We start from the raw sequence: 137,283 nt of genomic DNA, 5'->3' as shown, positions 1-137,283 counted from the left end.
TTGACACCGACTTTTCCACAAAATCTACCTCTTTATTGCACCTGTAATGTGACAATATGACAATGGATAGGTAACCTGATCACTGACATGGTGTGCAGCTGCTGTGTTGTTGTATAAATCGGAGACTTTATGACAATCATCCTGCAACAAATCACTAAACATAATGTCTAGTGCACTATATACAGCTTTGTGTGCAGCTATGGTGTGAACCAGATGCTAAATTTAGGAAAAAGTAAAACTCCAGGAAATGCTTCCGGTGACAGAGCTCCTGAACTGCTCCATGCATCTCACACCGCAAAAAGGATAGGTACTGTAAGTTCAATTCCTGACTCATTTGGGTGTACAAGGTCGGAGGCTGAATACTAAGATAAACTGGCATCCAAGTTAAGGTTTCCATGTGGTCAAACCCTTGTCACATCTCAACAGGACATGCTTGTAGGAAATAGGGCATCGCTGTGCTTAGGATAACTTACATATGGTGGTACGTTATGCCAAAAAATTAAACAATGGGGTAGAATATATCTAAATTGATTAAGATGCCAGTTCTTCATAACATGACTGTGCATTCATCCCTGAAAGGAGACCAGTAGATGTCATGGGCAGATGTAGCACGCACAGATAACAGGCTGCTTTGGGAGATGTGTTCATTGTCCTCAATAGCAATAAATAATGAGGCTATGCTAAACATGAATACATATAGTTGTGCTGCATCCAGAAAAAAACATTTGGCAATGAAAGAGTTATGCTGTTTATTTACGGGAGGCCATTTTACCATGGGTTAATGACACATTTTATAGGAATGAACAATAATGAAGGGGGTGTCCCTGTGGGTTGTGCAGTACTAACTTGCCAGAGTATAGAAGACACAGGGATTTCCCTACCCGGCTGGACACCCCCTAGCTCTGTACAGCATTCACCCCCCCCCCCTCCCCTCCCATCCATGTCAGCTTATTGCATCTGGCGGGGATGTAATGTGGGGACCTTGTTGCTTAGCAACCGCCTCCTGGGAACAATGCTCGGAATTTCAACCAGGCCGCAAATACCTTCAGCACATAGCGAACATGCATACATACATGTACAAGCGGAACGCCAGTGTAGTACATATGGGAGCACCCTCTTTACAGGGGAATCGAAATGTTCAATGTGATTATTTAATACTCAAGGGCTTCTAAATATATATATATATATATATATATATATATATATATGTACAAGGTGGATGCATGTTTGCACATGAAATAATCATATAATATAGGTAGAGGTTAGAGACACAGAGTGATTTTCTAAGATATGAGTTCTATTGATGATGCCCACAGCAACCAATCAGATTGTATCTATTATCTTCTAGTAGGTGCTAAATAAATAAGAAGTACAGATAGACCACTGCTCATGCTTGGACCGCTGCTCATGCTTGGACCGCTGCTCATGCTTGGACCGCTGCTCATGCTTGGCGTGCTGCTCATGCTTGGACCGCTGCTCATGCTTGGTGTGCTGTTCATGCTTGGACCGCTGCTCATGCTTGGACTGCTGCTCATGCTTGAGCTAAGCCCCGCCAGCTGTCGGAAGGGGGTGCACACGCAAGAGACACTCGCTCGCCCTGTTCCAACAGGGGTCCCTGCCGTCGTCCGCTGCATCCCCCGACGCCATCACCGGTCCCCGTCGCCTCCCCGCACCCCCTACTAGCCCTGCCCGTATCTCTGAAGCCGAGACGGGCAGGGTCCCGACGCCCAGCCGCCGGGAGACTGGGACGCGTGTGCGTGTGAGACACAGCCTGATGGAGTCCCTCTGCGCCAGCAGGGACATTCTGGTAAGCGCAGGAAGTGAATGAGAGGGCCTCCATCTGTAGAACCTGATTGGTTGCTATGGGTAACATCCCATCTTCAATAGAACTTTTACATTTACCCCACCACCATGTGCAGGCAATTACATGGAACCTGGTGTGTCTGTCCAGGCTAAAGGTGCCCATACACGGTGCGATGATCCCACCTGTTATTGGCTGCATTACATCGCATGCGTTTTGCGTGCAATAAGATCCGCGGGCAGTGCAGAAAGTATGTGCATTTCATCGCATTGCATTGCACGGTGCTATCGCACTGTGTATGGGGGCCTTCAGCAGTGTGCTATTATCCTCAATATAAATGTACATGCATGTCAGTAATATATAGTTACTCCTCCCTAGTATGTGCACAGACAAGGTAATAAGGACATGATTAATAGACAACAGAGTTTTTTCTTCTGAAAATCAATTAGTTATGTATTGCTTTGCCTTATAGCAAAGTCTTTATTCATAGCTACTGATCAATACCGCTCTTCTTCTCATTCTCAATGAGGTTATCCTAGTAGGAAACACAATAGGGGCCAGATGCAGGCTAAGCTTCAAAAGTGATAAAATGGAGAGTGATACACAGCCAGCCAATCAGCTCCTGCCTGCCATGTCACGGGCTGTGTTTGAAAAATGTCAGGTAGGAGCTGATTGGCTGGCTGTTTATCACTCTCCATTTTATCACTTTTGCCAGCCAATCAGCAATTGCCTGTCATTTTTCAAACACAGTCTGTTACATGGCAGGTAGGAGCTGATTGGCTGGCTGTTTATCACTCTCCATTTTATCACTTCTGAAGCTTAGAGAATCTGGCCCCTGATCCGATGCGCACATCGGATCAGAACTGGAAGTGAATTACATACAATCTGACACTTTTCACACGACTAATTGGCCTGATGGGTCAAATGTAGAAAGGGGCCAAATCTCATTAGTTAAGAAGCCACTGGAAAGTCGATATTGGTGTCAGCATCGGGTTGAGGAGGGGGGGGGGGGCGGGGGGGCAGTACAGTAAAGTTTTACCTATGGCGCTGAGAAGTCTGCACCGGCTCTGGGTAAGACCTAAAGGAGGTGTGGCATAATGGCTTTCGCTCCAGTCAGATATATGATACCAAGATGCCAGGATCGCATTATATACTACATTTTAAAATACTGCAGCAGTAATTGGGAGGAGAGAATAGTGACTTTACATAAATGGGGTACGAGTATCTTAAAAGGTCGCAGGTTGAGCCGGGTCAAAAGTTTCACTAGGAAGAGAAAAAAATGTCAATATAAAATCCCAGGCCAATAGCAATAATACTTCTGCAAATGCAGTGCACTACCACAGGGGCAATTAAAGGTAATGTATTTGGGAGGGGGGGGGGGGGGGGGGGGATTTAAAGATGCCTTCGAACCAAAGGTTGTTATTCTGTGGGCCTCGTTCTGAGTCCTGCGCAAGTTCTATTGCAACTGCATCAAGCTATTTTTGGAGTAAACTACACATACGCTGAAGAACTGCTATTATCTGGTAACTAGTAGGTGTAAGAACCATTGTTCGTGATGGCCTCTGCTTTTGTGGAAGGAGAGCTGGGGTGTGTGGTGGTGCTGGTGGTGGGGGAGGGGGGCTACATAGGTGGATATGAGTTAGTATACAGTGGTATAGTCGCTTTAGAATACCATTTTCCATAAGGGATTTTGAATAATTGCGATAATAGATATTATTAATCCCCTCACTAGCCTATATACTAAATAATAGTAATATTACATAATATAATAAATGTTGGTGAATCACATTTTACGGTCATCTCATTATAGAAGTGCTGAAGAAATTCTCTCCCAGAAGCCTCTCCTGCCTTGCCCATCTTAGCCCAAGTCTGATACCCAGGAGACAAATATATCTGCAGTTAAATGAATGGAGTGAAGTAACAACTGCCCCTGAGGGAACAATTATGTCCTATGAGGGAATATTTGCCAGGTGTTGATGTCTAGAGACAAATCATTGAACACAACAAATAGTGAAATAAATCATTTTATGTCCATGAATACAAAGAAGAAGAAATGCATTAACAATTTGTAGTTGACAATTTGTAGTTTATGCAGAAAATAACAACAAAGGAAAAGAGCGGCTGCAGTGGAGGTCAAAATACATACGGGTGTCATTGATTGGCAGTAAAGAGTGTGGATTCAGACCAGTCCAGACCCCAGACTGTACCAAGGTACGGTAGGTGTGGTAAGGAAACTATTGCTGATGTGGTAGGTGGAAAGGGCAGGTAAAACAGGTAGATGAGAGAGTATAGATCAGTGATTTTCTACCATTTTACCTTGCAGCACACTAAAAAAAGATTTTAAAATTGCCAAGGCACACCATGAGATCCCCACAGGCCAAAACACATTGGCCCCCACAGGAAAAAAAACAAACCTATTGGCCACATATAAAAAAAACAATCACACTGGTCCCCACAGGTAACAAAAATAAAACACATCGGCCTTTTACATGAAAAGAAGAGACCAGTGAATAACAGTTGAACTGGTGGTGACTAAACTGGTTTGGGTATCTCTAGATCTGGGGGCACACTTGAGAACAGCTCAAGGCACACTAGTGTGCCACGGAACAGTGGTTGAAAGACACTGGTGTAGAGGAAGAAGGAAAAACTCAGTTGCTGGCCTGCATGTCAGGAATTTAGTATAGTATAGTAGAGGAAGTGACTTCCTCTTTGAGTCTGGAACCCCACCCTCACTATTCCCTTTCTGTCACTGTGCTACCTGGCCTTTTGGGCTATCACCTAATTCGGCATCTATAACTTTCATTAAAATTGGCGAGAAGGCAGTCGCTGTGCGGTATTGCCCCCACCCCCTTTGCCAGCACGGCTGGTGAGTCCTGGCTCCGCAGGGGGGGGACGTTGGACACTTCCTGGAAGTGTCCTCGTCATGCCATAGAAGGGGAGGGTAATCCATCACAGCGTGGGCTGTACATCACGATAGGGGGGTTTGGATTGGGGCGTTTCAGTCACCACCATGTTTAGCACCCTTGACTGGAGATGGCCATCCCTTTTACAAATAAGGGTCATACCATTTAAATAAATATATGACCTTTTAAACTTATGCAGTTGTTGTCTCAGTCGTTGTTTTTAGAATAAGGTGTGCGTGTGAATTATTTCTAGGCTTTATAAAGTTCAGTAAAGGTTAAAGGCCAATCGGTATAATTCAATAGGCGCCTTATAGCATTTCCCATACTTCAGAGTTTCAGGCACTTCCAGCAGATGTGGAAGAAATTGGCGTTAGATATTTTGTTCTGATTTTACTGGCTAATGGTTCTGTAATAAGAGCAGGGAGGGGGCAGCCCTATCTGCTTCTATTGGTTACTGTGGACACATCAGACCCCATGTGATAACCACTGTACGGATTACGGAAGTGTTCCTGATTGACACAAAAGCCAACTGTAAGGACTGTTTATATAATGAGTTATCAAGACTCCCTGCACCTCCGCATCCAGAGCAAGCACCATGGGGATGTTATAAGCATTTATATGGCGTGTAATGGCAACAGTGCAATGTCTTATCAAACGCATGTGTGGCAGAATAAAACCTCCTTGGTCAGGGTGGATCAGGTATAGGCGGATGGGATTTAGGGGCGTGTGCAGTGGGCCCCCTCCTCTGAGCATTCTTGCATATTGACTTGTGCCAACAAGTGGGTCCCATCTCTTCTGTGACACCATTTTCCTTGTGATATTTGAGCAAATGTTGAATGCACACGAGAGAGAGAGAGAGAGAGAGAGAGAGTAAAGGCTCTAGTCCAGAGTCTTTGCTTTTACTATACAGCACCAGCACGATGGCACAGTGGAGGAGGGCTTGCTTTCTAGCACGTAATAACTATAATCTGTGTGCAAGTTGTGCAATGCGGGGCCCCCTGGGGCCCATGTGCACTGAACTCCCTATCAATCTCTGGATTAAGATTATTAGCAAGGATTTGAGCAAAGATTCTCAGATCCACAGTAAACCCAGATATTGGGTGGTAATTGTAACAAAGAGAAAGGGAACTTTGCCTGTTTTTGGGATTAACCCTGTTTTTTGGCTTTGGCAGCTGGATGGAAGAAGTGACCCTCAATGATGATGTTAACCATATTAGTTACGTGGGGGAATAAAGTGGTCTGAATGGGTTTGTATTCACTGCCGCCACTAAGGATATCTGAAGAGTGCTGCCGCCCGATGTGCAGGGCCCTGGGACGGTACCGTCACAGCCCACAATGCATCTACCTCTGGCTTGCACGGGGCATGAAACGGAGAAAAAAAGCCACAAATCCCCTCAGTGCTCTGCAATGGACCAGCCCAGAGATCCCACATAACTATACAATGCAGAGAGCTGTTACACACGCTACAATGTAAGCTGCAAATACCCTGCAGTCTGCTGCTCCATCCATAGCATCCTTAGGAAACTTCAGGCATTACTTTGTTTCTGGTTGCCTTTAGTTACAAAGGGTCTCAGGGCCTAATTCAGAGCTATACATAACCCCAATGGTTTCCATACACTACACATACTGACTGGTGTGTAGCATTCTGCATACATTCACAAGATCACAGGCAGTGCATCCTAAGTGGCAGACTAGATGGGCCAAGTAAATGTAGATGGGTAGATGGGCAAAGTAGAGGGGCAGACTAGATGGGCCAAGTGGTTCTTATCTGCCGTCAAATTCTATGTTTAAGTGGGCAGCATTCACAAAAAAACTGGGAAACCTCAAGGTTACGGAGATGATCACATGATCAGATGCTGCACCTTTGGACCAGTATGTATCATCTTTTCTCCTACAGGCATTAGCATATTGTACAGCAGCTGCGTCCAGACCATAGTTGCCTACCCTCCTGCATTCTGCAGGAGACTCCCTGAAATAGCAGCAATCTCCCTCTTTCCCTGAAAAGTAAAAAAAATCTCCCTGATTTCTCCTAACCCACCTTATTCAGCCGTTACCTCTTTGGGGTAAAAAAATAAATCAGAGAAATTTAATATCAAACGGGATTTCAAATTGAAATTTATTACATAGGCATCACACTTATTATCACGTATGTTGTACTGAGAGAAGAAACATGGGGTGAAATTTAATAGGGTGAGCGATTCAGAAAGAGAGATATGGTAAGAAATCTCCAGTGTTTTTTTTTTTAAAGCGGCAATCATTTACACTGCAAACCCAGTTTGAATTTGAAGTGTAAATGATTGCCGCTTTAAAAAGAAACTGGAGATTTCTTACCAAATCTCTCACTTTCTAAATCTCTCATCCTATTAAATTTCACCCAGTATATCCCAGCAAATAATTGACAAATAATTGACAAACAAATAATCCAATATTGCAGGCAGCAATGTTATTATCAAAGTATATAGTTACTAATGTTATAAATATCTCGCAACAAGCATTTAAGCATATATGCGCCCATATATGGAACTAGCCACACCCTGTGGGTGGAGCATGACACACCTCCTTAATGGGGCGCTGTGCAAAATTATACTGCCAACTGAAATTAGTTTTCAAAAGTAGACAAGTATGGTCCAGACTCAGCTGCTGTGCAGAAGCGTCTGTTGCTGAACCAGTTCCTTAGTCAGCACTTAGGGCCTTATTTTGGTTCATTCTTTCTGACAAAATCCTTCTTAGATGGACAAAACCATGTGCACTGCAGGGGGGGCAGATGTAACATGTGCAGAGAGAATTAGATTTGGGTGAGTAATTTTGTTTCTGTGCAGGGTAAATACTGACTGCTTTATTTTTACACTGCAATATAGATCTCACTTTGAAGTAAAACCCCACCCAAATCTAATTCTGTCTGCACATGTTACATCTGCCCCACCTGCAGTGCACATGGTTTTGCCCATCTAAGAAGGATTTTGTCAGAAAGAATGAACCAAAATAAGGCCCTTAATTTGCTGATAACAAAAAATGGAAGTGAAATGTGCTGGGTGGACATTACAAATGATGTTGAAGCATTAGAGAAGTGCTGAAGCTAGGTCCCTGTCCTGCACCACCTAAGCCATGGTGTGAGATGAAGCCTTTAAGACTACAGTGAAATTTAGCCAGAACTACATTCTGAAACAAATTAGTGGAAGTGCCGTGACTCTGGATTTCCGGCCTTTTTAGCAGCTTCTCATCTCTGGATATCTCAGAGGGACTAGGAAGATAAATTGCCTGCCCAGGCCTCTGTTATTAAAAACGACCTGACTCGTCTTCCTTCTTATGAAGATCTCTGGAGAAATCAGAGGGGATGTGTTGGGTTACTAGGGGTTGAAAGGGCAAGGAGAGGGAACTCATTTGTAGTTACTGTGTGCTCCTGTGCGTCTCCCTCCACCTCTCCTCTGCGATCAATGGACCTTATTCTAGTCTGTCTGCAGCGGCTGCTCGTTCGCACGGGGATCGATGTTATGCGTATGCTCGGCCACATTTCTGCGCATGTGCAGACGCTGGGTGCGTGCAGCCACGTTGATCAAATTGTTTGCCGGGTGCATGCGGGCAAGGGGACAGGGGGGTGGCGGCGGATAGTTGTGCCCACGGGAACGGCCAGCGTTTCATGGGTGTTCCCATGGAAATTCTGGCCGTTCCCATGGAAATTGCTCGGTGATGTGGGCGCCGGGCTTTGACATCACCGAATGTCAGCGGCCCGCCCACTTACCTCAGAGTAACCTTAGATGTGCGTGTGCCTCCCACATCATTCGATGCTCGGACCATCGAGTGATGTGGGTGTTCCCACACATCCTGCGTATGGATGTTTATGTAAAACATCCATTTGTAATCCCTTCGAATATATGCGGCATGGGAGGGGGGTATTGGCATTCTCAGGGAGGCGTCTGTTGAACTCGCAAGGCTGTGAATTCGCAGCCTTGCGAATCAACCAGCATAACCCCCACTATACCAGCTACAGCCCACAGTGTCTTGGCTGTGGATCCCACTCTCGCCCAGTTCTAGGTCATACTCTTCTGGTCATTTAAGCTGAATAACTTTGTTTCTTAACAAACATTGGGGGTGATTCATACCGGATTGCTCCGGTCCGAATCGCCCCCGGTCCTGATGGTGGAGCTTTGCGCATGCGCGAATGTGCACAAGATTGGTGCATATCGTTACATTCCAGTTACACCCCTGTTCTGCTTATGAAGTGTGTGTGTGTGTGTGTGTGTGTGTGTGTGTTTGGGTTGTGAGCTATTTGTATACATCTAATATCAGGAATAAACAGAGGGGTTGGGATCGTTTGGTCTACAACAACTAGGTCGACAAGCAGCAAGGTTTACATGGGTCAATGTCGACATGGGTCTAGGTCGACATGACATTAGGTCAATACACGCATTAGGTTGACATGGGCTAGGTCGACAGTCAAAAGGTGGACATAGGGTTTTTCACAGTTTTTTTACTTGAATGTCAACACAGTCGACATGGACACAGTTTGAAGTGCACCGCATCGCTCACTATGCTTCGGGCACTATTTTATTCTCCCACCACGCCCTAGTGGATGGTAGGGCATGAAATACCACCTGTCGGCACATGTCGGTTAAAAAAACAGTGAAAACCCCAATGTCGACCTTTTGACTGTCGACTTAATGTCTTGTCGACCTAGACACATGTCGGCCTTAACCCGTCGACCTAGTGGTGTCGAGACCCAATGCTTGTTGACCTAGTTGTTGTAGATCTAATGACCGTATCCCAAACAGAGACAGACCAACAAATAGCAGGTAAGAGATGGCCCACATGAAGAGACAAACAGGCACAAGAGGGGCATCAAAGACAGAATTTCTACATCTCATTACAAATTGTTTTGCGGGTTGGTACCGTACATAGTTTAGGTTCAGCGCTCTCCTTTCACTCTATGCAAGGTTATTTTTTTTCTCTTCTGTCATGGTTTCTCCTCAGTGGAAAAATGGCTATTATCAGCAGTTATAAAGTTTGTTACTGTGACAATATATCACCCCACCCCAGTACTAATGGAGCATATCCGTTACTCTTCCTATAGTGAAAATGTACAGATCAAAATGTATGTCTGTGTATTCCCTGTGTATCATCAGTTTATTAAAGTGGAACATTCCCACTGACTTTCAAGCTTGGTCACTCACCTACATCTCTAGCCTGCGCTCAGCAGCACTTGTGCCAAGCTGAATACATACTGTATATTGTGGCTGTCCACATTCCAGTATGGTCAGGTACATGAGAGTCCCCTCACAGTGGAAAGCTGGACCCACCTGTCCAAGAGCTTAAAGAATGTGCTTCCCTCGTCAATACATTATATTGCAATACAATACCTAAGCGGTCAGCTTTGTTGTAATAGTCGGACAGTGTTTTTCTTGTCTCTTGACCATCCTGTAAAGCAGGCATTTCCAACCTCAGTCCTCAGGGCACACTAAAGCTGTGTACACATGCTTAGATTTTTCCCTGTTTTATAGAAGCAAAATCGAATCCACATCGAATGGTTTTTAGGACACTTTCGATCTGCATTTGATTCGATGCGCGCTCCCGTTTTCTCAAAATCGAATAGAAAAATCTACTGTGCAGCCAAGGAAATCTCGAATTCTATCCAGTAAATCGAATGAGTACATTGTGCCTACAATGTGAAATCGAATCGAATGCAAAAGTACAGATCTAATGTCAAATCGAATGGGATGATCTAATGCCAGATCTAATAGAAAATCAAATCTAACATCAAATCTAAAGCCCTGTACACACGCTTAGATTTGCTTTAGATTTGATGTTAGATTGTGGTGAAACACCTTTACCTAGCTCCCCACAGGTGCTGGCAATCATACATTACCAGGGAAGTCCAGGAACAGAGCATTTTCTCCCGCATGGAGAGGCTCAGGTAGGCAAGTATGTATAGTTGGCATTTATTTATTTATCCACTGATACACAGAACAGAGCAAGCAGATGCCTGTTAAGTTCTGGAACTCTTTGCTGGAAAATGTTGTAACATCAAACACAGTAAATGAGTTTAAAATAAAACTGGATGCATTTATGGAAACAAAGGGAATGATATAGTTATTTGCTAGTCAAATAGACAATTAGGTTGAACTCGATGGTCCAACGTCTTTTTTCAACCTAAATTACTATGTTACTATGTAGTTGGTCATATGTCCCGTAATGCTGGGACTTTGTGGCTGCAATTAGGATAAAGAGTGATGTCTTGTAAACTCTACAGCAGTGCTTCTAGAACTCACTTCGCAAGACCCACTGGGGAATCAATTTAACAAAAAAAAAAGGTGCATACACACTGGGCATTTTTTTGCCATGTGTGTATGTACAGCGATGATGCTGTAAATCGTTGAGCTGAAAATCGCTCAGTGCGTACATACTGAGCGATTGTCGCCCGTCCAAACGATTTTCGCTGAGGATGATTGATTTCCATATCGTCCTGCTATGGAAAGCCGTCCACCCCCGTGAAAATTGCTGGTAACTTAATTAGTATCTTAGTCATTTTCATTTATCTATCTGTGCTCAAGCACGGAATCCTTAAAACCTACACTGTAAAGGAATCAGGAATATTTAACATGTTTTAAAATCTATATAAAAAAAACGGTTGAGAGCTCGGCCTGATCGCCAATCAGCAGATTGGGTCGGTGGATCAGGCCATCTGATGACATCAGAATTCATTCTTTACAAGTGATAACAACACTTGTAATGTACATACACCGGTGTTTTCATGGAAAATGGTATATAGTGGATATGCATTACATAATTGATTGACCACATAATTAACCACCAGGAATTAACCACAGAATGTGGCGTTCAGGAAGGCAGGTGCTACTGCTCTCGCCTGGAGGTAGCCTAAGCTGCTTTTGCTTCATGTTAACACCTACTATGGCTGGGCATGGAAGATCTACTTATCAGAATCACTGATCTCCATGTCCGCTATATACTGTACTGTGAGTTTTGGGTAAATCCTGGATACATGGGGGATTAATAACCCATACTTGCCTACTTTTGGGCTAGAGGGACTTTTCTTCCTCTGCTTCTCCACTGATGTCTGCAGTGATGTCATGCTGCCAGCTTCCACTGCGCCTGTTCCAGTGTATGACAGGCATTGGCGATGGCAGCGTTAACAGTGGCACTTCTCTCCAGCCCCCTTGTCCTGTTAAATGGCCGCTGACAACCATACTGATTTAAGTGCCTAGCAGCGGGAGGCAGGGAAATGGATGCTCCCCGGCAGCCCGGTCAGAGTTACCGCTCAATCAGACTTTGAGCATCCGGTAAACACCGCTTCTTGATACAGCTGTGAGGAGAGTGACTGGCTGCCTATCCTCTTGATTTGCAGCAGCCAAATAGCCTGTACACGCTACCCGGGTTTTCCAGGAATGGCGGAAGGACAGTTTATGATTTATGTCCCTTCTATTTCGGTGTGGCATAATGTGTATGCAGCATTACTGTGGTCATTATGTATAAGGGGCACTACTACTGTGGGCATCGTATATAGGGGGCACTACTACTGTGGGCATTATGTTTATAAGGGGCACTAATGCGTGGTGTAACGTATAAGGACTGTGTGGCATAACATATATATTGGGGACGCAATGTAAAAAGGGGGCACTACTGTGTAGCATAAAGTGAATAAGGGGCACTACTACAGTTATGTGGTATAATATAAATCAGGGGCACTACATGGGGGTATTGTGTGGCCATGCCCCTTCCTTGTGAGACCACACATCTTTTTGAGGGTGCAATTTGCAGTTTGCAGGGGGGGTGCTAAACACCCTAGAACTGGTTCTGCACACACACACACACACACAGAATATTTGGCCATACACATCAGTTCCTGCCCCAGTGGAGCTTACACAATTTATATTTCCTACACACATTCATTCTTGATTTCATTTTTGGTTGGGATCCAAATAACCAACCAGTATATTTTTGGATTGGAGTACCCGGGGGAAAGCTATGCAAGCATAGGGAGAATATACAAGACTCCACATATTTAAGACCATGGTGGGAATAAAACCCATGACCTCAGTGCTGTAAGGTGAAATCGGGGAGATTGCTACTATTTCAGGGAGTCTCCCTGACAAACATTGTTTCTGTTGCATACTTGCCAACCTCTGATTAAGTCATAATGGTGACAGTAAATGTTAATGTTAATGTGCATGTTTGACATCATCTTATTTATAATTTTTTCAACTGTGCATATGTCTTAATTTCAATCCTGAAAAAAAAAAAAAAAAGGATTACTTCCACAAAATTTAGGTCTATTAAATGCAACTGCACCAAAAGTCCGAATCAATTCAAAATATATCCGCGACCACTGTCATTGGCTATCCCGATCACACCTAGGTAATGTGCTTTAGTTTTGTGATACCATTGCATTGTGATTAAATAGTACCCTCTGCTGGTGATAATGTGAATTATCAGCTCTGTTTTTTTTTTATTATTAAAACAACTGAATCAGCAGTCATTACAGAAAAAAGAACAAATGTATGTCAGGGGGAATAAGCAGTTTTCCATTCTAGACAATGGGCCTGATTCATACCCTGCTGCACTTTTGCAAAATTTCACAAAAGTAGAACTAGCTGTGGTCAGGCTGGCCATGGTCAGGTGAAGTGACGCAGCCGCTGCAGCCCACAAATGGATGCATAGGATTTTCGTGTGTGTGTGTTAATTTTTTTAATAAAAATATTGATATATGAAAATTAAGATTTTATATAGATAAAATAATAAAAAATAACATTTAAAATTTAGTGTGGATTCACAGAGCAGAATTCTCGGTACTCAGGACCCCACACAGTGCAGCACAAACTCTCCCCCCCCCCCCCGAAGAGCTGGCAGGCGCGCGTTGTACCCTGACTACGCAGGGCTGCCGCAGAGTCACTACGCTAGGAAGCCGTTGGGCTACGCTGAAAACGTAGCGTAGCTGGGCGCCGTGATATTACGCTGAATTTTTGGGATCGGCTGAGGAATACAATATAACGGTGTTGGGTGACCTGTAGAGATCACAAAAGACGTTTGGGATCTCAAACTTTACACCCTTAGCTGAACTCACCCACTCACCACTGCAGGTAAACGAGAACGTTGTGGGAGACTCAGACCATCCAGCAATTTGGTAATAGTTACAATGTAGCTGTAGCAGTGCCCCTGGTATGTGGAACCATAGTCGGTGATGATCTAGGGGTATCTATATTGAATTTGCATCAATGCAGCTGCCGCAGGAATCCCCGTAGTATGTAGAACCATGATTGGTGATACTAGAGGGACATTCCTATAATCTGAAGCTGCTACAATGTAGCTGTACGAGTCCCTGTGGTATGTGGAACCATGGTTGGTGATGCGGTTGGGCAGGCATTCCCAGCCACGGTCCTCAAGGCACACTAACCGTCCACGTTTTAGTGATATCCATGCTTCAGCACAGGTGACTTAATTAGTAATTCAGCTATTTAGATTGAACTACCTGTGCTGAAACCTGGCTTTCACTAAAACCTGCACTGCTGGTGTGCCCCGAGGACAGAGGTTGGGAATGCCTGCTGTAGCGACTGGAGTTGCTTCTGTAGCAGTCCCTGTTGTATACGGAACTGTGCTTGATGTTGTTGTAGGGACTGGGACACTAGATCAATGGATGTTGCTACAATGTAGCTGTAGGAGTGCGAGTTATATATGAAACCAATCAGCTATTACCTATAATATTATAGAATACACTTGATAAATGGAGAATGTTTTTTTTTTCTGAAACTATGGCATTCCATCACAACCGTATCACAGACTCCAGACAATAAGAACAGGCCTTTGGGAAAGACGTGTGTCAAACACTCATTTATTAGAATCATATTTACAAAACTAAATGCATCAGAAATTTGGAGAACAACATTTTACAATATTACATAAAATGATTTAAACATCTTTTAGTACCCACTATGTTCGGCTAGTGGACTACATACAGGTGTATACAGCTTAAAGTACCTACTATGATCACGCAGTGCCTGCATGTCCAAACTGTGGCCTTCCAGCTGTTGTGAAACTACACATCCCAGCATGCCTTGCCACAGTTTTAGCATTCCCTAATAGCAAAACTGTGGCAAGGCATGATGGGACAGGTTGGGATCGTTTGGTCTACAGTGTGTTGGTCGACAAGCATTAGGTCGACACCATTAGGTTGACATGGGTCTAGGTCGACAAGACATTCAGTCGACACAAGAATTAGGTGGACAGTGTCTAGGTCTACAGTCAAAAGGTCGACATAGGGTTTTTCATGGGTTTTTTTTTACCCGAATGTCGACACTGCGCTCGGCACACTATTTTATTCTCCCACCACGCCCTAGTGGCATGAAATACCTCATGTCGGCAAAAAAAAAAAAAAGTGAAAAACCCCATGTCCACCTTTTGACTGTCGACCTAATGACCTGTCAACCTATCCCCATGTCGACCAACATACTGTAGACCAAATGACCGTATCCCGATGGGACTTGTAGTTTCACAACAGCTGGAGGGCGGTAGTTTGGACATGAAATGATTCCTAGTACATACAGGCTTATACACAGTGGCGTAACTATAGCTCCGCAGCCCCCGCGGTGGCGGGGGGGCGCAGAGAAATTGGGGGTGCCGCCGGGGCTATAGTTACCCGTCGTCTGCATCTCGCCCGGCTCTCTGCCGGGACCTGCCTGACGTCACGGTCCCGGCCGGCTCCTGCTGCAATGAAAACTGACAGTTAGAAAATGGCTGCCCTGCTCAGTTTTCATTGTAGCAGCAGGAGCCGGCCGGGACCGTGACGGTCAGGCTGGTCCCGGCAGTGAGAAGCAGGACAGGTACGGGTAAGAAAGGGGGGGGGGGGGGGGGGCAGGTTAGGTGTGTGCGGGGGGGGGGTGAAAAAACGTGTGTGGGGGGGGGGGGCGCGCAAAATAGTTAGTTACGCCCCTGCTTATACAGCTTCCAGTACCTGCAATGATCAGCTAGTGGCCTACATACAAACATATACAGCTTCCAGTACCCACTATGAACAACAAGTGTCCTAACTATAGACTTATACAGGTAACCTTACCCACTATGATCACTTAGTGGCCTACATAAAACATATACAGCCAGATTCTGTAAGCTTCAAAAGTGATAAAATGAAGAGTGATAAACAGCCAGCCAATCAGCACCTGCCTGACATATTTCAAACACAGTCTGTGACATGGCAGGTAGGAGCTGATTGGCTGGCTGTTTATCACTCTTCATTTTATCACTTTTGAAGCTTAGAGAATCTGGCCCATAGGCTTAAACAACTTTCAGTACCCACTACTGTCACTTAGTGGCCTAAATGTAAACTTACACCACGTCCAGTACCCACTATGATCACCCAGCGGCCTACAGATAGGCTTATACAGCTCTCAGTACCCATTATGATGAACAAGAGGACTACTGGAGGTTACCGGTTTCCAGTTTGAATGTTTTTGGTGATGTTTCTTTCAAATATGACTCATGAAGAATATATAAATCAAAGAATAAAATATTATGTACAGGCTGATTCTTGCAACCCTACATTCCCATGGACAACAGTCCCGCGAATATGGATGAGATACACCATAGCAGCTATTGGTTAACCCCTAATACCCCCCCCCCCCCCCCTCTACCACCACCAGTCACAGCTGCACAATATTTGATGCATTTTGGGCAGCTATCCTTTATAATAGTACAGATCCTACAGAGCCAAGTCCCCTCACCAGCCTACAGTTATTGTTCAGTTCCCATGTACAGTGGTGAAAGCGATGGTCCACAGCAAAGCTCCTAACCGAGCCAGGATTGTGAAGAACATACAAAACAGCGTTCATGTCACCGCTACGTGTAATGCTTATTGTGTGGGGAAGAACCAACATAGATGGCCTGCTTGAGAGCAGATTTGTTCTAGGCTAATACAGAGTGCACAGAAATAACCACACGTATTGGCTGAGGTAGATGAAGGCTCCTTATAAAGTGCTGTGCTGCTTTGATCTTTATGCGCGATAGGAGCCATACCTGCTTACCTTTTCATAATACTTCAGTGCCTACCGTACTCCCATTGTGTTCAATTAGCCTGCAGGACTTAAGCCATTTTCCTAGCATGATCCCCAAAAAATGACAGGGATACAATGATCATTGCCGTAGTGTGGCGTCACTGAGCTTAGCGTGGTCGTACTGTTAGAGCGCACTAGAAGATACACTTCTCCTTATAGGAAGTCAGAGAGTGCATTGTGTGGCTGTACTCTGAATTCCAGTCTCTCATGAACACGGCCTGTAGTTGTTCCTGCATGGTGCTTGTGGCATTGCCTGAGCAGGTCTGGTTCACCACCAGTGCAGTACCTGCTGTGCGGATAAAGTAGTCTCCAGACCAGTTGGAAGTACCTGGGTGGACAAACAGCCGAGGTCAGTAAAGGCATGTAATAAAAAAGGAAAAATACAGCATGCGTAGTCAGAATCAGCTATACATTGCAGGTACTGTACCCAGCAAAGCCATTTACTGCACCATAGGGGAGGGGGACTTGGCAATTACCCCTTGCTAGCATGGCAGGTTTGCGTAACCCCCTTATGTGTGTAGAATATGTCTCTACTTGCTCAACCGTAATTGCCACTGGCTCCTCCCCCTTACTAACATCCAGTGGCCAATGCTGGGGTGGAAGACACTGCTGTAGGACCAGAGTGCCTACAAAACTGATAGAAAGATGTATACAGTAGTGAAAATTACCACTCAGCACACTCTGTTCTACATGAACAGACCCTGATGTAAGTAAATGGGTGCCGGATGACTGCACGACAGTCGGGATTCTGACGGTCAGTACTCAGACATCGGAATCCCGACTGTTTAAATGCCCGACAGTCGGGATCCCGACTGACCGGGCTATTCTCCATCGTGGAGGCGAGCCACCAAGCTGGTAGCATGGCGAACCCGCAAGGGGCTACTTTGCGCTCACCCCCCGTCGGAGTACCAGCAGTCGGGATTCCGATGTCGGGATACTGACCATCGGTATCCCGATTGTCGGACCGCCATACCACACCCATAAGTAAATATGAGGGATTAATAGCAGAACACGACACCCAGTGTCAAGCGCTTGGAACAATAGTTTAATATCAGGGATACAGACACCCTTATATGTATATATACCTATATATGCCACTCTGTCAGTCACCATGTACTTGTTGTGATTGACTCGGGAAAAGGGGATATGCTTCTGCTCAGGAGACGCAGGTACCACGAAAATTTTCTGTATGATAAAAGGAGAAACAACTGGAGTCAGAAAGGAGAATCCCGGGCTGTCCTGGGAAATCTGCGATGAGTCCTACTAAGAACAACAAAGAGTAAGCAAGGCGTTACGCTGTCCTACCACGTCTATGTTGTAGTGACTCTTGTTACTGTGCAGGGCAGCCAGGGAGCTCAGGAAGGGGAACATGTAGGGTTTAGAGTTCCCCCAGCAGCTGATCAGCAGTCGGACAGTCACATGCCTCTCATACAAAGCTTTCCTCAGGTGGTTGTCAATTGCTGGCCAATACCTAATATACATTAAATGAAAAAAACACAGTACAGAAAAGTAAAACAGGATATGGATTTGCAATGAGAAAAACTTGCTCTATTAAGTAACTGTAGCAGGTTCCAAAATATTACATGACAACTAAAAACGATCTCCTGCAAATTCTCCAAATGACAGTGCGCACATTGGTGAAGCCGGTATACAAAGCCCCATCGCCATGTGGATGGTATAACATAGCACTGTGCTATTACAATGTTGTAACAGGACAGCAGTAATGTACAGTAAATTAATGTACAGGTTTGCACATGGCAGTTATAGGGGAAATGTATCAAATTTTTTAAGGAGAACAAATAAAGATGTTGCCCATAGCAACCAGCAGATTCTACATGTTTTATAGTACAGGGTTAGGCAGTCTGTATAACCCCAGCTACTGAGCAACTACATATCCCAGCATGTTCTATCAGCAATACTGTGACAGTGCATGCTGGTATGTGTAGTTTCACAGCAGCAGGAGTGCTTTTCCCGGTTATAGAATTTATTATATACAGGATAGCGGTAAACAACTAGGTTGTTATTGGTAACTTCCCCATTAGTCCTCTTTATAAAAGGTCTGTTCTATCTCCCACAAAGAAGACACAAGAGTTAGATGGTGTCAGATTATGCAGAAGCTCTTGATGTTACACTTCATTTGCCACATGCAAGGGGTCACGCAGATATAGCGTTAATCATCACATTACCTCTTCGGCACAACGTATTCCTCAGTGGGGGTATAGTCCATGACAGCGATATCAACAAACTTCTTAGCATCATCTATTACGCTCAGGATGGACTCAATATCATCTGTTCTCCCCTTAGCAGTGAGGGGTGGGGGGGAGCTCTGACAAAGGTGGGAAGAGGAGAAACCCAAATCTTACAGCAATCAATAAAAAAGTGTCACCTTCCTATGTACAGTATAAGGCATGTAGGGGAGTACATTTATTTAGTACAGGTACAATCTACAGTGTGTTTAACTGTCCCTGTATGGGGCAGACCTGCCAATTATTAATATATTGTTCCTAGGACCATCTCCATGGCTTGTACTGTCGCTGCATGTATAAATTCTATAAATGCCACAATCACGTTACACCCAGAAGCCAATGACCTGGATGGTTTTTGGGCTATGGATGGAATAGAATCCAGAGCAAGGAGGCAGCAATGCGAACCACTATGCATTAGTCCTGTGAGAACTGGGTGATGTGCAAACCCTTCTAGAAACAAAACCACACACAATCTACACCATTACCATAATATCTGCAAGAATGTGAACAAGCCGTGACGATGGCGATACACGCAGCATGCACAACACTTACAGAGAGATAGACGTGAGATGGGGTGTTGTTCAGAGTCACTTCCATGGGAGTTTCCTTGTTGTAGATGGTGGAGAACTTGTCTGGCCATGGACAGGGAATGGTGGCATTGGGTTCACCCAGTGTCCAGTAAGCCTCAAAAATTTTCCCCAAGTCCTGAGCAAGGCAACTGCAGTTGTAGACCGTGGATCCCAACTCTTTAACCTGCCAGTGACAGATGCAGACAGAAGTCAACTACAATATACAGCATGGAAGATGAAACAGACACCCACCAAATGGGTACATCCTACCAGATCTATGCGGCAGAGCTAAGCGGGATTGTATTATATCACTGTGTGCAGATTCTCGTTACCAAAATATATGTCAACATAGGCCACCAGTTTGAGCAGCATAGCGGACCTTGGATAAGTAATGTGTAAAAGGAAAGAACGTGCTTGCAAAGGGAAAAGGGGACAGCGAGTATATAAAATCAAAGCAGCATGCACACAGATGTCCGTAACCGGACTATATGTCTGCGCTGCCTCCTATACATACACAGCAGCCCTATCCCTTGTATGAGAGGTCAGTCTGAATAAAGACAGATCTCTGTGTAAGCCTATCTCTGCCTAGCCATAGCCTATGTGCCAATACCCCATTACCATCCAGTCCTGTCGCCCATAGATGCAAATGCACAGTTCCGGAACGTGCGTAGGGTCTGATTCAGATTTGTTTGCTGATCAGCGAATGAACAAATCGAGTGAATATTGAATGCGCATGCACACCATACACATTGCGCAAGCCCAAATAGCAACAGAAAGGAGGTTGACTGACAGAAAGCCGGCGTTTGGGGGGTGGTAACCTGCCGTTTTCTGGGAGTGTCATAAACCATGCAGGTGCTTTAAGGGAGTGTCTGTGTCATCATTGCCGACCTCTATCAGCCTGTCTCAGTCACAGATCTGTGGAAGGGTCAGAGCTACTCATGGTTTGGGAATTGCGTATGTATTTGCGATAGTTTAGTAATTCTCTCGCAAATTTACATAGAAACGGAATTTCTTTTTGTCTGAGCGACAGCTAACAACACAAAGTCATCTCTAACAGAGATCAGATCTGAATCATTTCCATAGCGTGGGTGGAAAATTGCAAGATCCTTCTGCTACACTCTACCAGTCCTATTGTAGGCAGGTGGAACCTTTCCCTTGTGCCATAAATACACTACCTGTGTTAATGATCTCCAGTCCATATTTGCGCTACCGATATACAAGTGCTTGCCATCCACCACCCAGAATTTAGTGTGCAGAACACCGTTCGTTAGCTGCAGCATGTCTACAAGCCGAACCTCAGCTCCTGGAATGAGAGGAAGAACATAGAACATTGGCAGCTTATCGGAGAGAAAAAATAAATACATGAACGATGGTGGAGGGAATAGAAACGCTCTCAGATACGAAATGCCTGCGGTTTAAGAAATCTGTATTAGGAGTTTCCAATGCAATGCACCGGGTAATCACAGTTTCTCATTGGATGCTGGGACCAATTCCACCATAGAGACAATGACCTCCTAAACTGTATTTTCATTATTGTATATAACATAGGGGAAAGCATGAGATGGGCAATGCTTTATGTCATATCCCACTATGTAGGCTAAGTATAGAGCTTTGTCCGTCATCTCTGCCAGTTATCTGTCACATTTTCTGAACATTGTTAAAAAAAAGTGCACTAGCGGCTGCCAAAGGGGATGCCCGCTGCCTCATTACATGGGCCAATGACCTCTGGCAACTGTGCAGCCAAGATCATCGCCAGAGCTTGTCGTCTGTCCTAGATATTTTAAATTTAGGATAAGCTTGGTCTTTAATGAAATCATTGCTGGTAAAAGTCAATGTTGTATATTTGAAATGGATCCTTAATTACAACAATTAAAGAATGTATGGTACTCTTTACCTAGAAGGGCGCCCATCGCGGGCATCGCATGTACATATATATAATGGCATGCGATGCGACCGATGCGATGCCCACGATTTTACATAGAAATACATGTTAAAATGTAAATCGCGTCGGTCGCATCGCATGCGACGCGATTACCCATAGGGAACAATGTTAAATGTCCCAATTGACCCGATTTTCCATAGGGAACAATGTTAAATGGCCCACAGAGGCCAAATAGGCACCCTGAAGTGTGAAATGGCCCCCCCAAGGGCGTAACTACCATAGGTGCAAGGGGTGCAGCTGCTATGGGGCCCAGAGCTGAAGGGGGCCCTTCTTTAATGTCTACTTAATAGGTTTTAAATACATTTATTACCATCATTTGCTAAATAGGGGGCCCTTACAAACTTTTGCTATAGGGCCTACGAATATCTAGTTTCGCCCCTGGGCCCCCCCAATTGTTAACGCCACCGCACGATCAACGTCAACCCGAAGCGTGGCGAGCGCAGCGAGCCCGCGAGGGGCGGCGGTACGCGTCCTACGACCTTTTCATACCCCCACTATCCACGTCGGCGTGGAGTTGAGAATAGAAAGTTTGGCTAGCGTAGCGAGCCACCGAGCCCCGCGAGGGGACGCGGATACCTTCACAGGTATCCGCGTCCCCTCGCGGGCTTCACAGGTGTCCGCGTCCCCTCGTTGCGCTCGCCACACTTCGGGCTCAGCGGCTCGCCACACTTTCTATACTCAACTCCACACCGACGTGGATAGTGTGGGTATGAAAAGGTCGTAGGACGCGTACCGATGCGCTCGCCACGCTTCGGGTACACGTTGATCGTGGGGTGGCGTTAACAATTGGGGGGGCCATTTCACACTTCAGGGTGCCTATTTGGCCTCTGTGGGCCATTTAACATTGTTCCCTATGGAAAATCGGGTCAATTGGGACATTTAATATTGTTCCCTATGGGAAATCGTGGTAATCGCGTCGGTCGCATCGCATGCGATTTTTTGGTCGCATGCGATGCGACCAACGCGATTTTTTACCTTGCGATGCCCAAGATCAAAATCGTGGGCGCCCTTCTAGGTAAAGAGTACCGAATGTATTACAAATTTTACATTTACCGCTCGTTGCATCACGGGTTCTTTAGCTTTCCAGGAGAATACTGGAATTTAAGGATTCTAATTCCTAGTTTTTAGTATAAAAGGATAATAATACATAGAGATGCGCTTAGTTATAAAGTTACTGATTGGTGATAGCATACAAGTCCTCCTATTTATGGCTAAAAGCGAATGTGGGAAGACAATGCATGGGTGGCACTCTCATACAGCGCAGCTAGGGTTTGTGTACTTACCGCTATCTCGGAGAGCAATGATGTCATCATCCTGCTTAGGAGAAGCAGCCACGTTGACCGCTATTCTCAGGGTGACGCCACGCTGCTTTAGCTTTAACAGTTCTTTCAAGATCGACTCACCCTGTTGGCAGAATCCATTAATGTTTATTGCTCCACAGTTCACTGTTTTTTTTTTTATTTTAGATTAAAATCCTTTTAAGGATGGATAAGGTGCACGTCCACTTGGCCAGGGCTGATATAATTCGCAGCCCTGCCGATTATGGAAAGACCGCACATGCATAGGGTATGCTGTGCACTTACGCGAGGTACCCTTGCAAATGGACTCGCAAGGTGATTGACAGGCACCGAGTGTTTGTGGGCTTAACGCCGGTGTTTTCAGGGAGTGTCCTGGAGAAAGCAGGCGTCCCCCAGCTGTTGGGAGGGAGGGCTGATGACATCAGCAGCGGTCTCCTTCTCTCCACGCCCTTTCCTGAGCCGACTGAGTCCTGGCTTCCTCAGCCATGCGAGCAGGGGGAAAATCATTCGATGGTGAGTGATGTTCCCCCTGTGTGCACATATATTTCCTTAAAACACAAAAGTCCAAACGGTTTATACTGCACCAGACTGATTATAAATGACCCTTGGAAATAGCTTTGGGTATGTTACCTGATAGGCTGAGGGATGCTTGGTGTGCGTGTCATTGTTGGTCAGTGTCCAATAGAAAGAGGCAATGTCTACACTGCTCTTGGCCGCACTTAGAAGGTCCAGCCAGGACTGGTATGTGGAAGGATTAGTTGTGGCGTTTGCAGGGTACACAAGTCCTTCGGGTATACTCTCCACCAGAGCCATCCTAGTAACAAGGAGAACAGGTATCAGCAGCAATATAATGAAGTCATTGTGGTCAGCGTAGCAGAGAGGTCTGGTTACTGATCAATGCCTCTAGATTCACTCAGCTGTGTCCCAGTGTACAGTATTTCAGACTATAACATTGTGAACCTTATTTAGATGGCGAGGCTCCAAAGCAGCATTATTGCATTCAACATAATTACAAATCATGCAAGTGTATGAAAAGGCCATTGTGACTTGGAGATTTATACATTCAGTTATATCCCTGAGGTCAGGGTCAGTGCCACATGAGGGTGTATCTGTATATGGGTCTGTGGGGAGAAATACAAATGAATACATATGTAAAGTGATAAAGTTACACCTCTTTATTAAACAGGAATCCCCAGATATGACAAAAGGTATTGTAGGTATGATAGTTATGTAAGTACCAGTCACTGCTTATGTAACTGGTTCACAGGTTGCGGAAACCAGCAGCAAAAAAAACAGGACTGGAACAGTGCATCGCTGTCCCCCATACTAAAACCTAGGTAACTGGGTAGGGTCAGGGCCACTAAGGCCTCTTTGGCCCCCAGATGGAGCTAGTTCTATGTTGGCATGAAAAAAGGAGGGAACTCTGAAAAGAGCAAAGCAGGACAATTGGGGAGAGCTGCAGGTGCCTGGGCACCCTCACTGCCATGCACCAAAAGCAAGTTCTGGCTCTGGAAGGAAATAGGTCTAATGTTCAGAATGTGGGGAGGCACATTACAGCAGAATAGCATAGGTAAAATGTAAAGTCCATCTGTTATCTCAACATCTGATCTCTGGTAAAGAATGGCGATTTATATACTGTGCGATTCTGGAGACAAGATTTATTGATAGAATCAATCCAAAAATCACGATGAGGAAAGCAATGATATACTTACATGGTCTGGTTAAAATAGCATAACCCCTGCAAAAGCATCAATTGGGGGGAGGACAGTGTGGGCTACCAGCACTAAGCAATGATAGGCTGAACTGGAATCACTGTCATATAGAGACCTGCAGCATAGGTTCCTCCCATCATAATAATGTCTATTCAGGTGGGCTTAATGCCCTAGGGCAGGGATGGGGAACCTTCGGCCCTCCAGCTGTTGTTGAACTACACATCCCAGCATGCCCTGCTACATTTTTGCTATGTGGCCATACTAAAACTGTTGCAGGGCATACTGGGATGTGCAGTTCAACAACAGCTGGAAGGCCGAAGGTTCCCCCTCCCTGCCCTAGGGGATTGGGCAGAAGTTGGTCAGAACTCCCAGCTCCATGCTGAAGCACTAAAGCTCTTCCCAACACCTATTTCCATAAGGGGCAACTAGTGTTTATTAAAGTAACTTTGGCTCTGATTGGTCAAAGTATTGGACAGCTACTCCTAATTGGATTATAAATTACACCCCATGTGGGGTAGAACATCAATAAACTAAATTGCGAAGCACGGCACACACTGACATAATATTGGCCAACATGTCGTTTCTGGCCAACTTGGTATATTGGGCATATCACTCAGTGTGTGCCCAATATGCAGGTGCCCATGGTCATTAGCATTGTTGGCCCCGCTGCAAGCAAGGTGAAATGGGCGATAATTCTAGTGACCATAGCATGTGTAGTGAGGGAAGGAGCAATAGGTCATCAATCAAGCTGTAGCGAGGATATAATACACTAGTAACCCTGCTCGAAGCAAATGCTTTGAAAGCTAGTCTGCTACCTTGTGATTGCCTCTGTGCAGACAGAGATGTAGTTTTTACTCGCTGCCAACAGATGACAGTGTTTTGGAGACACACAATCAGACACATATATAGAGGAGATGCCCTTATGGCCAACATATCGGCTCGGAACACAAGGTCCCAGTGTGTTCCCAGCTCAGCAGGTGATCTAACCTCCTCATAGCAGGACCACAGACAACAATGAAAACAGAGGGAATGCTGACTTACACAGGAGCTTCCGTTCTATCTCTGTGCTGCCTCCTCCTGCTGACACCTACAAATACACCCACAAGCTGCACAGACTGACAGGGCTCTAACACACCTAGACCACAAGCCTCCCATGTGATCACTTACGTGCATGGGTCACTGCATGTGTTGTCCTGGCTGACCATAGTCTCGGTCCTCACCGTGGAGCCGGTACAGAGCATAGGTAATATAAGAAGCTGAGTGGCCAGGAGAAAGAACAGCATAGTGACCAGGACGGCGATGACAAGGGCACAGCGGTAGTACTGCAAGAGAAGGAGTATTATTACTACGCATACACCATCGTCCTGCTCTGTAGCGTTCAGTCACTATGCCAGTAGCTATCTTACCCTGCGAGCATCGTCCTGCAGCCGGCCCAAGCCAATAGCAGGATCTTCTGGCTGCTCTGGGGAGGAAATCTGCAATGATAAGGAAGTGGGAAAGGGAATATATTGCATCCACAGTCCTGCATGATATATGCTAATCCCTACTGGAGATAAGGATAATACAAGTCACCAAGGAGTCCCTTCACATCACATAAGCACAAGGCCAGAGAACCTATATATGTATCATCAGTGGCATAACTATGGGAGGTGCAATTGCAATGGGCCCAGCTGCTGGGGGGCCCGAGGTCCCAGCACACAACTCCTGCACCCTTCTGAATGCCTTTTAACCATAGGAGGTGGTGTGCTGCGATGCAGCACTGAGTGAGTCCGTCATGGAAGAGAGGGAGACGGGGTAGGGCCGGGCCACCGGCTGCAGAGAACACCACAATAGAGGGGGCTACACTTGCTGAGATTGCGTTACCAGCGGGTGTCCTGTGATTCCATCATCCTGTACTGCAGGATACGCAGGGACGTCAGACAGAGGGTCAGCGAGGCAGCGCTTCTCCCCAGCAGACAGCACAGAGAGATGAATGGACAACCACTGGCTGCCACAAGGCCGACAGAATGGCTCCCTTACCCAGACATGTAACCATATGGGGGTTTGGGCGGGTGCGACTACTTTCCCTTATCCACACCACCAGGCTGCCTGTGACCTCCCTCCCCCAGGCAAGTGTCAGCCTGCCTCCTTGGTCTCTTTAAGGTTTGACTGACATGCCCCCCCCCCCCCCCCCCCCAAGTTGACTGCCTGCCCCCTCCTCATGCTCTCCTGTGTGTGCCTGCAGACCCCCCTGCAGGTGACAGCTTGCCCCCCTGCTCCAATTTGTGCGTGCCTGTGATCCCCTCTCACCGCCCCTGCAGGTGATAGCCTGCCCTCCAGTTCCAATCAGTGTGCCTGCGCTCCCCACCCACCCATTAGGTGATAGTCTGTCCCCATGCTAAAATGTGTGTGCCTGCAACCCACTCCCCCACCCCATGACAGCCTGTCCTTCCTGTGCCTATCTGTTTGTGCCTGCAATAGCCCCCCCCCCCCCCCTCCTTCCTGGAGACAGTCTGCTCCTTCCAATAGGTCCCCCTCTTTCTCCTAATTACAGTCCCACCTGTACTTTAAGTTCCAAATCTGCCCCTGGACACATGTATTGCCCTGTCTTTCCATCCATAAATCTATGGACCTATATGGCGCCCTGTCCGTCAACGCCCTTCTCCAAGGGTCTGTCCGTCTATCACCTCCCACACTCCCTGACACCATCTATCTATAATTCCCTCTTTCCCCTTCTTATCCCTTTCCTTCTTTATCCCTGGGGGTGAGGGCCTTATCAGGATTTTGCTATGGGGCCAACAAGGTCCTAGTTACATCTCTGTGTATCATGGATATCTGTGGTGACACCGGCTAGCCATGTGGTAACCAAATAATACACAGGTCTCCTGAATGAACATGGACTTCAATCCAGTAGCCATAAATCACAGAAAGTTCTCAATACATAAGAGGATCACTTGTATATAATGTGTCCAAACGTAGAATGCCCTATCATTACAGGTACGCGGAGGGGGTACCCAGTTGACAGATCTACGATGTCTAGATCCACCATGTTATGGTCCCCACGCTTAGTTGAATCCGTCTAGTTAGATGCCTATAGATAGTTGACTCCGTCTAGATTGAAAGGGACGGAAGTTAGCCAGCGTTAGAAAGACGGGCGCATGGTCAACAGTTATATGGTTAAAATGAGTTTTTCATAGTTTATTTTGTTGACGAATGTCACAGGTCGACTTGATCCACACTTTACTATCCAAGTGGACATAGAGTGGGATTAAAACAGTGTGCCGATATAGTGAGCCACTGTGCCCGAAGCATGGGGACACTGTGCCACGGGGACCCCTGTGACATTCGGCACCAAAAAAACCATGACAAGCTCATATCGACCACAGTCTTGACGCTGTAATGCTGGTGTTTAACTTACTGCTGATCTAGACGCAGTCAACTATTTTTAGATGTCTAACTAGATGGGGTCAACTAAATGTGGTCAACCATAGTGAATCTAGACAGCGCCGATACGCTATACCATTACACGTGAGCACACAATATATCAGAAGGAACACTTTAAAAACCCTGGTATGCACTCACCGGCTTGTACACCACCTTCGGCTTCATCGCGTCAGCAGCAGATCTGTTCGGTCACAGTCCTGACGACACACAGGATATATAGTCATTTTTTGCACTTACTACAGCACAGAGTCTGATTCAGAACACACATATATATTGGTGTACATACAACCAGTAATGATAAATGAAAAGCATCCCTCTCATTTTCATGCAAATATTACAGCTTTACTGCCATGTTATTTTAGCTATACACAGTTATGTGCAGTGTTTTATTACAGACGTTGCATTCATTCAGATTTAACCAAGGTCAGGTGCTCTTTGTAATATTGCTTATGTCCTTATATTGTACCCATCACGTGCAAGACCACGACACTCTATAGCCCTTGCCCCGCAAGAAAGGCGGCACGTGAAGTCCCAAGATGTTACTGCGGTGTGATTGCAGCACTTCCTGGCCAATCAGGCTGTGTAATCAGTTCCACAGGAGAAGCTCTGCATGTGACCGGGGCAGACTGACCACATCTCACTTGTGTTACTCACAATCTACAAAGACTGAAAAGGACCAAAAAATATGCCTAATACATGTGACATTGGCAAAGGAATGAGAGGTACTGTACTGTCATCTACAGTTGCAATGTTTTATATTATACAACATAAACTGACTGGAAAAGTGTAGTATAAGGCATTCTACTGTAGAGTAAAGGCCCATACACACTGGGCAATTTTGAGCTGAAAGCCGCTCAAAACACCAAGTAAGCTTTCAGCTCAAAGCCGCCCAGTGTGTATGCCCCGGCAATGAGCGATGATGCGCGCTCCCGCATCATCGCAGGGAAAGCCACTCATCTGCTGGTATTACCAGCAGATGAGCGGCTTTGTGGATGGCTTTGTATAGCGCTGCGCTGTACAAAGCCGTCCAACCCCCTTGACAGCACTGGACAGGGGGAAAGCGGCTCAGTGTGTATGCATGGAACGGCTTTCCCCCCAGCGATGACAGCGGTCACCCAGTGTGTATGGACCTTAATAAACACTAGCACCATGCATCTTTCAAAATCTGCACAGTTCCTCTTCCCTGACTGTGGTGTTGAACTCTGCTGTGGTACTTCTAGTAGAGTTTGGTCTGTATTTCAGTACGGATATGCAGACCAGACCTGTTCTAGAAGCACCAAAGCTGAGAGCAACACCCCAGGCACTACTACCATTCTAGGAACACTCAGGAGGTTGGAGTACTATGCTCCTGAGTAGAAGGCAGGGTATACAATAGAACGATAAGTTGCCAATCTGTCATATTGTAATGATATATTGATCCCATAATGTGTACGTAGGATTGTGCACTCTAGCAGACGGCATACGGTATTGCTAAATGTGCTGCACAGTCAAGGTAATGATATCGTGTGTGTGACTGTGCTTAGTAATGTAGGGCGAACAACATATTCTTTAGCAGTCATGAGATAATCTAGTGCAGGCATGTCCAAAGTCAGGCCCGGGGGCCAATTGCGGCCCGTGCTGTCATTTCAAGTGGCCCGCAGCCTCCAGCTGGAAGCGGGCAGAGCATCAGATGTGGGAAGCACAGCACAAGACACTAAAGGTGAGGCCCCGGCGAGCGCGCCTTTACCTTGCTGTCTGCTGCAGTGAGGAGGTGCCGGCCGCCACAGTCAGATGTGTTCGGTGTCCTACCCCTGCTGCTGCAATTGTATATCACCCTACTCCACAATCACAGTGACAGCAGTGTTTGGGGAGGGGGGCAGCAAGGGGGAAGCTTGACCCCATAACATGCAGAGCAGAGGAGGGCAGCAGCGGGAGCCCAAGCATCTCCTGTCCTTGCAGTGCCTGCTTTGCCTCTCCTTCCTCTGGCTCACACAATGGGCTGGGAAACATACAGAGAAGGGAGGGGGTAGAGTGGGGGACATACAGAGAAGGGAGGGGGCAGAGTGGGGGACATACAGTGAATGGAGGCAGTGATGGTCATTCAGAGAAGGGGGAGCAGGGGCAGGCTGGGGGACATACAGTGAATGAATGCTGAATGGGGGTCATACAGTGAAGGAGGGTCAGGCTTGGGGACATACAATTAATGGAGGCACTGATGGACATTAAGAGAAGGGGGGCAGGCTGGGGGACAGAGTGAATGGGTCCAGAGTGGGGAACATACAGTGAATGTGGGACATACAGTGAATGGGGGGCAATCTAGGGAATATACAGTGAATGGGCAGGCTGGGGGGCATAGAGCGAATGGGGGCAGAGTGGGGGACCATTCTGATGTGATTAATGATTCAAAGAATGTCAGGCTAAATGGTCGGCCCTCACACATTTACACTTCACCAAATCTGGCCCTCGTCGCAAAAAGTTTGGACACCCCTGAATTAGTGGGTACCAACAATCTGGGATGTGATGTTATCATTTTTATTAAAATCAAATCTCAAGAAATGTCTATGAATACACAGTCAGTTTGTTTACATCTGTATTGAATATTGAACAACTTTTGTTCAACGGATTATCATCAATATTGATGAAAACAAACTGACTGTGTATTCATAGAAATGTCATTCTTTTCTTGAGATTGATTTTAATAAAAATAATTATAAAATACCTTGTATATCTATTATATGTATACCATTAAGGTTTTAAATTAGCATTGTCTGAATCCTATTTTTATGTTTATCTCTCTCGGACCCTTTCAGAGGTGCTGCTCCTGTTTTACCATACCTTCCAACTTCTGGCCGGGCCAGAGTGCGCGCAGCGATTTTTTATTTTTTTGAGGGGTGGCGTGGCCTACCGGGAAGGGGAGTGGCCTATAATCGTGGCATTGCCACGAGGCCACGCCCCCGTTTTTCGCCGAAGTGGGGCATGCCAACAAGCTCTATGAGCTGCTGGCAAGCCCCCAGCCCCCCTGCTTGCAAGAATAGACGCTGTGCACATACGCACAGCGTCTATTCACGGACTACAGGGGGGGACTCCCAACTGCCCCCCCCACCGCGGGACACTTCCGGCGGCGGGAGGGAAGTGGGAATGTCCCAAAACATCGGGACGTTCCCGCGATAAGCGGGACAGTTGGGAGGTATGGTTTTACTCTGCTGATGATGACATCAGCAGCCTGTGACTAGACAGCAGAGTGCAGAGGAGAGTACAGAGAGGATTTTGCTTACTTCCTGCACACACAGCCATGGTAAATTGGAGTCCTGAAGAGGTGAAGGAGTTGCTGAGTATAAGGGGTGAGACAGATTGCCAGGCAGCTGACAGGAACGGTCAAAGATTCTGTTTATATCTGCCTCCTGCGCAGATACTGTTGTTGGGTAAAAGCCCTATCTGCCCAATAGTGTAACCTCCTCCTCCAATAGCGCTCGCTGGCTGAAGTAGAAGCAAGCATGAAGTCAGGGCTCCAGCCTTGTGCTCTGTCGGCCATGATTGCTGCAATGCTGTAAGTTGGCCCTACCCTCTCCTTTTGACTTGTCATCTTTCTGAGCCAAAAAATAGTGACATTAAAGGTGTTAAAATGACATTAAAGGCGTTTTAATGGCTAACCTGGGATGACTGAAAAGGTGCCAACCCGGCAATAACCCAGGTCAAAAGTGCAATTAAAAGGGTCTGACCCGGGTTGTAAAACCCAGGTTTGCCATGTGAAAGTGGTAGAACACACCCCTTGTAAGTGCCTAACCCAAACCTCCCCTCCACCCACCGCAGCTTAACCCCAAGTTCCCAAACTAAATCTAAAGCCCTCTTCCCTGGCCACACATTAGTACCACTTGCATACCTACCGATCGGGATGCTGGCTGCTAGCATTCTGACAGAACACCGAAGCTTAAGCTTCCCTACTGCCATGCTCAAGTTGGGGGTGCAGTGCTCTATATGATGTCATTACAGGCTATCGGGGCCACCATCAAGAAATAGGGCCCGAGCTTAGCCATACAGGTCATCAGTGTAAGTCAGTAAGTGTGCGAGTCAGACAGACTCCTTGCGACTGTTCAGTGGGCATTGACTTGGATGCCTTGGACTTGGTCCGGGCAAGGATCAGGAGGAGGAGGGTCAGGGGGTGGCTTCTTCTCTGTCAGTAAAGAGAAGCCAACCAAGGAGCTGAGGAGGAGCAGCCAGTGACAGACAGCGCACCAGCCCTGACAGGTCAGCCGGAGGAGGCAACAGTGCTGTTGCTGGCTGCTGCAAACAAGGCTTTATTCTGGTTCACTCTCAGAGGCAAAATCCTTCTCAAATGGACAAAACCATGTGCACTGCAGGTGGGCAGATGTAACATGTGCAGAGAGAATTAGATTTGGGTGGTTTTTTACTTCAAAGTGAGATCTATATTGCGGTGTAAAAAATAAAGCAGCCAGTATTTACCCTGCACAGAAACAAAATGACTCACCCAAATCTAATTCTCTCTGCACATGTTACATCTGCCCCCCCTGCAGTGCACATGGTTTTATCCATTTGAGTAGGAATTTGCCTCTCAGAGTGAACCAGAATAAGGCCCACAGTCCGTTGGGCTAAACCAGGGAATACAATGAAAACAATCCTAATGCATGCAAAGCATCTATGTTACTATAGTGACAAAATGGGTTTTATTTACTTTATATATTTTAGTGTGCCCACTGCCATCAATTTACCTTACAATATAACAATGTTTTATATTCCTTACAAAAGAAGGTTGGGCCTGTGCCTGCCATATTTACATGTCAATGGGATTATATAAAGTGACTGAATACTTTCAGGGCGTAACACGTATGGATATAGGTGTAACTAGAACAACAATTACCCTGACAATCCAAAGCACTTCCTTTGTCCACATCTAGCAATTAGTCCTGAAACTGATAGTTCTAAATTGGGCTTGCAGAACCCAAAGCAATGAACAAATACCAATCACATAATAACGCCTCAGAAAGGCCCAACATGGATGCGTGTGCAGTAATGCAGCAGAGCCGGATAATTGCAGTGTATTGGGACATACCTCAGTTACAAGGGATGCTGGGACACTGTGGGTGCTCATGTATTTCTCAAAATGTATTATTTGTCAGACATATTGTACCTATACTCTATAAGCATCAATTCAAACCAAAAATTATAATAAGCTATAATTGGGAGAATTCGGTCCCACTGCATTGACACGACGGGCCAATTTGGAACTCCCAAAACTAGCCAGACCTGCAGGTTTTCCCTCGCACCACATACAGGCGATGTTGGTACTGCCATAACTTTCCAATATGTGTAGTCCAATATACACAGCCTTGCCTGCCAGCACATCACACATATGTAATAATAATAATTGTATGTATATAGCGCTATTTCTACAATAAGACTCAAGGCACTTAATAGGTTAAATGCATGTAAAACAGTACAGAAACAATGAAGTACAGAACTATTTTCATAAACTATACTATATAGGGATTTACGTAAATACTTTGAGTAAACAGGAAAGTCTTGAGTCTGTTTTTTGAACATTCTAGAGTGGTGGTCTCTCGAATTGTGCGGGGAAGTGAGTTCCATAGAGTTGGAGCCACATGGCTAAAAGCTTGATCCCCAGCTGAATTATGGGAGATTCTAGGTACGGCTAAAAGTTCTTCATGTACAGATCACAGAACTTGGACGGGACAGTATGGAATCAGGAGCTGCGTCTTCAGCCAGTGAAGGGAGTAGAGAATGGGAGTTACAGTATGTAGCTAAAACATGGGCTGGTTGGTTAATAGCCTGGCAGCTGTGCTTTGTACCAGCTGTAATCGGTGCAATTATTTCACTGGGAGAACAAGGTAGAGGGCATTGCAGTAATCTAATCGAGATGACTAATGAAACTGGGTGTGTGGAAATGCAATAAATTTGAATTGGAGAGTATCTTAGCAAGTAGCAAGTACTGACTAACTGCTGTCAGTTTTAGGAATCACAGGTAACCCATTGTATGTCATCATCTTTCTATTCCCCAGTAAACTAGTGGTTTCAAGCTGGAGTGATCAGACATTGGCCCTTATTCTGGTTGGTGCGGCCGGAGCCGCACACGGTGCCCCGGCCGCACAAACCAAGCCCCGCCCACGAGACGGATCGCCACGGCCGTCCGTACACGGACGGCTGGCGATCCGCATAAAAATGGTGGAGGCGTATGGGGGCTGAGAGCTGACATCCGGCGACGTCAGCTTTCCGCCCCCATGAGTTGCGTCATGCCCTCATTACCATGCATACGCCCCGCGTTTGCATGGGAACGCCCATGAAACGCGGGGCGTACACATAGGGAAATGAGGGCATGAAGCCCCTCACGCCCCTATACGCCCCCTTTGCGGCGGACGAAATCCGTCTGCGGCGAAGGGGGCTGCACATGCGCAGATTGACCTCTGTGCATGTGCAGTGTCAAAACATCGGCGGTACGGCCGCACGCGGGCCGTACCGCATAGATTAGAATAAGGGCCATTGCCCTTTACAGGTGAGCCAGGATGACACCACTGTTAATATTGCCCCAATTCTGTATACATAACATGGTTGCTTCCGCCGTTTGTCCCCTGGCACCACACATTTCAGAAGGCATATGACATTAATATATTCCTATAATTAGTGACCACTGATATCGCTACAATGTAGCAACAGGTTGTTGTAGCTGTACATACAGATCATAAGAAATAACTCCTACTAAACAAACACGGCATCTCACTAACATTCAGAAACAAAGCTATGAAAGTAAGTTAGGGAGGGCTGGAAAATTAGGTCAAGCACATAAGTAAACACAATTAGAAACTTGCTGCATAAGCAGCAAAGTAATGGAAACTATACAGTGTACATGCAAGCTGTGATGCATTATAGAAAGCTGACATTTCTGTGAACACAAAAAACAGCAATCAAACAGCACAGTAACAAAATAATGCTATAAATCAGCCATACATACAGTACTTACTCAGCAGACACAAGGAAGTGTTCCTACACTCTTCTAGCTGTGTAATAAGGAGCAGCTGACTCAAGCCGGCCCAGTGTACACACAAAGGAAGGGGGAGTTCCAGTAGGAGGGAACACTCAGTTTGGGGAATATGTTTATACAGGCCAGTGTCACAAGCTCTTGAATTGCACTGACTCACCTCGCACAAAGCAACACATCTGCCTGATATCAAACCAATCTTTGCTGCATTAACAAAAAACAGGATTATTAAACTGTAAAAAATGTGCAATTATGTACAGCATTTTATAAGCTAAAGGGCCCCATACATCAGCAATTAATTTATTTATTTATTTATTTACAGGTTCTTATATAGCGCAGCAGATTCCGTTGCGCTTTACAATAGTAGACAGTGATAAAACAAACTGGGTAACAACATACAGACTTGGAGGTAGGAGGCCCTGCTGCAAGCTTACAATCTATAGGGATATAATAATTAATTGTGACAATCCTCAGATCTGGAGATGATTGTCACAATTAATCTTTAATGTGTGGGCTCCCCCTTTTGGTGATCCCGATCAAAAATTGATCGGGATCGCCAATCGATTGCTGAATCAGATTTTTAAACATGTTTAATAATCTGGTATTATCTGCGGTTCTTTTTTATATGTGTGGGCGTTCCCGTTTCGTCTTCTTCTATTTCAGCGGTCCTCAAACTATTTTGCTCTGGGACCCCATCAGGACAATAAAAATTATTACGGGACCCCAGCAAGTTACCACAGAATGGTCACACACATGTGTGGTCAGCAGACAGCACATTTATGACAGTATGTTGGAGGCATCTAATGATGGGAGGAGTCTGAAGTAACAGACAATTCAACTGATTTTTCAAACTACTTGGATGAGTGATTAGAGAAGTCATCAGCCTGATGGTCAACAATATGGAGTCGCGACCCCACACAGAGATGGTCGCGACCCACTTTGGGGTCAGGACCCACAGTTTGAGAACCGCTGTTCTATTTAAATTATGAAAAGAAGTAACATCTGAAATGACAATCGATTGAGGTGATGTATGGGCACTTTCCAGATATGAAGATGCAATCTTTAGATGGGAAAAATCTGCCGATCACTGAAATAAATCTGGGTACTCTTTACCTAGCACGGCGCCCATCGCGGTCATCGCGGGCATTGAATGCACTAAAAAATCGGGTGCGACGCGACCGACGCGATGCCCGCGATTTCCCATAGGGACCAATGTTAAATTTCTCAATTGACCTGATTTTACTGTTCAATGCCTCAATTGACACGATTTTTCCATAGGAATCAATGTTAAATGGCCCACAGAGGCCAAATAGCCACCCTGAAGTGTGAAATGGCCCCCACAATTGTTAATGCCACCCCACGATCAACGTGAACCCGAAGCGTGGCGAGCCCGCGAGGGGCGGCGGTACGCGTCCTACGACCTTTTCATACCCCCACTATCCACGTCGGCGTGGAGTTGAGAATAGATGGCCATCCCTGGCAGCAGCAGCTAATCTTTCTATCACTTGTAGTCACAGCACTGTACTCAGTCTACAGAGGTAGTACATCTCAGCTGCCACAGGTGGCAGCACTGAGATCAGGGAAATGCATTGTAAACTGAAATGGATCACCTTTTTGGGATCGGAGGCTCATTCGTTCTTGGATGGGACCTGTTCAAAAGAACCGTTTCGGTCGCGAACGACCCATCTCTAGAGTGAGGGGAATTGGATGTGTGTAATGTGGCACTGTGGGGCTATGTGTACTAGTTCGGGGAGGGGGGCTGTAATTACTGTGGGTACTTTGTGTAGTGTGTGTGGGGGGGGGGGAGACTGTGTAATGTAATATGGGGGGGCTGTGTATAATGTAATATGGGGCTGTGTATAATGTAATATGGGGGACTGTGTATAATGTGTATAATGTAACATGGGGGTACTGTGTATAAAGTAATATGGGGGGACTGTGCACTGGCGGATTCAGGGGGGGGGCACCCGGGCACGTGCCCCCCCTGTCATTTTATTTTGTAGCTGAGGACCTGGGCTTTCCAACGAGCCCAGCCCCGTGTCTCTAGCCCCCCTGGGAACCGGAGATATCGCCTGGCAAAGCTATAACGTTTTCCCTCATAGGATAATATGGGACCCGTTAATTCTGACCCCCACCCGGTTCCGACGGCTGCCAGTTCCCCCCCTGGCATCACAGAAGCTTGTGGTTGATCTCATTCAATTTCAAATCGCTGTGCCTTCAATATGATACCAGGCTGGTCCATATCGGTCAATCGGTTCCAGAGATATTGCGGGTAACCCGATTTTTTTTATTTTTGAAATGTAATTTCATGGCTGTTCATGTTCTTTGAGGGCATATTACTCTGGAACCAAACATTCCAGTTTCACTGGACCAACATCATTCAAAGCCCACTCAAATATAATACTTGTCTCATGTAAATGGGTCAGTTGGTACCAGAGATATAGCCGGTTAAATGAGATAACTGGTTAAAGAGGGGAGGGGTGGTTTTCTCTCCCCCTCACACCAGAAAATGCAGGGACTAGGCTGGTATAAAAGGGACCAACCTGGGAATGCATTTTCTGGTGCGAAAGGGGTATTATTTCAAATAGCCGGGACCTGCAGTGATCTGAATACAGCCAGGCTCTGCCACTGTCAGTGGCTATCACTTCTGCCTGGCGGCAGCTGTCCCCTATTTACCGCAAGCATGTATTCCCCCTTGGCAATGAGCATGTAATCCCACATGGCAACAAGCATGGAACCCTTGGCAATGAGCATGTAGATAAAATGCACTTATGCAGCATAATTTTTAATAGGCATTATGGTGTTTGGCATAATACATAATGGACATAATGGCGTGTAACTTAATGTGTAATGGACATTATGGTGTAAATGTTTAATGCGCGCCTTTGGTGGACAATGTCCCTGTTTATGAAGCGCATTGTGAATTTTGGCTTAATCTGTGTGGCATTATGTGAATTCTGGCTCAATTCGTGTGGCATTATGTGAATTAGTATTTTGTTGCATAATGTGTAGAAGTTGTATATGGTGTTGTACACTACACCCAAGGACACGCCCCCTGTTGAGTGGCCAAATCCCCTTTTCTGGAGCGCGCCTTTGGCGCACACACAACTACATCCTTTGCTTTTGTCGCCATGGTGGGTCTGCGTATTTTAAATGCCAGGGCCTATTTTCAATCCCATCCCACCCTCTCTCTGCATGTACACTGGCACCACTAACACCGCCCCTCCCCCACCTAAACCGTCTTTTATCATGGTGCCCCCCCTGTCATTTTATCCTGGATCCGCCCCTGGGACTGTGTAGTGTAATATGGGGGGACTGTGTAATGTAATATGGGGGGGCTGTGTATAATGTAATATGGGGGGGCTGTGTATACTGTAATATGGGGGGGCTGTGTATACTGTAATATGGGGGGCTGTGTATAATGTAATATGGGGGCTGTGTATAATGCATACTTGCCTACCCTCCCTCATTTAGCGGGAGTCTCCCGTTTTTTTCAATCCTCCTCCCGCTCCCTTGCAAATCCCTCGGTTCCTCCCGGATTTTTGTCCCCTCTCCCAAAATGTTTTTCTGCGCATGTGCGAACAGCATGTTCCGTGGGTCACCGCGGGGCTGTGTGGGTAGCCATGGTGCTTCACTGGGCAGCAGTAGCAGCGCTGAAGTGAGCGTCAGCAGCAGTGTGAGCGGGAGCCGGAAGCACCAGGAGCAGGAGGGCAGCGGAGAGGAGGAACTGAGGTGCGGCAGCAGCATTGAACAGTGGCAGTGAGCCGGGCAGCGGGAGCCGGGAGGCCGGGAGCAGCAGTAAGTATAACATTGTCTGATTCTTTAACCTCTCTCCCATCACTAAGCCTGATCCTTATTGATCCTCTCTCCCACCACCCCCGGGCCCCGACTGGCACCCAATACATGCTCCACTCCCCCTGTCATGCTCAGTAATTTACTAGCTGAATGCGTGCCTCACTGATTATTCCAACAAGGGGGACTTACCTATAGCTTTAATATTTGGTTGTTGTATATTTTTTCATACTATTTTATATTTGTGCTGCACATTTTATGTATAGGATCTGTATAGGATCCACCATTAGTTGCTGGCCAGCGATAAATAGACGCCTCGTGTGACACCGCGATTATAGGCCATACCCCCTAATTTCAGGCGCGCGCAAGTGTGCCTCCTCTATTGTGATGTATGCTTTCATTTTGCTACCATCTAAAATCTCCCTCAAACTGCTTTTCAAAAGTAGGCAAGTACAGTATGCACCTGTGGGGAGCTAGGTAATTAATAAGAAAGCGGTTTCACCACAGGTGGTGGCAATCATACATAACATTGTGTTCCTCCTGGAGAGGGTAATGTTGGGAGGTATGCAGTTGGCAGGTGATTGGCTGGACGTTTATCTCTCCTTATCACCCTTGCATTTATCTCTTGTTAAGGCTTAATACATCTGCCCCATTGTTACAGAATGCCTCGATAATTGTTACTTCAAAGCTGATTGTTTGTCATGGGCAACTTCTACATTATTTTTACTGCTTCATGAATAGACACCTACATTCTTGTAGAACTGCACCTTAGATGTGTGCAAGCCCAGTCGAGGGGCACACAGACACGTAACCCTGTGGCTACATTACACAAACACCCGGCCTTGAGGTGGCTGCTGACCTGAGTACGCCCGGAGAGGGGCGGGAATAGTTGGGAGAGGAAGAAGATGGCGCCGTGTTTATATCCCGGAATACACACACAGGGATTCCCTTCAGCGTGACGTCATCCGGCGGGAGCGGCCGGAGAGAGGCGGGAACTACAACTCCCGGCACACACTGCGTCACAGGGCTGCGTGACGCGGCGAGTTTAACCAATCAGGAGGACGGATCTGAAGGAGTGCAGTAGCTGATTGGCCAGGGGTGGTTGGCGTAGGGTCCGGGAGAGGAAGCATACAGGAAGAAGAGCCCCCGGACGGCGGAGAGGTTGGGGAGTGAGGAGGTGAGAACGGTGTTGCCCAATTGTGTGTAGCAGCTGCTCTCATTATACTGTTACATGTAATATGTACTCACTTCACTTACATACAGGAGCAAGTACTCAGTGCACATATGTTACTGCACATACATAAACAAGCAAGTACTCCGTGTACATTTACTATATACATACACACACATGCGAGCATGTAATCAGTGTACATGTTACTGCACATACATACAGGAGCAAGTACTCGGTGTACATATATTTCTGCACATACGTAAAACATATTTATGCACATACAGGGGCAAGTACTCCCATGTACATATGTTACTGTACATATACCCAGACATACATAAAAATCAATTAGTCAGTGTACATATGATACTATACATACAGGAGCAGTTACTCCGTGGTATGTTACTGCACATACATACAGAAGCGAGTACTCAGTGCACATATCTTACTATACATACAGGAGCATTTACTCAGTGTACATATGTCACTACGTATCCAAATCCGCTGTATTTGCTACGGATACTAGGATTTTTTTGTGGTAACAATGGATCGCCAAGTATGAACACAAGGGAGAATACGTTACACGGGATCATGGTGTGCATTGCATCTCTGTGTGTTAGGCTCTACATATTAGCCATGTTGGACATTGTTCAGTTGGTGGACAGCTAGTGGGTAGAAGCTTTTTGTTCTCCTTTTTATTCACACAGCAAGGAAGGAGTAATTACTGCATGTACATATCTTCCACCAGGAGCAATTAATGAATTAATCTATTTACGTAACCAGGGCTATTTTTCAGTAGGCTCCAGCAGGAACTGAGGCCCTTATTCTAGTTCACTCTTTCTGACAAAATATTTCTTAGATGGACAAAACCATGTGCACTGCAGGTGAGCAGAGATAATTAGATTGGGGTGGGGGTTTACACCTTCCTCACCTGCAGTGCACATGGTTTTGTCCATCTAATAAATATCTTGTCAGAAAGAGTGAACTAGAATAAGGGCCTCAGTTCCTGCTGGAGCCTGCTGAAAAATAGCCCTGTACGTAACTATATCCGTTGTGTGGTATGTGTTTTATCTTTGCTTTTACGTCTGCCTCTCGTGCTGCACGAGAGGCAGACGTAAAAGCAAACTGCATACACCTTGTGGCGAATAACAAATAAATGATCAAATTAAAAGCAATTACCGCACAAACAAAAAATGACAAATAAGCATTGCTGTAATATCCCTTTAATCTGGTTCATCTGATTTACACAGTCTCCGTGGCTGGCCAAATTCAATGCATTTCACCTGGTTTTAAGCAGCTACAGAATCTGTGGATATTATGACTATCCTGTACAGACAGGAGACAGGTCTTGTGACCTTTTCAGATGACACGTGCATCTGAGCGTATACAGTGTTCAGCAACTATGGCCATTCAGTCCTATGCATCGCAGTTGCACATACGGCTTTAGCTGACCATACACTTGTCCAATTTGGCCACATTTCACCGATTGCGATGGATTGGGCCGAGAAATTGGGTGATAAGTGGCCGAATCGTATGCCTTTGACATTTGATCCATGGTCCACGGAGATTAGACCTGCTTGCACATCCGAGCTCTGACACCGGCAGCTGGGAATGAGATTGCATGCAAAAGGACTGCATGGGATACATTGCATACGATCCTGCTGTCCGTGAAACTCCGGGCAGTTCAAGGGAATTCTTCTCCCTCCGAGACGTTACATTAGTGTATGGGGGCCATAAATATTTTAAGTGTGTCTTGGGCGTGTAGGCAGAATTGCAGTCCAAAATTCTACATATGCAGAGGGTCGTCTAAATTCATATAGATTACACCAAGGTTAGGGCTGTTGTAAATGCGCAATGATGGCAAGTCGCAAGTGGATGTACAGAAGGAGTGCCTCTTGTTATTGCGGGCGATTCTATCCTTTAACCCTGCCCATCTCGCTGAAGTGGAGATGTGCAGGGATTCCGCTCCCCACCGCTGAGTGACGGGGACATACGTGCGTGTGAGATGCTCGCCGTCCCTGTTTGATGGCATATAGGCAGGGGTGCCGAGAGAGGGGGGGAGCAGGTACAATTTGCCCGGGCCCGGGTCTGTCAGGGGGGCCCTGGTCTGGACACACAGGTTTTTTTTTTATTTGGTGGCAAGTACTCCTAACATGACCCATGCCATTAGGTACAAAATGCTCTGTTCCTGGACTTCCCTGCCAGTGGTAATTACAGAGGTTGGACTCCAGCACAGTCCAAAATTCAAAGAGGGGCAGTCACATCAACTGCCAGTGAGTCCAGGACAGTGATGCTTGGGGTGGCAGTATATGTGACCCCCCCTTTTGAATATTGGACTGTGCTGCAGGCTCACATCTGTAATTGCCACTGGCAGGGAAGTCCAGGAACAGAACATTTTGTAACTAATGGAATGGGCCATGTTGAAGGGTATGTGTAAATCCTTTGCAAAGAGCATGTTAACCCCTGGCAGAGCATGTAAATCAGGGCAGACAGGTTAATCCCTGGCACAGAATGTTAACCCCTGGCAGAGCATGTTAACCCCTGGTAGAGCATGTTAACTTCTTAATATGCAATGAGCATTACGGTGTGTGGCATAACGTGTAATGAGCATTATGGCATGTGGTATAATATGTAATGGATGTGTGACATGTGTAATAGACATTACAGTGTAAATTTTTGTACGTGTATCCACCTGGGAAACAGTGGCGTAACACAAGGTCCGCAGAGTGTGCGGGGATCTCCACCCGTGGGGGCCCCAGGAAGTTGTTGTACCGGGGCCCAGAATTTCTCTTGGCGGCCCTGCGTATAGGGATATACAGGTGAAGATCCACATTAATTTCCAAGCATGCAATATGGCTGACTTGGGAATCAGCATCTGGGTATTTTATAATGCTAATCTTATTGCGCAAAACACAGGGTACTCTTCAGTGCCTGAGAGATGCACTTAGTAGTAGTAGTAGTAGTAGTAGTAATTTGTTTATTTATAAGGTGCCACAAAGTGTCTGCAGCGCCGTACATAGCAAACAAAAAACTATTTACAAGGTAACGTACAGGGTGTGTTGATAAAATACAGCATAAATAGGGGTATAGCTGGTAGAACTAAAATCAGCATCAGTTCTGAAGTAGGTGTCAAAATTGTCGAGGAGACTGAAGATGGAGTAGAGGAAGGGAAGAACAGGGCAGGAGCGCTGGTGAGGTAAAGAGGTAGGGTGAGTACGTGAGGAAGGAGGGCCCTACTCATAAGAGTTAACAGACTAAAAGGAGGTGGGTGGACGAACGAAAAACAATAGGATAAGTAGGAACGGATGATAACGGATGGAGGGGTGGGGTAGGCAGGATAGGAGGAGCAAAAGAGGTTAGGAGGAGGAGGGATAGGCTAGTCGGAAGAAGTGGGTTTTGAGGGTGCGCTTGAAGAAGGTAAGGGAATCAGAAAGCCTGATTGGTGGCGGAAGGTTGTTCCAGTGCAGGGGGGCAGCATGAGAGAAGTCTTGGACACGGAGGTGGGAGGAGGTGATTAGGTGAGAGGTCAGCGGCGGAGCGAAGAGGACGGGAGGGAGTGTGGATAGAGATCAGTGAAGAGAGGTGGAGGAGGATAGAGCCTTGTAGGTGGTGGTGAGGAGATTAAAGAGAACTCGGAAAGGAATGAGGAGCCAGTGAAGAGATAGACAGAGGGGGAGGTAGAGTGGTGGGAGAGGAAGATGAGCCTAGCAGCAGCGTTAAGAATGGATTGGAGAGGGGCGAGGCGGGTGATCAGTAGCCCGGAGAGAAGGATGTTGCAGTAGTCAAGGAGGAATGAGAATTTTGGTCGCGTCAGTGGAGAGGAATGGTCTGATGCGCGAGATGTTGCAGAGGTGAAATCGGCAAGACTGTGAGAGTACGAATGTGGGGAGTGAAAGAGGGAGGAGTGAGTGATGACACGAGGTGATCTCGGTTTCACCAATGCTGATTGAGGTAGTGGGAGAAGAGGGGATGTTCGGGGGATGGAAGATTAGAAGTTCAGTTTTAGCCATGTTTCGTTAAGGAAGCGTTGGGTCATCCAGGCTGAGATGGCCGTGAGGCATTCGGAGATCTTGGACAGGAGTGATGGGGATAGGTCGGGGGAGGAGAGATAGATTAGAGCAGGCGTGTCCAACCTGCGGCCCTTTAGTTGTTGTGAAACTACACATCCCAGCCTCCCTTGCCATAGATTTAGCATTCCCTAATAGCAAAACTGTGGCAAGGCATGCTGGGATGTGTAGTTTCACGACAGTTGGAGGGCCGCAGGTTGGACATACCTGGATTAGGGTATCATCAGCATAAAGGTGGTAATGGAAGCTGTAGGAGCTGATGAGGGTGCCCAGAGAGGTGGCATAGAGGGAGAAGAGGAGAGGGCCAAGGACTGACCCTTGGGGAACACCGACTGGCTGTGGGGTAGTAGGAGAGGAGGAGCTCGGAGTGGAGACGGAGAAGGAGCGATCATAGAGGTATGAGGTGAACCAGGAGAAGACCGTGCCAGTGATGCCAAAGGAGTGGAGGGTGTTGAGCAGGAGAGGGTGGTCAACAGTGTCAAAAGTAGCCGACAGATCAAGCTGGATGAGGATAGAGAAGATGCCTTTGGATTTAGCCGATAGTAGATCGTAAGTGACATTGGTCAGGGCAGTTTCAGTGGAATGTAAAGGGCGGAACCCGGATTGGAGGGGTCTAGAATGGAGTTAGCAGTAAGGTGGCTTAGGAGACGATTATAGGCCAGACGTTCTAGGAGCTTGGAGGCAAAATGGAGGAGGGAGATGGGCCTGTAGTTGGATGGAGAGTTGGGGTCCAGATTAGTTTATTTGAGAACTGGGGAGACAAGAGCGTGTTTGAAGGAGGAGGGAAAGATCCCAGAGGATAGGGAAAGATTAAAGAAGTGAGCCAGGTGAGAGCAGACCGACGGATAATATTGGAGGGGATAGGATCGAACGGGCAGGTGGAGGGAGAAGCGGATTGAAGGATAGAATGGACTTCAGCGGCAGTGGTGGGGTAAAATGAGGACAGGGGTGGGAAGGAGGGGAGTGGAGATGTTGGAGGGGAGGAGGGAGAGGGTGAGGTGATGGCAGTCCTGAGAGAGGAGATTTTGGTTAAAAAGTAGGTAGCAAAATCAGCGGCTACGATGGAGGACGGAAGAACTGGAAGGAGGGGGGAGAGCAAGGACCAGCTCCATCCAAAACCAGCTTGAATGCAGTGTCTTAAGCCCCAGGCCCTAAAGGTTCCTTAGCAGGTGTGACTACTGTAGGTAGCTCACCATGGCCCTTATTCTGATCGGTGCGGATATTCCCGAATTCTTACGGTGCGGTCCGCACGCCACGCTGTGCTGCCGCGTGCGGCCATCGTCCGTAGAAACGCCCACGTGTCCTCCGCATTCGGACGGACTCACTCTTTAAGAACAGGGCGTGTTTACGGACGACATACAAACCATGCGTGTGCGGGGGAAACACTCAGATTCTGCACGGTATTACAGAGTATGCACGGGAATCCCGCATCCAAACGGATGGCAAGCGGTGCTTCCGCACGGAAGCGGTGTATTTACGCAAAACTACTCACTATTATGTCTATTCTGCAATACATCACATGACCCACTTATTCAATTACCTATCCTCATAAAAAAATGTTTATTTGGAATTGGAATCAATTAGATGCCAATATATCCTTACAAGCATGCCTAACACATGCATTGCACACATTAACCCTTCCAGCAATTGAAGTGCAATGGTTTCAATTAAAGCACTGACAAGCGTCCTATTAGTGAGTAATGAGTAATGGAGTCGATTGTATTGGGTTCAGGTGTTAATGCTTGTAGTCATTAGGCGTTCCGTTCGCCTACCGCAAGACCGAGTGGTTTCCGCAAAGCAATACTTGACTTATGGACACCGCACATTTCTATCGGTTTTGGTCGCGTGCATTCGGAGTGCTATCCGAATGCACGCCCCCCAACATAAGTGTACTCCCCCGTGTCCGCCCATGTTTCCTCCCAGTTTTTCCCACTTTGAAACTACGCCCATGTCTCATTCCGCATGACGCCCATAATACGCCCATATTTCCAGACTGATTGCGGTGCACAGTTTTGTACGGGATTTGCCCGAACAGGTACGGAGTCAATGCGTGGCACATGCGCGTTGCGTTCTCCACGCATGCGCAGACGCCGTAAAGACGCTATCCCAAAGTATGCGGAAAAGTACGCATCAATCAGAATAAGGGCCCATGTCTTCTTACCATTAATATCTTGGGAACTTTGAGACTATGATTAATGTTTCACCCAAGCAGAGTAAGACGTTGGCCTTGATTCGCTTAGATAGCTGCCTCAATAATAACAACAACGAAATAATAAACTGTGAATAGCTTGTGTGTTCTGCATTCCTATAGCGCAATGCACAGGGCAGATCGATGGTAGCAATGTTATTTAACCCTTTCAGTGCCAAGTGCATTTGTCATAATAGGTGTAAAAAAAATTGGGAAGCAAACATTTTTATTCATAATAATGACCTGTAATGTTTACCTTGTATATAAAATATCATTTTTTTTTTTTTACAAAGCATTTTTTTTATTTGACTTTATATAACAAATGTGAGCAACTATGGCAATGTTAGCAGATATTTTGAACATCTCTCAAAGAGATGTTGGCACTCAAAGGGTTAAATCATTTTATGGTGTTTGTATTGTACCTGGCATCGTCCAAATCCCCAACAACACTTGGACTCAGCCTGTCCACGTCAATGCCAGCTCACCTTTCACTGGATAATCATCTTTCCTTACCTAAACAGTCCTGGCACACTCCCTCCCCATTGTTTGGTGGATTATGCTTCTATTGCTGCACTCGCCCACAATTCTCTTAAGAACTAATTATTCTTTCTTACAGCGTATATTTATCTTTCTGCCTTTTGCAACCTTTCTTTCCAAGTTGTAATGGTTACTATGTCTTTGTTTCTGATCTACGTGCCATGTATTTTTTTATTTAGGAACTTATTTAATTCCATTTTCTATAAACCCACAGTCACAGGCGTAGGAGTGTATGTACATATCTCAGCTATATCCCAGTCCTGGCCATAAATAGAGCAGAGGGTTAGTGTCAGGAGCTATTTCTGGCTGCCAGCTGCCGCCCTGTGTGTGTGTGGGGGGTATAGGGGGGATCACCATGTCCCACCCACTGTGCCTGTTCCTTTCTTCTCTAGCAGATTGCACTATTTCTCTTCATTTCCATACCTCCTCATGTATTCACTATTATTGTTTTCTCTGGGCCCACTATGTATACCCCCTACTATGGCATAGAGACTAATGAGTGATATGATTTCCTTCTAGTTATCCATCTCTGCGGATCTCACCATGGCATCGGTAACATTGGGTAAGATTTACATCAATTCATATATTTCTGTGGTCATTTCCATGTACGCTTCATCTCCTCTAAGTGTCCTTTACTTAGCCAATAAGCGCAGCAATATCTCCTGCATTACAGCTGTTTGTTCCTTTCCAGCCACTTCTGAATGGATCAGCTTCTTTAAAGAGGCCGGGATTCCAGCAGGACCTGCTGTCAACTATGCCGTGATGTTTGTGGACAACAGGTGAGAGGGGCAGTGCTCTGCGTAACAGCCATGACAGCAGTGCTCTGACATAGTGAAGTACCAGGCCCAAATGCTTTACCTGTATGAGTTTATAATCTATGGTGGGAGAACACATATGAATATCACTAATAAAAAAATTCTGGTTACTTTCTAATTGTGGTTGATTTTATCATGTTAAAAGCATACTTAACTTTTTGTTTCTCCTCTCTGGGAGAAGCACGGAGAGGAGACTTTCAGCTTGGGAGGGGGGGCAGAGCCAGATGTCATCAAGCCCCCCATCCTTAGAACTATTGTTGTTTGCGAGTGTATGTAGAGGGGCAGGGTTAAGATGATGTGATTTGCTTCTTTTTAGCCCCACCCCCTCTGCGTACACCCACGAATGCCGTTATTTAACTGGCAGGGTAGGAGGAGGCTGGGGGGGGGGGGTTAGGCAATTATTGTTGAAGGATGTCATAGCCACTTAAAAGCTGTCATAGCCACTGCAGTATGAACCTAGATCCAAGTAAGAGTGAGACCTGGAGGGATTTCCGCATTTAGACCATAGATTTAAAGTACCAATAATTTAAAAGGCAAAGCCAGTATCTGATTTCAATAATTGTGACAAAATTATCTGTGTATTGCTTATAATCCATGATGGTCTTTGTCAAGTATTTGCTTACAAAGTGAATGTACGGTAGCTATATATTTTGAAGCAATGATTTAAAAAAGAGAGACCACTCCAAGGAAAGTTTTGCCTTTTAAGTTATTGCCACTTTAAAGCTATGAGCTAGATTCTTGAAAGGGCGCCAGTGCCTGGAACTTCTGGTGTGTACACACGGAACTTTTTGCCTTCCGATGTTGACGATATAGTCAACATCGGATTGGAATCGGATGCAGATCGCAAGGGTTTTAACCCTTCAGATCCCGATGCGCGTTCACGTATCGCAAGGCAGAAAGTCTTGTCTGCCATGACTATATAGTGCAGTTCTGCACTATATAGTCAAGATTGTATGCAAATCGGATGTGCCTTCAGATACTATCCACGATCCGATCTGATTGGATCGTGGATAGTATCTGAAGGCACATCTGACCGTGTGTACACACCATTACAGTTACATTTGGGCCGGAGTCTGTTGCATTCACGTTAAGCAGAACATTATTACTGTACTGATTATGTTATTTTTAGGCTTTCACAAGAGTTGGTTTGTTCTTACAGGATCCACAAAACAATGCTGATGGATCTCAATAAGGAAATCATGAATGAGATGGGGATCACCGCAGTGGGAGATGTTATTGCCATTCTAAAATACGCCAAAGTGGTTCACAGACAGGCGAGTATAACATGGGTATCTGGGCATTGGCTTCTCTACCAGTTGCTAAGTATGGGATCTGTGATCCGTTTCTTACTAACATTTGTATCCTTACTACCTCATCCATAAAGCCGCATGAATGAAGGCAGAACATGTAGCTTATTTTTTCTGGCTCTGAATGCTAGGGGGGGGAAGGTTTTATTTAGTCAGACCATCAACCCCCTGGCTTCTGAACATATATGCTGCTTTCAGACCGCATCTCTGGCTTTGACCCTGTATTTGGAAACGTTCCAAAAACGGGTCAGCCAGATAAACCCCCTTTCACACCGCAGCACTTAAACGGTATATTACCGTTTAAGTGCCGATTTTTTGACACTGGCAGACCCGTTTTTGGAAACTTTCCAAATACAGGGTCAAAGCCAGTGCAGCCTTCAGCCCTCCCCTCCGTGCAGCTCCCCCCCCTCGCGCGTGTCAACGCCCTCCGCCCCCCCCCCCCCCCCCCCCCCCCCCCCCCCCCCCCCGTGTCGACTTACCCCGTGCCGGTACCTCCGTTGTGGATCCCGGCACTGCAGCTCAGTATGCTCGGAAAGCACTTATGAAAAAAGTGTCTTCCAGAAAATGGCTGCCCCATAGGAAACCCTGTTTAAAAAAACTGTCTTTCGTATGGGGGCAGCCATTTTCTGAAAGACACTTTTTTCATAAGTGCTTTCCGAGCATACTGAGCTGCAGTGCCGGGAACCACAACGGAGATACCGGCACGGGGTAAGTCGACACGGGGGGGGGGGGGGGGGGGGGGGGCGGCGCCGACACACGGGGGGGGGGGCGTCGACACGCGCGCGGGGGGGGGCTCCAGTGCTGTGAATACTTAATGAGCGCTCATTAAGTATTCACTGTGCTGAATTTAGGACCCAGCTCATTGGCTGGGTCCTAAATACCATTTCAGAACCGATTTTGAGCCTAAAATACCGGTTCTGAAACGGGTAGGACCCTGCATTTTAACCGGTTAGAAAAAACGTTTTTTTCTAACCGGTTAAGTGGTCCTGCACCTTTCAGACCGCACACATTACCGTTTTAAAACGGTAAAAAAACGGCAATATACCGTTTTTAAAGTGCGGTCTGAAAGGGGCATAAATGGCTGACAGAAGGCATTAATCTGCTGGTAGAGGGTTTAGTCCCAGTAGATGGTGTAATCAGATACACAATATTGTGTATGCTAGTGATAGAAGTCGGCCAATGCTGAGCCTTACTTGTGTTTTATTCCACCTTTCAATAGGATATATGTAAAGCTTTGACAGAGCCCAACAGCCAGACCAGCATTCAGACTGAGCTACGCCGGAGCGCTAACAGCCGTAAGTAGCCACATTGATTGCAAGAGGCAGGAGAATGTACATGTGTCTCATACATAGCTTGGAGTATGAGGACTTGGCTCTGTGCAGGTGGATGTTATGGTTGTGGGTTTTTTTGTACTGTGCTACTTCTGTATAGAGCAGGGGTTCCACAATTGGGTGCAGTGACTCCCTGAGGTGCCACGAGGAACTTGCAAGGGTGCTATGGGTTGGTTTGTCCAGGATAATGTCATAGACAAACAATCATAACTCCTCTCCAATACCATATAAACAAACCTGAGGAAAACAGGTAATCCATGGTTAATTTAATTTAATCACATTTGCTGAAAGTCTTAATAAAACCCTTTTTGGATTAGGGGTGCCATGGAAATGTACGGACACTATGGAGCTCTGTGATTTAAGACCGTTTTTGAAACATTGGTATAGACCAGGGGTCCTCAAACTATTTTGCTCTGGGGCCCCATCAGAAAATAAAAATAATGACAGGACCCCAGCAAGTTACTGCAGAAGGTCATCACATCACATGTGTAGGCAGCAGACAGCACATACATGGCAGCATTGTGGAGGCACAGAGTGATGGGAGGAGTCTGATATACCATAATCCATCACGTCACGTGTAGTCAGCACATGGCACATACATGGCAGCATTGTGGAGGCACAGAGTGATGGGAGGAGTCTTATATACTGTAACCCATCACGTCACACGTGTAGTCAGAAGACGGCACATACATGGCAGCATTGTGGAGGCACAGCGTGATGGGAGGAGTCTGATATACCATAACCCATCACATCACACATGTAGTCAGCAGACAGCACATACATGGCAGCATTGTGGAGGCACAGCGTGATGGGAGGAGTCTGATATACCATAACCCATCACATCACATGTGTAGTCAGCAGACAGCACATACATGGCAGCATTTTGGAGGCACAGAGTGATGGGAGGAGTCTTATATACTGTAAACCATCACGTCACACGTGTAGTCAGAAGACGGCACATACATGGCAGCATTGTGGAGGCACAGCGTGATGGGAGGAGTCTGATATACCATAACCCATCACATCACATGTGTAGTCAGCAGACGGCACATACATGGCAGCATTATGGAGGCACAGAGTGATGGGAGGAGTCTGATACACCGTAACTAGGGAGGCCAATCCCGGGCCATTTTTTCAATCCCGGGATTCGGGATTGCTTTGGAATATTGTTCATCCAGGGTTCTTCCTTGAATCACTGACTGAGATTAGAAAAGTCATCAGCCTGAAGGTCAGCAACATGGAGTCATGACCCCATGCTGAGAAGGCCGGGACCCACTTTGGGGTCAGGACCCACAGTTTGAGAACCGCTGGTAAAGAGTCTGGTAGTGACCAGGAGTTGTGTAAGTTAGGACATCTCCCCTTTTCCAGGAGATCTGCTCTGGAGACTAATTTTCCCTTAACAAGCTTTTATTTTGGAACTGGAACTATTGTCATCTATTTTTATTTGGTATCTTATAATTGTTGATAACCGATCAGACAGATGTTGGGGAATATGACGGGTATGGTGTTTAAACGGCCTGTCTGGTTTTGGAGGGTTATGCAGACCTGACCACTGCTGTGTGATTTCACGATTATGGAATGACTACGCATGGCCATTCTGCACAAAAAGTTAGCGTTTTTTGTTTGTTTTGTTTTTAGTTGGTTAAATTAGTCATTGGCAAGTAGATTGACAGGAAGTAGGTGTTTGTGGGGGTCTCCCGGGCATTTTCTGGGAGTGTCAGGGAAAAAGCAGGTGTGCCCAGGCGTTTTCAGGGAGGGTGTGTGTATCCAGCCATGATCAGACTGTATCTCTCGCACCTGCTGAGTAGGTCCTGGGTTACGCACAGACTGCACATACTGGAAAACTCATTAGATGGCGAGTGAGTTGTGTGTGGATTTGCAGCTATTCGCTGATCTGCAATATTTATGCTGGCCTTTTCGCAGCCTTGGACAGGGCGGGATTTCACTCTGGCTGGGCAGTCGTTCCCTGCACATTAGCAGGGAACCTGTCAGGTCTGAATAACTCCCTTTGTCCAGCTGAATATTAACAATACTTCCTTTTTTTTTTACCTTAGCAGCTACAAGAATGATTGCCAATAGCCTGAGTCGTGATTCACCACCATCCACACCGGTTCGTAGGCCTGAATCGAGTACGTCCAAGATCTCTGTGACAGTCTCAAATAAAGTGGCTCTGAAGAACGCCCAAGCAGGTAGTCTTCATGTCCTAGAAGAGAATCAAAGAAATGTCATGCTTAACTACAATTCACATTCATAACCATTCAACATGGCAGCTCCCACAGAAGGTTCTGATACCATCTGTTTATATATTAAGGCATATTTAGGCCAGATGTAACGCAGCAAGAGTCCGGGACCAGTGCCAGATGCCGGCCGAATGTCGACTTTTTAAGGGGCAAAAACTTGCCTGCACGGTCACCGGTCGCACTGCATTACATCAGGCCTCTACTGTGCTATTCTTAACAAATATAGTTAATATTTTTGAGATCGACAGAGTAAAAGTAACAATTATAACCAGCTCCCCACATTCTGCATATTAAGTCTTCATATCCTTTACTTCTCGCTTAACAGGGAAAACAGGCTGCTATCGCTTCAGGTCCATCCCTCTAGTTATGTTATCTGAGGGTGTGTGACCAATTTGCCTGTTTGTCGTTATAGCTATGTCTGCTACAGCAGATGAAACTGATCAGGTACCCCTGAAACATCGTAGGGTGACAGCTGAAATGGAGGGGAAATACGTTGTTAATATGCCAAAAGGAACCACAGCACGGACTAAGAAGATTCTAGAGGAGCAAGCGGCAAAAGGTGGGTTTATGATTGCACTCTTTTGCGTCAGGCCTTATTTTTATGATCCCTTTTCTAGAGTCCGTATTGGAAATAGTTTTTTTTTACCATCGCCTTTGTTCTGTGCCCATTACAGGCACGACCAGAATGTCCGTCTTTGACAGGTTGGGAGCAGAAAGCAAATCGGATACCACTGCAGGAGCGAAGGTGAGTAAATTGTATGGAGTGTTATTATTGAGCATGTTTTTTGTTTCTTAAAACGGGTTAGGGTGTTTTTTTTTTGCACTTAGGATGTGTTAAACCTGTACAGCTGGATATACCAAGACCCACTGTTCCCATTGCTCATTTTAAGAACAACTGCTTTTTTAAAAAGTTTTTTTCTAGTAAGGTTTTTCTGCTATTTTATTGGTGCCTATCCCAAAACATTATATTATTATTTTTATAACATACTATTACTGTATTATATGTTAGACCTCCATTTGTGCATTCAGTGGGAACTTGCAACACTAATGTCAACTTGTTGGTGCTAGAAGACTACATCACCTGGACAGCTAGGTTCCAGAAGAGCCGTTCCAATTCCACAACACTAATACATTGCTGTAATACTTTGTTTTGTAGCAACAACCGACAAAATAATTAATTTTTAAGTTTAAGTCCATACGCCCATTATATGCCAATGTTTATCTTTCTGCAGCCCACTGGAGTATTCAGTCGCTTAGGGGAAACCAACGAGCGGTCAGAAAGCGATGACGATAATAACAGCGTTTTACAGTACGCGGGTGTCTTGAAAAGAAAGTCTGCTCCTGTCTCTAGAGAGAGACTGACCCCGGGGATCACCATCAAGGCCAAGGCCACCAGCTCTGAGCAGAAACCCCCCTTCATTTCAACGATCAAGAAATTGGCCACAAAGCCTCCGGCTAGTGCCCCAGCCAAGCTTTCTGCACCAAAAATCAGCCTGGCTCAAAGGCTGGGCACCATCCAGCAGGTACCTCCCGAAGAGGAAAGAAAAAGGAAGGTGCCGTCGGCTGCCCTGGCGCGGCGTCTTGGAACGCAGCAAGCAGTGGCTCAGGACAGCAAGGTCACCAGCACTAAACCACCTCTAGCACCATTTAGAGTCACCATCAAGAGGACTTTGGGGAACACCCGAGTGAGCAGTACCAGCGATAATAGCAGCGCTCAGATGGACAACACTGGGAGTGTCAGCGTCTTTAAGCGGCTGGGAAGGAAGACTGTATAAAATACATAATTGAAGTCTTGTTTGGTTTAGAATGGAACGCACACGGACCATCCAGGTTCAGCCATCCTGTAGCTAGCACACCAGAACATGCAGTGATCTGAATTGGCTGGCTGGACTTAAGTAGCACTGCAGTGAAGGAAGAGCGTGCAAGCAGGGTGGTCTCACTGCCGCCACCATATTTATTACTAAGGTAATAGTAGCAGTGGTGTCTTTTTTTTATGATTAAATATTTTATTAGAACACAAAGTGTGTATGTTGGCATTTTTGGTCCCCAGACGAATTCCTCTCCGATATGCACAGTGATCGGGGAAACCCGGCCTATATAGGGATCACCTAGTTTAAACTCTGCTGATCCGCTGCATCTTGTTAAACTGATCCTGGAATAATCCCTTCCTCATCTCGGCCTCCCCACCTTGTGTGTTTTGCATATTCTGACAGGCTGGGATATATTAGGATGTGATAAGAATAGATGCGGGGTCCTGCAATCCATCACCTTGACCCTGGACTATAGAGGGCCCAGAGCTGCCCTTTCTGCTCCCCTTTTACCCAAGACTCACTCCATGTGGTGCTCTGTACCTGGAGTGCACAGAGATCTAGCCAGTGCTGCAGGCCAGCGAGTATATTACAGATCACACTGATGCCTCTTTACAGCTCCGGTGCCTGCTGTTCCTAAGCCACATATAAAGTATTATCTGTAGTGGGTTTTTTTTTCCTTCAGTAAAAATTGCAGCCATTGAATTATTCCGGCCCAATTCTCCTGTATGTTCCGTCACAACAACTGTTTTTAGAGAGCTGTTCCCTTTTTCAGGTGGATTTTGTTAGTCAGCAATATATTCCACAATATGCCAGCACTCACCTAAACCATTACTTAGGGTGCATTCCCTGTAGAATTCCAAACAGTCCAATATGTGGGAGGCACTCAAAAAAATTTAAAGCAACTGGAGTAAATAAATCATGTGTATTCAGCGCCAAGCGCTTTTGGGTATTACCCCATCATCAGGGCACAATAACACAGGAGAAAAGGCTTTTCTCCTGTGTTTATTGTGCCCTGATGACGGGGTAATACCCGAAAGCGCTTGGCGCTGAATACACATGATTTATTTACCCCAGTGGCTTTAAATTTTTTAATTAGTGCACCTGTGAGTGCTGGCATATTGTGGAATGAATGAATATATATATATATATATATATATATCTCTATCCAAAACCCACACCGTGCATGTTTTGCAGATCTCAAACAATCGCAAATGAAGTAATTAGCTCCACCTGTGACTCATTTCAAATGTGTCAGAGTAATTAGTGCACCTGTGCAGCTGCCGGGTGACCTGGAAAATATGAACTGTGGGGGGTCCCGAGGACCGAGTTTGAGAACCACTGCTTTAGACGAAGGGCCTGATTCAAGTTTTTTTACTTAAGATAAAAGGAAGGTCCCAATCTCCCAAGAGCCCCGGCGCTATTGGGTAAAGGATTTTTTAAAAATATAGAATATTTTCATATAAAGGGAGCCCTGATTGGCTGCTGCAGGAGTAAGAAGTCTGCCGGACTTCTAATAGAAGAAACAGGATTTTCTTCAGACAATTGTTTTATGTAGGGATTACGCACTGCGCTGTCATACAGGACAATAAATAATTGGATGGAGGAAGGTATATAACACGCCAAGCACAATGAAAGAGGACACGCTGTGATTAAATATAGAAGGTTTTATATAGACATAAATAATAAGTTAAAGATCAAGGTAGGTAAAAAATAGAAATTGGAATATAATGAACACATACATATATTGCATAGCACTTCTATCTGGACCAGTAAAACACTGTATATTAAAAGGGCAGACTTGATACGATTCCTATCTAGAGATTTGCTGGCGTCCCAGCAGGAATAATAATACGGAGTCAGTAAATGATATAGATCCCCTCAGAGAGAAGCCGATAGGTGTACACACGGTTAAAAGCCTTATAGCAGCGGGTAGATTATGAAGCCAAAATAGATCTGGGTTAGCGAGTAAGCTGACACGCAATAAGTTCATGCAGGTATTTGCATGTGTAACAGGTTGCTGATGCCTGCGTGTTAGTATAAGCAGGTAAACACAGTTAATAATGAGCCCAAGTTGCAGGAGTCCCGTTTAGGTGTTCATAATTGCGGGTATAGTAACACTCACTGAATTTGAGGAGATGGAGTAGCACCTCTGTGGGCTATTTGAAGACCGTGTACCGGAGGTATGCACGCTGTCGGCGGCTTCCCGTGTGGTGATGAGCGCCGGAGTACACGCTGATGGTGAAAGCAGAAGTCCAGCCGGATGTAGAAGCGGCAAAGGTCTCTGGGGGTATGGGCGGAAGTCTGTATCAAGTCTGCGGTTAGCACTGGCGGAAGTTGGGCAACGCGTTTAGTCTCCCAAGCAACTGGAGGCTTTTTCAAGCTTTTTACCTACCTTGATCTTTAACTTATTATTTATGTCTATATAAAACCTTTTATATTTAATCACAGCGTGTCCTCTTTCATTGTGCTTGGCGTGTTATATACCTTCCTCCATACAATTATTTATTGTCCTGTATGACAGCGCAGTGTGTAACCCCTACATAAAACGAAGGGCCTGATTCAGATCTGATCGCATGGCTGCTAATTTGTAACGGCCAGCGTTCAGGAACACGCCGCCCTGCCAGATTGAAATCCCGCCGTGCAAATAGATGTGTACAGCTTTGCAAATATTTCCAAAACCATTGGTAAACCGCTCACACTCGCATGATTTCCCCACTGGTCACCCGTGTTCACAGGCTCTGAGTAGCCCTGGACTTGGCAGCTGCAATGTAATAATCAGCCTAATCGAGGGCGGAGCTGACGTCGCACACCCTGTCCTAAAACACTTGGGCACACCTGCAGTTTTTCCTGGCATGTCCACATCATTTTTTTTTTTTTTTAAATACTCCCATCCATTTACCACCCCCAAATTCTAGCTTCCTGTCCATCGCCTTTTGAATGGCTAGCGATCAAAAAGTAGCACTGTTTCTTGACTGGACGGCATCATGCATGCGCCATGCGGCCCAGATGCATGCGTAGTCTATCGATAATCGGCCACTGCGAATTCACGCAGCAGTGATCAGGTATGAATTAGGCCTGAAGTAATGTTACAGTAGAATCATCCCTAATATGCTGATGTTGGGCTATGTTACAGTTCCCAGATGTAGCACTAATGGAGACAGGGGGAAAAGGATGAAGGTGTAAGAAATAGGCCACTAGGGCAGGATATGAGTGATGTAAACGGCTCTCGGACACATGCCTGTCACACAGGTACATCCTTTAACAAGATAGAAGGGATTTTCTGTGCACCATATGCTGCTCTGCAAACGAGCTTATAATCTGCTGGACTGCTGCCTGGTGATAGAGGGGGCATCTTTAGCCTGACAGTCCGCTAGTATAATGATGATGTTGTAGTGACAGCCGTAAGGTGGTGGTGGTACCCTAACGCTACTCTGCTTTCATTAATGGCTCTATTAAGTAAACCAAAAGAGGAAAAACAAAGCTAAATCTTAATGTTTCATTTTCCTTTATATTCGTGTCAGATCTTTCTTTTGACTCTGCAGCATTTCCAAGTTTCAGGCCAGGCGGTGGCCTAAAGCCGAAGTGGCCCCTGGGTCCTTATGGGGGGGGCCGTATAATCTTCCAGACTATTTTTCCCTGCTGGCGCTGAATATCCACGTGGGAACTTTCCCTGACATGGTCTCATCCTACATGTACACGTGTTCACAATAACTGATTGGAAATCTCATCGGCTCCTGTTTTATATCCTATGAATCTCTTGTTCACGAAAGGCATACCTCGCTGACGCACGATAATGTGATGGAAGTAACCGCATATATTGTATTGACCCGTGATGGGCGTGGGAGGCTAATGATGAAATTGGATGTGACACTTTGATGGCCTAATAGGAAGTTTACCAAACGGCAGCTTTACACTGTCATGCGAGTGGCTTGATCTAATTGGATTAGCACCTTAGTGTCCTCCTTGTTTGCAGCCTGCCCCATCGCTGTGGTGCTCAGTGCATTCCGTGGATGCAGCTGACACCTTGGTGTCTGTCACCTCGGCGATAACCATGTAAGTGCACTTCGCTGAAATGTTCAATTGTAGCCAATACCAGTATACTGCTGTAAATGGGAAACGCAGACGGATTTCATTGTAGGACTGCATAATGCAGAGCCTGGTTACATCGTTCTAGATTTTTAAGTCCTGACGCTGAAAGTCCCATTGCGATGTAGGACACAATACCTGAGGGTCTACTAATCTGTTTTTGTATGTGATATTTTTGGTGTGTGTGCGTAATTTGGTGATGTATGCAAGTCCTGCCATTTTCGACAATCTGCAGGTATTCCTGTTACATCCGTTCCTCATCCCTTAAATATTGCTAATTTTTATTTTTTTTATTTTTTTTTAATCTTAATTCATTTGTTGTTAAAAGTCCACCTACCTTTAGTGATAGGTATGTTTGCTGAAACGGCAGGGTTTTAGGACACCGTTCTAGGATATGGGGGGGTTATTCAATCTGTGCCTCTATTTCCGCCGGCGGAATTAGCGGCAATTGCCTATTCAGTGCTGCCGTTTCCGATGGCATTGAAGGCTTTCAGATTCTTTTTTTTGTTTTGTTTAAGTCAAATCTGATTTTTCGAAACGTCCGGTAATTGTTGAATTTGCAGCCGTTTCCAACAAACCGCGGCCGTCCAGTAGTCATCAGTTGGAACATTGAATACATATTGTTTTGTACAGCCGTGTTGGCTTCATTTATTTTCTTCAGCTACACTCTTTTTTCTCCTTTTTATTTTTGCATAGGTCTATATATCAATAACTTTACAACACAAGAAACCTTTCTGGCTCTTGCATATGAAGGGGAAGCGGAATACAGAAGAGAAAGGGCAACGGGCGGAAATGCAGAACAGTCGGTCTTATAAGGACCTGTAATACAAAATGCAAAACTATTCTAGCTGAGGCCCTAGGAGATGGTCCCAAGAGTAGGGAGGGAATGTTTCCCCAGCCCAGTGGTTCCCAAACTGTGGGCCTGATTCTGGTTCACGAGCAAAAACAAATTCTCTCTCTAATGGACAAAACCATGCTGCACTGCAGGTGGGGCAGATGTAATGTGCAGAACTAGTTAAATTTGGGTCTTATTTTGTTTTTGTGTTAAGTAAATACTTGCTGATTATATTTTAGACTGCAATATAGATATCAGTTTGAAGAACAAACCTCACCCAAATCTAACTCTCTCTGCACATGTTACATCTGCCCCACCTGCAATGCTCAAGGTTTTCTCCATTAGAGAGAGCATTTGCTTTTTCGAGTGAACCAGAATCAGGCCCCGTGTGCCATGGCACCTTAAGGTGTCTCAGGACACTTGCAGGGGTCCTTTTGTTGGTGGTCCAGGACCAACTCAAATTATTTATGGTCAAAGTGATAGGCAAAACCAGTGTTTGTAGCTTTCAATCATCATTATTGCACTGCAGGTGGGGTAGATGTAACATGCTGAGAGAGTTATATTTGGGTGAGTTCTTTTTGTTTCTGTGCAGGGCAAATACTGGCTGCTTTATTTTTACACTGCAATTTAGATTTCTGTTTGAAAACACGGCACGCAAGTCTATCTCTCTGCACATGTTATGTCTGCCCCACCTGCAGTGCAGCATGGTTTTGTCCATTTACAAAAAAAATGTGCTTTGCGATAAAGTCTGAATTAGGCCAATAGATGGTTTGGGAGAAGAGGAAGCACTTGCTCCCAGCTATTTGGCATCTAAGTTATAAATAGCATGTTCGTATTTTAAGGTGTTTCAATACATCTTGCCTATTATTGGGAGTTTGAGTATTAACATAAGACCATTGAGGAATGTATTCTGGTTCACTCGCAAAGGCAAATTCCTTTTGAAATGGACAAAACCATGTGCACTGCAGGTGAGGCAGATGTAACATGTGCAAAGAGAGTTAGATGTGGGTGAGTTATTTTGTTTCTGTGCAGGGAAAATACTGGCTGCTTTATTTTTACACTGCAATATATATCTCACTTTGAAGTAAAATCCCACCCAAATCTAATTCTCTCTGCACCAGTTACATCTCCCCCCCCCCTGCAGTGCACATGGTTTTGTCCATTTGAGAAGAAATTTGCCTTTGCGAGTGAACCAGAATAAGGGCCTAAGTTCTTCTCAACGTGAGGTTTGTTACATTATGACCAGACAAAAGTGGGACAATCTGGCCTGCAGTGTCCCTGGCAGAGACTCTGGGATCTTTGCAAATGTGTTATAACTGTACAACAATATTGGTGTAATGATCTGCAATACAGGCAGAGGATGGAGCAATGTTAAAACATATGTGTGCCTATTTGTCAGAGGTATTCCAAGTCTCACTCCCACCCCATTTTGTGAAATTGGGGGTAGGTTCACTGAAGCTAATAAAACAAGACAACTGAAGGTGTTGCTTATAGCAACCAATCCAATTGTAATTTTCTAGAATGCAATAGAGAGAAGATAGCTGGAATATGGTTGCCATGGATAACAATACTTTTAGAAACTTAAATTCCATTTGAGTAGACAACAGAATTGAAAGGAAGAAGTTCTGCTCTATAACTTTTATATAAGACAAAGTTACCAGACTGCAACATGACACAACAACATAACCATGATGTCAGGGCCGGCAGCTGTGTTGGCCTGAATGGATCAGCACTTGCTTTGCTCCACCAGGAGCCATCTAATGGCTGTCGACGCACATGACACTTGAATTCCTCCCATAAAGGTGAGGAGCAGTATTACTATTTACATAGGATATGAATAAATACAGGTAACAGCCCTTGGTAAAGCCATGTCCTATAGCACATGGGTGGGCAGATCTAATGTGCATAGAGATTTACATGTGAGAGGGATGTGTCCAAAATCCAATCTAAATGACAGTGTAACAATACCGCTGTGTGGTATTTGTGCGTTACATGCAAAAGTGTCCAGTACTTACTCTGCATGCAAAACAATACATTAATGAATTTGCACCCCTTGAATTCCATCATGGTTTGTTCCAGATCTAAAGTTAAATTATTTTTTTGCATTGCTTTATTATCTGGATCAGCTTCATGATGTCTCTTGATTTGTGCATGGGCCCTTATGTAATGTGGGAGCAGAATATGGTATAATTCTGGGTGAATCATCAGGTTTTGCTGAAATGGAGACAGACAGACAGACAGACAGGAGGAGTCACATTTGGGTGCCGCTTCCTATGAAGGCTGGACAGTGCAGTTCAGAGGAGGGAGGATCTGGAGTATTTGTAATTTCCTAGTCAAAATCCAGCCAGACCATTGGAGATTTGGTTTAGCGTCATAGAACGATCTGAACTGGGAGGCAAATGGGTCTGAATCAATTAACCAATAGGGTGATTGAGCTGCAGCCTAGGGAACCAGGACTCGGGAGCAAGGAATTAAATGAATGTAGCTTACTGATGGAACCATTGTGCTACAGCTGGGCAGCCTAAAGCCATACTCTACTTCACATGCCACAGGCATTAGATCCTACATGCATGCATGCTGGGATATTCATCATGCGATGGGAGGGGGGGGGGGGGGGGGCGCCATGCGGGTGGTGTCGAAAAATCATTTGATGGTGAATGAGTTGTGAATGGTTTTGCAGCTATATGCTGATCGGCTTCATTTTCGCAAGCCTTGCACAGCAATTGACAGGGTTGCACAGGGTGGGATTTAACTGGCGGGGAGGCAATTTCCTGTTCGCAGGGCTCTGCAAAATAGCGGTGGCTGAACATAAGGGTCAGTGTGGAGGCATGATGTTGCAAACAGTGAGTGGTTCTGGGGCGTGGATGCACTATTATGTCATCCTAGAGACGCCGGTAATATGCAATGCAGAGATTACCGACATTGTACAGCAGGGGGCGTGGCTGCTACATTGATGCAATTTAGCGGGAATTGTGTCATCACCTGATGGGTTCATTCCTGTCACCCAGATACCGGAGTCACTCTTCAGGTTGGCATATAAATGTAGCACCACCTTTTTTGGCGGGGAGTCTCCTGGCAGTTCCAGGAGACTAGGCAAGTATGATCTATAGAGGGGTTCCCACATGACCATCAAGGGTGTTGGAATCATTTGGTCTACAGCATTTTGGTCGACATGGGTCTAGGTGGAAAGGTTGTTAGTTCGACATTGTCTAGGTCGACAGTCAAAAGGTCGACATGGTTTTTGTTTACCTGAATGTCAACATAGTCGACATGGACACAGTTTAAAGTGCACTGCATCCCCTCGCTGCACTTGCTATGCTTTGGGTACGGTGCCTCGCTGCGCTCTGCACACTATTTTATTCTCCCACGACACCCTAGTGCAGGGCTGGGTAACAGTGGCGCTCCAGATGTTGATGAACTACACATCCCAGGATGCTTTGCATTAGTTTTGCTCTGTGGCCATGCTGAAACTGATGCAAGGCATGCTGGGATGTGTAGTTCATCAACATCTGGAGGGCCGCTGTTGCCCAGCCCTGCCCTAGTGGATGGTAGGGCATGAAATACCGCCTGTCGGCTCAAAAAAAACTACATGTCGATCTTTTGACTGTCGACCTAGACAATGTTGAACTAATGAGCTGTTGAACAACATTTCGACCTTTTCCCATGTCAAACTTTTCCATGTCGATCTAATGACTGTCGGCCATAATGCTGAAGACCGAATGACCGCATCCCCCATCATTCGAGGTGGTGTGGCTTTAATTTGACCTAGTTTTGAGTCACATCCACTTCAATCATGATGCCATGATGTGACAGAAATCAGGCTTATGTGGACGTTATTATGACGTAGATACATATCGGCCCCGTCTTTGGTCACCTACTACGTGGGGGTCTAGTGCAGAGGGGCTCGCTAATACGGGCACCTCACAGGGCTGGTGCACGGTTTCTTCCCCCACCCATGCCCACTTCCCAACCTTTCAGGTTAAAGGCATCTTATAAGTTCCACAACTGCTACCTGTAATAAGTACAACAAAGATGTCTCCAATAAATCCTTCATTTTCAGCTAGGATTATCTGAAGCTGTACGGAATGGTACAGCTGCCCCTGGCACTGTGGTGTATACTCATGTAAAAGTAACAATAGCAAGTGTTCTGTACCACAATGGGGTCTATTCCTGAAGGAGTGAAGACGTCACCAATCTGCTTTGAAGTAACATTTATCAAATGCATTATATACAATTTATACCAACCCCAGTCATTGCTGCTCTACCCTCTCAGCGTAACCCTTATGCCATCCATTTTTTTAAGGAAATGGAGAGGTGAGATTTTCAGGCTTCTATGAAACGCTCTCCCCATTCTTCTCTGTGTGAAATTGATTTATATTATACACTAAGCAAATGTAGAGCGGTCTATAGAATATCAAGATTAAATGCCTGTAAATATTGTTTTAACCCACTAGAGGGCACTGTAGTAACACTGTGTGCTTTGCCCTGGTCACACCAGAGGGTAATGTTTGTCATCTTGCAGGTATCCCAGCAGGGAGAATGGGGACATTGTATTTTTTCACAAAAACAAAAAAAAAGTTTTGTTTTGTTCCCCTCCAGTGAAGAATTAGTGAATTTGACCAGATTACCCATTTTGCTAATTACCTTGGATAAAGAGCATACAAATAGCTGCCCCTCACACACAGGCCAGTAATGATGCTAGCACACTGTCTGCTGCAGATAAGTTCTGCGTGTTTCATACATTTGTCTGTTCAGGTAAATTCTGCCCATATTGTATGAGATCTGACGGTTGCTGGATAACAGACAGCATCCGGCTTTGTCCCTATATCCCAGGAACGTGTTAATGCAGGAGGCAGCTCAGAAAGATAGGCTTCATATCGCCCCATTTACCGACAAGTCCTGGAATGAGGCGACCAACTCCGACATCACAGCGTGTGTACCCAGCATCTGTACTGTGAGTAAGCCCTTGGGGGTAGATCTTTTTATTCATATATGTCCAGACTAAGGGCCTGGTTCTTTTTCGGTGTTGTATATGGAAGACTGAAAGTACGGTTGGATTGTTACATCGGTTGACGGATCAGGCTTTCTGTTAAGTGGATGCTTCTGGATGCAGTTGTTTGGTGACTGTGGAACTAATTCGTCTTGTTGGACTGTCATAGGAGTGTTGTGGGCGCTCACCGATTTCCACCCGATTCCACCCTATGGAATGCCCTTCCACACACAATAAGACTTTCCACTAGCCACCGCACATTCAAGCGTTCCCTGAAAACTCACCTCTTCAGGCAAACCTATCATATTTAAGTTCTACACGCATAACCCTCTGAGGCACTTATGTATTATATAGCTTCCCTTCTGGACTTGTATTTTGGTGGGACTGCTATGCTATTACTGGTGCCTGTCCTTGTGTTTCCCTCCTATGTCCCTATAGATTGTAAGCTTGCAGCAGGGCCCTCCTACCTCCAAGTCTGTCTGTTGTTACCCAGTTTGTTTTATCACTGTCTACAATTGTAAAGCGCAATGGAATCTGCTGCGCTATATAAGAAACTGTAACGGAATCTGCTGCACTATATAAGAAACTGTTACGGAATCTGCTGTCCTGTTTAAGAAACTGTAAATAAATTAGGCAGACTAGGCTGAAACCTGGGGCCCCATATTGACTAGGGGCCCATCAGTTTTGTTTGCTGAGGCACTGTTACTTACACCCAGTGGTTAAAGACGAGATGTGACGGCATAAGTTCTGCTTCCTAAATGTCAGCTGTAGAGAGAGGGCTGTAAGATTGAAGCCTAGGGGTCTGTCTATGTGTTAATACGGCCCTACAGGTAGGTCCACCCCTTTGGGGTGGTGTGCCTAGTAATTTCCACAATCTAGGCAAAATCTAAACTGTTAAATTGCCACACACATTACAGGCATATGAGCTGGGACACCTAGTACAACTTCCCGGCAGTCAGGACAAAGTAGAGGGCAGGTGTGCACTCCACTCAAATCACCACGGTCTCATTTTATACCCTTGGAGGGTAAAGCTTTGGTTTCTGGGATGTAAATATTCCGCTGGCTGGTGGCTGAATAGCCCAAATACCAGTGAATGGGATTATTGAAATGATCAGGGACATTAATGTCATTGTCAGGTTCTCCAACTAGAGCGCTCCCCAGAACCATGCATGATTGCTTCTCTCCGCAGAAGCGGAAGATAGTATGTGAAAAACAACTGAATGTATTTGGTTTGGCCAGTGCACTTCATGGACCGTTTATCACTGAATTTTAGATATTTAAGAAAAATGGTGCTCCAGCCAATCAACTCCCAATTGGCATTTTCAAACACAGGAGAGGAGCTGATTGGCTGGAGCTCAATTTATCATACATAAAGAGTTTTAAATTGCTAAAATTCATTGAAAAATAGACCCCTCTATATTTAATATCCTGTGGCCAAGTCCACAGAAGGTAAGACTGAAAGATAGCTGACTTCATTTATAATCTTACTATTATATAGGGCAGCACAGGGCGCTGGGGTCACAGAACCCTATCTATGTATAGTTTGCAAATTCTACTAGTGCTGGGTTATCTTCAGGTTATCTGGTTACCACCTATGGACCAAAAACATACCAGTAGGTTCACACTCCCCTCCAATGGGGCAGGGACTGATGTGAATGATTACATAATCTCTGTGTAGTGTAATGACTGGTGCTATAGAAAGAAATCATTATTCTGGAAGGCTTCCCCCATTGTTCTTGCCTGTTAGAATCTCCAGTTCAAACCGTGAACATTAATTTTACAGCGTTTCCACAATGGAAATCGCCCCATAGCCAATTTATATAAGACCACAGATAGGGGCTTAATGCTAGAGACTAGCTCCCAAATTCTGCAAGCATGGGCAATAGATAACCAGTCAGGCCATCACCTGGAGAGAAAAGCTGATCATTTGTGATTGACCCTAATCTGTCAGATTAAAGCCACCTGTGGGATCTTAATTCTTGCTGAGGTCAGGGATGGGTGAAACGGACATCCGTCACTTTGCTGTAACCTGGCTCCTGACAAGGGCTCTCCATTCCCTCTGGGGATTCCCTACTAGTGCCCAGACAGTAGAAAAAAAAAAGAGCAACATTAACACCCCTTTCACATCAATAACCCGGATCCAACCATTCATTGAATAACCGAACAGTGGTTGAGGACTTTGTAAGTGAGGGACAGAAGCTTGGTTCTAACTGGCAGAGGTGTAGAGGTGCAGTGGAAAATGAGGTGGATGATAGACTGAAGGGCTGAGGCAGCAAATTACAGTAGCAGACTGAGAGATTTGGTGACTTCCACAGTGAGAAAGGGACTGATCCTGGAAATGTGGTGAAGGAGGGAATTGATAGATAAGGAAATGTCCTGAACTTGACAGAAAAATGAAAAGGAAGATTTTTAGATGACACCCAGTCAGCAGGTTTAGGGTACTGAGGAGAAGGATGAATGGGAACATTGGTAGGAAAGACAATGACTTCACTTTTTGAAGTGTTGAGTATAAGGAAGTGGCAGGAAATCCAACAGGAGGTGGCAGCCAGGCCAGAGGTAACTTGGTAGAGGAAAGCGGCGTTACAGAGGTATATTTGTGTGACATCAGAGAACAGGTGATAATGAAGGCCAACAACATAGATTATATACTAACCAAAGTACAGAGCTTGGATGCCAATAGGAGAGGGGGGGGGTGTGGTCTGTGAAGAACAAGTATGAGGAGAAACATCAGATCGCTGCGCCCTATTCTACAATGGAGTGGACAGGTAAAGGATAGACAATGGTGTCAAATAACACCATGATATCAAGGAGGATTAATGTAGAGAAGTGACCTTTTAGCACAGAATGGGTTAGTGATTTTGATGAGGGCGGTTTCGGTTGATGGGAGAGGTTGAAAGCCATTTTGGGGTGAGTCCATGAGGGTGAGAGGAGAGGAAACAGGGAGTTAATGACTCCTGACTCCCCGCTCAAACATGGTCATACAGATACCTTACAGATGTAGTGTCAAACATTCAATGGCGTAAGAATAATTGTATAGCTATGTATATAGCAATTTTCTCCCAATACTACTCAGTGATTTGTAATTACAGAACAAAATACAAAATGAGCTTAACAGGAAAGAACTAAGCATTTGGGGGTGATTCTGGTGGTTTTGCAAAAGCAAACTCCTTTAATGGATAAAAATATTTGTGCGCTGCAGGTGGGGCAGATGTAACATGTGCAGAGATAGTTACTTTTGGGTGAGTTATTTTGTTTCTGTGCAGAATAAATACTGGCTGCTTTATTTTTACACTGCAATTTAGATTTCAGTTTCAACACACCTCACCCAAATGTAAGTCTCTCTGCACATGTTGCATCTGCCCCCACTTGCAGTGCAGCATGGTTTTGTCCGTTAAAGAAGGAGTTTGCTTTTGCAAACCAACCTGAATCACCCCCTTGGTCTGTATTTTTTAGCAACTAAAGGAATTTATTAGTGAAATTTGTGGGGCGTAGTTCTGTAGCGTTGGAGCCACAGATGAATTCAGAGGGATCCGAAGTACTGCTGCTTATGTAGGACGCTGAAAGTCAGTAAGCCAAACGTGGAAAAAGAGTCAGTCAGCATCTTACAGGGCAACCAGTGAGGGCTTTACGGAATCGGTATTGTGTGATATATATACACACTGGTTGGTTAATAGCCTGGGAGCTGCATTATGTAGAGTACCAGCGAAAATATCATATCATGGGCCAGATTCTCTAAGCTTCAAAAGTGATAAAATGGAGAGTGATAAACAGCCAGCCAATCAGCTCCTGACTGACATTTTTCAAACACAGTCTGTGACATGGCAGGTAGCTGTTGATTGGCTGGCTTTTAATCACTCTCTATTTTATCACTTTTGAAGCTTAGAGAATCTGGCCCAGCGCGTGATATTTCTATGTTCCCTGGTGTTCACCCATTCCAACCCCTCTCCCCTAACTGTCCTTAATAAGCACCATTTCCAAGTGTGTGCTCTGCTTCTATGGCATCTCACTAGAATTGGGGTACCCTGCCTCTCTCACTCTCACTGGGAGGGATGTACCAAGCAGTGGCAGTACATCGCCCCAACCATAAATGCTACTATACGCGATGAGCAACGCAAAGGGAAGCCCCCCTAATCAGAGCCGCCCTTTGCGATCCCGCTGCTGGACTTCCTCAATTCTTAAGGGAAAGTCCAGCTGCGCAAGCACAGAGAAGCTGGCGGCCACGGGCCATGATGGGAGGAGTCTGTGTCAGGCGCTGCAAAGAGAAGCCCATAGGCTTATATGGGGTTACACCAGCTAGAGCTGGCATAACCCCTGCAGCGATGGGCTATAGCGCATTTGAAAATGAGGTAAAACCCCAAAACAGGGTTTTTGTTTTAGTACATCCCGCTCGCGCTCTCTCTCAGAAAAGTAAGTCCTGGCTAAGACCTTTGTGCTGCAATAAGTCATTCGATAGTGAGCAACCATCAAATTATTTTTTCCTCTGTGCAGTGCACGAGAGCGAATGTGTAAGTGTACACATGCGCTCGCAGCGTAGCCAGGGGATCCAGCCGTCAGGGATGGCATGCGTTCGCCAGCGCTAGCCTGGTCGCTAGGCTCTGAATATACGCAGCTTCACAAACAGGACTGAATCAGGAGAATATGCCACGTGTCTACCCCTGATTGTGCATGGGACACAATATTGCGGTATACAGCCCACCGGTGTGGCCCCCCCGCTGAGTGAATATAAAGAGATTCTAAGTGACAGTGAATTCTGAAATAAGCAGTCCTACAGCTTGCACGCTGGGGGATGGAGCCACCATGCTAATTTGCACACTCTAATTATTATTGCTATTAAACAGGTTAATATTTCCCTGTAGACCTGTGTGTGTGTCTGCAATTATGTCCCATCTCCCATTTACAGCATTCTCTCTATGCAAATCCAGAGAGGAGGGAGGGGGTGTGAGTGGTCCGGCTCTCCCATCTCAGTGTGCAGGAGACACTTCACAGCTTGGGGTCTTGTCTGTCCAGAAAGGATCCCGCAGCTCCCCTTCACATGGATTACTTAGAATTATCCTGGCTCGATATGCCAGTCGGCCAGCAAGAGAAGTATCCGTCTCCTACGTAAGTACACCTGTCAGTACTGTGTATTACCACCTCTGCAGGGAGGCTGTTCTGTGCATCCTCCACCCTTTGCAACCCCCCAAAAAATAAATGAAATAACAACATTTTGCTTAACTTAAAGTAGTTTATTTTTGGGGGAAAATACGCTCATGCTCTGTGATTTGGGAGCTGTGGTGGGTAGTAGAGTTCATTGGGAAATGCTCTGAAGTAGACAGCTATTGCTACTGTTATGTACAGTAAGGATGTTGCGGTGCAAATGTTGGCTGTACATGATGTTATGTGAGTATAGTTACCGGTTCAATGTGGCACATGTCATTTGCAGTGTAGTGTAGTGTAGTGTAGTGCAGGCCTAGGCAACTAGCGGTGATCCAGCTGTTGTGGAATGACATGTACCAATATTCTGACAGGACACGCTGGGATTTGTAGTTCCCCAAATGCTGACGAGCCACAGGTTTACCATCACTTTTCCAGTGCTATCAAACAAGAGTATTTCTTATCTGACAGACCTTTATTGAGTCTCTTAATAATAAGACATAATGCTTTTTTTTTTCTCATGTGCCATATCGTTTATTACCAGCAAGATATCAGCAAAATGTATTGCCTAGAAAGACTATATTTATGTACTGTATATCACTAATTTGCTAAGATGAGCGTTCTGTTTCACATGGGATCTTGCTGTGACTGGTAACCCATAGCAACATCCCATGTAAAATAGAAGTCACATTTTAGTAAATTTCCCCCCTAAGTGCGTGCGTGTGTAATACTAATTTATTACTACAGTACTGGTATCTTGTCCACATTGTATACATTGTTACTTATTATATACAAAATATTAGTGCAGTGGTTCTAGGGTTAGCACCTCATCCCTTTAATTCCGGACACATATTAGTTTTACAGGTTCTGTGGCTGGCTGACTTCAAGATTCCATTTCAGTTAGTTTTAAACAGCCACATCAACCTGTGTAATCAATATGTGTGTCCGGAATTAAAGGGATGAGGTGCTAACCCTAAGTGGTTCCCAAACCTTTTTAAACCATGGTGCCCTAGACTATCTGAATATTTTTCACGGCACCCCTAAGTCAATAGTTTTAAAAATATAAAATCAAGTAAATTGTGTTTATATGTCATCCTTATGGTGTGTACAAACGGTCAGATGTGCCTTCAGATACTATCCACGATCCGATCAGATCGGATCGTGGATAGTATCTGAAGGCACATCCGATTTGCATACAAGTCTGACTATATAGTGCAGATCTGCACTATATAGTTATGGCAGACAAGACTTTCTGCCTTGCGATACGTGAAAGCGCATCAGAATCGGATCGGGATCTGAAGGGTTAAAACCCTTGCGATCTGCATCCGATTCCGATCCGATGTTGACTATATCGTCAACATCGGAAGGCAAAAAGTACAGTGTGTACACACCATTAGGATCAATTCTATAGTGAGGATCCAGATTTTCTTTTGTTTGCCCACATATTTCATGATTTGTGGCCACCAACTTTGGTTTTGCATATTGCTTTGCCAATAACGATAATGAATGTGTCCTAGACCACCAATCGAAGGCACCCCTGCAAGTGTCCCGAGGGACCCCAAGGTGCCTAAGCACACAGTTTGGGAACTACTGCACTAGTGTATGAACACACCGACAACCATTGTTAGAATCCGTTTATTGCAACACAAGTAAATGATGAATTAGGAGAATAGTTGAAACCTTCACTGATATTTTACGTGATCATTTTAGTTTTTTTCTGCACTTTACCATAAACATATTATAATTTGGTCAGGATAAATGGAGGGGCCGTGTCAGAATTGGACAGTGACAGTATTGTAGTAAAATCCCACTTATCTGTATCCCGAATAATACCTGAGAGTATAGTGAGTGTCTGGGAAAATGTAGCGGTTCCCGTCGTGATATGTCGTTAAGTTGCCGACGGACGTAATATCCATTGACAGAATCCCTACAGCCAAATGCTGATGGTTAATATACCGACATATACTGTTCACACCATGACAAGCGAAATAACGACATCGGAATACAGACCGGGAGAAACACGGACACAACCACAATGCCGACAGCCAAAATAATGACCCAAACATGACACCGAATAAAGTTTTTCTGATTTATTTTTTTTTTTCTCCAAAATCAACTTTTCTTTCCCAGTGGGCATAGTGGGAGAATATAATAGTGCATTCATAACTTAGTTTGTCTGGGACTTAAATTAAACATTTTTTTGGGTGGAAGGGTTGTTACTGTGGAGGAGAAAGCAGAGTATAGTTCTGTGGCAACCATTTATTTTGCTCTTCTCATACAAAGTTGCATATTTATGAATGATCTGGTTCTATTGCCGATACTTATAATAATTCCATACTCTTGTCAGAAATAAGAAATGAAGGATTGCATAAATGTAGTAAAAAACGCCAGCTGGGACAGGGCCGCGAAATCTTCCCTGAGCGAAAGTTATCGATAATGCTATTTACTACTTCTTTGGGAGCTATCAGAGGATCCTTACTCTACTGACCATGCATGCGTGAATGGGGAGTGAAGGGGAAGGATCAAATAGATCCCTCTCCTGCACCTTTTGTGGGAAGTAGTCAATAGGCTACAACAGCTAATCAAATCTAAAGGTGGTGTTCGCTATTGGGAGCTTGGTAAATTTGGGGAGCTCCCATAGGTTTGAAAACATGATATCATGCTGTGATTCCCCCAGTAGATGCTTAACGATACTTAATAATTGTTTTTATATAAATATATATATATATATAGGAAGAGATATAGGCCGCGCTAGTCCTTCCAATATTTTCAATATATTTTCAGACTGTACGGTGCAGCTTCTCCGATGGCCGATCCCACGGCACAATACAGTACATGCGAAGAAATAGGAGATGCGCACAATGAGCAATAAATTCAATTCCTTTATATAATAAAACAATAGCTCACGTACAGATAGGTTTTTAGTGATCAGCTTGCCAGCATAAATAGTAGCATAGGTGCAGTCTCTCCCACGTTGAGTCAAAGCCGCAAGGCTCTTGATCCACCGTCGATAGGACCACCCACGTCAACGTCACTGGACACGCCTCTACGCGTTTCGTCACTTGATTGGACTTCGTCAGGAAGTGTGGTGTCAATGCTGGGCTTGTGCTTGCTCTGCATGCAGTCTAAGAAATATATATATATATATATATATATATATATATATAGGAAATGGTGAGAATGGCGCTCTATATTGTAGTAAGTTAATTGTGACACTGTGACCTTAAATTAGGTTATGCGTACCGTGAGATGAAGATTAACGTGCATATCAAATAGTACTGTTCCTCGTCCTTGGTGGGGCTGATTACCAGGACCTTCCCGGCTAGTGTCCAAACTGGACCTTGTATTCCCCCAAATGAGTTCACAGTAGTGCTCCAAATAGTGCAGTAGTGATTGCAAGAAAGAGAATAACTCCAATTACAATAAAATTAGGAGTTTTTTAATAGGTGCAAATACACAAATAAATGAAAATTAGGACTTACATAAATAAATAAGTGAGCAAAAGAAGGTTGGGTAGAGGCCTCTCTACACGTTTCGTCTCTGACGCCTATAGATTCAGGCTGGACTGATGAAGTCCAGCCTGAATCTATAGGCGTCAGAGACGAAACGCGTAGAGAGGCCTCTACCCAACCTTCTTTTGCTCACTTATTTATTTATGTAAGTCCTAATTTTCATTTATTTGTGTATTTGCACCTATGAAAAAACTCCTAATTTTATTGTAATTGGAGTTATTCTCTTTCTTGCAATCACTACTGCACTATTTGGAGCACTACTGTGAACTCATTTGGGGGAATACAAGGTCCAGTTTGGACACTAGCCGGGAAGGTCCTGGTAATCAGCCCCACCAAGGAGGAGGAACAGTACTATTTGATATGCACGTTAATCTTCATCTCACGGTACGCAGAACCTAATTTAAGGTCACAGTGTCACAATGAATTTACTACACTATAGAGCGCCATTCTCACCATTTCCTAGATCTACCCACATCGAGACGGATCAACAAACGTCCCAATAGGAGAATTACTGGCGGCCACCTGTCATTCAGGACTGTGTTTTAAAGGGAGGAATTTTCCTTCAGAACAAAGACTTATTTCGAATCCAGATCAACCTAGGGTCGCAGCGCAAGACAGTACCCACTTCCACATATACATATATATAGATTCAGGCTGGACTGATGAAGTCCAGCCTGAATCTATAGGCGTCAGAGACGAAACGCGTAGAGAGGCCTCTACCCAACCTTCTTTTGCTCACTTATTTATTTATGTAAGTCCTAATTTTCATTTATTTGTGTATTTGCACCTATGAAAAAACTCCTAATTTTATTGTAATTGGAGTTATTCTCTTTCTTGCAATCACTACTGCACTATTTGGAGCACTACTGTGAACTCATTTGGGGGAATACAAGGTCCAGTTTGGACACTAGCCGGGAAGGTCCTGGTAATCAGCCCCACCAAGGAGGAGGAACAGTACTATTTGATATGCACGTTAATCTTCATCTCACGGTACGCAGAACCTAATTTAAGGTCACAGTGTCACAATGAATTTACTACACTATAGAGCGCCATTCTCACCATTTCCTAGATCTACCCACATCGAGACGGATCAACAAACGTCCCAATAGGAGAATTACTGGCGGCCACCTGTCATTCAGGACTGTGTTTTAAAGGGAGGAATTTTCCTTCAGAACAAAGACTTATTTCGAATCCAGATCAACCTAGGGTCGCAGCGCAAGACAGTACCCACTTCCACATATATATATATAATTTATTTGAACATAAAATGTTTATGTTTCAATGAGTATAAAACTGGTTACAGAGGTTTTGTCACTTGCACACAGGCTAGCCAAGTATGACCCACATAAACGTATACTTCTGGAAGATAAAATATAGAATCTGATTGGTAACTATGGGCAACATCCCATGTCCATTAGAACTCCCATCTTAGTAAATTTACCCCTGTAAGTAAATGGAAGGCGCTCTGTCAGCATGACCAACTTCAGGGGTCTTTGTTATACACCTACAATACCCTTTATTAAACAACACATTTAATTTTAATGCCATACCCAGAATTTGAACCCATAACCTGTTGCTTTTCAGTTAAACACCCTACTCATTTTGCTATTTGACTCTACATAATAACTATGAGATTTCCAACTCTATAAAGACTTTGTAAAAAAATAATCAGCATTGCAATTGCAACTTAACAGATCTATGTAGTGTGCAGCCACGCCACCAATCCTAGGCAGCCACACACTACATAGATCTGCTCAGCTGCAATGCTGATAGTTTTTTCATAAAGTACAAGGTGAGCTTAAAATAGTTAGAATTCTCTAGTTTTCTATTTAGGGTCATATATGTCTGACTGTAAGGTCGCAGGAGATGGATTTGAATCCGAAACAGAGCTCTTTATTTAATTTCATGAATGTTTCTAAATATAAACATTAACTTTTTGTAATGGAATGAAAGCATCGCAGGAATACATATAAGGTATATGCAGATTGGCTTGTGGGGTGCACTGATGATGCACTGATTTCAGGTGGTGGGGCAACTACCAGATAACTACACAGATATTACTTCTGGAAGGGGGCTGCAATTGCAAATGGGAGACATCTGATGGGTGCACTGAATGTATCGGGGGGGGGGGGGGGGGGGGCATTGTCTGTGCACTGATAGCATGTGGGGGGGCATCTGAGGGGTGCAGTGAATGTATCGGGGGGCATTGTCTGTGCACTGATAGCATGTGGGGGGCATCTGAGGGGGTGCAGTGACTGCAGAGGGGAGCATTGTCTGTGCACTGATAGCATGTGGGGGGCATCTGAGGGGTGCAGTGACTGCAGAGGGAGCATTGTCTGTGCACTGATAGCATGTGGGGGGCATCTGAGGGGTGCAGTGACTGCAGAGGGGAGCGTTGTCTGCGCACTGATAGCATGTGGGGGGCATCTGAGGGGTGCAGTGACTGCAGAGGGAGCATTGTCTGTGCACTGATAACATGGGGGGACATCTGAGGGATGCAGTGATTGCAGGGGAGAGCATTGTCTGTGCACTGATAGCATGTGGGGGGCATCTGAGGGGTGCAGTGAATGTATCGGGGGTATTGTCTGTGCACTGATAGAATGTAGGGGGCATCTGAGGGGTGCAGTGACTGCAGAGGGGAGCATTGTCTGTGCACTGATAGCATGTTGGGGGCATCTGAGGGGTGCAGTGACTGCAGAGGGGAGCATTTTCTGTGCACTGATAGCATGTGGGGGGCATCTGAGGGGTACAGTGACTGCAGAGGGGAGCATTGTCTGTGCACTGATAGCATGTGGGGGGCTTCTGAGGGGTGCAGTGACTGCAGAGGGAGCATTGTCTGTGCACTGATAACATGGGGGGACATCTGAGGGGTGCAGTGATTGCAGGGGAGAGCATTGTCTGTGCACTGATAGCATGTGGGGGGCACCTGAGGGGTGCAGCGATTGAAGAGGGTAGCATTGTCTGTGCACTGATAGCATGTGGCTACATCTGATGGGTGCAGTGACTGCAGAGGGGAACATTGTCTGTGCACTGATAACATGTGGGGGGCATCTGAGAGGTGCAGTGACTGCAGAGGAGAGCATTGTCTGTGCACTGATAGCATGTGGGGGGGGGGGTATCTGGTGATGGGTGCAGTGACTGCAGAGGGAACATTGTCTGCACTGATAGCATGTGGGGGCATCTGAGGGGTGCAGTGATTGCAGGGGAGAGCATTGTCTGTGCACTGATAGCATGTGGGGGGCACCTGAGGGGTGCAGCGATTGAAGAGGGTAGCATTGTCTGTGCACTGATAGCATGTGGCTACATCTGATGGGTGCAGTGACTGCAGAGGGGAACATTGTCTGTGCACTGATAACATGTGGGGGGCATCTGAGAGGTGCAGTGACTGCAGAGGAGAGCATTGTCTGTGCACTGATAGCATGTGGCTACATCTGAGGGGTTCAGTGATTGCAGGGGAGAGCATTGTCTGTGCACCGATAACGTGGGGGGTATCTGAGGGGTTCAGCAATTGCAGGGGAGAGCATTGTCTGTGCACTGATGGCATGTGGGTACATCTGAAGGGTGCAGTGATTGCAGGGGAGAGCATTGTCTGTGCACCGATAACGTGGGGGGTATCTGAGGGGTTCAGCAATTGCAGGGGAGAGCATTGTCTGTGCACTGATGGCATGTGGGTACATCTGAAGGGTGCAGTGATTGCAGGGGAGAGCATTGTCTGTGCACTGATGGCATGTGGGGGGCATCCGGTGATGGGTGCAGTGATTTCAATGGTAAAACATGAAGATAGTGTATGGGGAGAGTGGGATTCTAATTGTAGTGTAGCACACTGAAATGTGGAGTTACCTGTAGGTGGTTTCTAGCGGTGATTGCTGAGTGGGCATCTGTGGGGAGCATCAATGTGGAGGGTCATGTATCTTGTACACAATCATAAGACAGTGGACAAGGTGAAGTCACCGAATGCCTCTGAAAGATTATTAGAAGATCATCTGTATTCATGCACAGTAGTTCGATAATCACCCGGCCTGCAAATTCACAGCCTTGCCGTCAGGTCGGAATAACCCCCATAGGGAGGAGTGCTTATTGTGAGTGGTGGGCACACGAGCTGTGTAGTGACCACAGCGGTAGAGTCCCTGTGGAATATCCGCTCCCTTCAGGTCTGATCCTGAATGCATGTTGGTGTAACTGAGAAAGGATGGCATATTGGATAAATAAAATAAGGGCTGTGATGTTCTGAAAGACTAGGAGGTTCCTGTCCCTGCCTCCCAAATTCTCCAGGGGGTGACATCCAAATGGACAGAATCTATGTTAAGCATCTCTTTCAAAGGCCATCGAGCGTATTGATCAGGATGTCAGAGGAAGAAGGCGTGAGACAGGTTCTTCTTTCAAGTCAGCTTTTATAATAGGGTCTGACTTCTTTCTCTCGTATCAGTATCCTCCTCTCTCCCGTTCTGTGCAGGGGCGCATTATAGTGGGGTCTGCCAGGTACAGGCAGGACAGTGCAGGGGGTCACAGATACTACTCTTGGGTGCCGAGAGATGGTTATATGTACATGATGCTACAACAGGATATGATATACTAAATTATATTACATTCCCCAGTCCTCATTAATAAAACCCAAGGTTCATGACTCGACCAGTACTTGCCACTTCCATGCACTATGGGCCTGATTCAGTGACTGAGACAGTAGCACAGCCGCTGCATCTTTTTCAGCTGTGCTGAAATATGCTTATACTGCGTGATTAGAATCTTGTGTAAATAGGCGCCTCTTGTCATCTTCTCGGATCATTTGGTGTGAACATCGGAACATCGACCAACCCTATACTCCAAGCAGAGCTGGTCACTCTACACCGGGGGTGAGATGATGTGATTATCTGCGAAATGCGTCATCATGACTCTCGCTATCAGCACGCTGCTGTGATTCACTGCATTACGCAGTAGGAGAGGGGGGACATGAGTTGTATTGCCCCACCACAAGCACTAGCCACGCGTCCTAATGTCCTGAGACCTGATGTATAGAACTGAGGGTAAAAATTTGCATTGAACAAAAGCAACCAGTGGAGGCTCCAGAGGAGGGACGGCAGCACAGTTCAGAATTCAAATAGAGGAGCCATGCGCTCCACCAACTGCCATTTGAAACTGACTCACTGACAGTGGGTGTGGCTCCCCTATTTAAATTTTGAACTTTGCTGCAGCCCCATCTCTGGAGCCTCCAATGATAGCAACAAATATGTACTTTCATTGCCAACTTGCACCAGAAAGATAAAGGAAATTGCTGATTGGTTGTTGTGGCTCAAATTATATTTGGTATATAAATGCACTGTTTGTAGATGACCCCCTATGACTATATTTCCCTATAACATTTCTTTCCATCCTTATTGCTTGTTTTTTAGGTTTCTCTGTGGGATATCGCATAATCTGAACCTCCAGGTGAAAGCAGAGCCAACCAGCCCCAGGTTGCAGATGGACACGGGAGGGTATTTCAGCCCGGGAGGAATGTCTGACACCAGCAGCAGTTACGGTCTATCTGTTGGGGGACAGTCTCAGGGTTTGGACTCTCCTACTGCACTACTTGCATTTTCTGATAATGGGGAGAAGCTATTTGCAGACAGTCCCCCATCACTCGGAGATGACCCCACCATGCAGTGTGTCCTGCGGTCTGTTCCCAAGCGACTGTGTCTGGTATGTGGGGACACCGCTTCGGGGTATCATTACGGAGTTGCATCGTGTGAGGCTTGTAAAGCATTTTTTAAACGGACAATACAAGGTAAGTTGACCGCTCTGTGTGCCAATTTATAATATTCATTATTGAACATGTTTGCTGGTGATTTTCCTCCTAACAGTGCATGCACTTGTAGCAATACATTTATTATGCTGCAATGCACTGATAATACATTAGAAGTGTAAGGATCCTGGTAATACCCAGGCAGAATGCTGTGACACTAGCATGCGCATAGTTAGGAGAATTACAGGTGTCTAGGATCCGCCTGAGCCCAAGTTGTTGTACAGTAGAATCCCAGCAAGTATACATACCAGGGCTGTAACTAGGGGTGTGCTGGCAATGGTAGCTCTCAGAGTACAGGGCCTGGGAGGGGTGGGTGGCACCATGGCTGCCTTGTTGCACCTGCACTTTGCTTGTAGGGTACCGGAACGGTCCCCCACAGACTGCGGAGCTGCCACATTGCATTCTGGGCAATGCTCCTCCTCCTTGCCTCAGCAGCCATGCCTTCTCGGTGTGAAGTTATAACTGTACATATTTAGGAGCGAGGCCAGTACAGGGCAGAGAGTAGTCTTGATAGGGCCCTGATAAATACATTATGCAGATCACCTTCATTTAAATACAGTTATTGTATAACATAAATGTAGGTTTATACTAGTGCATAATTGAAATATAACATATATGCTCACTGATTAAACATATTACTGTCGTTATAATACCGTGTACTTTTGACACAGGGATGGGGAACCTTCGGCCCTCCATATCCCATCATGCCCTGCAACAGTTTAGCATGGCCAAATAGCAAAATTTTAGCTGGGCATTCAGTACACTGTGGTCCTAGTAAGGACTGACCAGTTAGCGTGTTTCTGTCATAAGTACACTGTGGTCCTGGCAAAGACTGACCCATTAAACATATTATTATCATTAATACACCAGGTCCTAGGAAGGACTGTCCCATTAAGCCTATAGCTGTCATTAGTACACTGTAGTTATACGAAGGACTGACCCATTAAACCTGATACTGGCATTGATACACCATGGTCCTAGGGACTCCTTAAGCATGGTGCTGTCATTAGTACACTGTAGTTATACGAAGGACTGACCCATTAAACCTGATACTGGCATTAATACACCGTGGTCCTAGGGACTCCTTAAGCATGGTGCTGTCATTAGTACACTGTGGTTCTAGGAATGACAACACATTAAACATATCATTTTCATTAGTACACTATGGTCCCAGTAGGGACTATCCGAATGCATGGAACACTGTCATCAGTAGATGTTGGTCCTATCCAATACGTAATGCTGAGAGCAAGTGTATGGGGAATTCTCATGAATATTAATACTGCATTGAATAACATGGCAGCCTGTCTATAGCGGTAACTGTAGACTGATCCGGCTGCCATTTTGCCCTTTCCAGATCTACACAGACACAATACTATTTGACATTTCCCTGATGGACGAGGCCAGAGGTTATAGCAATATAATTAAATCTTTATTGATTAATCTCATAACTTAATAGGTGAAGCGAAATCACTTGATCACACCACGGTAAGGAGTCCCAGCATTAACCATGCCAGTTCTGGTGTAGAGGATAGAGGGGGATATGGGGATCAGGTGATAGAAGACAGAGGTGTAACATGTGGCAGGATGATATACAATAGGACTTCTTGTGTCCATGTTTGGCTGTAGAGATATAAGGAGAGAGGAGGTGATGTGTGGTCAAGGAAACAAGTCAGGATGTGTCATTGTTAAAAATGCAGTTTACCGCAATATATATGGCTGGTGCTATGTATTAAATAGGGTCGGTACTATGCTTGGCGCCGTGCGTCTGAGTCCCCTTGCGGGGCTCGCTTCGCTCGCCCACGCTGCGGGCTCAGTGGCTCGCTACGCTCGCCATGCTATCTAAATTCAACTCCATGCCAACGTGGATAGTGGGGGTATGAACTATCCACGTTGGCATGGAGGTAAGTTACTTTATTTTAGATAGTTTGGCGAGCGTACCCAACCCGGCGCCGTGAAACTACACAAGAACCATAGGGTCTGCAGCGGATTTTATATATCTGCTGTGGACCAGGAGCACAGCCTTCCCATATGGGGCTGTAACAGAGAGGGATCCAAATTATAAATATGGGTGAGAGACACTGATATGAAGTGGTAGATACAGGTGGAAACGTCTTGTGAGAGGTGATAGATACAGGTGGAAGAGTCTGGTGTGAGGTGATAGATAGGTGGAAGAGTCTGGTGTGAGGTGATAGATAGGTGGAAGAGTCTGGTAAGAGATTATAGATCCAGGTGGAAGAGTCTGGTGTGAGGTGATAGATACAGGTGGAAGAGTCTGGTAAGAGATTATAGATCCAGGTGGAAGAGTCTGGTGTGAGGTGATAGATAGGTGGAAGAGTCTGGTAAGAGATTATAGATCCAGGTGGAAGAGTCTGGTGTGAGGTGATAGATACAGGTGGAAGAGTCTGGTAAGAGATTATAGAAAAGAGAAGGAGCGGTTGCAAAGGCAGATGCATACCAAATGGTACAGAGTCTCTGTACCATTTGGTGCGCATCTGCCTTTGCAACCGCTCCTTCTCTTTTCTATAAAATTTCCTGACATATAGGTTGTCCCAAGATAGCACCCCCACCAACTTAAAACGAACTAGGTGGACCCAGGTTTCCAGGAATATAAAGGAAACTAATAAGCTGTGTGCAGACTCACTCCCCTCTCTTGTAAGAGATTATAGATCCAGGTAGAAGAGTCTGGTGAGAGGTGATAGATACAGGTGGAAGAGTCTGGTGTGAGGTGATAGACAGGTGGAAGAGTCTGGTGAGAGGTGATAGATACAGGTGGAAGAGTCTGGTGCGAGGTGATAGATAGATGGAAGAGTCTGGTAAGAGATTATAGATCCAGGTGGAAGAGTCTGGTGTGAGGTGATAGATACAGGTGGAAACGTCTGGTGAGAGATTATAGATCCAGGTGGAAGAGTCTGGTGTGAGGTGATAGACAGGTGGAAGAGTCTGGTGAGAGGTGATAGACAGGTGGAAGAGTCTGGTGAGAGGTGATAGATACAGGTGGAAGAGTCTGGTGCGAGGTGATAGATAGATGGAAGAGTCTGGTAAGAGATTATAGATCCAGGTGGAAGAGTCTGGTGAGAGGTGATAGATAGGTGGAAGAGTCTGGTAAGAGATTATAGATCCAGGTGGAAGAGTCTGGTGTGAGGTGATAGATACAGGTGGAAACGTCTGGTGAGAGATTATAGATCCAGGTGGAAGAGTCTGGTGAGAGATTATAGATCCAGGTGGAAGAGTCTGGTGAGAGGTGATAGATCCAGGTGGAAGAGTCTGGTTAGAGGTGATAGATACAAGTGAAAGTGTCTGGTAATAGGTTACAGATACAGGTGGAAAAGTCTGGTGAGAGATGATAGATACAGGTGGAAGAGTCTGGTGTGAGGTAGTGGATACAGGTGGAAGAGTCTGGTGTGAGGTGGTAGATACAAGTGGAAGAGTCTGGTGTGAGGTGGTAGATACAAGTGGAAAAGTCTGGTGATAGATGATAGATACAGGTGGAAGAGTGTGGTGAGAGGCAATAGATACAGGTGGAAGAGTGTGGTGTGATGTGGTAGATACAGGTGGAAGAGTCTGGTGAGAGTTGATGGATTCAGATGGAAGAGTCTGGTGACAGGTGATAGACCCAGGTGGAAGAGTCTGGTGTGAGGTGGTAGATACATGTGGAAAAGTCTGGTGAGAGATGATAGATACAGGTGGAAGAGTCTGGTGTGATGTGGTAGATACAGGTGGAAGAGTCTGGCATGAGGTGGTAGATACAGGTGAAGGAGTGTGGTGTGAGGTGGTAGATACAGGTGAAGGAGTGTGGTGTGAGGTGGTAGATACAGGTGGAGGAGTGTGGTGTGAGGTGGTAGATACAGGCGAAAGAGTGTGGTGTGAGGTGGTAGATACAGGCAGAGGAGTGTGGTGTGAGGGGGTAGATACAGGTGGAGGAGTGTGGTGTGAGGTGGTAGATACAGGCGAAGGAGTGTGGTGTGAGGTGGTAGATACAGGCGCAGGAGTGTGGTGTGAGGTGGTAGATACAGGTGAAGGAGTGTGGTGTGAAGGAGTGTGGTGTGAGGTGGTAGATACAGGTGAAGGAGTGTGGTGTGAGGTGGTAGATACAGGTGGAGGAGTGTGGTGTGAGGTGGTAGATACAGGCGAAAGAGTGTGGTGTGAGGTGGTAGATACAGGCAGAGGAGTGTGGTGTGAGGGGGTAGATACAGGTGGAGGAGTGTGGTGTGAGGTGGTAGATACAGGCGAAGGAGTGTGGTGTGAGGTGGTAGATACAGGCGCAGGAGTGTGGTGTGAGGTGGTAGATACAGGTGAAGGAGTGTGGTGTGAGGTGGTAGATACAGGTGTAAGAGTGTGGTATGAGGTGGTAGATACAGGCAGAGGAGTGTGGTGTGAGGTGGTAGATACAGGTGAAGGAGTGTGGTGTGAGGTGGTAGATACAGGCAGAGGAGTGTGGTGTGAGGTTGTAGATACAGGTGTAAGAGTGTGGTGTGAGGTGGTAGATACAGGTGAAGGAGTGTGGTGTGAGGTGGTAGATACAGGTGAAGGAGTGTGGTGTGAGGTGGTAGATACAGGTGGAGGAGTGTGGTGTGAGGTGGTAGATACAGGCGAAAGAGTGTGGTGTGAGGTGGTAGATACAGGCAGAGGAGTGTGGTGTGAGGGGGTAGATACAGGTGGAGGAGTGTGGTGTGAGGTGGTAGATACAGGCGAAGGAGTGTGGTGTGAGGTGGTAGATACAGGCGCAGGAGTGTGGTGTGAGGTGGTAGATACAGGTGAAGGAGTGTGGTGTGAGGTGGTAGATACAGGTGTAAGAGTGTGGTATGAGGTGGTAGATACAGGCAGAGGAGTGTGGTGTGAGGTGGTAGATACAGGTGAAGGAGTGTGGTGTGAGGTGGTAGATACAGGCAGAGGAGTGTGGTGTGAGGTTGTAGATACAGGTGTAAGAGTGTGGTGTGAGGTGGTAGATATTGTTGGAATATTATTGTATGTCCGCACAAGATGAATATTTATTTTTAATATACATGCAATATTCAGCAATACGTTTAATTGTTATTCAAATGCGTATCCTGTGACTTATCAATGTGACATAAGCTATTGCAAGCTACTATCATCAATCAAAGACTACCAGCTCAATCTATTCTGAAGCCATCACCTGCTGTTGTCAATAGAACTAGTATGTATAGTTTGAAATTAAATGTATAGATTACAAAATGTCTTACGTCAGAGTCGACTAGAACTGCTGACAGAAGTGGTAAATACATTCTACCATATATGTAAATATTATAAATAAGATAGTTAGAATATTTCCTTATATAAAACCACCCCATGCTATTGGTGCCCATAGCTTATAACGAAATGTATATATTGGACCATGTGACAATGGGCAGTATTCAATGAGGATTTTGGCGATGTGCAGCGAATCCTGTTTAGGATTCGCTGCACATTCGCCACTGCCCGCCACGTTCCGGAGCCTCGCCGGCTCCAGTATTCAACGAGTCAGGGGCTCGCTGCCCCTGACCGGCGAATTTTAACTCGTGCGGCGAATGCCGCAGGGAGCCTGAGGACGGTGGCAGGCAGGGAGATGGAAGTCTCCCTGCCTGCCCCAGAACGTTTGTGGGGGGGAGCTAGGCTCCCCGGGAGCCAGGCAGCACAGGCTGCCCCCCGGGGGTACCAGCAGGGGACCGGGTATATTCACTACACCCGATCACCCGATCATGCATATGTAATGATCGGGTGCAGTGAATATATGAATATCTAATGAGCGGCTCGGCTCCGGCCCCCTGCTGGCTGGTCTGTGTAAAAAAATAAAAAATAAAAATATATATTTTTTAAATTAAATATATATTCATGTGCTTATAGCACATGAATAAAAATAGCATGCCCCTCCTCAGAATAAAATTCCTGATTTTTTTACACCAAATGTAAAAAACAAAACACTTTATTTTAAAAGTTCACATTTCACTTCACCATAAAAAGATAGCGATTGCTACTCGGTGAATCATGGCGAAAAAAACCTTCAAATGTATTCACCGTTTTAGTCAAAAATTCGCCTTACAGCACAAAATCGCCATAAAAACCTGGCGAATCAGCCTCATTGAATACCGCCCAATGAGAAAGGGGGGCTGGTGCTGGGCTGGGTAAGATCTGTCAGCTGCAGTTGAGATGAGGGTAGCTGCAGTATGTTACTAGCTTGAATGAAGCATGCAATCACAGAAGCCCAGCACCATGCCTCCACACGCTTATTAAGCTGTTCTGTCTGTATTTGAATAAACAAACCACATCATTTAAGAAAATGGAGTCTATATTATTCCCGTTTCAGCAATATAGATGATTATATTATTAGGTGATATATATACCAAATATATTCTCTAGGCACTTACTGGCAATTGTCCAATTTTCACTTTTTTCCCCCTTCGAAGGCTACATATCTTTATATTGTGTCTGCCAAGGCATTAAATTGGTTGAATAATCTCATTGATCTTCGTGTGAAAGCTCAATATGGCTAGTGAAAGGAAAAAGGCATTAGACGACTTTTGTTTCATCCTGTCCATCAGTGGTTAACCAGTGAGTTACTGTGATCATTTTTGGTGATAGAACCTTATGGCTGACTGGGGAAAAGATCAGGCTAATTGATCAGTAAATATGTTGTTTTTAAGTGGTATTAATAGACCTACAGTGTATATAAACAATTGTGGGACTCTGCCACAGAGGTAAAAATCGGTATTCACAGTTGACCAGATGTATATGAATTATACGCTAACATGTACAACAGGTGATGTGGATCAGCCAACCGCTGTTTCAGAGTTACTTCAGTCTGAGCAAAGCGCTCAGCTTACTAAGGATGACGCATTCTCAGTTTAAGGGGGATATTTATCAAGGCTTGGAGAGAGATAAAATGGAGTGAGTGAGCATAAAGTACCAACCAATCTGCTTTTTTCCATGGAACGTGCTGTGTTTGAGAAATGACAGCAGTTGGTTGGTACATTATTACATGATCTGTATCCAAGCTTTGATAAATCTCCTCTTTAAACAAATGTAACCTATGCAGTGCGCCCCCAGTAAAATCTGCCACCCGGATCAGTGCCAGTGAGCCAGCTGTAGTCCATGAGGCTTCACTGTGACACTGGCAGTGACTTCCTATTGGAAGACTTACCAGTCAGTCGCAGACAGTATGGTAGTCTATTTCCTCCCTCTGGGACTGCCAGCCTGGGTTGTGATAAGCAGATAGTTGGCTTCCTGTAGGAGGCCACTCCCTGCCTTATCGTGCAGCCCTAGACGGCTTCTATGGGCTGCGGTAAATGCTGCTCACAGAAGCCAGGCTTTTGGGCATACACAGTACAATTGCCACTTCTGTGCATGCCTGGGTCCTGGCTTCTTTCAGTTACATTATACAGTGGCCGGGACCAGGGCAGATGCAAAATAAAACGAGGCATACCTCCCAACTATTGAATTAGTGGATGTGGGGCGTGCCGACCCGCAGGCGCACCCACCCCCTGAAAAGGGGTGGATTTGCATTTGCAGGAGGTGGACCTCAGGTATAGGATGCGGGGCCAAATGTCATAATTATGGGTGTGTGCTCAGCGCTCCCTGAGCAGCTGGTAAGCCCCCGGCTCTCTTCCCTGCACTGAAAAGATGCAGCAGAGCAGCAGTGATCACCGGCACGCCCAATTTGCCCCCTCCCCCCGCGAGGTACTGGGACCCACGGGTGGGACCGTGTGACAGTCTCCAATAAGTTGGGTGGTATGAGGATGCCCCTGTAGGTGCTCTTGCCACTTGTAGGCGAAAACTGACAATTGCATTGGCCACATGTATGTATTCCAAGTATGTTACGGGGCATTACGAATGATAATATTATTTATGATCTCAGGAGCGTTACATGATTTGCTTGGATTGTCTATTATTTCTAACAACTCAGACATTGAATTGGGTAAAATCCTCATTAATATAACCCCATAAACCTCAGATCCACTCTAAGGATCTGTCCAGTTTATGTTATCAGCAAGTGCACACTGTGTAACCCCCTACTATAGCCCCTTGCTGGCCTTCGCGCTTCCGCATAAGAACAGGTATACTTGCGCAATGAGTCAGGTGATGTCAGAAAGTAGCATGGTTTTGTGCATCTGTAGTTTCCTACCTGAGCCTTCATGGATCCTATCTATTAACATTTCTAGCCCACTTCATTCATCCTGAATAATTTGGGGTTGAACGCCTTAATTTTTGCGCTGCTATTGAGACTCCAGCTGCTAATTGAAGTATTGATGGGAGGTTGAGGCAAGTTTCCACAGGGATGGTCTCCCATCCATCCTCATACATGGGCCCGAGGAGGAATCCGTCAGGCAAAAGAGAGCAGTCAATATTCATTAGTGTGTGTGGCTTTGAGTGGCAGAGCGGTCCTTCACATCCCAACACGGCCACCCCTGGGGGACACTGTGCCGTTATACACCAGGCGCTGCCTCTCCTCCACTTTCTCTCTCTCTCTCTGTTTATTCTACTTTGTAATTAAATACGCTGCAGATACCCCAAAGGAATGATGAAAAGGGGGGGGGGGGATCAGGAGGGGAGGGATGAGCGTCAATATCATGTTTACAGCTGTCTTCCTATGGAAGATATGTGTGTGTACAGCATTATGACACATTTATGTCCTGAGAATCTCCCGCTGGGGACATTTACGCCCATACATTGAGTTTTTGCACATCCTGCTGTGACTCTTGTCAGTGATCAGAGGAGTCAGGGTGCTTTGTGCTGAATTAAATACCCAAATCCTAGGATTATGGAATCCTGGGAGAAATATAGACTCCTCAAATCTGTATTACATCAATAAATCATTGTATGTATATGTTTTATATGTTTTATTACTCTGGTTGTGTTGTTTTTTTTATAGTTTTTATAATGTAAAATTAAGGGCCTGATGATTCAGCAAGGTTCTCGCTGCTTAGCAAGCCTTAAAACGCTGACAGCCACCCTGGAAAACTGATGCGACTATACCACTGTATACTAACTCTTATGCACCTATGTAGTCCCTCCTGCAACACACACACCCCAGCTCTCCTTCCACAAAAGCAGATGCCATCACTAACAATGGCTCTTACGGATTCGGTATGAAATCCCGACGGTCAAAATCCTGACATGGTCAAAATACCGACATTTAAAATCCCAACAAGGTCAAAATACCGACATATAGAATGTACACAGGCAGTGGCGTAGCTCAGTTTTGGGCCCCACCACCACCGATCCACCAAGCACCCCTCCCGCCGCCCATGCAAACCCCCCCAATCCCCCGCAGCCAGATACCTATCGCGCTGGTCCCGGCGGCTCCGTTCTTCTGCTGTGGACCACCACAAAATGGCCGCCCCCTGTACAGCAGACAGTTTCAGAGAACTGTGTGCTATATGGGGGTGGCCATTTTGTGGTGGTCCTCAGCAGAAGAACAGAGCCGCCGGGACCAGCGAGATAGGTAAGTCTGCGGGGGATTGGGGGGTATAACTATAGCACATGCACAGCGCCCCCCGCGGTGGCGGGGGTTGCGGTGCTATAGTTACGCCGCTGTACACAGGTGAAAAAGTCAACATCACTACAGGTCGACATTTCGCAAGGTCGACATGGTTTTTTTTCACTTTTTTTTGACCCGACATATGCCGATAGGTGGTATTTCATGCCCTACCATCCACTAGGGCGTGGTGGGAGAATAAAATAGTGTGCCGAGCGCAGCGAGGCACCGTGCCCGAGGGGCTGCGGTTGACTTCCAACTGTGTCCATGTCGCATTTGCACAGGGGAGCGATAAGATTAGAATGAGGCCATAGACTGTAAGCCTCCCACCTTAACACCACTCACCGCCCACCATGCAGGCGGCGAGTGTTGTTAAGGTTGACTTGCAAAGCTGCGAAATCCGCAGCTTTGCGTGTCAACCAGAATGAGGGCCTACATTCCCTATCACGTGTACACGCATACACACAAAACCTAGATGACGCTATACATTCTGTAGTCAGTGCAGCAATTATGTCCGGCTCGGCAGCCATCCCGAGTCCTGCGGAAGCTGTCCGCTTCACGTTCCCTCTCTTATGAAATTCCCATTTGTTTGAGTCAAGCAAAACTTGCAGCAGGGAAAGGTGCTGAATCGTGTAATTAGTGACAATGGCTGTGTACAGGAGGTTATGGTGTATGTTGCCAGCATTTAATTATATTCTTTTTTTTTTTGTAAAATAGTTTATTTTAAGTGTTGGTATGACAAATTTTAAGTATGATCGCACTTTGGACTCATACACATGTATGCCAATGTAGCATAGAGATATTATGCAGTTGAAGCAATTTGGGCATTAGAAGAGATAGAGATACTGTATATCGCTTCCACGCACAGCAGGATGCTCCGGTATACCATATCTTTAGATAGTGTTGCACAGCCACCGCGATATGTCTGTGAATGATGTAGTTCACAGACCTATCGCTGTACACCCTGGCCGATGGTCCAGCGCTATATCAGCTATTGAGCTGAACGATATATCTGCCAGTGTGTACGCATCATTAATGTAGACTGGATATAACCATAGGCGTGATTCAGATAAACCAGCAGCTATCTTATAGTTGGCCAGAAGAGGGCAGTACTGAGGGTTCTGCATGTTTCTACCCATAATCCCTCAGTTTTGGTTTTAGCACTTATTTTGTTGGTACCTTCTGCTATAAGGAGTCCACATTGGCATTCAGGGCTGATAGGTTTGTTTCTAGCCCCCTCTCGGTAACATGAACGGAGTGCCCTTATTCAGGGATGTACACATTGCCGATGATCACGCAGATGAGTGATTATCGGATGACTCCCCAGGTGTTGCGGCCGCACTGGACACCCAACAAGGTGCCTTTACTGAGTTGCTCACCGGGAGGATTTATTCACACTTTGAGGGACAGTCAGAGATTTGGGGGCAGATTTATTAAACTCGGTGAAGCGATAACGTGGATGGTACTTTATCACCAGCCAATCAGCTCAACTGTCAAATTACAGGCTGGGTTTGAAAAATTACAGGAGCTGATTGGCCGGCAATAAAGTACTTTATCACATCACTCAGCTTAATAAATCTGCTACTGTATGAGGGAGATGGCAAAAACACAGATGTGTCCTGACCGCTTTCACGGTGTGCCTCAGCCTAGATCCATGTTCCTGTATGCAGAAAACATGGCCCCCGCATCCAGTGGCCATACTGCGTGACCTTGTGCTGACTCAGGTGGTCAATTATCGGAGAATCTGTGACCATCACTGTGTAATTGTATGCAGACGCTGATATTTGTGAGGCTGCCAGAAGGCATCACAATGCATCTGCGTGCAGCAGCAACGTTAGCATATTTTCATATTTTGAACAACACATCCCAGCATGCCCTGCAACAGTTACAGGATTGCCAAATAGCAAAGCTGTAGCAGGGCATGCTGGGATGTGTAGTTCAACAACAGCTGGAGGGCAAACGTTCCCCATCCCTGCTCTAGGGTATCCTGGTACAAGAAAGTGTGGGAATCACTGAGATACCCCATACCTCTCCGGTGCAGGTACCTTTCACAGCCTGCGAGCTTGGGACGCAGAAGGTGCTTTGTTGCGAGTCAGTGACTGTCCGTGTCATTGCTGACCTCCTTTTGCATCTGTCTATAACATGGAAGCCAGCGAGGGTAGTAAGTCGAGTGAAGGGGAAACTTTCCACGCTACTTTTGCTTCCACCTTCACTGGTACGACCAACGTAGAAAGGGGGGGACCCAGACAGAAAACATGATTATTCCTGTATTCCTTCTCGTAGTGCCTCGTATTACACCATGTGACCCTTCCTTTAGTTTTGTACCTGTCTGTTTCTCAGGTAACATTGAGTACAGCTGTCCTGTGGTGAATGACTGTGAAATCACTAAAAGGCGGAGGAAGTCTTGCCAAGCCTGTCGCTTCCACAAGTGCCTGAAAGTTGGGATGATGAAAGAAGGTAAGTGCCTAGCAAGCCATGGACATTTCTAGCACTGCGGAGTGGTGGAAAGGGTATAGGATCTAATGTTGGCAATTCCCCTGATTCTTCACAGTGGTTAAACACTTTACAGCTGTATTGACCTCATTGATTACTATGACAATGCGTGCACTGGATTGTAAAAGGCATCTGAATTCTGAACGACGGTTGCAGGATCAGAGAAGAGATATCTTACTTGGGATTGGCTTTTCATGTGCCTGGAATTGATGTAGATGGTGATCATGTGAGGTTTCAGCAAACGTGTCATTTATGTATTGTGGGTGAACTATACTTGATAGCATGTCTCATAGACATGGGCATATTTAGTACTTTGTGGGTCCCATAGCATTATTTTGAAGTGGCCCAATGTTCATACTGTATACAGTATATATTTCTTTCCTCTGCAGTGGTTCTTGTTTTTATACATTTATGCCCAAAAGTAGTGGCTAATTCATGCTATACCCCATATACGTGTTCTATCTTGTCCTACCTATATACTCAGCACACTTCTTTAGACATCCCTCCACCTAGAGTGCACCTCATAAGGTAACATAAGGGGTACTGAGCACAGTTCATATCACTCATACCCTATCTAAGACCAGGTGAAGAACTAGCAGCACATACCGCACAAATACAGACATTCTCAGAGCGCAGGTAACAGCAAATTGTACTTCTAATTCATTAAATGCCCCACAGTAATGCTTATTTTAGTGTATGCCCCATAGTAGTGCCTTTTTAATTGTATGCCCCATAGTAGTGCCTAAATAATTATGTGCCCCATAGTATTGCCTAATTCATTGTATGCCCCATAGCAGTGCCCAATTCATTGGATGCCCCATAGCAGTGCCTATTTCATTGTATGCCCCATAGTAGTGCCTAATTTATTGTATGCCCTATAGTAGTGCCTTATTCATTCTATGCCTCATAGTAGTACCTATTTCACTGTATGCCCAGCCCCATAGTAGTGCCAAATTCATTATGTGCCCATAGTATTGCCTAATTCATTGTATGCCCCATAGCAGTGCCTAGTTCATTGTATGCCCTATAGTAGTGGCTATTCCATTGTATGCCCCCATAGTAGTGCCTAACTCTTTGTATGCCCCATAGTTTCCTATCTCATTGTTTGCCCTAAAGTAGTGCCTTTTTTAAATTGTATGCGCCATAGTTGTGCCTGATTTATTGTATGCCTCATAGTATAGCCTATTTCATTGTATTCCCCATAGCAGTGCTTAATTCATTGTATTCCCCATAGTAGTGTCTATTTCATTGTATGCCCCATAGCAGTGTCTAATTCAATGTATGCCTTATAGCAGTGCCTAATTCAATGTATGCCTAATCGTAGTACCTATTTCATTGTATGCTCCATAGATGTGGCTTTTTCATGGTATGCCCCAAAGTAGTACCTAATCATTGTATGCCCCATAGTAGAGCCTAATTTGTTATATGCCCCATAGTATCATAGTATCATTGTATGTTCCATAGTAGTACCTGTTTAATTGTATGGCCCATAGTACTGGTGCCTTTTTCATTGTATGCCCCGTATTATTGGCAATTTCATCGTATGCCCTATAGTAGTGTTTAATTCATTGTATGCCCCATAGTAGAGCCTAATTCATTAGATGCCACATAGTAGTGCCTCTTTCATTGTATGCCCTAAGGTAGTGCCTAATTCATTGTATACCCCAATTGGGCAGTACGAATGGTGTACTGATTATCATTACTGCCTCACAGCACTGAGGTCATGGGTTTGATTCCAACCATGGCCCTAACTGTGTGGAGTTTGTATATTCTCCCCGTACTTGCGTGGGCTTCCTCCAGGTACTCCGGTTTCCTCCCACATTCCAAAAATATACTGGTAGGTTATTTGGCTTTAAAATTAAAGTGCCTAATTCATTTTATTGCCCTATAGTAGTACCTATTTTACTGTTTAACCCATAGTAGTATCACCTATTTCATTGTATACCCCATAGTAGTGCATAATTCACTGAATGCCCTATAGTAGTGCCTAATTCATTGTATGACCCATAGTAGTAGCACCTATTTCATTGTATGCCCCATAACATAAGCTTTATATAGATGATGTTAATATACATGAAACTCCTGTTCCTAGGTGTGAGGCTGGATCGGGTGCGAGGCGGGAGACAGAAGTATAGACGACCAGTAGAGGTTGAGACTCCGGATCCCTGCTCTTATCTCTCTACCCATCATACATTTTCCGGGAAAAAGACAAGTAGGTTTTGGGTGACACAAGACAAACGGGTGTGGTCAATGGACAGTAACCGTAGATAAATAGGTTGACACCATATGGTTGTCCTTCAAAACATTGACAGGTACATTAGGTTGTCAGGGTCAACAGGTCGACACAGGAAAGGTTGACACATGTTCTTGTGTTTTCTTTTTAGCTTTTGGGGTGTCATTTTGTATGTTTCATCATATGTGACCCCCAGTTAGTGTACAGTGTACCTAGTGCCGGTGCAAGGCACCAGAGCACCCCAGGCGGGGGGGAGGGATGTGTTTGCTCTTGGGCTCACTCTTTCACCCGCTCCGGTGCTCCGATTTGGTCCTACACGGGGGGGGGAGGGGGCGGGCGCCGCCGTTGCGTTCCAGGAGGGGGGGTTTGCTAGGGAGGGGGTGTCGGGTGATGCGGCTAGTGTTGCTAGGTAACTCCAGGGGTGGGGAGGGGGGCCTAGTCGCTCCGGAGGGGGAGGGGGGGGGGGTTGTGGCCGGTGCCACTTACCTCCATCCGGGGGGACCTGCTGCAAACTGCCGCCCTCCAGTGGCCGGCGCCCTAGGCAAATGCCTAGAGCTGCCTAGTGGTGGCGCCGGGCCCTGATTGTACCCTCGCAAGAGTCCTCACTCCACTGCTGTTGTAAAAAAATTGCATCATTTTATTTAAAAGCCTTGAGTTGAACGTTATTTTGTCAATGTTTTTGAGCCTGTCGACCCGTTTGCATGTTGACCATATGGGGTCGATCTAAGGACTATCTAACACTGTCTATCCAGTTCTGCAACCCAAGAGAAACTATGTTGTTGACAGTAGTAGGACAATGGGGCCTACACAATGTCCGGATATGCTCACTCTTGTCCCCTATTGCTTTTGATCTCTTACAGCAAACAAAGTGATATCGCATCTGATTTTGGTTGAGCCCGGGGAGGTATTTGCCAGCCCTGAACTTGATCTTCCTGAGAGCAACCTACGCACATTGACCAATCTCTGTGAGATCATGAACCGCGAGCTGCTTGTCACCATTGGCTGGGCCAAACATGTCCCAGGTACAGCACTGCTACTTCCTATAAATAGGATTGGCAAGTCATCTGATTAAACCCAAATATCTTCAAAGTTAATAAGTTTTTCTAGAAAATTCAGTGACTATATAGAATTTGTCATTTTAACCGTTACGGTGGGTATATGGGGGCTTGGATATTCATAGACATGAACAGGTCATGCTGCACTGATCAAACATAGAAGAATCACTTGTGGAGAGAAGGATGATGCTTATTGGAATATTGTAGTAACACACACATGCAGCAGGATCTGCAAATGAATGACAGGCCAGGGAGGAATTGTCTGGCAAATCTTCTGTCCTGCTGTGCAAATTACCTCATCAGCTGGTCACAGATGGTGTAAACCAGGGGTGTCAAACTCAAATTCATCGGGGGCGGCATCAGCAGTTTGGTCACCCTCAAAGGGCCGCTGTATAATAATAATGCAATGACAGCACAGGCTGCTCCCGCTGTATAATATAGCAATAGTAATGCCATGACACAAATTATTATACAGGGGGAGCAGCCTGTGGTGTCATTGCATTATTATTATTATACAGAGGGAGCAGCCTGTGGTGTCATGGCATTACTTTTATATTATACAGGGGGAGCAGCCTGTGGTGTCATGGCATTATTATTATACAGGGGGAGCAGCCTGTGGTGTCATGGCATAATGCCATGACACCACAGGCTGCTCCCCCTGTACAATAATAATGACACCACAGGCTGCTCCCCCTGTATAATATAAAAGTAATGCCATGACACCACCACCAGATATATTGTTTTTTTTATGTAACTTACTGTATTTTATCCCTCAGGCTCCTTTACTGCTGCTGCGGCTCCAGTAATTTCAATTCCACTCTCTGCGCCGCGGCCTGTCCTGCTGCGGCCCCCCGACTCGGCCTGCCTTCCTTCCTCTCTGCAGACGCGTGGGTGGGAGGCGTCATCGTCATGACGTCCCCACCCAGCGTCTGCCACTGCCTCGATAAGAGGGAACAGGCTGTCAGGCCCTCTTCCACGTAGCCATTGAGGCCGGCGGACATGTTCCTGTGGCCGCAGACATCTTAAAAGACCACAGGAACATGGCCGCCGGCAGTGCAAAAAAAACCTCTAAAAAAAGAGAATAAAAGGTGAAGGCTGGCGGCGGCGGCTGCGCGGGCCACATGACGAGGTCTGTCAGGCCGGATTTGGCCCGCGGGCCTTGTGTTTGACACCCGTGGTGTAAACCATCAGTTTCCCCCCTCAATAGTTTCTTGCCACCAATGGCACCGTCGGGTGCTAAATGACTGACTGACGGTCGGGATCCCGACTGTCAGTATAGCGCTGTCAAAATCCTGACTGTTTGAGTACCCGACAGTCGGAATCCCTACCAACAGGGGCTTTTCTCCCTTGTGAACCGGTGGCAAGCCACCGAGCCTGTAATGTGCTTTCTTATGCTCGCTCCCCTCTTAAAGTACTGAAATTCCGATGTTGGTATACTGACCATCGGATATCAACGGTCGGCCTGCCATATTGCATGTGCACCATCAAAGGTAAGCTATTTGATGGTCCTTCCTAGGCAGTTCCCAGAGGTACTGCCGTTGGTTACATAGGGTGATTCCAGAGTAAATTGAGATTGAGAGTGAGTGACAGTCATTCTGAGCAACTATAGTGCTGCTCAGAAGTTTGATGGTGCAATGGATGTTGCCTCGGTGAATTAGAGGCAGGTGCCAAGTGTCTGTACCGATTACAGCAGCTGTGACATTAGCAGGTTGTCCCAGTACCGCTCTGTGTAAATACTGAACTGTGGTTGCAACGGCACCTACCTCTGCACCAGGCCCCAAGTCCTAGAGAAGCAAAGATGTCAGACATTAAAGGATACATTTGAAAGATTTGACAATGGGTGATGGGAGAAGAGAAAACAACCGTACAGTAACTATGTGACACACTTCCAGAGCTTTCCTAATTTAAAACAAAATAAAAAAAATCATTTACGGGCATTAAGACCACAGAGTGGGATGAAACATTTCCTGTGATGTTGGATTAACAAGATCTTATAGAGGCCGCTGGTTCCCCCCTCACCCCCGAGTCGGCAACTGTGCTATCAACTCTTGCATCTGTTGAGTGGCTCCAAGAAGGACACAGATTATCATCTCCAAATGAATAGTATTCAGGGTCTCTTCACCATTTGTGACACCACACAGTCCCCTCCTCCTGTGATAACAATCTCCAATATTTCCCAATTAAATGGAGCACTCAATATATAAAGAAACAATTGTATGGCCTTGGTGCGAGAGAGACAGGTAATGGAGGCTGACACCACAAAGAGGAGCTAATTGAAAGGAATGGAGGAACGTGACAGGGCAGCAGGTTCACGCTGACAGTCACAACAACACTCACCCAGATTGCAATGAAGGTTACTGATGAAGGTGGAATTTACTGCTGATCACAGATATCTACCTAACTATGCACTACGTATGCTTATTCCATCTACATAGTATCATATAACTATCTACCTAACTATGCACTACGTATGCTTATTCCATCTACATAGTATCATATAACTATCTACCTAACTATGCACTACATATGCTTATTCCATCTACATAGTATCATATAACTAACTATCTACCTAACTATGCACTATGTATGCTTATTCCATCTACATAGTATCATATAACTATCTACCTAACTATGCACTACATATGCTTATTCCATCTACATAGTATCATATAACTATCTACCTAACTATGCACTACGTATGCACATTCCATCTAAATATTATCATATAACTATCTACCTAACTATGCACTACGTATGCACATTCCATCTAAATATTATCATATAACTATCTACCTAACTATGCACTACATATGCTCATTCCATCTACATAGTATCATATAACGATCTACCTAACTATGCACTACGTATGCACATTCCATCTAAATATTATCATATAACTATCTACCTAACTATGCACTACATATGCTCATTCCATCTACATAGTATCATATAACGATCTACCTAACTATGCACTACGTATGCTCATTCCATCTAAATAGTATCATTCAACTATCTACCTAACTATGCACTACGTATGCACATTCCATCTAAATATTATCATATAACTATCTACCTAACTATGCACTACGTATGCACATTCCATCTAAATATTATCATATAACTATCTACCTAACTATGCACTACATATGCTTATTCCATCTACAAAGTATCATATAACTATCTACCTAACTATGCACTACATTCCATCTAAATATTATCATATAACTATCTACCTAACTATGCACTACGTATGCACATTCCATCTAAATATTATCATATAACTATCTACCTAGCTATGCACTACGTATGCACATTCCATCTAAGTAGTATCGTATAACTATCTACCTAACTATGCACTACATATGCTTATTCCATCTACATAGTATCATATAACTATCTACCTAACTATGCACTACGTATGCACATTCCATCTAAATATTATCATATAACGATCTACCTAACTATGCACTACGTATGCACATTCCATCTAAATATTATCATATAACTATCTACCTAACTATGCACTACATATGCTCATTCCATCTACATAGTATCATATAACGATCTACCTAACTATGCACTACGTATGCTCATTCCATCTAAATAGTATCATTCAACTATCTACCTAACTATGCACTACGTATGCACATTCCATCTAAATATTATCAAATAACTATCTACCTAACTATGCACTACGTATGCACATTCCATCTAAATATTCTCATATAACTATCTACCTAACTATGCCCTACGTATGCACATTCCATCTAAATATTATCATATAACTATCTACCTAGCTATGCACTACGTATGCACATTCCATCTAAGTAGTATCGTATAACTATCTACCTAACTATGCACTATGTATGCTCATTCCATCTATATAGTATCATATGACTATCTACCTAGCTATGCAAAACATATGCTCATTTCATCTAAATAATATCATATAACTATCTACCTAACTATGCACTACGTATGCACATTCCATCTAAGTAGTATCATATAACTATCTACCTAACTATGGGTATTTATATGTTAGTTGGGCGCCCACTACGCAATTTTCTTAGTGGGATATTCTGCGTAGGGAAATCGCATCGCATGGGCCATGCGATGTGTGATTTTCCTATAATTTATTCATTGCTCTTTCAGACCCGGGGCATCGCATCTGCCACAAAATCGCATGCGATTTTATAGGGTGTGCGATGCCATGACATTAGGTATACACAGTGTTGCAAGTAAGGGGGTACGGCATGGTACGGAGTACCTGTAAGAAATATGTTGCAGGTACGCAGTACCACTTACCCCATGACCCACTATCAATTCTATTTTTATTTAAAGTCTAAATATAATGCATCCGCAGCCCGCCCACCCAGCGTTATGATTGGTGCTGTATGCAGCTACCGGTTACTGCTGATTTAGCCTGTCACACTGACAGGCATCAGCAGCGCCAACAGCATGAAGAGCAGGCTCCACTATTGTAAGCACAAGCTGCCCGGCTCTCCCCCAACCAAGAGCCAACCCACCCCCAGTCATTCCCTGTTTCTCATTCCCTGTCTCCTGATGCCACGCCTCTGATGTCATTTAGTCACCCCTCTAGCTTTTTGTGACCACGCCCCCTCAGACACATCACCACGCCCATTTTTGGTGGAGGCTATCAGTACCACCAAGAATTTTTTTTTTACTAACACCACTGGGTATACAATAATATGATTGTATGTCCCAAAAATAGGTTTAACGCACCCCCCACTATCCACGCCACCCCGAAGAGTGGCAAGCGGCAACGGAACGTGTCCTCTGACTTTTTTATTACCCCACTATCCACGTAGGCGTGGAGTTGATTATATATAGTGTGGCGAGCCCGAAGTGGAATACATGTAAAGTAATCCGTGTAATCCACTATATAAAATCAACTCCACGCCAACGTGGATAGTGGGGGTATGAAAAGATCGGAGGACGCGATACGCCGCTGCGCTCGCCACGCTTCGGGGTGGGGGGGTGCATAAAAGCTATTTTTAGGACATACAATCGTATTATTATATACCTCATGTAATGGCATTGCACACCCGATAAAATCGCATGTGATTTTGCGGGAGGTGCAATTCTATACGATGTGATATTGTGGTGTAAAAAAAAAATTACATTAAAAATCACATCGCATGCAATACGATTTTTCTACGTTACCGTCCGTATGCTAATTGGGCGCCCAACTAACATATAAGGACCTAACTATGCACTACATATGCTCATTCCATCTACAAAGTATCATATAACTATCCATTTAACTATGCACTATGTATGCTTATTCCATCTAAATAGTATCATATAACTATCTACCTAACTATGCACTACATATGCACATTCCATCTAAATAGTATCATATAACTGTCTACCTATGCACTACATGTGCATATTCCATCTAAATAGTATCATATAACGATCCACCTAACTATGCACTACGTATGTTCATTCCATCTAAATAGTATCATATAACTGTCTACCTATGCACTACATGTGCATATTCCATCTAAATAGTATCATATAACGATCCACCTAACTATGCACTACGTATGTTCATTCCATCTAAATAGTATCATATAACTGTCTACCTATGCACTACATGTGCATATTCCATCTAAATAGTATCATATAACGATCCCCATAACTATGCACTACGTATGTTCATTCCATCTAAATAGTATCATATAACTGTCTACCTATGCACTACATGTGCACATTCCATCTACATAGTATCATATAACGATCTACCTAACTATGCACTACGTATGCTCATTCCATCTACAAAATATCATATAACTACCTAACTATGCACTACGTATGTTCATTCCATCTACATAGAATCATATAACTATCTACCTAACTATGCACTACGTATGCTCATTCCATCTACAAAGTATCATATAACTATCCACTTAACTATGCACTATGTATGCAGATTCCATCTAAATAATATCATGTAACTATCTACCAAACTATGCACTATGTATGCTCATTCCATCTAAACCCTCATTCCATCATTCCAACCCTAAAGAATCGCATCCAAAGTGAAGACATGTCGCAACCCAGTACTGGAAGTAAAAGACACACTTCAAAAGAGCACATGTGCCTTGGTCCAATACTGGATGCAAAAGACACACCTCCCAAAGTGCACATGTGCAATACTGGAAGTAAAAGACACATCTCCAAAGAGCACACGGGCCCCAACCCAATACTGGAAGTAAAAGACACGCCTCCAAAGTGCACACGTATCCCGGTCCAATACTGGAAGTAAAAGACACACCTCCACTGGCGTAACTTGTGTAAGGCAGCCCCCGCCACTGCTTGGGGGAGCGGGGGCTGCGTGGGCGCCGGCTCCCGCACGGAGAGTCAGGATCTCATTACCTGTACTCCCTGTCAGCAGCAGCACCGCAACGAGTGAGTCTTCATTCTTCTGCAGCTCCTCGGTGTCTCACTCTCAGCAGACGCAGCTTCCCACTGCCAACCTCCAGCTTCTCAGTGTCACCAGAGTCCCGGCACCTGCATCTACTACTAATCACCAGCGCTGCAGTACAGGAGCAAGCAGCGCTACCGTCGCTTCCCTAATGACGATGCCTGGGGAAAAGTATAGTAGTTGTTCCTATGTGTGCGGCTGTACCCGTGCGCTGCTAGCTCTCGTTACTGGCGCTGCTGCTGCAGCACCGGTGGTTAATAGTAGATGCAGGCGCCGGGCCACTGGTGATGCTGAGACGCTGAGAAGCTGGAGGTTGGCGGCAGGAATCTGCTGCTGTTGATATTCACCAGACGCTGGGGCTGTGGAGACTAGGAGCTGGAGAATGCTCCTGTACTTTTAGAGGTCAGTAACCGTCAGTTTATAAAGACAGAAGGGAGGGGAAAAATTAGTGTAAAATAAACAAAGGGTGGGGGGTGAGTGGGATACATACATTTTTAAGGCTTGGGGGATTATAGATAGTAAGGGGGGGGGGTCAATATATTATGAGTGGTCATGAACGAGTTTCACTGGGATGGGGGGGGGGGGGGGGGGGGGCGCCAAAAAATATTTTGGCTTGGGGGAGCATAATTTATAGTTACGCCACTGCACACCTCTAGATTAGTGCAATTTCAGTGCAACATGGTTTTACCAAACTGTGAGGTTACTTTTTTGCTTTGCTCCCCAAATAAGACACGTATGACTCCATATAAACTAACACTGCAGCATGTCCTTTTATTCTATGTACATAACCTCAGCCGTTACTTGTGTAGTTTCACGGCGCCCGATATATCGGATGCGATATCAGCCGATATATATCGGATGCGATGCAAAGCAATTTTGTTACCTGTTCATAACCCAACTATCCACTACGCATGGAGTTGATTTTATATAGTGTGGCAAGCGCAGTAACCCGTGGGGCTCGCTACGATCCGGGCTCGGTGGTTCGCTGCGCGAGCCACACTATATAAAATCAACTTCATGAGTAGTGGATAGTGGGGTTATGAAGAGGTAAAAAATCGCATAGGATCGCATCGATATATATCGGCCGATATATCGGGCACCGTGAAACTACACAAGTACCCCTCAGCCTACTAGAACTTCATATAATCTCTGCCTATTACACTGTATATACTATCAAGAACTCATGTCTGTACTACTTGTACTGTAATTACCTTTTACCTCTGTACTATTTCCCTTAACCTCTCCCTAAAATACACCTATCATTAAATCTTACCAGTACCTCCTAGTTCCTCTCAGTCTATGTCCTTTAGATGGCAGGGATCTAACTTGCCTTCCTTGTGTGCCTCTCGCTTAGGTTTCTCTGTCCTGTCACTGGTGGACCAGATGGCCCTTCTGCAAAGTGCATGGATGGAAGTCTTGGTCCTGGGCATCGTCTATCGCTCTTTACAGATGAATGACGAGCTGGCAGTGGCGGAAAACTTCCTCTTGGGCAGAGAACAATGCCGCAGCTCTGGCCTCCTAAACCTTCATTCTGTCCTCCTACAGCTGGTCAGGAAATATCGAAAGACAAAGTTGGACAAGGAGGAATTTGTCACCCTGAAAGCCATGGCACTCGCCAACTCAGGTACTGAGCATCAGGTCTGGCCAGGGGTGTAGCCAGAACTTTGGGGGCCCAATAGCAACATTTTGAAGGGCCCTAAGGCACAATGCACCAAGAAAGAAATTCCTTTCCATATTGGTTGTTCTTTTGTGCCCTAGTTAATTTTATGCACCATAGTAGTCTCATTGTTTTATTTATGCCTCATACTAGTGCCCTAGTTCACATTATGCCCAGTGTCCTTGATACATTTTATGCCACACTGCAGTGTAGCCAGTTCACATTATGCTACCATGTCCCCTGTAAGCAAGGAGAAGCATAATGTAGGGCTCCACATAGGTAATGGAGGCATCCCAAGTAGGGTGGCCAATCCCGGGATCGGCGGCGAGCAGGTTTCAGCGCCAGAGGTGCAGCGCTGCGACCTGCGCAGCGTGACCTATGGGTCACACTGCACAGGCCGCAGCGCTGCACCTCTGGGGCCAGAACACGCTCACGGCCGCACACAGCATTCCTCTCCGACCGGTGTCGCAGCCACCGCCTGCCCCGCTTCCACCACTTATGTAAAGTACAGCCGCCGCCTGCCCCGCTCCACCGAACTAAAGTAAGGGGGACAGGGGCGGTTTTCTTTTAGGGATCCCAGGAATCCCGGGATTGAGCATTTTTCAATCCCCATTCCCGGGATTGAAAAAAATGCCCCGGGATTGGCATCCCTAATCACAACCCCCTAATATGAGGGCGAAACAAAGCGAAGCACTGCTACTAATATACATTACTGTAGTATGTCCTTCAACTAGAACTTAGTGGCAGCCATAAGTGGGGGATTGTCCTCTGGAGAAGACACCTGCCCACTAATATAACTTCCTAGCTCCTTCACCTCTTGCTTCTGTGAGGCTTGAGCCACGAGATATTTCCACCAACAGCTGTCACAGGCTTTTACAAATAGACAGCCGTGTGTTATTGATGGCCGTCTCGTGGAGTCTGGCATGGCCGATCAATAATGTCCTGAGGTGTTTTGTGTGTGGGATGGATCGGAACAAAAGAGAACAGGAGAGGGGTGGGAGAGGGGAGCTATCCTCGCAGAGTAAGCAAATGCTTTGAAGCCTCCAGCGATCCATTCACCAAATGGATTTGCTTAATTTAGATCTGTGTCAGTGCTTTATTTGGCTGCAAACACTTTCCCTGTAACTTTTGATTTTCAGTTTGTGATAATAAAGATCTGAGCTACAGATACAGGGCAGGATCTGCTGGGCAGTTATACACATAAGCACCTTATTCTGCCTTTTCAGTTGTGGAATACATATGTACACAAGCACTAGCCCATGCAAAAAATGTGAAATCGCAAAATTATTATCATACATAGGGGGAAATTTACTAAGATGTGTATCCTACTTCACATGCGATGTTGCTATGGGTAACCAATCAGAATCTACTCCTTATTTATTTAGCACCCTAGAGGATAGTAGACAGGATCTGATTGGTTGCGCATAGCAACATCACATGTGAAGTAGAATACACATCTTAGTAAATTTCCCCCATAGTGACATCATGCAAAAAAGTAAAAACCTGAACCGGACCGGACCCGGATCGCTGACAGGATCCATTAATCAAACTCAGTATTTCGGAGCTTGTACTGTCCGGTTCGGGAGGGGGGGGCGTGCCTGTGACAGTTTACACCGGGGGCATGGGGAATGGGAGATTACAGCCTCCCTGTATGATCCGGACCATTCTGCTTTTTACTACATCCCCAGTCCATACTGGGAGGCTTTACTCCTAATGCGGGTGACAGGTGTCACAGGCAGCCCTACCGGACAGGACACCCACCGTACATACATCCCCTATAAAATATGTGCTGGCTGGCTGTCCCCGGGGATCAGCAGCACCAGCCACTGCTGCACCGGCCAGGATGCAGCCCTCACTTCTCCTTCCTCTATATCCTGCCCATAGTCTCCCATCAGATACTTACAATGGAGTCTGGGAATGGGTTATACGGGAAGGAGAGGTTGACAGTTGCATCTGTGGTATGCCGCTGGTGGGGGTATATAAATACCTTGAGTCGCTGAATACTCTTGGTTCCACACCGGTTCTTCGCCGTGTCGGCCGCAGAGAACACACCACCCTAGGAACTCAAGCAAGGCGCTCAGCAGGTACCACTACTTACGTTTTATTTAGTGTAAAAGGTGAATCAACAATTGTCATACGCGTAAACGGCCTGAAACAGCTTAGCACTAACCTACTAACTTACACCTGCCTAGCAGGTTACTTAATTCTTATGCATCAATAATTTCACATTCAAGTATGCGGCGGACTTCTCGCGTCACTGGAGAGTGGGAGCACACATCCTTCAGGCCGTAAACCCGGTTCGTGGAAGATGGTTCCCTCACTCGGCAATACTACAAACCTTATATGGGTCTAGCCACCTAATAGATGGGATAACGATATACACAAAATATAATGTAGACAAAGTACAAATAATATGAGACACACAATGTGACCTTCAAAACGTATCTATCTAACACTGTCCTGAATGGATCTCTCCTAAGTGTACACCCTAGGATGATGTCCTGGGATGAAGGATGAATCTTGTACTTCAAATAAGAATATAAATTGGCTCCTGGCAGTATGAACTTCAGGCCACCAGATGGCAGAGTTCTCCCTTTTTGTAGGTGCAGTAACAGCAGCGTCTCTACAACCTTAGGCAGATTCCAAATAAACATGCACTAAATGGAGGGCTGGTCCCCCTAGTTTAGTGGGGTCACGTGGGGCTGTCCTCACCCTGCTTGGGGTATTCCCTTGGTGCCCGCCCGGCGTTACAGGGGCTCTGGTGCTTTTAGGGCTGTCACCCCTTATTCTCCTGGTGGGGTGCTGAGGGTGGCATGGGGTGTGGGCATGGTGTCCCCATGGGGAGCAAAGGGGGCTGTCCTTCAGGGTATACTGCGTTGGTGGCAGGGAGTGGATGGGGAGGCAGGCCTGGGGTGACCCGGGCGGAGGATACCTGACATCAGGAACAAGTTGCAGGCTCCTGCCCGTCACGGTGGGGTTCCCCGGCGTCTGGACGCTGGTGCTGGGTCACTCTTCCGCAGGTGGGCACGCTAGTGTTGGCGCTGCTGCTGCAGCGTTGCCACACTCAGCTGCGCCTCTCCTGACCCGCTGTGCTCCGCGCTGAAGTCTCTCCCCGCCGGCTTCTCCAACTCCCGACGTCTGCTCCTTCTGGCTGCGGCGTCAGCTGTCTCTCCGGCGGTGTTCCGGCTCTGTCCGGGACCCGCTGCTAGTCTTCTTCTGTTCCACTCTCTCCTCTCCCGGCACGCCACATTCTCTTTCACCCTCCTGCGCCATCCTCTGCTCACGCGCCTCCTCTAGCTTCCGGGACCTCTGACCTCTTGCTCCACCTCCTCTCCTTGCTCCCATTGGTCCCCCGCTTCCTGTCAATCAGTCCGGAGATTATTTTTCTCGCCCTCAGCTACCTCTATATTTTAACCCCTTAGGTGCTGCGGCCGGGGTTTTCACTAGCGCTGCGGTTGCCTAGCAACCCAGCGTATAGTGTCCCTGCCCTGGGGCAGCACAGGTTGGGGTGCCACATATCTGCCCACTTAAAGGATGCTCGTCCTCGGGCATCGAATGAGATTACAGAAATGTTCCCAAAGAAAATCTTCTGGGTTTGGGCCCAAATATTCCCTGTCCTCGGGGAGGGGGCCAGATACATACGTCACAGTTTACAGTTTTTTTTTTGTTTTAAAGGTAATATGTACAGTGCACAGTATGAGGTAAGACATTATGTACAGCATGCCTATTCCCTGTACCGCAGGGGTAGCACGCCTCGCGTGCTCCTAACTGAACGCCTCGCTCCAGTCCCAGGGGGTGCGATCTCAACGGCCTCAGGAGCAGGTTCAGCGATCCTCGGACTGGTCTGTGGTGGTATATTCGGAAGGAGTGGCACGGACCAACCGACATTCAGCATCAGTTCCAACGGGTCCTGGGTCCAACTTGTGACGGGATCTTCCTTTTCGGGGTTCTCTTAACTACTTAACCTGGAATCTACTGGAGTTTGGCTCGGATACGGCTTGCTCCGACTTTGATGGATCCATTGGGGGTGGGTGCCAACGTGCTGGGTGATGCAGTAGGCTGCTACTGTATCCCGTGGTTCTTCTACTACCACGTAGGGGTCCGCTTCCCACTTCGCATCGAGCTTGCGCTTTGGGCGATTGTTTCTTTTGAACACTGGGGTACCAACGGGTATGCGTTCAGCTGGGGCGATCTGTTCATAGTTGACCTTCTGGTGGTACCTACTCTGCCCTGATTTCTGGTCGACCAAGACTCTTTCGTCAGCCAATTTGGACTGGTGTTCTTGCACCCAGGATGCGCATGATTCCCAGCGGGACGTTACTGGACTGGTGAATGTTGGCATCTCGCTTTGCTCCCTGCTATCCTCCACCTCTCCCTCCGGGTGTAGAGGCAAGCGGGAGGGGACTTCGGCTTTGGTGTGGCAGCGCCCACTTCGGCACTGGTGAAAACGCCTGTGGGAACGACGCTTGACGGGATCAAACCGGCTTCCTTTTACCGGTCCCCCACCTGGACCCGTCACGTCCACTGCTATAGCACCCTTTTCTCCTTCTACCACATCGAATTCCACCGTCTCGCCATTTTCGACACTGTGCAGGAACTTCTGCAGGTGGTGTCTCTTTATGGCCGTCCGATGGACAAAAACATCATCTTTCGTGTCGTTACGGTTAATGAAGCCATATCCTGTTCGTGACGCCAAGTGTGGTATGCCGCCGGTGGGGGTAGATAAATACCTTGAGTCGCTGGATACTCTTGGTTCCACACCGGTTCTTCGCCGTGTTGGCCGCAGAGAACACACCACCCTAGGAACTCAAGCAAGGCGCTCAGTAGGTACAACTACTTAAGTTTTATTTAGTGTAAAAGGTGAATCAACAATTGTCATACGCGTAAACGGCCTGAAACAGCTTAGCACTACCCTACTAACTTACACCTGCCTAGCAGGTTACTTACTTCTTATGCATCAATAATTTCACATTCAGGTATGCCGCGGACTTCCCTCATCACTGGAGAGTGGGAGCACACATCCTGCAGGCCGTGAACCCGGTTCGTGGAAGATGGTGCCCTCACTCGGCAATACTACAAACCTTATATGGGTCTAGCCACCTAATAGATGGGATAACAATATACACGAAATATAATGTAGACAAAGTACAAATAATATGAGACACACAATGTGACCTTCAAAACGTATCTATCTAACACTGTCCTGAATGGATCTCTCCTAAGTGTACACCCTAGGATGCTGTCCCGGGATGAAGGATGAATCTTGTACTTCAAATAAGAATATAAATTGGCTCCTGGCAGTATGAACTTCAGGCCACCAGATGGCAGAGTTCTCCCTTTTTGTAGGTGCAGTAACAGCAGCATCTCTACAACCTTAGGCAGCCTCCAAATAAACATGCACTGAATGGAGGGCTGGTCCCCCTAGTTTAGTGGGGTCACGTGGGGCTGTCCTCACCCTGCTTGGGGTATTCCCTTGGTGCCCGCCCGGCGTTACAGGGGTTCTGGTGCTTTTAGGGCTGTCACCCCTTATTCTCCTGGTGGGGTGCTGAGGGTGGCATGGGGTGTGGGCAAGAGTGGGTGCGCTCCATGGGGAGCAAAGGGGTATACTGCGTTGGTGGCAGGAAGTGGATGGGGAGGCAGGCCTGGGGTGACCCGGGCGGAGGATACCTGACATCAGGAACAAGTTGCAGGCTCCTGCCCATCACGGTGGGGTTCCCCGGCATCTGGACGCTGGTGCTGGGTCACTCTTCCGCAGGAGGGCACGCTAGTGTGGGCGCTGCTGCTGCAGTCTCTCCCCGCCGGCTTCTCCAACTCCCGACGTCTGCTCCTTCTGGCTGCGGCGTCAGCTGTCTCTCCGGCGGTGTTCCGGCTCTGTCCGGGACCCGCTGCTAGTCTTCTTCTGTTCCGCTCTCTCCTCTCCTGGCACGCCACGTTCTCTTTCACCCTCCTGCGCCGTCCTCTGCTCACGCGCCTCCTCTAGCTTCCGGGACCTCTGACCTCTTGCTCCACCTGCTCTCCTTGCTCCCATTGGTCCCCCGCTTCCTGTCAATCAGTCCGGAGGTTATTTTCCGCGCCCTCCGCTACCTCTATATTTTAACCCCTTAGGTGCTGCGGCCGGGGTTTTCACTAGCGCTGCGGTTGCCAAGCAACCCAGCGTACAGTGTCCCTGCCCTGGGGCATCACAGGTTGGGGTGCCACACATCCCGACCAGTACAGCAGTGGCTGTGATACACACGGCGGTGCTGCTCTCCCCAGGGAAAGCCAGACCCTTTTGCCATGTACGGTACTGTGAGATTCTGCTACTGTCAGGAGGCTATTCTGGCCAAAATGCAGCCATAAGTTAACATGAAGTAACGAAGATGCAACAGGAGAGAATCGCTGTTTAAAACTGTCCTTTTCTTATGACACACAGAGTTTTGCAGGAAAAATCTGGCTTCTGTGTGAAAGGGGTCGACACGGGAAATACCCGGGTTTTTGCTCCTGTGTGAAAGGGGGGGTCAGCACCTTGCTGCCTAGTTCTACCCGGGTTTTTGTATCCGGGAAATACCTGGGTTTTTGGGATTTTTCTTTCTGAAAGGGGTATAATACCCCTTTCAGACATACGCGTATGATACCCCTTTCAGACATACGCGAAAATCCCGGGTTTTTTCACATGAACGCGCCCAGACCTGGGACTAGCGTATGTCTGAAAGGGTATACCCGGGATTTCACTCCCGGATACTGAGCACCTGCAATTGACCAGGGTTTTTCCCGGTATTTAACTCCCGGGTATAGTACCCGGCTTATGTCTGAATGGGTTTACCCGGGTTTTTCAGTTTTAAACATGTGATGTTGCTTTTTTTTGCTGCTGGGGCGTGTCCCATTTTAATGATGACACACTGAAATGCTTAAAAAGCCTGGCTTATGTGTGAAAGGGGTATACCTGGGTTTTTCCCGGATTTGAGGTGTAGTGTGAAAGGGGATCTGTTACTAAAATCCCGGGAGTGACCTGGGTTGAAAATCCCGGGTAAACCTGACCAAAATCCCGGGTAGTATGTCTAAAAGGGGTATGAGAGTGGCTGAGCCTCTACAACTCACTAAATTTGTTGTGAGCCCAGCCACTGTCTTACTTTCTGTCTTCCAACACACTGAGGGACTGAGGGGCCCATTTATCAAGCAATATTTGTCTCCGATCCCTGCTGCGATTCCCCCTGCAGCGCCGCCGGCCGTATCCCCCATAGGTTTCTATGGGGGATGCGAAGCTGCCCGATGTATCAACATCGGGCAGCCTGGCATCGCAGCCCTGGGCTATCGCCATTCTAATGTGGCGATAGCCCGTTGTAGCCTATGGCTACATATCGCACTGCCCGAGCGGCAGTCGTGGGAGGTTCAGCGCATAACCGCGCATGCGCAGACCCCGGCTTCTGGGTCAGGGCTTCGCAGGGACGGGCTCCTTTCGGAGCCCTGTCCCTGCGCCCTCAAGCATCATACATACAAGTGATATGATCGCATTTTACAATGCGATCCTGGGCGGTAATATTCCGCCCAGATCGCATTGTAAATGCGATCTTGATAAATGTGCCCCATTGCCTCTGCAACTCCCTGAGTGTGCTGTGAGCCCTGCACTGTCTCCCTGTGCCTGCAATTCCATAGGAGTAATGTCCCGCGAGCCGACTCACTGATCTGAGCCTTGGTCCTCGGCTCCTTTCTATGAAGCGCTTTGCCCGTGACTATTACATGGTCCTTTTACTATGAGTGCAGCTGTCATTACCAGCAGCGGCACTTATACCAGGTGGTTGCAAGTGGTACGGCCAAGAACGGCACATGACTCATTTGGCTAAAACTGACTGGAATCAGCCACATTCAAATTTAGTCGCAACTTAGAACCAGGCCTAATACCTGCAATCATCTAAAGAGATATAAACAGGATGGTACTGTAATTCACATGGTGCTTTTCCTTTTCTTTTAGCCTGTATAATAAAAAGGCTAACACTGCTTCTTACCGCTGTGGCAGTAATTCACATCAGTGGCCACTAGGTGGCACCTGATGTAGCCACTGTTGCTCTGTGGGGGCATGCACAGACCCCTGCGCTAATATTACTGTTCTGCTTATCCATCATTTTGACAGGCTGGTAACTACTGTAGCATTGTCATTTTTCTTTTAAGTCGTGTAAGTATTCATTATATCCAAGTTTATAGCATGGCAATAGAATTATAGACCATTATATTGCCAATTCAACATAATAAAGCTCACTGCAGTTTTAATTCATAAATATAACTGATACAATGATATTATTGTAACAGTTCTAAGGAAACCTGGGGAGAGGTTTGTGGCAGTGTTGAAAGTTCCTTACTGCAGAAGTGATTACTGTGACTACAACTACAAGGCTAATCATTTTATAATTAAATATCCAATCAGTTGTATTGATTAGTGAATTCCTAATTGGTTGCTATTTAATTCAGCCCCCCACCTACTTGCCACAAAATGAGATGAAAAGCATTTGATGGATGATTTTAACATTATCCGGGATTAACGGATGTCGCAGTGGGAAGGAAGGAGATGTGCTAAATTTAAAAAGTATAAAGATCTGTTAGTTTAAATAGTTAATTCTGGCTGTGAGATGGGAGGAGCTTAGAAATTTATTTATTTTATTGTGCAGGGTTACACTGTACAGCAGTTTTACCGTAGAACCCTGTAGATCAGTTAATGCATTATATCAAGTTTAAGAGTTATTTTTGATTGAGATGGGAGTCTGTTGAAGATGGGGTTTTTTGGTTGTCCATAGCATCATCTCAAGGAGTGAAGGCTCCCAAAAATCAAGGGGCCCTCCTATAAAGGTGAGCAATGTTGTGTCTACCGCATCCTCCTTGGCCTCCAACTTACAGAGCACAAGTGGGTGGGCCGAGAGGGACCCAATGAAACGATTCATGCTGGATCATATCATTGAAGCCCTGCCCTCATTATACAATGCCTGTTTTACAGCGCTGTATAGCAGGGGCGGAGCCCCAATTATGTAATCATTCGTCCACGCCCCAACCATCACATATTTCCATCACCCACAGGAGAAGGAAAGTATGATACAGTCATCATACAGTGGTCTTTAATTCTCTTCTCTCTCCATATAGAGCTTTATCAGAATCACAGCTCACATATGTGCAATCCCTGTGAATATAACATAGACAGGAGAATGTGTCTTATTTGAAAGCAAAGACTTGTACAATTTCCATAAGATTATTAGCAGTGGAATAAAACATATAACTCAATGTTTCCCAAACCTGGTCTTCACAGCCCACTTATGGTCCAGATATTAGAGCTATCGCTGCATCTGCACAGTTGGGTAAATCAAACTGTCAAATACCCATACTTGCCTACACCCCCAGGGAATCAGCAGGAGACACGCGTTGATGGGGTAGCCCCCCCAGCCCCAGAGGAGTAGGCGACTCTCCCATATCGTTTCCTAGTGAAGCGGGCAGGGCGGGCTGTAACATTCACATATTGTGTAATTTAGCTCCACCCCCTTTCATTGGACCCACAAATAGCCGTTGTTTTCTGTGTTTGGGGGCGTGGATTAATGACCATTCAACCCCTCCCCCTGAAGTGGTTTGATGCGTCTCCTCTCTGGGCTTCTCCAGACGAAGACACAAAAGAAATAGGCAAGTATGGAAGTAATACTCAAGTCACCTGTGCTCATGCATGGATATTCTCAGTACCTGAACTGTGTTTGGGCCATGTGGACCAAGTTTGGGAAACACTAAGAGGAAAAGGTCCTCTTATAAGAATCAGTCTCAGCTGAATTCTAAACCAGCTTATTTCTCTCTCACAGACGCCAGCAGCATTGAGAATGCAGAGGCTGTTCTGAGCTTACAAGACCGTCTTCATGAGGGCCTACAGGACTACGAGAGGGAACAACACGCTGAGGACCCCCACCGGTCAGGCAAACTTCTCATGACCTTACCGCTACTCCGCCAGACAGCAAACGAAGCTGTCCGCACCTTCTGCCAGATTCGTCTGGAAGGGAGAATCCCAATGCACAAACTCTTCCTGGAAATGCTGGAGGCCAAGATGTGACTATTCTGTGACCACCAGGCAGGAAGTAGCCACATTAGACTGAGCCTCGGACCCTGTATGGATGGACAACCCACAGCACATTCTATTTAAACAATGGAGGGGGGGGGGGGGGTAGAATTAAATGGCCATTTGGGATTTTACTGTAGTCACATTGTACATTGACTGTCACATTGGAGGATGTGTGCAGGAGGACAGAGTATCTCACGCATTTCCTATCTACTGTACATAGAACTGAGGTGTAGTGTACAGACACTAGCACTGTCAAGCTTCAGAAAACAGAACTGGTCTTACGACGTATGGATTTCAGGTGCAACCACCCAAATATAACAATCATGAAAACTCTCCTTGTTTTGTGTTTGCGCCTGTAGGTATTGTTAATTGTTCATGAAAGCATTAACAAATGCAGTTAATAATTTATTTATATATTTATCCCTATGGTTCTACACAGAAAAAGATCACAGCTCCACCCGACGACCAAACTTCCCAGGGTATGGCTTTCACTGGTTGGCTGATAAACAGAAGAATTGTGTGTACTACTCCGTTCTCACTGCAGGCAAATTCCCGGTTCTAGCATGTCGAGCTGGAAATTTGCCTTTTAACACGGGTTTTTTTGCAGTGTGAACGGGTCTCATACATGGGTAAAAGCCTCCTTTTTTTTTGCCCGTGTTTGAGATCCGGGTATGCATACACGGGTTGACACGTTCTCACTGCATAAAAACCCGTGTTAAAAGGCAAATTACCGGGTAGAACTTCTTCACCCGGGAATTTGCCTTGCAGTGAGAACGGGGGTCCGTCCCTGCAGTCCCCGGCATTTTAATGCTGGGTAAAAGCCGTGTATTTCTCACTCGCAGTGAGAACACGGTATAATTGTACACAGAGCTAACCAGGACGCAGCTACTCAGTCAGATGAATAATCATATTCTTTCATAATTGCTGTTTTTTTTTTCTGCTAGAACACGAAAACTATAAAAGTACATTACAATGTCATAGCTTCCGACTATCCTCATTTTAGTGGGACAGTCCCATTCACAGGTCACAGGGGAGAAGGCTGGGGAAGCATGCAGTCACCGGCAGAGAGAGCCTGGGGACGGCCCAGAATTTAAGTAATTTCGGACTCTCCCCTAAAGGGAAAACCTCTTATTTATAGGCCACGCCCACTTACATTGAGTAGATTATAAAACAAACAAAAAACATTCAATAACATCAAAAGGAAGGTAAAGTTGGCACTGAGCAAATGAGCTTACAATCTTTTGGCGTGAATTCAGTAACTTCTAGTTAAAATGCTTGATGTAGGGTAGGGGTGATATAAGGGGTATGTAGGGTGTCATCAAGATTGTTCAAACACTTTGCACTGGCCCTGGTACTGTGAACTGACACACTTTGATTTTTGTTTATTCTATTTGCAACAGTAACAGGAATCAGGAATCTGTGATCCGGACAGAGGGGGTGGGGTTTAAGGATGCAATTCCATGTTAATAATGCGATTTAGGCTCCACCCCCATTCAAATAACATAACTCGCTATAACAGGCCACCTGCTTGTCCTCTCCAGACTTCTCGGATAGAGGACAATTTAAAAGTAGGTATGTATGATATGTTATGCTCAAGTAACACTTTATTTTGTTAATTAAAATATACTTTTTAACCCTTTGGCAAGTATTCAATGCAGCCAGGGGGTTAAAGGGTGGGGATCACTGAAAGCAAGCGACACTCACCGTTAAACCCCCTGGCCACTCACCCTATTCTACATTCTGGGGGTAATCCTCCCTGTCAGATGACAGGGAGGATTCCCCCCAAACAGTGAGGCTTGTGGCTAATGCTGGGAGCCCACTGCCTTTAGCGGCTGCACACGCAGGTTCCCTATCGCTGCAAAAACCTAGCGACATGGAAACAGTGTGCGCGGGGGGTCAGTTGAATACTGACCCTGCGAGCTGTGACAGCGAGCAGTCCGCACTGCTCGCTGTCACAGCGAGCAAAAAAAACATTGAACCCACCCCCACTATCCACCCACGCCACTCCGAAGCGTGGTGAGCGCACGCGGTACGTGTCCTCCCGACCATTCATAGCCCACGCTTCTGGCTCATTTTCAGTGTCTGCTCGCCACACTTTATAAAATCAACTCCACGCCGACGGTATAAACCGGTCGGGAGGACACGTACCACGTCCCCTTGCGGGGATCGCCACGCTTCAGGGTGGCGTGGATAGTGGGGGTGTGCTAAATGTGCAAAATCACATTGAAAATCGATTTGCGTGCGATGCGCTCCGCGGGCAGGGGAAACATGAAACTACGAAAGTACCATTGCGATTGCATGCAATGCGATGCGTTTTCACTGCCGCCGTGAAACTACACAAGTACCAAAAGATATTACCTATATAAAGGTAGGCATTACAGGTTTGTGCTGCAATTTTCACACCTATTATGACAAATTCACATGGCACTCAAAGGGTTAAATTACATGCAAAAGCTGTATAACCATTATTAATCGCAGAAAATAGGATCAGAAGTATTAGAAACCCTATTTAAAAAAAATATTGTTTATTTATATATATCTATATCTCATATATTTGGCTACATCTGTCACTCAAAGTGTGTTAGTGTGTCTCTAACGCTGGGTGGAGCCTCTGACTCGCATGACTGACTGACTTACATGACAGAGAACCAGCCCAGTGAGCCCACAGTGCCAGATACCCTCTGCCTGCCCATGCTGCCCAGGAACCTACTCCACAGCCACCAGGTGAGCGCCCCCCCTCCTGCGATTCGCGGCACCCCCCCGCGACCCCTCCCGCGATTCGCAGCAAAACACCCCCCCGCGCGCGCGATTCGCGGCACTCCCCCACGACCCCCCCTCCCGCTATTCGCGGCAAAACACCCTCCCGCCCGCGATTAACTGCAAAATACTCCCCCGCCCCCCCCACCGCGATTCGCGGCCGCGCCCCCCCATGATTCGCGGCAAAACACCCGCCCGCGATTCGCGGCAAACCCCTCCCGTGATTCCCGGCAAAACACTCCCCCCTGCACCCCCACCGCGATTCGCGGCACCCCCCCACGACCCCCCCTCCCGCAATTCGCAGCAAAACACCCGCTCCCCGTCCCGCGATTCGCGGCAAACCCCCCCTCCGCGACCCCCTCCCCCTGGCCAAACACTCCCCCCGCCCCCCCCACCACGGTTCGCGGCACCCCCCCTCCCACGATTCGCGGCAACCCCCGCGACCCCCCCTCCCACGATTCCCCCCGCGACCCCCCCTCCCGCGATTAGCGGCACCCCCCACCTAACCTGTGTCCTGACTCGTCAATATGCGGGGAGTACCGCACCATCCAGCTTAAAAAATATATATAAGTGTGTGTTTGTGTAGAGAGAGAGAGAGAGATGAACACACATTAATCCTAGAATGCTGCGCTGTACAAGAAAATTGTCACAGAGGGAGAGCAGCAAAAGGGTTAATAATCAGTGTAAAACTGATAGAAAATCGAAGCCCCCAAATTAAGATGATGTGTTTGTTAATTAGTAGAGATCGTTAGTGCCTGGCGCTAATCATTACTGGAGCTGGCAAGCATCAGATACTCTGATGTGAGTGGAGGTGCATAATAAAAGTGCATTTTCCATTCTAGAGCCGCAGCGGGGATGAGAGTTAATGAATAAATCTTAATTCTGATTAAACCGCATTGATATCCAAACAGCCGCAATCTATACAGCGCACACACCAAGACATATCTGAGCATAGCCCAGCTACTCAATACAGAGACATAGGTCCTTATAGAGAGACAACCACATAGGTCCTTATAGAGAGACATCCGCATAGGTCCTTATAGAGAGACATCCGCATAGGTCCTTATAGAGAGACAACCACTTAGGTCCTTATAGAGCGATAACCACAGAGGTCCTTGTAGAGAGATAACCACATAGGTCCTTATAGAGAGACAACCACAGAGGTCCTTATAGAGAGATAACCACATAGGTCCTTATAGAGAGATAACCACATAGGTCCTTATAGAGAGACAACCACATAGGTCCTTATAGAGAGATAACCGCATAGGTCCTTATAGAGAGACATCCGCATAGGTCCTTATAGAGAGATAACCACATAGGTCCTTATAGAGAGAGATAACCACATAGGTCCTTATAGAGAGATAACCACATAGGTCCTTATAGAGAGAGACAACCACATAGGTCCTTATAGAGAGATAACCACATAGGTCCTTATAGAGAGATAACCACAGAGGTCCTTATAGAGAGATAACCACATAGGTCCTTATAGAGAGATAACCACAGAGGTCCTTATAGAGAGACAACCACATAGGTCCTTATAGAGAGACAACCACATAGGTCCTTATAGAGAGATAACCACAGAGGTCCTTATAGAGAGACAACCACATAGGTCCTTATAGAGAGACAACCACATAGGTCCTTATAGAGAGATAACCACAGAGGTCCTTATAGAGAGATAACCACAGAGGTCCTTATAGAGAGATAACCACATAGGTCCTTATAGAGAGATAACCACATAGGTCCTTATAGAGAGATAACCACAGAGGTCCTTATAGAGAGACAACCACATAGGTCCTTATAGAGAGACAACCACATAGGTCCTTATAGAGAGATAACCACAGAGGTCCTTATAGAGAGACAACCACATAGGTCCTTATAGAGAGACAACCACAGAGGTTCTTACGGTTTCACTCTCTAATGGTTAATATTGGGTATAATATACTATGGACATAACACAGAAGAGCGCTGCTATTCTTATGCACTGATCAGTAAGGACAAATAGAATAGAACGTGAAAATATTAATCCCCTATTTGAAGTTAAAATGACAAAATATTTCAAATAAAGAGGGTAAAAGATCAGCTATTTCTGGGCATTACAGGGGTTATTCAGACCTGATCGATACTCTGCTAAATTGCAGAGCCCTACAATCAGATAGCCTCCATCATGCCAGACTAAAATCCCGCTGGTGCAAGGCTGCAGAAGGCTGGCAGTAATGTTGCAGATCGCGAATAGCTGCAAATCTATTCACAGCTCACTCGCCATTGAACGTCTCTCCATTCTGCACATTCTGTGCGTATCCCCTAGAAACTGGCTGATCGAGGCCAGAGCTGCCGTTCCTGAACATGCTTGGGCACGCCGGCGTTTTCCCTGACACTCTCAATAAACGTCCGGTTACCATCCCCAAACCCTGGCTTCCTGTCAATCAACTTGCCACAGATCAAAAGATGCAGATTTTTGTTGCTGAACGGACTTGTGCATGCGCAACTTGATCTTTCTGCAGGCGCAGTTGAACAATAATCGGCCTCACTGCGAAATAGTTGCAATTTGCACTATTTGGAAATGATCTTATTCGCTATTGATTTATTAGGCCATTGAGGGTGATAGGGGTTGAAATAACCCCATATTATTCACTAATATATAAAATCTTACTGACGTCCTCTGCAGACAAAAAGTATTCACAAATGTGTCCCATGAGCTGTGAAAAGAGGAAGAAATCACAAGGACCCAGGTCCGGGGAATATGGAGGATAGTCAACCGATTGAACCCTGCAATGTCAATCGTGACCTTAGTGAGCTGGCACCATGACTTAGTGAAACAGGACCCCACATTGTAGTTTCCCCCACTTCCTCTCCTTGATTGCTTAAGTTATCCAAAGTGATTACCTGTTAACGTGTCTCACAATCCAAATTAAAAAAAAAAAAAAAAAAAAAAATCCATCCATATACCATAAAAACGGAATCCAAGACTACCAGTCAATGGCTGAATCCAAAACTTCTTTGGTGAAGGTGGAGGTTGAGTGCTTCCACCGCATGCTTGCTCTTTTTGACTCTTGATATTTTCTATCTGGCCCTCCAGCTGTTGTTGAACTACACATCCCAGCATGTCCTGCTATAGTTTTACTATTTGGCCATGCTAATACTGTTGCAAGGCATGCTGGGATGTGTAGTTTAACAACAGCTGGAGCTCAAAAGTTTCCCCATCCCTCCCCTAAACCAGGGATGGGGAACCTTCGGCCCTCCAGCTGTTGTTGAACTACACAGCCAAGCATGCCCTGCAACAGATTTAGCATGGCCAAATAGCAAAACTGTAGCAGACCATGCTGGGATGTGTAGTTCAATAACAGCTGGAGGGCCAAAGGTTCCCCATTCCTGCCCTAAACCAGGCATGTCCAAACTATGGCCCTCCAGCTGTTGTGAAACTACACATACCAGCATGCCTTGCCAAATTTTGTATTCCCTAATAGCAAAACTATGGCAGGGCATGATGGGGCTTGTAGTTTCACCACAGCTGGAGGGCCATAGTTTGGACATGCCTGCGGCCTAAACCAATGCTGATGTATGGGCTTCCCCAATTGTTGATTGCACTCAAAAAGTAACCGCAATTGCCATTGCAGATGGACAAACATGTTGGACTATCTGCAATGAATCGGACTTACAATAGTTAATGTATGGTGTTGATCAGTCTTTTGTTCTTTTGTTTTGACCATCATACAATCTTCCACTGCTATAGAGATTACAATTAGGTGGTATATAGGCATTTTTTAGATTTAAAGATCCAATGTGAAGATCAAAAAAAATCAGCAAATCACTGGTTAATATCTATAGTGTATGTTCGCAGATGGTAAGATTGGGAAATTGTGCTATCATGGGAGAAATTGCTTAATCTTTATTTAATTTTGACTATATAGTCAAAATTGAATCGGGATCACATAGACATCGAATGGAGATGGAACATATTTTTAAGCTTTCTATCCCGATTTGACGCCGATGCGCGATCCCGTTCATCTGAAATCAAAAAGCCAAAAAGACAGTGCAGCAATGACTATATAGTGCAGATTGAATGCAGATGAATTGTTATATAAATAGCACGTGAGTTAGCAAAGATTGCATAGCAATCAAATCACACGGTACAATCCAGCATGAGATTTTGTCTATATATCGTATGCAGATCGCACAGGTTTTTTTAGCTTGTGATCCCGATGCGCGCTCCTGGGACAGCACAAATTGAAACCCAGATAGACAGGGCTGCAATGACTATATAGTGCAGATCTGCACTATATCGTACAAATCGCATGCATGTCGGGTGGCTTGACGTGCGATGCTATCTGATCGCATTGGGATCGAATAGAAAGCCTAATCGAGCGTGTGTACACACCATTAGTCGAATAGCAAAGGAATCTCACAGTGTGTACACACCATAAATTGCTTATGTATGGCCAGCTTTACTCTACACATTATTTATATATTACCAGTTATTTATATAGCACACACATATTCTGCAGCGCTGTACAGAGAATATTTAAACACTCACATCAGTCCCTGCCCCAGTGGAGCTTACAATCTATATTCCCTACCACATGTACACGCACATACAGAAATTCTGGGTTAATTTTTGTTGGAAGACAATTAACCTATAAGTATAGTTTAGGAATGTGGGAGGAAACCGGAGTACCCGGAGGAAACCCACGCAAGTACGGGGAGAATATACAAACTCCACCCAGTTCGAGCCATGGCGGGAATTGAACCCATGACCTCAGTGCTGTGAGGCAATAATGCTAACCATTACGCCGGCCATGCTGCCTCTGACATTAGCCCCACCTGCAGTGAAACATGGTTTTGTCCAATTGAGAAGCGAGAATTAGGCCCTTTTTTTGGTGAGAGCAGTCAAGGGGTGACCTGGTGGCTCAGATATCAGAGTATCACCCAGATATCAGAGTACCACCAAGTGGCCTCTGTGCACAACCACATAAAAGGCTTTATAATCATTTAATTGTTCTATGGATAATGTCATGGAAACAGGCCGGTAATACTGGGAGACTAAATAGGGATATGAGATGTTGCAAATGTCCAAGTAAAATAACATAAGAAAAAGAAACAGAAATAAAATCAGCAGCATACATTATACATAATTCTGGATGTAGCTGGTAAAGGTTGTTGGCAGAATTGTTCAATCACCCCACAGGAATTCCTGCACCTAACACTGATAAATGTCTTGTTTGTGTCTGTGTGAATTAAGAATTATAACATTTTACAAATTTTAGTTAATGATTTAAGGGTCCACAAATATTAAGTATCCCCCAGGTGTACTATGTATCTGTAATACCTGTTACAGTCACTCTATTTTGGACACCGCCACCGCCCCCATTGGTTTCTATGGAAGCTGATGGATTTTGTATATGTCTAGTATAATTGGTGCGAACTTCTGAACGGACGTCACTTTCCAGTGAGTCTGTGGAGCTCGAGAAGCGGTGTGGTGGCGCCACTCACCGCAGCTCCTGATAGGGCAGTGTCTGACCGGCAGCGTCATTACCTGACAGTCCGGTACGCTCCTGACACCCCTACGGCAAGCAGCAGCGGCGGGTCCCATTAGAACAGCTGGGAACTCTAGCGCTGACTTAGCAGCCAGCACTGGGATTGGGCTGCATAAGTTTCAACCCAGCCAGTGTCAGGGAAACACACGCACGTTGCCTCATATTACTGGCTCGAGCTGTATTCCCTGACTCGCGTATGTGAAGCACTTGCCATACACACGAGTACCTGCATTATCGCCAGTATATATGGGATAAATTACTTAATTCCCTCACATATATTGTACTCGTGGGACTTTTTGACAGAATCAATAAATCTGTGTATTACTTTAAAAACGCGCACCAATTGAAATTAGGAGTAATAACAAATATAGAGGACGGTTGATCAGTGGGGATCACTGTGCGAGGATCTAGTATCCTTTTTAACCACACTGTCCGTGTCTTACATGTTTTATGTTAGTCCATATTTCGCAACATTTTATCAGCTACTCCCATTAAAAGTTACTTTTTAAGTGTATCATTTTTTCTCTACTTAGTGCACCACTTCAGTGACATCCTCTCCTTTCTCAATAAATATTGTCTCTATCAGTGTCCTGTGGTAGCACCCCCAATATATACTCATTACTATTCAGAAACGTGTTCTAGTAATAATTTCTCTTGCGTAATAGGGGTTCATGTAAATTCTTAAATATTTGTCTTGTGCGACTGGCGCAAAACCCTCTTCTCGTTTTTTGCTCCAAATATTGAGTATCCCCCAGGTGTACTATGTATCTGTAATACCTGTTACAGTCACTCTATTTTGGACACCGCCACCGCCCCCATTGGTTTCTATGGAAGCTGATGGATTTACCAAGGGGAGGTTCGACACAGATAGGAAAATGCCTCCTGATGCAGTCAGGGCCACTGAGAGAGAGGGGGGGGGGGAGCAGGTACTAATTACCCAGTCCAAGGCTTACTAGAGGGGCCTGGCAGGGGCCCTGGTCCTACACCATCCATACCTGCCCCCCTGCACTCGAACAACCTCCCGCCACCCATCAGGCTTTCTGATAGCCTATCCCTCCTCCTCCTAAGCTCTTTCGCTCCTCCTATCCTGCCTACCCTACCCCTCCATCCGTTCCTACTTATCCTATTGTTTTTTGTTCGTCCACCCACCTCCTTTTAGTCTCTTAACTCTTATGAGTAGGGCCCTCCTTCCTCGCATACTCACCCTACCTCTTTACCTCACCAGTGCTCCTGCCCTGTACTTCCCTTCCTCTACTTCCTCTTCAGTCTCCTTGACAATTTCAACACCTACTTCAGAACGGATGCTGATTTTAGTTCTACCAGCTATACCCCTATTTATGCTGAATTTTATCAACACACCCTGTACGTTACCTTATAATTTGTTTTTTTGTTTGCTATGTACGGCACTGCGGACACTTTATGGCGCCTTATAAATAAACGTACTACTACTACCACCTTCCCCCTCCGTTCCTCCCGGGCAGCAGCAGCAGAAACACACACCTGACAGCAGGTTTAGCATTTGGGCAGGGGGTGATCCCACAATTAGGTCACGCCCTCAAAATTTTACTGGGGCCCGGCCTACCTCTTGGCTGCCCTACATAGCATTGGCATCCGGGGACCCGTACCTGGAAGAAGCGTCACACTATCGCTCTCTCCGGTTAAGGTTCTCATTGGAGCTCATATACCGGGAAGAGGATCTTAATACATGTTTGTAAATAATATTTATTACATCTGCATTAAAAATGCGGTTTGTGATAAATATGCCCCATAGCCTTGAATTGATTACACAAATCTTAGGAACTGACACAGTAACATTTGAAGATTTTCAATAAATATACTAGTTTTTTAGTAAACAATAGATCTTTAACAAATGACGATAACAGATGTGTTCTTATACGCCTAGCGTGTATTCTCTATACGGAGACACGGTGTGAATCAGATGCTCCAGTATGGGTAGTGAGGCGTCCTTGTAGTGGCATTGATGCTGCACGTAAGCTAGGTTACCACTGCTGTCACACAGGAATTGGTATAAAATCACAGAACAAACAGGACAAAACGTGGTGGGGAAAAATGGCTGCGGACACTTATATTGCAGATTTGGGGCTTAGTCACACACTGAAGTACATGTACTGCCAGCCCCAGTTGTGGGGAACCTTTGCAATGTGGTTTGGTTATACTGGCGGGGCTTAGTCACACACTGAAGTACATGAACTGCCAGCCCCAGAGGTGGGGAACCTTTGCAATGTGGTTATACTGGCTGTCACAAAGTACATGGCACAGCACAAGTTAGTATTCTACGTGATTACAATAAAGATGTAGAAGGCGTTATACACATCCGTATAAGGAAAAAAATCTACATTCCACAATCATAGTGCTGCCACCTTGTGGACACTGGGTAAAATGCAACTGAACGTATATTAAGAAGGTGTGGATATCACGTTGCTATCGCTCTAGCATGTACTGAGCCTATCTCCCTCCAAGGGTTATTAATGTGCCTATTTACTAATGGGGCCTACACACATTGTAATTAAGGGGTATTATAAAATGGCCCTACATTGCTCCGTGTGTAGGGGCAGCCCGGCAATTAATATCCAGCATGCTGGATAGTAATCGGTCAGGAGGTCACTGGAGAACAATGACCCCGACAGATCGCTCAGCACACAGCGCTGACAGGTTGCTGAGTGATCTACCATTGCTCAGAACGCTCAGCAAATATCCCGTGTGTAGGCCCCATTATGTAGGCACCAGATACCCAACCGCGCCAAAGTGACCAAAATTTCCGAACACACACACACACACACACACACACACACATATATATATATATATATATATATGTTTCCAAGAAAGGACTCGTCACTCAGGGGATACCCACAGACAGAGATACTGTGCTCCGATGCCTCCTTAGGGAAGATTGCAGTCCTCCCAAATACAACAGGCAAAAAAATGGCACTAGGAGTCTGATAATAGCTAAAAGAATGTGGATCCCCATTCGGAGCACCGGCAGTGGGGATTCCGCATCGGGATCCCTGTCGGGCAGTCAGCCGGCACCCCTGAAATACAATCTACTGAGCGCTCTGAACTGAGCGCTCTGAACTGGATACAATGAGAGAGATCAGCATTACAGTATGTGAGGTGTAACAATGGGTGTGGGTTGTTAGCTCTACACCAACTAGGTCGGCATGCATTGGGACGACACCACTAGGTCAACAGGCAGCAAGGTCGACAAGGGTCAAAGCCGACATGTGCCTAGGTCGACAGGACATTAGGTCGACACAAGCATTAGGTTGACATGGGCAACTACTGGGGAAGAGAGGGATCTAGGTGTCACTATTTCAGGGGACTTAAAGGCAGGTAGGCAATGTAACAAAGCAATGAAGAAGGCAAGTCAGATGCTTGGTTGCATAGGGAGAGGTATCAGCAGTAGAAAGAAAGAAGTAATAATGCCACTGTATAGGTCATTGGTACGACCTCACCTAGAGTATTGTGTTCAGTTCTGGAGGCCATATCTCCAGAAGGATATAAATACATTAGAGACTGTACAAAGAAGGGCAACTAAAATGGTGCAAAACATACCAGGAAAGACTAAGGGCGGTATTCAATGTGAATACTGGCGATGTGCAGCGAATCCTGTTTAGGATTCGCTGCACATTCGCCACTGCTCGCTGCGTTCCAGAGCCTCGCCGGCTCCGGTATTCAACGAGTCAGGGGCTCGCTGCCCCTGACTGGCGAATTTGAGCTCCTGCGGCAGACGCCGCAGGGAGCCTGAGGACGGTGGCAGGCAGGGAGATGGAAGTCTCCCTGCCTGCCCCAGAACGTTTGTGGGGGGGCGGTGGGCTCCCCGGGTGCAAGGCAGCACAGGCTGCCCCCCGGGGGTGCCAGCAGGGGACCAGGTATATTCACTACACCCGATCATGCATATGTAATGATCGGGTGAAGTAAATATATGAATATCTATTGAGCGGCTCGGCTCCGGCCCCCTGCTGGCTGGTCTGTGTAAAAAAAAATATATATATATTTTTTAAATTAAATATATGAATAAAAATAGCATGCCCCTCCTCAGAATAAAATTCCAGATTTTTTGACACCAATTGTAAAAAACAAAACACTTTATTTTAAAAGTTCACCTTCCACTTCACCATAAAAAGATAGCGATTGCTACTCGGTGAATCATGGCAAAAAAACCTTGAAATGTATTTGCCATCTGGTCATTGAATAGGGTGATTCACCGTTTTAGTCAGAAATTCGTCTTACAGCACAAAATCGCCATAAAAACCTGGCGAATCAGCCTCATTGAATACCGCCCTAAAAGATCTTAATATGTATACTTTAGAGCAGAGAAGGGAAAGGGGGGACATGATAGAAACTTTCAAATATATCAAGGGCTTTAACAAGGTACAGGTGGGAGACATTCTTCACAGGAAGAGGAGCAGCAAAACACGAGGACATGCACTGAAACTAGAGGGAGGAAGATTCAGGGGAAATGTGAGGAAGAATTACTTCACAGAAAGGGTAGTGGATAAGTGGAATAGCCTCCCATCAGAGGTGGTAGACGCAAATACAGTAGTACAATGTAAACATGCTTGGGATAGGCATATTGATATCCTTACAAAGCAATAAGGATCAAATATGGTTTGAGGTAACATGTTTAAAAAAGGGGCAGACTAGATGGGCCAAGTGGTTCTTATCTGCCGTCAAATACTATGTTTCTAAGGTCGACATAGGGTTTCTCATTGTTTTTTTACCTGAATATCGACAGTGTCGACATGGACACAGTTTGAAGTGCACCGCATCGCTCGCAATGCTTCGGGCACACTTTTTTACTCTCCCACCAAGCCCTAGTGGATGGTAGGGCATGAAATACCACCCGTCGGCACATGTCTGCTCAACAAAACAGTGAAAAACCCCATGTCGACCATTTGACTGTCTACCTATCCCATGTTGACCTAATGCTTGTCGACCTAATGCTTGTCGACCTAATGGGGGAAATTTACTAAGATGTGTATTCTACTTCACATGTGATGTTGCTATGGGCAACCAATCAGATCCTGTCTACTATCTTCTAGAGGGTGCTAAATAAATAAGAGTGTGAAGTAAAACACACATCTTAGTAAATTTCCCCCAATGACCGTATCCTGTAACCATGCAGCCCCCGAGCCCTGTATATGTATTTATTTATTATTAAATACACAGGAGCACATAGAGCACAGCAAATGCAAGTCACCAGACACTGCACACACCCTTGTAAATGAAATAAGAGCATATAAACAACAATGTTTCTCTCACAGAGTGCAACTAAGCTGATCATCCACTCATTGGTCATCTCATGGCTCGACTACTGCAATGTTCTCCTCACCGGCCTCGCTCTATCCCAACTGGCTCCTCTCCAATCTGTCCTCAATGCTGCAGCCAGGCTTATCTTCCTCTCCCGCCGCTCTAATTCTGCCACTCCCCTTCAACAAAATCTGCACTGGCTCCCATTCCCCTAGAGAATCCTCTTCAAACACCTCACACTCACATACAGGGGGATGCAGTCAATTTGCCGGCGGTCGGAATACAGACACTGGAATCCCGACCGCCGAAATCCCGAAACTTTCTCCCTCCGTGGGTGTCCACGACACCCATAGAGGGAGAATAAAATAGCGTGCCGAGCATAGCGAGGCACCGGGCCCGCTGCGTGGCGAGCACAGCGAGCCCGCAAGGGGGGGCGATCCACGTCCCCCCCCCATGTCGGGATTTCGGCGGTCGGGATTCCAACCGCCGGCATTACATATCGGATCCCATACAGGGCCATCTCTAATTCCATTGCTCCATATATCTCTAACCTCATCTCCATTCATACACCCTCCCGCCCTCTACGGTTGGCTGATGACTGTCGTCTCTCCTCCACCCTGATCACTGCTTCCCATGCTAGAGTACAGGACTTTGCCCGTGCTGCACCCCTTCAGTGGAACGCACTCCCTCGCTCCATTAGACTCTCCCCGACCTTGCAAAGCTTCAAACGGGCACTGAAAACTCACCTATTCATCAAAGCGTACCCTTCCACTGCATAAACCAGCTGGTTCTCCGACCCCTTGCCTGTTTACATCCTGCTATCTATCCACCACCCACTTGCTTGCACCTCTTGTAATCTGTCTGTCTCCCCTTCCTATTAGATTGTAAGCTCCTCCGAGTAGGGCCCTCTTCCCTCCTGTTGTCAAATCCCTCTTCTCTTCACATGTCACTCACAGCTCTCCTTTACTCCAACACTCGGTGACCAGCTTTGTCCGCATACTCATCTCCATCATTGGCATCAAGCCTCTAGTTGTATGTTGATTGAGTCCTCACTACTTATATCCAAGCTGTAATGTGTATTGAACTGTGGCGCTCTTTATTTGTACTGTATTTTTGTTATTTATTCAATGTTATGCCAAGCTTTGTCTCCCTGTATTGTTCCTTTGTACGGCGCTGCGAAACACTTGTGGCGCCTTATAAATAAAATTATAATAATAACAATGTTTTATTAATTGTTTATATTATAGAAAAAGACATGACCGAAGAGTACAAACAGATAACATTAAAAGACAAACAACAATAAAATAAATGCCTACTGGAACGGATCTCGATTAATGCAATATGCTGAATACTGTACGGTCCTATTTAAAGAAAGGAAATTCTGACTGCACTCCCATTTTCCATCAGACACAGGGCCAGATGGTACTAAGCTTGAAAAGTGATAAAAAGGAGATCGATAAACCAACAGCCAATCAGCTCCTAACTGCCATGTTACAAGCTGTGTTTGAAAAAAGGACAGTCCGGAGCTGACTGGTTGGTGGTTTAAACACTCTCCATTTTATCACTTTTAATGGCTTAGTACATCTCACCCATAACGAGAACACAGGAGTATATAGGACCAATAATAAAATAAATGTTATACTGTGATGAAAGCAGTGACAATAAACAGATCTAAAAACAATTAAAAACAAGTTTTGCTTCCCAATTAATATGACAGTTACATTTTAACCTTAATTGTGATGGGCAGTCAAGTTAAAAGCAAGGTCCCCACTCCTTACCATGGGGCAAAATGAATAGTCTGCGAGATGTATGCATCAGCGTGAACTCGGCAGGGCTGCAGGTTTTGTTTTTTTTTTTATTAAAAATTGAGGACTAAAAAACAAAAAAAAAATCCCTGTATATCTGTACAGAACATCAGTCTAAGAAGTACAAAAAAAGCTTTAGAATTGAGCTCAACCAAAAGATCAACAGGAAATGGAATTGTGGGAATGTACATGTATGGGAAAAAACCATACTACAAAAAGGAGTTTAAAGATGCATTGGATTGGGGTAACAAAAACCCTGAGTGTTCATATGAGCCCCATCCTGTATGTATGGTATGAAGGCAAAAAATGAATAACCAAGGTTACCGAACTGAGCGCTTGATAGGAGTTGTGTCCCTTAGTAGCAGCTGCTTTAATTAGAGGGTATTCAGTCCTCGCAAAAACCAAAGAATTAAAAAATATGCTAATGTCAGTATCACATAAAAAGTAGCGCTGAACAATACTTAGTAAAATGTGACAATATTTTAATGTGAATACATGATAATAAAATACATCAACAAAATAAAAACACAGTATTAAAAAGGCAATGCAGTTTAAATGGGCCCGAGGTGCTTTTAGTCCGCATGAATCTGTAGTTTATTTTGGGGTATATAAAGTAGCCTTAGTCAATCAATTATTAATGGAGGTGTAAGGGGTCTCCCCGGAGGTAGTTTTATATTTACCGAGCTGGTCGCCACAAATGGAGTAGATGGTTTATCCGGAATTGGAATGCAGTCTCATAGCTCCTGGTGAGAATTCCGCCATCAGCTTTCTGGTTAAGTGGCAATTCCTCTAACACAGGGGTGAGGAACCTTTTTTGTGCCAAGAGCCATTTGTATGGGGAAAAAAAAAATCCTTTGGGGGCCATATGTAAAAATGTATCTTACAAATTGTTCTGCCGCATACGGCCCCCGGGCCTGAGGTTCCCCTGCTCTAACAGAACAAGATCCTCTTGACTTGTGCAAAAGTGTCCTCCTTAGATAAAATGAACCCTAGGCTTAACCCCAAAGCAACAGTCTTCCGGTTAATGGTCACAACTGACGCGTTTCCCTGCTCTAAAGCTGCCATCAGAGCAGGGAAGCGCGTCAGTGTGACCATTGACTGGAGGACTGTTCCTTTGGGGGTTAAGCCTAGGGTTCATTTTATCTAAGGAGGACACTTTTGCACAAGTCAGGAGGATCTTGCTCTGTTAGAGGAATTGCCACTTAACCAGAAAGCTGATGGCGGAATTCTCACCAGGAGCTATGGGACTGCATTCCAATTCCGGATAAACCATTTACTCCATTTGTGGTGACCAGCTCGGTAAATATAAAACTACCTCCGGGGAGACCCCTTACACCTCCATTAATAATTGATTGACTAAGGCTACGTTAAATACCCCAAAATCAACTACAGATTCATGCGGACTAAAAGCACCTCAGGCCCATTTAAACTGCATTGCCTTTTTAATATTGTGTTTTTATTTTGTTGATGTATTTTATTATCATGTATTCACATTAAAATATTGTCACATTTTACGAAGTATTGTTCAGCGCTGCTTTTTATGCCTATGTGATACTGACATTAGCACATTTTTAAATTCTATGGTATAAAGGCAACCTGACAATATATGAGGTGCTGTATGACCTCTTAAAAATCTATTTGATTATTGTCTGAGTGATGTTAAACTGTAGGTATTGCTATTACTACAGTGACGTATCAAACAACATCACCGTACAAAAGTTAGAAATGTCCGCGATAACTAAAGGATAGCGCCAACGCATGGCAAAACACAATAAAGGATTGGCAAAGGGTGAATTGAGGTCACAAAGGTGTAAGGGGGGGGGGGGGGTAGGTTGTTTCAAGGAGTCGTTTATTGTACGCTTCACCTAAAACCTAAGAACCGCATCCTGTAATACCTGGACGGATACACATCGTAACAGACATTGGCATCATGCGCAGAGCAGAAGTGGCACTTGTAGAAGGCACTGCTGGGTAATGCCATTCAGGTGCACTGTTCTATGAAGGCACAACATGTTGACAGGGGTGCATGCAAACCTGGAGCTTGTTTCGGAGTCAGTGGAGCGTCTCTTTTCTATCCCATCTCTTCATTGTGCTGTGAGAAACCATTTTGGCAAAATGAATAAATAAACAATAGTATTGGTCCAGGGCTTAGCGAAAGGAATGCACAGTAAACAGACTTGCAATGCCAGCTACTAATACTATTAATAATAATACTACTACCATAATTGGACTGCCAACAAGAATCCTACTTTACCCATCCACCAACCAGTTAGCCCCACAGCAACTTTTTGCCAATATTAGAAAGAGGTCTCATTCAGCCTGGGTTTCTGGGGAAGCTTAGAAGGTGAGGATGAAGGTGTGGAAGTGTCACCCGCCGCTGCTGCAGCAGATGATGTGGAAGATGGTGATGGGGCAACACAAAGAGGGGAAGGTGGAGGAGGGGCAGGGGAGGCTGGTCGCCTAGCTGGTGCAGAGCCCCATGGTGACCTGGCCCTGTTAGTGGTCACCTCCATGCTGGATCGGCGTGACTCAGGCTGGTGGGACTCTGTGAAACGAGCAAGCTCCTGGCAGCGCTCCACAAAACTGCCACCAACACTGGGAGATGGCGGATCGGAAACCAAACCCAATCCTTGGAACTCCGCTCTCGACTGTATGCTTCCGGCTTTACTGGCTCTTGTGCTGGAGTGAGGCTGTGTGTCCAACTTGTGCAAAGAACTATGGCTTCCTGAGAGGTGCGGCTGCAAACTGCAGAGTGAGGCCCAGCCTTCAGAGTGGCGGGAAGCCACAAGCTGGGGGCGATGTGAGGTGGATAACACGAGTCGGGAGAATCGATCACGTGTGTTGTCACTGAGCTGGGACTGTAAGCTGCAAGATGGAAACAAAAACAAGAAGGGTTAATGAGCCAGTTGCACAAAGCCAGTGCTCTCGGCAGAACTGGGAAAAGGCACAAAACAGATGACATTTCCCACAAATGCACATGTTCTGCCCAAGAAGCGAGCATAAATATATTATCAACCGGAGCTTCAACGGAACCTAAACAATGATTAGAAGAATGCTGTAACAAATGCATATACAATGGGGAGAATTCAAACGTTGGGCGCTCGTCCCGACAACCTGGCATGTCCACCGCCGGTAACCAAATGTTTCTGGTGACCGGTACACATACATCTCTTCAACTCGCTACCCCCCAGGGATAGCACGCTAATTAGATGAGAAAAGTCACAGGTTTGGGCCCTCAAACTGGACTTTTCTCGCCATGCCCATTAGTTTGGTCAAGTTTATGCGCTTTGCGTGCCTAAACCAGACATTGGGGCAGATGTATTAACCCTTTACAAGAGATAAATGCAAGGGTGATAAGGAGAGATAAATGTCCAGCCAATCAGCTCCTTACTGACTTTTCTCAAACACAGCCTGTAACATGGCAGTTAGCAGGTGATTGGCTGGACGTTTAGCTCTCCTTATCACCCTTGGATTTATCTCTTGTTAAAGCTTAATACATCTGCCCCATTAATAGTGATCAAATGTGTGAAAAATTCACTTCATTATCATCCTGTGATCTATTGTCACTTTAGATGCGAGATCAGGAAAGATAACACATTTGAATTCAGCATCGACAACGATTTGGGTGGATCAGAAGGGCAGTCTCTACACTTATAGGCAAACCGGCCAAAGAGTCCACTATGTAGTTTCCAACAGCGAAACAGTTTACTATATTCTGTACCCATCTCAGAATATTAGATTGTATGGACTAATATGCAATGACTAGAACATACAGTAAGTGTGTAATCATCCAAATGGAAACAGATAAATGCATTATTTACATGTAGTGACCTGTGAAGGTCAGGCACAAATGTGGGGTTTACATGCTAGATTTTAGCATGATTGTGGCCAATACGTGATAAGCACTTAAAAAGCCTCATAGCAAGTACAACTTCTGTAATATTTCAGGCATCTTCAAGGCCAGCCATCACAGCCAGCAAGCAGATGTGGCAGAAACATTGCATGTTGTGTCTGCAGCACTGGTAGATTTTTATTACATAAAACTGCTTATGTGGTCATGATTCAATCCACTGGACAGGGATGAGAAGGAGAAGAGGAAGGTTGGGGCTGCTTTTTGCCTATGAAGTACACAGTGACGTTACTCTCTCCACAGAACACCCTCCATTCTGGACCTGCAAAGATTTTATTTTTCTACTGTTTTTAAAACATCAGAGTTTACCTGGCTACTGATGCCCGGCGGTTAGAAGTATGGGATACTGATGTGGCGGGGCTCATTTCCGGGGTGCGGGTCAGAGCAAGGTCACATTGCTCCAGCTGTTCCAGCAGCTCTGCCTGAGTGAGTCCCCCCAACTCTGCTGAAAGTGAGGGGGAGACAAGTAGTAATATGGTTAGATATAGACAAACAAGTTCAGTGAGGGTTGAGGCACATGTAAGCATGAAAGGGTTACACAGATAGTAAGGCAGACGAGGATAGGGAAGTTGGCCAACAACTGAGATTGTGGGACTGCGGCTGCCCATCTAGGAGACAGTGAAGCATAAGTAGAGACTCACAAGGCTGGCAAAAGTGGTTGGGCCTTCATATCTGGAAGTCTCTGTTTAAAGGTGAGAAAGCTACAGGTGTAGTAGAGGGTCAGGGTGCATATTTGAGGAATCCCCTGACAGCAGTTAGATATGCACATACATGCTGTGCGTGTGCACTGCCTATTCGGTGGTCATTCCTTTGCAGGATATACTGTCAAAATGTGTAAATTAATAGTACTGCCTTTAGTATGGGGTGCCTCTAACTGGTACACCCCTGTTAATATGGATGTGGCTAAATGGCACATCAGATAATTACTACTGAAGGTATGAAAAAGTTCCAAACAATGAAGTGTCCCGCTGAGTGAATCTGATTGCGGTACTGAGTCTCTGTATGTTCGCTGTCTGTATAATATTAAAATGAGTCCAGTTCCCGATAACAGTTTGCTTTGCCAGGACCATAAAAACAGCACATGGTCAACACTATGTAGCTTGAGTTGACCTAAGAGTGGAATATTTTTCCCCCATAGACAAAGTGGCCCTTTCGTGTTACATTTTTTTTTTTTTTTTTAAGAAATGTTAAAATATACTAGCAGGACATGAACATACCTCCACCTTCCCCCTTGTTTGCCACCTCCATAGCAGTTGTCAGATCCCACATCTGAAGGCAACCACTGGCATGGCCAGTGAAGAGATAGCGTCGTGGGCGGGAACCAATGCGGCTGGAGCCCTCACACTCGTGGACGGTGAAGGAAGTGATCGGGGTGCAGTCCACAGACCGTACCTCACAAATCCTAATAACAGAGGAGCAATTAGACAAGGAGAAAGAAGACTCATTTCCTGACCAGCTTGTATAATAAATAGATGTTGGATCTGTTTATCTTCATTGACTGTGTCCACTGGGGTAATTCAGACCTAGAATGCATGCCCCCCCCCCACACACTCATTTTGCAAACACCACGGCGAGTGTAAAACTTGAAGGCGTTCCCTCCGGGGGTTTGCGCATGAGTACACCCCCACCATCGGAGACTGGGCCGAATTCGCTGCTCAACAAGCAGGTCTGCACACATTTATACCACTGAGTGCGGTTGGAATCGGGGAGTAACACAAAACAGAGATTACCTCTTCCCAGTGGAGGACAGGCGGACGTAGACTATGTTGGAATCGGGAACAACACGCTGAATGAAGACCTGCTGGTCATCTCGCTCACCAAAAGGACCTGCAGGTAAATCAGTGTGCGGTAAGACGGCATTAGAACTACAGTGGAGTAGATCTACTCCGGGAGCCATTTACATCTTCTCCTAACTTACAGGTACTGCTACACCCTATTCATATCTGCAACTAACCCAAAACTTGAAACTAGTCCAGACAGTAGTCATGTAAAAAATGTTATTATGGCTTAAGTGGAAAAGGTCTTTGCTAGAGTCCCCATCTCTCGGCACTCTCCTATTCAATCCGATTTGACATGTCAATAACCCTGCCTCTACCCCACCACCCCCATCCCCTTCTTGTGTTGCATTGTAGTAAAAATTGGTCTCCATGCTTCTTTGAAGTTGGTTTAAGTCTGGTATGTATTGCTCGGCACTTGTGTAATAGCACGGCATCTGGCTACGCAAAGTTTTCAGCGTAGGCTAAGCTAAGCTGTCAGGGTAGCCCAACGACTGCCTAGCATAGTTAGCGTAGTGACAGCCCAATGGCTGCCTAGCGTAGTTAGCGTAGTGACAGCCCAACGACTACCTAGCATAGTTAGCGTAGTGACAGCCCAATGGCTGCCTAGCGTAGTGACAGCCCAACGACTGCCTAGCGTAGTGACAGCCCAACGGCTGCCTAGCGTAGTGACAGCCCAACGACTGCCTAGCGTAGTTAGCGTAGTGACAGCCCAACGACTGCCTAGCGTAGTTAGCGTAGTGACAGCCTAACGACTGCCTAGCGTAGTTAGCGTAGTGACAGCCCAACGACTGCCTAGCGTAGTGACAGCCCAATGGCTGCCTAGCGTAGTGACAGCCCAACGACTGCCTAGCGTAGTTAGCGTAGTGACAGCCCAACGACTGCCTAGCGTAGTGACAGCCCAATGGCTGCCTAGCGTAGTGACAGCCCAACGACTGCCTAGCGTAGTTAGCGTAGTGACAGCCCAACGACTGCCTAGCGTAGTTAGCGTAGTGACAGCCCAACGACTGCCTAGCGTAGTTAGCGTAGTGACAGCCCAACGACTGCCTAGCGTAGTTAGCGTAGTGACAGCCCAACGACTGCCTAGCATAGATTTTGTAGTGACTCCGCAGCAGCCCGGCCTTGTCCCCGGCAAGCCTAGCCTCTCACACAGCGCCGGTAACCGCCAGATCCCCTGCGCTGACAGACACCGGTGGAGAGGGGATCATGTGGGTGCCGGCAGAGAGGCGTTACATCTGTCTGACGCAGGAGCGTCTCATTAATTATTGCGGCAGGGTACGGCAACCCTGCCCGTGTCTGCTTCAGGGAGAAGGTGTTAAAAGGACTCATTTGACAGTGCTCCATGTTACATACTGGCAAATGCCTCCTTTTCAAAGCCCCACTATCCATGCCAGCCCAAAGTGTGGTATAAGATCAACTCCACGCCGACGTGGATAGTGGGGGTATGAACAGGTTGGGGGGATGTATAACGCCTCCCCTCGCGGGGCTTGCTCCGCTTCGGGCTGGCGTGGATAGGGGGGTGTTTCAGGAACACACGCTGGCCGCCGGAACACTACGCTGAATCTGACAGGGACGCTGACTACGCTACTTCTGACTGACTACGCTGGCCGCGCTAACACTACGCTGATTCTGACAGGCACGCTACGCTAACTACGTACCGGGTGCCGTGCTATTACACAAGTACCTATTGCTCATGTATTCTGCTGTATTGTTTCCACCATTTATTATGGCCTTCCAATACACTTTCGGAATAACGAAACCAAATAACCCTCAGTTGGGCCAGGCCAAACCTGGTAGGGAACACAAGTTCCACTACTAAGGGGAAAGCCCTCTCCTATTTAATATGCGATTGACTAAGCCTTGTAGAGTGAAACTACAAGTCAACTAGGTCCGAACTGCCACTGTGGTTGGTACTTTAACACTGCCAACTTTATCTCACTCCTAGGATCAGCACATAGACTCCTATGTAAGCAGACCCTAAAGTCTGAAACCAATAGAACGACCATCATACTGCATTCGAGAGAACATAAAAAAGGGCGATTTTACAAGTGAGTATAGATTGTAAGCTCCACTGGGGCAGGGACTGAATGTTCAAAATGATCTCTGTACAGCGCTGCGTAATCTGTATGCGCTATATAAGAAACTGTTAATAAATAAATAAGTGTACTGGAGATTTTACTAGTTGTTTAATCATAACTCCCATACGCCTTGTAAAACCACATGACACACTGATACTCACCAATGTCATTTCCAGCGCTGCAGCCGGCATGCCCGTCGATATCCTCTAAGGAAAGGATTTTGAAAGATGCCAGAGGAGTGGATCCAGGCTGGGTGGAGATCATGCCACGGAAGCGTGTTACTGTCCACGTGCGCACATGGTTATTATCCGCACAAACTACGAGATAAGCAAACACGTAAAACTCAACGTGCGTGAGAGAAATGCACCACATGGAGTGTGTGGTTTTTCTGCAGCTCATTTTCTGTAACCCATAAAGTCCCCACCAGATGGCAACACTCTTTACATGTTACCAGGGTAGTAATGTAAAAAGATTTATTATCAGGACCAGCTTGGCTCAGTACTAGCTTTATATTGCCTGTACCTACACACAGCTCCCCAGTATATTCCGCTCCCATGGTTTATCCATATAAACACAACCAAACACACCCGGACAGCAGAGTCTAGACCAAGCCTTGTACCTCACCCTGTAATCCTGGCTGTGGTTTATGATGGATTATGGTGCACAAGGCATTTTAACAAATAAGTGCTGGGAACAGAAATCCTGGAGACTCCAACCCCTGCACATCATAGATGTTGTCAGTTTCCCAGCAGCAAAGGATTACTGGCAAGGATTTAAGTGTACTTACGTAGCACATTGCTTACCTGAGATCAGGTGTCTCTCTGACAGCATGATCTTGGTAACGGGGCTGCGGTGGACTGTAAAAGTCTGGAAAAGTTGTGGGCCAGATCCAACAGTCTCCGGGTGCTGGACTATAACCCTGACAACACCAGAACTTGTACCATAGGCAATCTCGATCCAGTTACCACTGTCACCTGCAGAGAACAGACCAATAAAGTGAAATGACACAATTACAGGGGTTTCGGTACTTGTGTATTTTGGCAGCGCCCGATTTCTGCATCGTACGATGAACGTATCGCATCGCATGCCATGTACCCGATGCGACGCGATTTTGACCCCCTATACGATGGAAAATCGTATAAGCACCCTAAAGGGTGCTTTTGAGCACCCTAATGGGTGCTTACAATGTTAAATGCACCCCCACGCCACCCCCCCACTATAAACGTGAACCCGAAGCGTGGCGAGCGCAGCGAGCCCGCGAGGGGTGGCGGTACGCGTCCCACGACCTTTTCATACCCCCACTATCCACGTCGGCGTGGAGTTGAGAATAGATTAGTGTGGCAAGCGCAGCGAGCCACCGAGCCCGAAGCGTGGCGTGCGGACGCGTATACCTTCACAGGTAAACACGTCCCTTCGCGGGCTTCACAGGTATCCACTGCGCTCGCCACGCTTCGGGCTCTGTGGCTCGATGCGCTCGCCACACTAATCTATTCTCAACTCCACGCCGACGTGGATAGTGGGGGTATGAAAAGGTCGTAGGACGCGTACCGCCGCCGCTCGCCACGCTTCGGGTTCACGTTTATAGTGGGGGGGGGGTGGCGTGGGGGTGCATTTAACATTGTAAGCACCCATTAGGGTGCTTATACAATGTTTAATCGCATCGCATCGTATGGCATTGTATGCCATGTACAATGGCATACAATTTGAAAATTGTATGGCATCGTACACTAACCAACGAAATCGTGTCGCATCGCATACATTATGGTATGCGAAGCGATGGGCGCCGCCAAAATACACAAGTACCAGGGTTTCTTTACAGGATGAAGACCAACTCCAGAAATGAAGGGGTCACATGCTCCGTTATCCAGAGGAGAAGATGGAACAGTACGGTCTATTGTACTTGCAGGGGGTGACAGAGGTGCATGACCCTTGTTCGTTTGTAAGGACACACAGAGGAATAGGGTCTCTTACTTGTTTTAGGTGTGAGGTAGACACTGAGTGCAGTTATAGCATCCTCTGTGGGGTCACGGTACAGCTCTGTAACAAGCAAATCATTGTCCTTCATGCGCAGGGGAAACTTCTGGACATCTGCAGGAAGAGAAAACATTTGTATCGTTAAGTTTACGGTCACATGGAACCACCCCTATTAATGCCGACCCGTCCATACAAACCAAAAGACCTGATGCACTGCACGTCACAAGTGATCCGGGAT

At 45.9% G+C, this 137,283-nt stretch overlaps 4 protein-coding genes across 8 annotated transcripts in view; 2 read left to right on the top strand and 2 right to left on the bottom strand.

The window, feature by feature from the left end:
- Positions 1 to 15,948: 15,948 nt before the first annotated feature.
- Positions 15,949 to 39,718, bottom strand: PLD3 (phospholipase D family member 3). 3 transcript variants are annotated; one of them, XM_083159731.1, is made up of 13 exons: positions 39,587 to 39,633; positions 35,096 to 35,139; positions 28,086 to 28,144; positions 25,931 to 25,999; positions 25,692 to 25,846; positions 23,443 to 23,626; positions 22,798 to 22,918; positions 20,748 to 20,875; positions 19,556 to 19,756; positions 18,944 to 19,083; positions 18,063 to 18,228; positions 17,843 to 17,942; positions 15,949 to 17,085 (listed from the first exon to the last, which is right to left on the bottom strand). In XM_083159731.1, the coding sequence occupies exons 3-13, from the start codon at positions 28,110 to 28,112 to the stop codon at positions 16,892 to 16,894; spliced, it is 1,485 nt and encodes a 494-aa protein (XP_083015857.1). In that variant the 5' UTR covers positions 28,113 to 28,144; positions 35,096 to 35,139; positions 39,587 to 39,633; the 3' UTR covers positions 15,949 to 16,891. The 3 variants fall into 3 exon arrangements, with proteins under 3 accessions (XP_083015857.1, XP_083015856.1, XP_083015855.1); XM_083159730.1 differs by lacking the exon at positions 35,096 to 35,139 and having other exon boundaries at positions 39,587 to 39,718; XM_083159729.1 differs by lacking the exons at positions 35,096 to 35,139; positions 39,587 to 39,633 and adding an exon at positions 34,918 to 35,053.
- An 11-nt stretch (positions 39,719 to 39,729) lies between these two features.
- Positions 39,730 to 54,418, top strand: C9H19orf47 (chromosome 9 C19orf47 homolog). The gene is made up of 9 exons (XM_083159734.1): positions 39,730 to 39,904; positions 47,207 to 47,249; positions 47,379 to 47,466; positions 48,662 to 48,776; positions 50,029 to 50,104; positions 52,195 to 52,329; positions 52,793 to 52,939; positions 53,055 to 53,125; positions 53,613 to 54,418. Exons 2-9 carry the CDS (start codon positions 47,231 to 47,233, stop codon positions 54,153 to 54,155), a joined length of 1,194 nt encoding a protein of 397 aa, XP_083015860.1. The 5' UTR covers positions 39,730 to 39,904; positions 47,207 to 47,230; the 3' UTR covers positions 54,156 to 54,418.
- On the top strand, positions 54,264 to 112,251 carry LOC146035994 (estrogen-related receptor gamma-like). Of its 2 annotated transcripts, none has more exons than XM_083159733.1 (7): positions 54,264 to 54,345; positions 78,135 to 78,508; positions 90,336 to 90,452; positions 92,581 to 92,700; positions 93,582 to 93,743; positions 101,582 to 101,851; positions 111,688 to 112,251. In XM_083159733.1, the coding sequence occupies exons 2-7, from the start codon at positions 78,205 to 78,207 to the stop codon at positions 111,930 to 111,932; spliced, it is 1,218 nt and encodes a 405-aa protein (XP_083015859.1). In that variant the 5' UTR covers positions 54,264 to 54,345; positions 78,135 to 78,204; the 3' UTR covers positions 111,933 to 112,251. The 2 variants fall into 2 exon arrangements, with proteins under 2 accessions (XP_083015859.1, XP_083015858.1); XM_083159732.1 differs by lacking the exon at positions 54,264 to 54,345 and adding an exon at positions 69,014 to 69,202.
- Positions 112,252 to 129,136: 16,885 nt separating this feature from the next.
- The window catches only part of SHKBP1 (SH3KBP1 binding protein 1), a 20,859-nt gene continuing 12,712 nt past the window's right edge, over positions 129,137 to 137,283 (bottom strand). Inside the window, exons 12-18 of one of the 2 annotated variants that reach the window (XM_083159728.1) lie at positions 137,043 to 137,159; positions 135,875 to 136,045; positions 135,233 to 135,388; positions 132,949 to 133,045; positions 132,436 to 132,620; positions 131,528 to 131,660; positions 129,137 to 130,173 (exon numbers count right to left, since the gene is read on the bottom strand). In XM_083159728.1, the coding sequence (XP_083015854.1) occupies positions 129,606 to 130,173; positions 131,528 to 131,660; positions 132,436 to 132,620; positions 132,949 to 133,045; positions 135,233 to 135,388; positions 135,875 to 136,045; positions 137,043 to 137,159 (1,427 nt within the window). In that variant the 3' untranslated portion in view covers positions 129,137 to 129,605. Of the gene's footprint in view, positions 130,174 to 131,527; positions 131,664 to 132,435; positions 132,621 to 132,948; positions 133,046 to 135,232; positions 135,389 to 135,874; positions 136,046 to 137,042; positions 137,160 to 137,283 lie in introns of both variants that reach the window. The other variant, XM_083159727.1, reaches the window with a different exon arrangement.

This window comes from Crinia signifera, chromosome 9, assembly GCF_055691185.1.
Source record: "Crinia signifera chromosome 9, ASM5569118v1, whole genome shotgun sequence".
NCBI classification, from domain to species: Eukaryota; Metazoa; Chordata; class Amphibia; order Anura; family Myobatrachidae; genus Crinia; species Crinia signifera.
This window is presented reverse-complemented; position numbering and strand designations above follow the sequence as displayed.

What these genes read in the sequence shown, in the direction of transcription:
- LOC146035994 (XM_083159732.1), top strand. Translation starts at nt 69,135, where the DNA reads ATGGATTACTTAGAATTATCCTGGCTCGATATGCCAGTCGGCCAGCAA. An exon ending in TTTTAAACGGACAATACAAG is followed by an intron (nt 78,509 to 90,335) that starts GTAAGTTGACCG and finishes TCTGTTTCTCAG; the next exon opens with GTAACATTGAGTACAGCTGT. An exon ending in CTGGGCCAAACATGTCCCAG is followed by an intron (nt 93,744 to 101,581) that starts GTACAGCACTGC and finishes CCTCTCGCTTAG; the next exon opens with GTTTCTCTGTCCTGTCACTG.
- C9H19orf47 (XM_083159734.1), top strand. An exon ending in ACGCCGGAGCGCTAACAGCC is followed by an intron (nt 50,105 to 52,194) that starts GTAAGTAGCCAC and finishes TTTTTACCTTAG; the next exon opens with CAGCTACAAGAATGATTGCC. An exon ending in AGAGGAGCAAGCGGCAAAAG is followed by an intron (nt 52,940 to 53,054) that starts GTGGGTTTATGA and finishes TGCCCATTACAG; the next exon opens with GCACGACCAGAATGTCCGTC.
- PLD3 (XM_083159730.1), bottom strand. Translation starts at nt 28,112, where the DNA reads ATGAAGCCGAAGGTGGTGTACAAGCCG. An exon ending in CGAAGGTGGTGTACAAGCCG is followed by an intron (nt 26,000 to 28,085) that starts GTGAGTGCATAC and finishes TTATCATTGCAG; the next exon opens with ATTTCCTCCCCAGAGCAGCC. An exon ending in TGCAGGACGATGCTCGCAGG is followed by an intron (nt 25,847 to 25,930) that starts GTAAGATAGCTA and finishes CTTCTCTTGCAG; the next exon opens with TACTACCGCTGTGCCCTTGT.